At 38.3% G+C, this 144,179-nt stretch overlaps 1 protein-coding gene and 2 pseudogenes across 1 annotated transcript; all 3 read left to right on the top strand.

Annotated features, from left to right (window-relative positions):
- The first annotated feature begins 15,001 nt into the window (after positions 1–15,001).
- Positions 15,002–15,305, top strand: LOC109447762 (ATP synthase F(0) complex subunit g, mitochondrial pseudogene; annotated as a pseudogene).
- A 24,939-nt stretch (positions 15,306–40,244) lies between these two features.
- On the top strand, positions 40,245–110,496 carry WIF1 (Wnt inhibitory factor 1). Its single transcript, XM_019732411.3, has 10 exons — positions 40,245–40,647; positions 41,122–41,261; positions 80,528–80,636; positions 90,020–90,160; positions 92,114–92,209; positions 93,203–93,298; positions 96,876–96,971; positions 105,798–105,893; positions 106,414–106,509; positions 109,640–110,496. Exons 1-10 carry the CDS (start codon positions 40,500–40,502, stop codon positions 109,759–109,761), a joined length of 1,140 nt encoding a protein of 379 aa, XP_019587970.1. The 5' UTR covers positions 40,245–40,499; the 3' UTR covers positions 109,762–110,496.
- On the top strand, positions 91,088–91,792 carry LOC109447752 (Parkinson disease protein 7 homolog pseudogene; annotated as a pseudogene).
- Positions 110,497–144,179: the final 33,683 nt, after the last annotated feature.

The raw sequence follows: 144,179 nt of genomic DNA, 5'->3' as shown, positions 1-144,179 counted from the left end.
CCAAGAGGTAGGTTTTATTCGTCTTCATCTTTTACAGATGAAGAAACTGAGACTATAAAAGTTATGTACGTGATTCAAGTCACAAAAGAGTCAGATGGGAAACTGAAACCCATGACCTTGGAATCCAAATTCCACGTTCTTTCCACTATAGCATACCACCTCTTGAATACCTTTCTTAAATTATACAGTAAAATTTATAAAAATAAACTTAGTTCCCTCTTTTCTCACCCACCACAAAGAGGAATGGAGTGAGGAAAAAGACAAAAGCTTTTACAGTTACCCTACTTCTTAGTTTTGTTGGTATATGTAGAAACTGGAAAGAAAACTCAGAAATATAAAACTGATTATATCACTCAACTTTTTAGCAGATCAAAAAAGTAACACTGACGAAACACAATTTGCAAGGAGACCATTAGGAGATTTTTGGAATAAGTGAGAATGATGGAGAGAAATAGATTTGAGTTAGGAGATAACAAAAAAATAAATAACTAATGAAGTAACACAATATTATAATGATGTTATCACTTAACTTAAAGTGCCGTAAGGATGATTCACTAGTTTTGATCTGCAAGATTCCTGATGTTTATTATTTTTTTAATTGCTCAACTTTTATTCAACACTAACACCGCTTCTAAAGAAGAAGCCAGGATAAACAGTCTGAAAATACAACATAGAATTGAGAATTGTTGGACAAAATTCTTATCCTATGTTACTGTGAGAATCAGCCAAAAAGTTTCACAGCAAAAGCATCTGTTCCATTTTTCTGTATATAACTCAAACAGGTGAAAAATAGTCATCCAATTCAACTAAACAACATATGTATGGTTGATGATTATATTCTACTCCTGTTACTGAACTCAAGGGGTTCGTTTTGCCTGTATGCATCAAAGCCAACGGAGACACAAACAGGAGTTTGCAGCAAAGAAAGTAAAGATTTACTTAAGGAAATAGCGCCAAGTCTGGAGACATAGGTGAGCTAGCGCTCAAAGACTGGGCTCCCTGATGGCATGTAGGTTACAGATTATATAGGGCAAAAATCACAAGACATCATGGGTTAGGGTGCGGAGTCGCGTTGGAAGCTGATTGGTCTGAGGTGAGGTAAGGGTAATGAATCATTTCTTCAGATCTTGAGGACAGTTCTGAGGTCTTTCACAGAATCCCTCTGTCCAGTCTCATGGGAAAGTAGCCAGGGGGTCGTTTGACCTTAGGGCTCAGAAGCTGAAACATAACTTAGGTCAAATGTTATCTTTAGCCTCCCAGATGTCCGGACCTTGTGACCATTAGTCAGGTCCAGGCCACTGTCTTCTGCTGCCTCGGGGGTTGCTGATTATCCAGGGGAAAGGCTAGTTTTCTCAGGGGCAGTGGGAGAGAGAGAGAGAGAGAGAGAGGATTTCTAGAGCTAGGATTTAAAACTTAATTTAATCAAAGTTGTAAGGACCCTGTTTCACTCCAGCTATGCAAGAAGACAAATTAATATTATAAATTGTATACGTCACATTCATACATGATAGGCATACGGGGGTTGAGTTCAGTTCCTGTTCTGCAATTAATTAACTGTAGCAATATTTTACATTTTTGTATTGCCTCGTAGTCTACAAAACCTTTTCATTTTCTCATTTGATCTTTACACCAACCCTAACAGGCAAACATTATTATCCTAGGATGAGAAAAATAAAGCTCTAGGAGGTTCAGTCATTTGTCCTTTGTGAGAGCTAGTTAGGACCCTAAGTTTACTGTTCTTTCTAGCCCAAGATGATGCCTCAGTGAGTAGATTGTATTACACAGAATGAGTCATTTAACCTTTTTTCAGTTTCTTCTAAAATGAGGAAGTAAGAACACTTGCTCATGAAGATCTTTTACAAACCTAAAAGTTTCTGAAAGCCCTTTCTTATAGTATTTATTATTGTATTTATTACAGTTATTTACACACTTGCTTTGTTTATTTCTCCGTCTGTGCTCTATTTTCCTTGAGATAAGGGTCTGTGTCTTACTGAAATTTGCATCCCTCCCAGCTTCTAGCTTATTGTTGAATGTGTTGAGTGAATAGTAAAGTGATACCACATGTCACAAAACAACATTAGGAAGACTTTACGGTGACACACAAAGAAGGAATATGTTAGGGATAGGACTCCTGTAGGATTACCTAAAAATAGGAGAGAAATGCTGGTCTACACTGAAGTTCAAGGAACAAAGCTGCAAAGAGGCTCCTGGCCCGGGCTGTTCTAGAGATTTGGTTTCCTTAAGCAAAAAAAGGCATTTTAATACCAGTGTTTTCCTGTCCCACATCATATAAGCAGTGGTGTAAACAAAGAGATCAGAACCCCTCAGTTCATGATTACTCGTTCTTTTCAATGCAATCCTTTCTTTACATGTCCTTTTATTTGAAATAAGAGAACCTCATATGAAAAAGGCATAGAGGACCATCAGGTTTGTGTTTTATACTTTCAGACTTTGGTTTATGTATCCTTTGATGCTTCCTATCTGTTCTTCCCAGAAGCTTAAGCATAGACAGAAGGCATGGCGGGGGAGAGGGCCACTGTTAGTTTCTGTTGATGGGATAGAGAACTTCCTCTCCCATCACTCGTGATGGAGGATTTGCTCTTGACCTCTGTTGCTTGCCTCTCTCTAAGAACATTTTCTGCCCATCCACATAAGAGAAAAGTTTCTGAATGGTGGGTGTCCTTTCATCGTTCATTTGGCCCCTGAAGAACAGATCCATTTGTGCAGCAGTGCTTCTTGGGGTCCCTTCCCAGCTATAAGACCTGAAACTTCTCTCTAGACTAAGCTGGGACACTCAGGCTCACCTCATTGATTTCCATTTCCTTTGGGATCACTGTCCTTCATTGCCTGATGTCTACTGTCATGACACTGTTGTTTCAGTTTATTTTCAGTTGTTTCAGGGTAGAGGGTAAATCTAGTCCTTGTTATTCCATTTTGACAAGAGGCAGAAGTTCCAGTACAAGGGAGTTTAATATACTAAGCTGTCTACATCTTTACATGTTTGGAATTTTCCAAAATAAAAAGTGTGGTTTTTTTAAAAGGTAAATACCTGATGCCTGGTAGTACAGAAGGTTTTTGAAAGAAAACAGTGGTGTAGAATAGGAATTTTATGTGGTTGTATTAGCCATAAGATATAAAGATTTTCTCCTTTGTCCCTCCAATAATTCTTCAAAATCTACTAATAGGACTAATTAATTGTAACCAATTTTTTTTTGTTTTAAGATACACAAAGTTAGAGTAATATCACGAATATCCATGCTGATACTACCCACCCTCAAATGACCACCATTTTGTCATCTGAATTTGGCATTTATATAAAACATGTTTTGTTATTTTTAATTTTTATATATTACATATATTCATTCTTCTTACATTTTCATTCAACATTTTATTTGTGAGAGTCAGACATATGTAACTCTAGTTCAGTCATTTTCACTGTATCCAATCAATAAATGGCATGTTTACTTTTTAGCTGCTCATGTATATTTTGTCAAGTCTCTGATTAAGACTACCTGTGATGGACACTTGTCTTATTGGGGAGACCACTTCCTGGACGGTGTAGGTGCCTGGCTGCTGCGGTGGGCACCTGAAGCTGAAGCTGAATAGTGATGGGTGATGGTTGTCGACTGTGGTCTAATATATATGGTCACAGGTTGCAGAGTGCAGCGCAGGGGATGGGGTCAGTGGAACTGGCGGCTATGTGCAATGTCGGAGGGGTGGTAGATTGGGGGAGGGGGGCTGTCACTTTGTGAGGGGTGTAAATGTCCAACTATTACATTGTTTTGCACACCTGAAACTAATAACAAGAATAATAAAAAGACTACCTGGTTTGTTCGTTGGTTTGTTCATCTGTATTTATTGAGTGCTTACTGTGGGCCAAACATTGTTCTAGGTGATGGGGATACTATGATGAACAAAACAGACATCATAGACCTTACATTTGAGCTTAAGAAGATAGACATTAAACAAGTAGTGTAATATTCATATGTCAGTTAGTGATAGGAGCTAAGAAGAAAAACGAATCAAGGTAAATGGGATAGAGAGTAAAGGTGACAGGTAGATGATATTGTTTTATACGGATGGTTAGGAAGACCTTTCTGATCAAGTGACATTTGAGAAGGCATCTGAAGGAAGGGAGGAAGTAACCAGGTGGATATCTAAGGGAGAAGGGAATGGCAAGGGCAAAAACCAGGAGTGGGAATGTGCCAGGTGGGATCATGCTTGGGACAGAAGGGAGGGCAGTGTAGCTGGTGTCGGGAGCGGGGTTCGGGGTGTAAGCCAGGTGAGACGCGGTCTGAGCAGTGGCGGAGTGCAGGTCTTGGAGGACGTTGGATTTCACCAGCATGAGATGGGAAGCCACTGGAGGGTTTTCAGGAGCAGAGCAACGTGATCTAATTTGCTTTTAAGACCCGTTGTGTTGACAGTAGTCTTCAGGAGGGGAAGAGGGGAGAAATAGACAAGTAGGAGGCTATTGCAACAATCAGGTGAAAAAGATTATGGTTTGGAACAGAGTGGTAGTGGGAGGAAGTGAGAAGCACTTGGAATCAGAATATATTTTAAAGGTTGAGCTAAGCAGGATTTGCTTACAAATGGGATGTTGGATATGAGAAGAGGGAGTAAAAATGACTCCAAAGTTTTGGGGCCGGGTATCCAGAGGAAGGAGTTGCTGTTTACTGAGCTGTAGCAGCCTGGGGATACACTCAATTTTGGAAGGAGTCAAGAGATTCATTTGGATCTGTTATGTTTGGGACTTCCAAGTAAAGACTGGTAAGCAGATGTGTAAGTGAGTCTGGAGTTCAAAGGGGAAGCTCTGGGCTAAATTTCTAAGTGTCAGTATCAGCAGGAGATAGATAAAATTTAAAGCATGGAAATTAGCAGGCTAGAAAGGAGAAAAGACATGAGAAATGAGCCCTGAAGCACTCCAACATTCAGGGATAGAGAGACGATGACAAGGAACCTGCAAAGGCGACAGAAAACAAGCTGGCAGTGAGATTGAGGAAAACCCAGAGAGAGTGATGTCTTAGAGGCTGCTAAGCCAAATTTCTGAAGATTCCCCTCAATCATATACTCTCCCTATGGATAAGAACTCTTCGTATGAAGAAGACCTATAGCTGATTATTCCCCGAAAGTTAAGGAACTCAAATAGTCGTATATGCCTAAATTAAGAAATAATAAAAAAATTTTAAAAAAGTTGCATTACACTTGTGGGATTATGACTAATATAAATTAATTTTATCTTAATCGTCTTAAATGTTTAATCCTGTTTTCAATAAAAATGAGCTTCATAAAAAGAATTTGAATTAATATCCCAATCTGTCATTCTTTTCGATTGTGCATATCAGCTTAAGTTCTCTTCTTAGAATCTTAATATTTAATACTTTTGTGTAAAAGTCCATGGGGTGCATTTTTTTCTAATGGAAAGAAATAACTGATTGCTAATATCTGCATCTTTTAAGCCTCATATTAAAAAATGAACCATTTCTATTTAAGTGAAATGCATTATTGTCAGTCTTAAGTAGCCACAGGTTTGGGTGGAGGTCTGAGTTACAAAACTCATATTCAGTAAGTAGAAAATTTTTTCTAGTTTAGAGCAAGTGGTTCTTTAGTAACTTGAACTAAACCAGGCTGGTTTCTGTTTGGTGTTTTAGGACTTGTTTAAAAGGCTTTCGCACTTGCAGGCGTTGCATTTCTGCTCTTATTTGAAATGCAGTATGAGTATCTCAATCATTATAAAAGCCACCAGACATGTATCCTAATGAAGACAAATGTGCAAATAAGATTTGTGTTACTCTTGAGTGTGGGCCAGCATGACAGATTTTTAAAAATTCAAAAAGCTGAGAGTGATCTTAGAAAGTATGTAGGCAAATCCTATTGTTTTTTAGGTTAAGAAAATGAAGCCTGTCGGGTTATATGATCTGTCTCAACTAGTTATTGAGGAAATTGGGGTTAGAACCCAGGTGTCACACTGCCAGATCCGTTCTCTAACTATGGAGCTATATGTTAAAGGAAAAAAGTAGCAGGATTAGAGAAACTCATCTGATTGTAACACAATGTAGGGTCTCTGGCCATTTTTCTTGTTTTATATCAATGCTCCTTTGATTTAATGATTTAATGATTTTGCTGAACTTTAAAATAATCCCGTTAAATAGCAGATGTAAGTTATCATCATTCTCATTTTACACAGGTGATAAAATTGAGGCATAGAGTTTCGTTTTCTTCTCCAAGATCACAGAGCTAGTAAATGGGACAGGACCCAGGTCTTCTGAATCCTATTTAATGTGTCTTTCTACAATTAGTCATATAAGAGAAATATATAAATTATTTAACAAAATAATCTCAGCAGGAAAAAAAGCCCACTTTTGTGTTGCACACCAGTTGGGAGACAGGGGGGACAAGCTGATGATGGGAAATGGAATGCCTGAAAAAATAGTAACAACTAACAGCGTTGCCATAGTAACAAAACTGAGCAATTACAGGCATTGATGCAAATTTCTCTGAACAAAAAGAATCAAATTCTATGAAACAAGATAATTTTTGGTCAGTCCTTAGATAGTTTCAAAACACCAACTGCACAAGTGCAAAGATGAATAGATTTGAATTAACATCAGTTTCCGGGTGAAGACGTGGGAATTTTAGTTCACTGCAAACAGAATGTGATCCAATGTTATGATATGACTGCCCAAAAAAAGCTAATGCAATCCTGGGCTGCAGTGAATGAGGATGTACGGAGTAAACTTCACTGGTTATACAAAAGTTGGATCACATCTTGGTGCCACATTTTAAGACGGATGCAAAGAACTGAGCTTCATAGAGAAGGATGACCAGAATGGAAGTCTGGAAGCTATTTCCTCAGCGGAACTTTTGAAGAACTGGGGTATTACTTTGAAAACAAGGAGAATTAAAGGTTCTTTAAATGTATTCATTCACTCAACAAAAATTTATTGAGTATCCACTATATGTCACAGTAGTAGGGTTGGGGAACCGTGTGGAGAATTTTTGGTAGAGGAGTGACGGTATCTCACCTGTTTTCAAAGCATCATTCTGGGAGGTAAGTTGAGACTAGGGTGTGGCAAGGGAGGAAGCAAGGAGACAAATCAGGAGGTTAGTGCATTAATTTAGGCAAGAGCAGATATTATTTGGACCAGCATGTAGCAGTGGAGGAAAAACAAAGTGATTGGATTTTGGATATGTTTTTAATTTGGGATATGTTGCGTGTAAATGAAGAGAAGATTTAAAAAAAAAAAAATACATTAAACTTAATTTAAATTTCTGAGTCTTCAGAGGATAGCACCAGATCCCATGGATGGTGTCAGAAGGGGGAATGGGAGCAGAAGGAAAGAATTTGCCAGTTGGTAGAGTTTTCAATGGCAGAGAGGGGAAGTGGGTAAGGGGGTGGGAAAAACTGGAACATGCCTCTTTCTCTCCAGTGTCAGACCATTTTGACTCAGTGTCACAGAGGCAGAAAAAGTCCCTAACTTTCAAAAATATTATAGAATTTCAAAAAGTTCATGAAAAAAGCCATATAAATTGCAAACCACCAAACTGCTATTGTATTTTTTCCACAATAGTGTAAAAACAACACAATATTGAAAAAATATAAAAGGAGTATAAAGAAAGACTATGACCCACTGGCTTGAAGAGTCGCTTAGAATTACTGCTTTCAAGTAATTTACATGACCATCACCACCCTATAATCATTTTTTTTACTCTACGACTATGGAACATAATAGAAGAAACTAATAGGAAATGGAAAGCAAAGCTAAATATGGACAAATATTTCCACACTAAAATAGTCCGATGGGAGAGTAATTGAAATTGAACTCAGAGGACATAAAAATCGTATCTATGCCATTTGGGGAAGAACTGGAATGTGGGGTGAAAGTATGACTAACATAAAAGCAAAGAACTGTAGCTATTAAAAGTATCACAGCCATGGGCTGATTGTCGGACACCTATGAGTATTTTTAGTAATTGATAGAAATCATTTGGTTGTAATATAATCATGAGTTTATAATTCAATTAGTAATTATAAGTTAAGCCTCATCACTGTTGTTACACATTTGTATATAAACTGAATTATGTTGTTGATGTAAGAGATAGTTTGATTCTTTAATACATTTATTTATTGTCTTCTGTGTGCCAGGCAATGTGTCAGGGATACAATCCTGAATAAGACAAACACTGTCCCCTGTCTTCAAGTAATTTACAGTCTGGCTCAGTGGTTCTCAATGTTAATGCATTTGAAAACAACCTAAAGAATTTATTAGAAATGCAAATGGCCAGCTCCTTCCACTCTTACCCCTGAAAAAATGCTGATTAAATAGATCTCTAGTGAATCCCAGGAATCTATCTCCACTTTACACAAGTATCCCAAGGAGATCCTAATGCAGGTGGTCCACAGACACCAGTTAGAGAAATCACGGAACGTGACAGAGAGCCCCTGAGGAGAGACGACAGATTTCTATCAGCCTCTCAGGGGCAACAATGGTGACTAGATCAGGATGACTGCTTGCAAATAAGCAGGGATCCTTTGGTAAGAAATACTCATATTCGGTAGGAACTCTTGGATGATTCCTAGAAGAGGATAACTTCCAATTCCCAGGCTACACTTTTTCCCAGTGTCTGGCCTTGTGGGGACCATTTACCCATCAAGAGCCTGGGGGACCATCAGTCAATTTGCTAGGTCCTCCCAACCTCACCTCCTGCCTTGTTCTGCCACACCCGCTGCCTATGGAGGGATATACAATTAACCTGCCCTTATGTCTTCCTTAGCTAATTTGACCAAGGATGAATATATAACCCAAGGCCAGCCAATCTACAGGCTGGTCAGAGAGGAAATTTTTCTCTTTTGATAATCGGAACTAAGAGACATAGAGTTGTAGTCACTTGATTGTAGATTAAGCTAAAGGGTCATGAACAGTTACTATGAGATGGTTAAACAGGAACCAGCAAGAGTAGAGACCCGAATATACTATATGTAGAAAATAGCGGTGAAGACACAAGAGAGACACAAATATGAAGCAGAACACTTGGCCCCTGAGCAATCAAAAGAATAACCTCAGCCCTGACTTCCCATTTCCCAGCTCCATTCCCCTCTGACCCAGCTCTAATTCCTGTCCTTAGTGCCTTGAGCGTTCTTTCAATACAACTCTCATTTTTTGAGTCAACTAGAGTAGGTTCTGTCCATTGCAATCAAATTGTCCCTAAGGTAAGCAGAGACTAGATTCTTCGGGGAGGGGAGGGGGGAAGAAAACCTACCTACCAATTTATATATACTGTCTTGGTTAGATTTGAATTGCAAGCAACAGAAACAAACTCTAAGATAATTAAACTGTTGGAAGGCTACTGGGGGCACTTCGAAGTGAGATTACTGGACCAAGTTCTGAAATGAACAGTAACCAAGGTAACACAAGTTAATTTGGAAGCAGAAGGTATAGCCACTACCTCCTAACTGGAATGTGTAGCTGGCACACGACCTCTGGGTTGAATAAGCTCTAACCAGTCCAATTCATGCCACATTCTCTCAAGATTAAAAAAGTGGCCAAACCTAGGGCATGTACCTATGCCTGGTTTTATGAGGGCAAGGAAAGGAAGGAAACGCCCTTTGTTTCCAGAGTGGGAGGCAGGCACACAGTTCATCTCCTCTGAAAACCATACACCATGGAAAAGATGCAATTCCTAAAAGGAATTTGAGGCCTTTTGTGAGTGGGAATGGATACCAGAGATACTTTGAAATAGAAATAAGTAGCAAGAGACCATATGCTTACCCTCAGACAGAAAAAATTTACAGAGATGACTTGGTCTTCAGCATAAAAAATAATGTTCTGATGATTAGAGAAATGGAATAGCCAAGCTTGTGAAATAATGAACTTGTCACTCTAACTGTTTAAGCAAGAGTTAGATAAACATTAGTCAGTAACATTGACGGGATTTCTAAATTGGATGACAAATGGGTTCAACAACTTGTTCTTAATAGTACATGAAGACAACACATTTCGAGCCATATATCTATTTCACATCTTGGGTAATGAGTACCATATAACTATTAAATGCTTTATGAAGTAGCTTCGCCTTTTATGCATCTTGAAATTATTCTTTTAAGTTTTAAACTGCCCTGCTTATTTTCCTGTCCCTGCATCTCGAATTGTGATTGCTGAAGTAGCTTTGCCTTGAGCTAAAGGTGTAATCTTGCCCTGCACTTTGGGACCACATTTATTCCCAGGCTTAGGAAACAAGAAGAGGAGCCACATGAGCCCCTGGATGGAGGGTGACCAGCTCAACACACAGGCTGCATCACAGCACAGGCGTCCTGATGCTGCTATTCCAGTCCCCTGGTAACCAGGGTAGTGCATTGTTTTCTTGTAGTGAACACTTCATCTGGCACACCTGTCTCCCCATGGACTTAATTTCTTGTTGCCGAACTGCCTGTTAGTCTCTACTTCTGAAGATTACACCTTTGAATGTCTGACTGTATCAGGCAGCAGGGTTCAATGCTGGAGATACCACCTGAAGTCTTTTAAGCAGAAAGGGATTTAATATGGAGATTTAGATCATTACAAAAATCACTGGAAGTTTGGGTTATAACTTGAGGTCCAGGAATGACTCCCCAAACACCATGAAAAACTGACCTCCCAGGGAAGTTACCTCCTCTGCCATCAGAGGTCTGGAAGCTGATGTGACTGCCGCTGCAACTGCCTCTTGACAACAGGGAAACTGGAGACTGGACAAAGAAGACCTCAGAGTTCCACGATTGTGTGTCATCCATAAACAGCCAAAAGCAGCGGTAAGAAAGCCTCCACTTTAGCTCTGCCTTTTCAAATATGTGTAGGTGCATCTAATTGGAATTTAATCAAATATAGAGCTCTGCTGCAAGGAAGTCTGGGAAATTTATTATCTAGTTTCCCATCTATTTCAGTATAGAGAGCCACACTACAAGGAAGTGGCAATGAACGCCAAGTGCCATATCCAACACATCAGGTCTACGTGGCACTGGAAGTCCTAGCCAGTATATTACAGCATGAAAAAATAAGTGAAAGGCATACAGTCAGAAAGGAAGGAGTGAAACTATTCTTATTCATAGATGACATGATTTCATACAAGGAAAATTATCACAGACCGACAAACAAACAAACAGAAAATACTGGAAGAATTAAGTATGGGTATAGCAAGGTCCATGATACAAGGTCAACATAAAAAGGTTCAGCTGCATTTCTCCATATGAGCAATAAACAAGTGAAACCTAAAACTTTTAAAATACCATTTATAAGTAGCATTAGAAAACATGAAATACTCAGGGATGGATTTTATAAAACATGTGTAAGATCTGTACACTGAAAATTATAAAATATTACTGAATTGAAAGAAGACCTAACTAAATAGAGTTATATCATGTTCACAGATTGGAAGACGATATAAAAATGTACATCCTACTCCAACTGACCTTTAAATTCAATGACAGCTCAATCAAAATCTCAGCAGGTTTTAAAAAAAGACATTAATAATCTGATTTTAAAATTTATATGGAAAGGCAAAAAACCCAGTATAGTCAAACGAATGCTGAAAAAAACTCCACAAAGTTAGATATCTTACACTACCTGAACTTAAGACTCTTGGGTTCCCGGACACAATTCCAAGTGTGTGTGGCAGGGGTGGGGGTGGGGGCAGCATGGGAGGGGGAGGCCTCCCACACAACACCAAGCAATTCTCTGGCACCAGCAGGGTCTCTGAAAACTCTCCTCGATTCTGACATTATCTGCCTGTATAGACAGCAACAGATTCCACACCTAAAAGACTCAGTGACACAAGACTGACACGCTCCCACCCCCGTACTACTGACTAACTGGCTATAGATCAGAGGTTCTCCATGCGGTTTGATTCATTTTCTGGAGTGGTTCACAGAACTCAGAAAAACCTTTACTTCCTAGATCACTGGTGTATTATAAAAGGATAGAACTTGGGGGCAGCCAGATAGAAGGGATGCACTGGGCAAGGTACATGAGAAGGTGTGCAGAGCTTCTATGCCTTCTCCAGGCAGCCAACTCTCCCAGCACCTCCGGATGTTCAGCAACCTGGAAGGTCTCCAAATTCCATCCTTTGGGGCTTTTATGGAGGCTTTGTTGCACGGGCATGATTGATTAAATCATTGTTGATTGATTCAACCCCCAGGCCTTCTTCCCTTCAGGAGGGACTGAAAATTCCAACTGTCTAATCACATGCTTTGTTCCTCTGGTGACCAGCCCCCATCCTTAGGCCACCTAAGGGCATTCCAATGTCACATCATTAACATAGCAAAAGACACCTTTATCGTTCTCTACACTTAAGAAATTCCGAGGGTTTTAGGAGCTCTGTGCCAGAAATGGGGATGAAGACCAAATAATCTATTTCTTAATATGAATCGCAATATCACAAAGACATATTCTAAAATTACAATAATCAATACAGTGTGATATCAGTATAAGAATAAAGCTATAGATCAATGGAATAAAACAGTGGTTCCAGAAATACACCCACACATATATGCTCAATTGATTCTCCACAAAGGCGTCCAGGTAATTCAATGGGGGAAAAGGATAGCCTTTTTTAATAAATGATGACAGAACAACTAGATATCTGGGAGGAGGGGAGTATAAATTTCAATTCTTCCTCATACCATATACATAAATGAACTTGAATGGATTACAATTTACAAACATAAAACCTAAAATAAAATGCTTCTAGAAGAAAACAGAAAAATCTTCATGACTTTGACATATACAAAGATTTCTTAGGATACTGCATAGTTTTTTAAGATTCAAAGAGCTTTGGAGTCAGGCAGATTCTCTAGTTTTGCCACTGATGATATTCAAACTTATAGCCTACTAATTTTATTATTCTTAATCCAAGTTTCCTCTTCAGTAGAGCTTTCTGTAAAATTAAATGAAATATTATATACAAAGTATTTCCACTCTGTTTATTGCATAGAATACACCCACAAAGTGATAGCTATTAATATAAACAAAGGTAACTGTCACATTCATGACTTCTATAAGATTTGCATAGATTCTAGTCCGATTCTGCAATTTTCAAGCATCCCAGGTGAATAACAGCCAGGTAGCAAATTGAAGCTGAGGCTTGCATTTTAAACTGAAGTTCCTAAAATTCTGGTCATTTTTTTTTAAAAAAGTGATAAATTGAATGTCATTAAAACTAAAAACTTCTAATTTTTTTAAAATTTTAATTATTTTATATTAGCTTCAGTTTTACAAAACAGCATGATGATTATACATTTATACCCCTCACAGAGTGATAACTCCCTCTCCCAATCTGCTACCCCTCTGACATCATATATAGCTGTCACAATACCGTTGACTCTATTCCCTGTGCTGTACTCCACATCCTGTGACTATATATATATATAAAATATAATTATAGTTGACTTTCAATTTAATAAAATGAAAAGGTAAACCACAGACTGGGAGAAAATATTCACAATACATGTATCTGATAAAGAACTTGTATCTCCAATGGTCATAATTCAATAAGGCAAACAACACAAACAAAAAATGTACAAAGTGTTTAAACAGACACCTCTCAAAAGAAGATATACAAACGGCCAATAAACACACGACAGCATGCTCAACATCACAAGTTATTAGAGAAGTGCAAACTAAAACCCAGTGAACTACAACAACACACCTGCTAGCATGGCTACAATTCAAAAGGGTGAGCGTACCAAGTGTTGCCCAGGACGTGGAGCAGCCAGTACTTTCATACATTGCTGGTGGGAATGTAAAATGGTGCGCCCATCTTGTTTACAATTTGTCAGTTTCTTACAATACACACACCATGCATAAAACACAATATACACTTCCCATATATAAACAATAATATAAACAGCCATTTTAAAATAGAGGCGGAGCTGCCATGCGGAAGATCTGCCTTGCATGCCTCAAACCTTCGGATGCTAAAAAACAAGGAAAAATAACCTTTGGACTGGGCCTAAGCAACATTGTTTCCCAAAAAAACTGTTTGCAACCATAATAAGAAAGCAGTTATTATGACTACTGGACTGGAAATTAAGAACATTATTTAGAATTAATATTACTATGCTATGTTATCTGTCCCAATAGAAATGCATTCCGGGTACTGATGTAATTGTTCCCCTTCCCTTTCTCATTAAACACCCATTGCCTTTGTCTCCTAATTTGAACATTATCTGAGCTTCTGCCTGAATGAATGATTCCCAAATAGCTATTCCTATTGATCTCAAATAAATGCTTGTTTGCCTCTCACTTTGAAAGGCCGTTTTATTTTTAGGTTAACACATATAATTTAGCAATTCGACTTGGTATTTGCTCAGGGGAAATGAAACATATCCACACAAAGATTTGAATATGAATGTTAATAACTTTATTCTTAATGGACAAAAACTAGAAACAATCAATCAACAGGTGAATATATTTAAAAAATTTTGTGTGACTACTAAAAGTGAAACTGCATTGGAACTACTCAGTAATAATAAGGAATGAACTACTAATACATATCAATATGGAGACATTTCAAAACCGTTTTTTTTAGTTAAAAAGCTAGACATGAAAGAGTCCACAGTATACGCTTCCATTTATTTGACATTTTAAAACAGGAAAAATTAATCCACAGTGACAGACAGCAGAATGACGTTTGCCTTTGATGGGAGGTGGGGAGAGAATGACAGCAAAGAGACATGAGTGAACATTTGTCTTTACTTTGAATGGAATAGTAGTTACATGGGTACACTTTTGTCAAAACTCAACTAACAATACACTTAAAAAACGTGTATGTTATTATATGTAAATTATGTATATCAATAAAATTAAACTGTAAAAAGTCAAACTATATACTGTATGTACGTCTGATCATAAAACAAATCCCCAATTTATACCCCCCTGCAAGGAACATGTAATCATATCTTTTTTTTTCCTACACTGAAAACATTGGGGACTCGGCTGGCCATTCAAGGCCATGGACTTTCCAACCTAGAACCATGGCCTAACTTGTTCTTAAGCTCGTGGTGAAGGCCCCGACGCTGGTAAACACTGCTGCAACTTGAAGCCCGCATTGGCCACATTTTAGCACTATGCCAAGGTGAGCTGTTTCCTCCGATCCATGAGATCCCTACAGCTTTTCAGAGCTTGAAAAAAATAGTCAATAGTGCTCAAACTGGTAGCTTCAAACAGCTCATAGTTAAGGAAGCTCTGCTGAATGGTTTAGTGGCCACTGAGGTGTGGATGCGGTTTTATGTCAGCAAGATCACAAGCAAGTGTGACATCAATGGCTATAATATTTGAAGACCAATCTTTCGCATCTGTTTCTTTTTGGTTTATTATTTGCATGTTCTTGGACTATGTGTGATCAGACCACTATTTGAATAAAAGATGTCCAGAAAAAAAGAAAGAAAGGAAACAACACTGGAGATGATACATCTGAGACTGAGGTTAGTTAGTATGTCGCTAGGTAGACAGGGAGGTCCCTGGTGGAATAAACAAAAAGACAGCCATATCCTGAAACTCCGAGGCTCTGGAATGTCTCCTTCACTCCAGGACAAAGATATGAGAATATGCCTTCAGGTTAATAAATTATCTCAAATCCCTTTTGGCCAGACAAAGGAGCAGATCGGATAGATAGGAATGGGTTACTTCGGTAATCCCTTCAGGATGGGCAAACAGGACAAACCTGATAGATGAATTCCATTAGAAGGCGCCAGCTCCCTTCCCCAAGCAAGCAAGGGAAGGTATAAAAGTAAGAACTTTTGCCTCAGTCACTGGGCACCCCCATTCGGGACCCCTCCGTTCGGGAGCTCTGACCCTTTGCTTTCAATAAACTATCTTCCTTCGTAACTTTTTTGCTTCTCCCTGGTTCGTGTGTCCACTCTTCGCCTTCACGAGACACCATCTGGCCCACACCCAGAAACTGCCGACAGATCCAACATCATCTACATCAAATCCTTTAAAATTTTTCCATTTGCTATGCAAAAAGAGGTATCTAATTGACTTGAATTGACCAGAAATTAGTGACTGTTAGTGTCTTTGGTCTCTCTCTCTCTCTCTCTCTCTCTCTCTCTCTCTCTCTCTCTCTCTCTCTCTCTCTCCCCCTCCCACTCTCTCCTCCCCCCATCCACCCCCTCTCAATAGTATTACTGTCTCTCTCCTCTCTCTGAGTCAAAAACATAGGAACTATGTTGAATTTCTCCTAACCCTATCTGTCATAATCATTTGCAGGTCAATTGCTAAGTCCTTTGTAAGAGTTTTTGCATCAGCATCATTTCCTTTCTCACCATTACTTCTGCCACTTTAGTTCATTTGACCTTTTTATTTACTCTATTATAAGCAGACCAGCCAAGTTAAGCCCTTACCTCTAAGTTCGCCTTCCAATCCAACCTACTTTCTGTTCTGTAGTTAATTTTCTGAAGCATGTCTTCATAATCGTGCTCACAGGATCAAAAACAAACAACAAAAGCAAGTTTCAGCGGACTGCTTACTAAATAAAATCCCAACACCAGCATTCAAGATACTCTAGAATTAAGCTGCAGTCTGCATTCCCAGACTTACATTCCATTATTTTCTTACATCTACTCGGGCCGTATAGTGTAATGGTTGAAAACTATTATTATTATCTCTTATTAACAAAAGCAACATGGAGAGCCAAGTACTTCTAACATTTCTAAATAAGCTGTGTGCAAAGGGCAACCTCTGACACTTCATCAAATATTCAGAAAGCCCTCTAGTCATAAGCCACAGCTGTTTCTATGGTCTGGTTTTCTTGGAAAGCATATGTTTCCTTCAGGTCTACTACCATAAAAATGATGCTTGCCTTCTCTTGTGTTATTCAGAGACATATTTAGCTAATTCATTCTACAAACAAGGATTCATATAGAGAACATGGCCTTTTGAACCTGAACAAATCTGTATTTTAGATAGTCAAGTTACCTTAGTCATGTTTTCAGTATAATTTTTTTCTTTGTCTTAAATGATACAATCTTTATTAAAGTCAACAAATATTTATTGAGGACTAACTGTGAAATATACTGTACTAATGCCTATAGAAAACTAAAAGATGAATAGGGTAAAGCCCTTTAAACATCTTGCAATCTGGTAAAAGGTCAAGATAATAAATCCTGAAAATCTTTAACTTAAAGTAAAAATATTTTTAACACTCCTAGAGGCACATAAAATGCTATACAATGGCTGAAAGAAAGGACAAGTCATATCCGGTGTGTGAACCAAGGTTTTTTGACAAGGTCCTGGAAGGAGAGGTACTATTTTGACAGGCAGAGATAGTTCAAGAAGGCTTTCTAGGCAGAAGCAGTATTAAAGATTATTGATTGAAAAATCAACTAAAGTAGGTGGTTTGTCATCCAAAAGGATTTATTCAGGGGAAAAAGAAAAGGTTGCAACCCAGTGCGTGCAGACATGGCAAGCTATATGCACAGTCTGGCCTGTGTGCCAAGATGGAGGGGTATTTATAGAAGCGAAAAGGAAGAAAAGGAAAGGGGACTTTAGAACCATAGAGCTGTTATAAACATAGAGCTCTTCCTATAGGGTTCTCATGTGTAGAATTCTCATGATTATGCAGAATGTGAGAAATTCCATAATACGATCTTGCTCCTTCCATAGACCCTCCTGACTGACGATGTTTGCTGAAAGTTCCAGTTAGTCTGTAGCACTATAAAACCGAAGAGTTTAGAGAAATGTTTGGGGTTTTCAGGGAGCGGTTAACCAGTGTGCCAAGCTGACTGATGCATAGTGTCCTTAAAGGGGCAGTTAGACCGCTGTCAGTAGAAAGCCTGGAGTGGAGTGGCGGGCTGAGGGATTTAGACGTTTGTCCAAAGCAAAGAGCCTGTTAAATGGTATATAGCAAATGCGTGGTTGCCACAATGTTTGAGGAAGATTACCCTGTAAGGATAGCGGAAGAAGGAAGGAATCGGAAAACAAGGAGGAAAACTAGGAGGATAACTCAATACCAGGTGAAAAGTAATACATTGGGAGGAGGGAGTCATAAAGAGGAAGGTAAATAGAAGTGGCATTTCAAAAAGCTTTTACAGGGCTTAGAAATGTATATTAAAGGTAAAGGAGGGGAAGCTAAGATGAATATTGGCTGCGCAGATATATTACACAGGCACTGGGCTCGAAGGTTTTGTCGCAGCATCTGGGCAACGTTAGAGGAGCAGCAAAGAGGTCTCCAAAGTTTCCAGATTAGGGAATGGCGACAATGCCTGTAACATTAAGAGAAACTGGGAAATTAGGAGATAGTTTAACTTGGATGTGTTGAGCTTGATATTCTGGGGGAATACTTAGGTGGTGATGTGTCATAGAAATTGAAAATAAAACAAGGGAGCCCAGGAGCAGCGCCCAGGTAGGTGACAGGTTTGGAAATCAGCCAGATAGTAGTGATAGTGAGAGCTGAGGATAAGATCTCCAAAAGCTGTGGAGAGAGAAAGGCTCTGGGCTGAATGAGAATAATGGTGATAGCCCTCATCATCACTACGATCGCTACTAAATGACTAGCATCAGGCCAAACGCTTTCCATGTTTTAGCTCATTGAAGCATCACAATCAAGGAACCTGAAAAAGTGATCGTTATGACTAACCAATTATTAATACATGATGTGAAAAATTAAGTTTTAGAAGTAGAATCCCAGATGATTTCAAGATGTCAAGTAGCAAAGAAGGGGGTCATAGAAGGGATAAGGAAAGAGCACCAAAGTTCAATGTCATTTTTAGAGAATGCTGCTTCACTCCACCTGTTGATTATTAGTCAAGTAGAAGTTTAACGCGTATTAGAAAGTGTTGAAGGGGTATAGTGTGCCCTCAAGTTATTGGAAGGAGGAAAGAGAATGCGAAAAAACAACAAGTGCCTATGAAGGTATGTACAGTTATGAACCTTTACAATCTAACAATATAGCATCAAAATGTATTTTTAAACTGCTAGAAATAGACAGATACAGAGGGTATATCTGTATCCCAAAAAAGTATACACATTTTAATAAAGTAAAACTGTATTAAAATAATAACACTCAATATATACTGATAAAAAAAGATGAACACAAGTTTGACTTCTGCACTTACAAGAGGTGCTCAAAGTGGTTACCATCAGCGTCCAGACACTTGTGATTACGGAGAACTACTGCTTGAGCAACGTTGACCAAAGTGTCCACTTATATACATTTTTTTGGCACCCCCAGTACTTACAAATCCACAGTCATAGGGAAAGCTATTAATAAACTCTCTTATTTAAAAAAAAAAAAAAAAAAAGCTGGGCTGGAGGAAGTGGCTTATATGTATGGCAGCCTGAAACACTGAACTGGGCATACTTACCCATCCACCAGAGACACATCTGGATAGCCGAAGCCTCCTCACAATGGTCCTAATTCTGTAAAACAACCTCTGGAATAGTGGAGCCAACCAAACACTTTGCAGTGTTTTCTGTAAAGAGATGGCTTCAGTGAGGAAAAAAAGGACAACTGAACTATGCATGTTCATTTCTTACCCTAAACTCACAACGCAGAGAAGTTACTCTGTCTTCCTTGGGAAGTTTGAGGAGCTGTGCAAAGAAACAGGATGTTCAGGAAAAATCTTTCTCGTGAAAATCAGAGGAACGTAGAAGACGTATACCCCAAAGAACAACTAGATCGAAGGATGTGAAGATTTTGTAGGATACACACTGTCAGATTACTTTCCATCAGGATTTGACCAAATACTTTGTAATTCTACTATAGAGGTATGAGAGTAGCCAGTTTACACGACCTTTGATAGGTGTGCCAGCCACTGCATGTTGTTTGTGCAATTTCCCTTTCCTGATTTTTCTTGTAACAGATTATGATGTTGGGGTGGCAGTGTGCCGTGCTTATAAATTCTCAGCCTCCCTTGCAGTTAGGGATGGCTATGTTATACACTTCTTACCAATGAGATGAACACTATAAGTCGGCCAGTGATTCCTAGAAAGTTTTGTTTTCTTAATTTAAATGCCACCTTTTCTCTCTTTCCTTATTCCTGCCTGAAACACTGAAGTGACATCTGAAGTTGAAGCGTCCATCTTGTAACCAAAATGAGAGCCACATGCCAAGAATGATGAGACAGAAATATAAACATTCCCTGAAGACGTTACTGAGCAGCTACATCCGTCCTGCTGTGTCTTTTCTATTTATCAACACAAAGAAACGACACTTTTTCTATTTAAAGATTTCAGCTTTGAAATGTATGTCGTATATATCTGTATGGTTTATGTTTGCAAATTATTTTACTCTACTCGTTTATTTCAGATGTCTTTCTTTTAAATAACCCGATTTTATTTTCCATTCCAATCTGAGTCATTGACTTTTTACTAATAGAATTAAGTTCATTTACATTTGCAGTTGTAATTCTTGCATTTATGTATTTGGTTGCAAGATGTAGAAATTCATCTTCAGTTAGCAAAATGGAAATTCAATGGCTCCGGCAACCAGGAGGAAAGAGTGCAGCTAGAGACCCTCTGAGCCAGAGACTTGATACTCCCGAGATTCTCTTGCTCTGCCTCCCTTTGCTTCTGGCTACTTTTGTCCACACACACCACTCCACACATCTTCCCAGTTTTATCTTGAAAGTGAAAAAATGCTTTTGTTTATGTCCTTTTGAACAAAACCTGGAGAAGGAGTACAATGTTCATGGTTTGTGCCAGATATCTATGTGTCTATGTGCCAGACCAGTTTCCAGGGCTGGGTGGTGAGTGGGTGGGGGATGATAAGCTTCTGGGATTGACCCAATTTAAGCCAAACATCCACTTCTAGATAATCTAGACCAGGTAAGTAAGATCATGTCAAATGATGTCATCGCCTTTTGAAGTCTATGGTTAGAGGGGAAATGCGGATTTAGGCTGCTTTTCTAATGAAAATGCAGGGATACCGGGCAGAAAAAGAGGTAAATGACCTTTTTAATCATTACAGAAATAAAATGTCGTATTTTATACTTCCTGGGTTTTAATTCCTTTCCTCCTTTTAGATATGGACAATTAGTTTGCTCTTATTCTCTGCAATAATTAACAAGGAAAGTGTCTTGTTTTAATTAAACCATTTTTAGACTTAGCCATCTAATTATTAAAATTGAGAGCAACAGAAGAACTTTCCTCCCTTTTATGAAGAATGTGAAATCCTGGGCTTTGTTCGTTTGGTGAAGCTTCTCCTTTCTCTCCTCTCCTCTGTTTGTTTGTTGTTGTTTTTTTTCTTCATTTAGACTGTAGTCATAAACGGCATCATTGTCTTTGTGTTAAATAGTATAAATCATCTGTTTCAAGTATCTTTATTTCAAATTTATTCACTATATACATTCAATTTATTTCTATATATTTAACTTACTGATTGCTCCAATCCCTTCAACCACCACTTTTGTTTTCTTGAATTTAAATTTTGATTACTATGTTGGGGCTGTGAAGTAGAACTTTAGGACATTTGTTTGGGAGGACAGTCTAGTTTTGGAGTCCTTGGATACTGAAATGTCATTCCTACCTCATAATAGATGGCTTGGGTAACTCAGAATGGGTGGAATGCGAATGCCTTTAGTTACAAGTAATGAGCAAGAACAAGGTGCTTATATTTCAATCCTACTTTGCAGACAGACAGGCAGGATTATTTTATTTCTTAACGGTATCTGACTATATCTTTTATTTTACTCTATATTCATAGAAGACTTTCTTCACTTAATATTATATATTTTCCTGGCTAATTAGGAGAAAATTTGGAAGAGTTGTTTTTTGTTTGTTTTGTTTTTGTTTTTAATTGTCTTTTCACCATTTTAGGCAGAAGATGAGATTAGTTGTGTAATCCTGCAACTGGGTTTGGCAGCTTCAGAGTATGAGCAAAGACAATAGATGTTAGGGATTTCCTATGCTTCAAGTCTGGCGAACAGGCTATGGCACAAGTTCATATGCTGATGGGAGAGTCCAGTCTAGTGTTCAAACAAAAGCACTACGGACAAGCTGTTCATAGAGTCATACTGGGTAGGAAGGTAAGTGACGTTGCGGCAGGTAGATATTGTGAAAGAAAATGGAAAAGTAAAGAATTGAATTTGTTATTGGATAAACAGTTAAGATCAGTAGGAAGGAAAGAAAGGGATACTGTGATCAGAGACGGAAATGTCAGAATTGGAAATTTCATTACATCTTAGTTGCTTATATCCCTTAATTCAATGTTCTAGTTTTATCCTACATTCAGATTTCATTTGGATGCCACGATCTTTATCAGCTCAATGCCATTGGTCCATTATTGGGTTGTCTTTCTTTCTACTGTATACTTTTTTAAATGATTTTATTTCTGGCTCATACAAATGTTGCAGTTATTGTTGATTTTCCATAGGCTACATTCCTAAGCAGCCTTTCCAGCTTTCTTTATGGAAACCTACCTTAATTAAGAGTCAGGGATAAGATACCCCCTTTCCTCTCTAAGAATAATGCCACCTCTGTTTTAACCCCCAGCTCTGGTTTTTGAATTTTCATTCTCAATCAGCCCCCAAATTTTTGTAATTATGCATATGCAGGGAGAACAATGCATACGTCTGTTCTGAAGTGGGGAAGAGCTAGAAGGAAAGACTAATGTTAACTCCAACTTGGTAAACACATACTTGCTATGCATGCCACAGAGCATTCAGACTGATGAAAAAGCTCTTCATGATTCCTTGATTACATAATTGCGCTTTATAATTTATGTTCTACTACATACCCTGCAAAACATTTCATGGGCTGCTTAATTGTGGTTGTGACAAAGCCCAGACTCAAATTCTGGTGTTTAAATTCCAAGTTGCATTCTTTCTACTATTCCACATTGCATCTTTATTTGTATCTTGTGTGCGCTCCAAGACTATGACTTTCTTGAGGGCAGGCATTCAGTATATTTGTGGATTAAATTTGTCTGAATCCTTGTGTTTAAAAGGACTTGTACAGAAAGAGGTTGTGACATGAAGAATTAATTCCATTGTTAGAATATAATTCCTTTATATCTAAGCACATTTAATTAATTAAATATAATAACATTGAAATAACATTAATTAAATATATTTATATTTATATAATATTAAATGTGGTGGGACTACTAAAATCCACTGGAAATAAAGGAGGAAACATTTTAATTGGAATTATACCTCTGGTTCAAAACACTGAATCAGAAAAATACAAATATACTGGCAAGTCAAATCCTCCTCCAATAAACTGCATGTAGTCATAGTCACTTAAACTACTCTCTCTTTCCAGTTTTCACCTGAATTTGAACCTTGTGCCAAGCACATCCACACATAATTACAAACTTGGGAACATTCGCTAACTATGGGTTTTTTGTTTTTTTTAAATCTTATTCTAACTCGAACGTGCATTGTATCTAGGTTAGTCAATATAGGTATGCAGTTAGTCATTCATGACTTCATATTCCATTTTCCCCCTACTGTGGAACATGTACCTTGTTTCTAATGTTTTTTGCTATTGTAAATTATACTGCAAAGAATATTTGCACACCTAAGTCTGTGTCTGTATCTTTGGTCATTTCCCTGGGATAAATCCCTACATCAGCCAGGAGTTTAGCAGGAAACTGATTGCATAATCAAAGCCTTTAATTCGAGAGACTTGTCTGAGGGGACTGATTACAAGAGGTGTGGGTAGGGTTAAGGAAATCAATAAGGAATGATGAAGGACTCAGGGACTGGCAAACATGCCCTTATCACCCCTAGACCTGAAGGAGAAGGTGAGGTGGGGTGAGGGTACAGCGTAGCAGAGTACAGAGAAAGCCTCAGATGAACAATTAGGGCTGCCTCCCAGGGAACTGTGGCCTTACAGCTGTTCTTCTCAAAGGGCGGTCCTTCCACCAGCAGCATCCGCAACACCTGGGAACCTATTAGAAACACAAATTCTCAGGCCCTACCCCATCCTACTGAATCAGAAACAAAGCACCCCATCTGGGGCTTCCAATATGCTGAAAACCACTGGCTTCACAGAACAAAGCCACTCATAAAACCATGGAAGCAGGGAGGGAACAGGTGGCAGGAAGTAAATGTCCCCAAATGTCTCTTCTTCTGCTCTCCTCCTTTCAGTGCCTTCATTGGCTAAACCCAACTAGAAGCTAGAGAGCGAGGGAGCCCGGGGATCTAATCCACGGAGGACATAGTGTAGGACGGAGAGAGGTGCAGCATGATTTGGAGAGGCAAGAGGAGAAAAACCAGCTCAATCTCTAAACATAAAATCACTGCATCAAAAATATAAACAGTTTATACCTTTAATACATACTAGGAAGTTGTTTTTCATTTAAAAACTCATATATAAACACTTTTGCCACCAGTGGCTAAGGCTGCCAGTCTGGTGGAATTCCTGGTAACTTTGAATATGAGTTGTTTTTTTAAGTCTGTTCTGGTTTCGTAAATTAAAAATGGTATCTCAATCTTATCTGAATTTGCATTTCTTCATTTAAAATGAGATGATTTTCAGAAACATGCTTATCAGCATTTGCACTCTTCCTAGGTGTTATCTATTTTTCTCCTTTGCTTTTCCACTGGGATTTTTTTTCTAATTTGATAGAGCTCCTTTTAAACACTGAGATGATTCCTTCTCACTCTGCCATATTTGTCACAGACATTTTTCACAGTTTGTCATTCGTCTTTTATTTTGGATATATGGAAATTTTATATTGTCAAATTTATTAATATTATTCTTTGCGATGTTTTCTTTTACGTGGTTAGCCTTTTCCTGTTTAAAAGTTATTTCTTTGGACCATGATGATGATTCATAATGCTTCTGTATCAGTTTCCTATCTCTGCTGTAATAAATTGCCTCATAATTTGTGGCTTAAAACAACACAAATTTATTATCTTACAGATCTGGGATTCAGAAGTCTAAAATTGGTCTCACTGGATTAAATTCAAGGTGTAGGCAGGACCGTGTACCATCTGAGGCTCTAAAGGAGAACGTCTCCTTGCCTCTCCCACCTTCTGGAGGCTGCCTGCATTCCTTGGCCTGTGGTCCTTTCCTCTGCCTTAAAAGCTCATCACTGTAATTTCTGCCTCTGCTGTCATATCTCCTTCTCTAACTCTGAACTTCTTGCCTCCCCCTTTCACTTATAAGGACCCTCGTGGTCACATTGGGACCACATGGATAATCCAGGATAATCTTACCATGTCAAGATTCTTAATCACATCAGCAAAGTCTCTTTGGCCATATAAAGTCACGTATCCATGGGTTCTGGAGATCAGGACGTGGCCATCTCTGGGGCCATTATTCTGCCTACCACAGCTCTTACCACCCCATCCTAGCCTCCTGCCCAGCGTGGTCCAGTGTCTAGGCACACTGCTCTTACTCTCCTGTAAGAGATATTTTCCAGACACTCTCTCCAGTTGACATTACCTTTTGTTAAGGATAATTGTATCATCTCCTTTCTTTTTTAAATCAACAACAGACTATTAAACTATCGTGTTGACTATGATAATATTCTCTGTAGCCCAAAGAGCAATTTCTGTGACAAAATTCCTCATCTTCATAGCCTATTTTCCTTCAGACTTACTGAATCCCAGGAACTATTTTGAATGTCTACAGCTAATTTATTTGTGAAGCTAACTAACTGCCAACTTGTCACACTATCCCTTATACTTACGGTAACTTCCGTTGCTCCATCACACTCAAAGCATGAAACCTCAATTTTAGGAATCCATCATATTTGATATTCATGATTTAAGCAGTATATCCCTATTCATTGGAATGGACATTTACTTTTTCACTCGCCAACACTGCGCTTATTGTTGGGGGTATAAACAAAAATAGGATATCATCATTGCCCTTAAGGTCAAGGGGAAAACACAGTTCCAATCACCTTTGTCATATATTTTTTCAAATCAGAAGTTTATATGTTTGTCTTTTGTCAACATGTAAGCACAATGAGAACTTAGATTCTATGTGTTGTATTTGTATATGCATATTTATAGATGCACTATATATTCTGAAAAGAGAATGCGGACTGTATAGGGTCAAATCTTGCCTCTACCACTTATTTGCTCCATGATCTTATATGAGTAATTTAACTTCTGTTAGTCTTAGTTACATATTTGTAAAATGTGGGCGAGAGTACCCACTTCACCAGGACTTTGTAAGGATTAAATAAGATAACATACGTAAAGGACTTAGAATAGCCTGGCATATAGTCAATCCTCAAATGTGTGGGTGAAGTCAGAATGTAAAGTAGGGGTGCTTTCCTTATATTGCAGAGTGATTAATAGCACACACTCTGTAGCCAGGCTACTGGGTTTAAAATCCCATTTACTAGCTGTATGACCTTGACTATAAAGTGAGGATAATAATAATGATTATTATTATTAGGATCATCATAAAGATTATATGAGTTCTATACTCTAACACATGTGGAATGCTTGAAGAGTGCCTGTCACCAGGTAAATGCCATATAATTGTTGGCTATAATTACACATCTCCCTAAACTTACAGTTCCTCAAAACAGAGTATTATATTCACTAACACAGTTATATTAATTGTACTAACTAAATGTACAATTTCTTAACATAAGGTATTTCAGTTTCTATTACAGTGGGATATGATGAAGAGACCAGTGTCCTGGGTTGACCCACATCTATAAGCAAGGCTGAACAAGGCACTTCTGCGAGCTGGTATCTTCCTCTGTGAAACGGCAACACTATCCTCTGCTTAACCCAGGATACTTTTATCATCAACGCATTAAGAAATACAGGTATCACAGATGATCTAGGTTTCAATCCTGATTACTGGATATTTTACCTTGGATGAGCCACTTAACCTCTCTCTCTCTCTCTCTCTCTCTCTCTCTCTCTCTCTCTCTATATATATATATATATATATATATATATATATGAAAAATGATTTCTATGGCTTGCACCATATGAGTATTTAAAGTAGGTGCTTGAAATTCCAGCATTTCTGTCATTTCTTGATCTTTTTCTATTGACTTATTTGCCTTCTAATCTATTACCTTTTTTTCTGCTTCTTCATATGACTAGTCATTTTTTATGGGATGCTGGGCATTATGAATTTTATGTTTTAAATATCTGGATTAAAAATTGTTTTCTTTAGAGTGCTGAATCTTGCTTTTGAAGGGAGTGACTTACATATTAGCTTGATCCTTTTGAATCTTGTTTTTAAGCTTTGTTAGGGGTAGATCTAGGGTGTTCTTTACTCTAGAGCTAATGTCACCCTACCATTAAAAGGTTATTCTTCTGGGATCTCTACCAAGTGCCTTGGGTGTCCAACGAGGTCTCTTCACTTTGATTGGTTGAAACTCAAATGTCTCCTAGCTCTGTGTGAGCTCTGGGAATTTTTCAGCTTACAGCTTCCCAGTAATTCTTTAACCAGCCTTGTGAAGTTTCCCCCTATGAATTTTCAGCTTAGTATTGAGAAACAGGCTCAAGGGGACATCTATGAAGACTTATTGAGCTTTTGACAATCTTTTTTTACATAATCTCTCTTCTAAGTGCTTTGATCCACCAATTCCACGTGCCTCAGTCTCCCTGGTCTCTGTCTCCTCAGAGACTGCCTTGATCTACTTAGATTCCCTCTCCCCGATTCATAGTCAGGAAAGCATCTTCAGAAAAACAAAGCCAGAGTGATCATGGGGCTTACATAATTTGTTTCCGTTCTTTTAGGATTTACAAACTTACATTTCCTTTTCTCTAACATCTTAAAATAGATGCTTCTTACGTTTTGTCCAATTTCCTAGTAGTTCGCAGTGGGAGGACAAGTCCAGTACTGGTTACTCCATCAATGCTAGCAGAGGAAGTTTCAGTTTCAATAATTATCTACTCATGACCAATTTTATTTCACCTATACCTCCACCTCCACTCCCACCGCTCCTAGATCTGTCACAGAAACTACCAATTTTGAATTGATGGTGGACGGGATGATTGCAAACCCAATTATGAGTAACTAAAATAGAAGTACCACTTGAAGCTTGGTTGTGTGCCACAGATGATAGACTACAGTTTGGGTATCAGTATCTTCTTTATCTTGCCTTCAAATCTATGGTTCAGCTTACAGTCAATAAAAGTAGATTTTGTTTTTTTTATTTTTAAATCATTTGAATTCACTTGTGAAGCAACTTATCAAAGTGACATTTATTTGATTCTTCTTTTAGAAAGCCAGCATCTGGATTTGAATTACAGATTCTTAGCATAGATATCAATGAATGATTAAATGTTATATTCTTGCTACTTATTTAAGTAACTTAATTGGTTGAATAGCTGTTAGGCCAGAAAATTTAAAGTGCTAATAATTCATCATTTTGATACCTATTATCTGTATATTACCCAAATTAAGGCATTTATTAGTTAATGTTTCTCCCTTAACCATTTTAATTGCCTATAGTAAGTGAACTAAAAATTCTTACATGTCAAAATTTCCCAAAGTACATTCAGAAGGCTGCAGAATAAATACTGTAAATGGCAAAAAGCCCTTAACACCCTTGCCAAAACACTGACCTATTGTAAACACCTTATAAAAAACATCAGAGACATATTTTCTGTCAATAGAAGTGACATTACAGTACACTTTTCTTCTAGGAATGCGAATGGTGATGTTATTAAGAAAACAACTTTTTTTTTTTTGCTTTCTTAGTAGACTCAGGTGGTAGTATAATATGAATATTGGTATTTTATTTTATTTTACTTTAGAGGTGTAGTGCTGGCAACGAATGGAAAAACTTAAGAATTCACAGAATTCTTCCATTTTAGCACAAAACTATTAAGAAAGTATGGCATAGTAAAAAAATCAGTAGAAGTAAGTGGCTAGGTTTTAATCCTAACTGCCAATAACTTGCTGGCTTTGACTGAGATGTAGTTCATTTATTGTCATGAATTCTATAACAAGGAGTTTTTATCTCTACGTGTCTGACAGTATTCACAGGAGAATGATGAGAACGATGAGTCAGCAGAGATGCGAGTTATACTGTGGGGGCATGAATATCATCAGGTGTTTCTATGGCCTAGATCAGTGGTTCTCAACACTGAGACCCGACACTACCATGTTGGTTGTCTTATTTTTTGTGTTTTATTTATGTTTTTCCCCCTTGTTTTTAAACATTTTAAAATTTACATACAGTAAAATTTTCTCTCTTTTTGGTGTGCATGTCGACGAGGTTTGACAAATGCATGCAGTCATGTAATCACCACCACAATCAAGATTCAGAACAGCTAACACTGCCCCTCCCAAAATTTCCTCTTGCTACCCCTTTGTAATGAAACCTTCTCGGGAACCCCTGGCTTCTGGTAACCACTCATGTGTTCCCTGTTCTATAGTGATTTTCTCGAATGTCACATAAAGGAAACCACATAGTATATAGCCTTTAAAGACTGACCCAAAGCTGCCTTTTTTATAATAGATGTTCTGTTATTCCCCCTTTACTATCCTCAAATAGAACCCAGAGATAAAATTATCTACTCTAACACATATCATTTCAAAATAATAAGTATAATGCTCTAACATATATAAGGGAAGCAAAAAGTCAACTATAAAATAATATGTATTCAAAATGGAAATGGCTGAGCACAACTATTGTAGACCTACTAAAGTAATCAGATGCTTGCATCTACTTTAATGAAAAAGTTTGGTTTCAAGGAAAGTAAGAAGATCAGAAGCTATTAGGTATAAAAAGTACAGGGGAATGAAAAAAGCAGAGGTGTGATGTGATTTTTCCAAAATGTGAATAATTCTTGGTAAAGATCCAAACAAAACCAAGTACAATCTTACTTTTCACAGAATCTTACTATTCCCAGTAGTTGCACTTCTGGAAAAGTCAGTGTACATTAAAAACTGTATGTTTTTTGTGTATAAAATGGAGCTAGGTTTCTAGGTTCAGATAATTGTAAATGGGTTTTCATCTACATGAATCGCAAATGGGGTAATCAAAAGATGTGTAGACTGAGGGAGAATTTATCTATGGCCTTGTCTGTACCATTCCTGGCTTATACCCTGTAAGAGCACAAAGCACCCTTTAATTATTGTAACAACCAAAAGCATCCCCACAAATTTCTAAAATGCCTCCTAGTGGGTGGCCATTGAGATTCACTGGCTAAGATGAAGTAACTCAGGCCATCCAATACTCTCATTCATGATCAATGTTCACCAATCTTCTGATTAATAATTGAATTCTGCACATTCCTTCTTACTAGGAAAGGGATGCCTTTCTTATCATGCTGACTTTTGCATTCTAGCCTTCAGAAATATATTCCCCATAGTGGAGATTAATAAATGATAATTTTGGTTTATCCCAGTTGTTTGAGTTTGCTTAGCCTGCAATAGTCTCTGAGATCCAAATCAACTTGGAAATAACAAAATTGAGATTTGTCCGCATAAAATTAACTTCCTATTTTGTGTTAACTCTGCCAAGGTATCGCCCCCCTCAATAGGTTTTACCTTCACAACTAGCTGATCTCCCTTAAAACTTTGAATGTGTCTTTTAAAATTTACAAGTGCACCTTTTTTAAGGTTACGATGGGCACAAATGTTATTCAGTATTTTACCTAAATAAAGTCAGTCACATAATCTGACATGGTTTGATTTTGATTATTCTCATGAGTGGAAAGAAAATGTGTCATGTGGAGATGGTCCAGGGAATAATGCCTCAGGACACGAGTATTCTTAAGAACAAGTGCAAGATAGAAGGATTAGACTCTTATTGTGGTTATCAGTTATCAATAAGGCAACTTCCAACAATATATCTTATAAAATCCTTGATACAAGTTTTAAATTATATATTTATAATTTATATATATATAAAATATATATATATAGTTATATATATATTTTATATTTATAATTTATATTTTGTTGTTGTTGTTGTGTATGGGAAGAGTTTTTAGAGTCACAATGCTCTCTGAAATTGTAGTTGATACAGGTAAGGTAGCACAGAGGATGAAGCTAGACCTCGGCCCCATTGTCCATTGATGGTAAAGTTTGTATTGCAATATCCAAAGGGCAAAGCAAAATTTCCTCCTGGGACTAAGTTCTATGGCTCCATGTAAATTAGTGAGAAATGTCTAAGGCATTCAGCGCATTAGAACAGTTTGAGTTAAGAGTAAATTTTTGCAGACGGCCTGCGGTAACTTGGAAGAGGCTAAGTAACTTATATGAGGGAACCAACCACAGCCATTTGGATATCCAAATATTGCATTAAATCTTTCAATGTATATTTAACAGATACTCATAAAGTACCAACTGTATTTCAGGCACTTGAAAGCCAGAAGTATTCCTTAAACTGAATCTGAATTGAAGCAGTTAATCAAAGTGTCCTTAAATACATGTACTCAATTGATGGGGGGTGAGGAGGGAGCTATTTTGATTCCACAATCTGCATTCTTTCCATTAGTCTATGTTGCCTCTCAAGTGGCACTAAAAGCCTAAAGAGAAGGAGAAATTTTGTGGAGACGGTAAATATACTGTAAACAAGTTTCCAAACAGCAGGCAATTCCTTGGTATTCTTGCAAAAATGAGCGAGGTTCTTGTAAAACTTGATTTATCAAGCTTGTTGATAGCTAACCTTTAATAATGCTCTTGCAGACTCCAAAACAATCATCATTCATGGGGATACACGACATTTTGATTCAATCTCTTTGCTTGAAATAAAAAAACCAATAAATATTTTTTCAAACAAAGGGAAATAGCTTTATTATTTTTTTCTTATTACTATGTATTTATTTATAAAAGATTTAGATAATACAACCAGGTGATATAATGATGATAGTGAAAATCTGGAGTAACTTAACCATCTAAAGTTAATCACTGTTCACATATCCGACGTGACAATTAAGTTCGCGAACTTTGTTGCAATGATGTTGCTAAACTTTTTGGTATCAGAGGGATTAGTCATTATGAATACGTACCAACTGGACAAACAGTTGACCAAGTTTACTATTTGGAAGTGTTGAAAAGGCTGCATGAAAAAGTTAGACGAAAACGACCTGAACTTTTCGCCAGCAATTCATGGCTCTTGCGTCACGACAATGCACCAGCTCACACAGCACTGTCTGTGAGGGAGTTTTTAGCCAGTAAACAAATAACTGTATTGAAACACCTTCCCTACTCACTTGATCTGGCCCCCAATGACTTCTTTCTTTACCCGAAAATAAAGGAAATATGGAAAAGAAGAGATTTTGATGACATTCAGGACATCAAGGGTAATACGACGATAGCTCTAATGGCCATTCCAGAAAAAGAGTTCCAAAATTGCTTTGAAGGGTAGACTAGGTGCTGGCATCAGTGCATAGCCACCCAAAGGGAGTACTTTGGAGGTGACCATAGTGATATTCAGCAATGAGGTATGTAGCACTTTTTCTAGGCTGAGTTTGTGAACTTAACTGTCCGACCGCATAAGTAGTGTCCACATATACACCAAATATGTTAACATACATAGACGTATTTTAAACCACACTGTAATTATACTGTTGATTATACCACGCTCATCCATGCTGTTTTGTACCTCTTTTTTATTTAAAATAATGAGGACTTCTTTTCATGTTAACACATTCCATTAGACAGCATTTTAACCTGCAGCATGACATTCTATTTTACGCTTACCTGTTCAATTTGATGATCATTGTTTCTAATTCTCAATATTGTAAAGTTTGTCAAGAACACTCTTGTTCATATGTGTTTTATGCATATTTAACTATTTCATAAATTACCAAAAGTAAAAATTCTTGTTAAAAGTATGCCTCTCTAAAATGTTAATACATGATACTATATCACTTTCTAGAAAGATTGCGCCAGTTCCTACGCTCACCAACAGCAGATGCTAAGAATCATTTTCATCTTTGCCCTAATAAAACGTAAAAGAGAATATCTTATTGTTTTTCTTTGTATTTCTGTGATTACCAGTGAAGTTGGATCTCGTTTACAATGTTCACTGACCATAGTTTTTAATTTATTTGTATATGTATGTCAATTACCTGAAGTTTTATCCATGTTTCTATTCATAGAAAAGGAGATATTCATCTCCTTTTTAAAATTTTGCCAAGAATTGTCTTACATTAAGGATTTTAACCCAACACTTCCCCGTCAAGATATCATTTATCTTTTAATGTTGTTTCTTGTATCACTGAATGTATAGATGTAGATATAGTTATAGATATAATACATATATAGATATGTAGCCATATGTATTCAAAGGCTATATAAAGATATATATGTCTATATATATATGTCTATATATATATGTACACACACACTATATATGTGTGTATGTATATCTTTGGTACATACGTATTATGTATCTCATATGTATCATTGGTGTTTTTGCTTGGAAAGATTGCCAAACACCTCATTTGTTTTTCTAGAATGTCTACAAACCATCACATTTTCAGATTTTCTTTTACCAGGTGATATACAAACTAGATGTCTTCACCCCACCCCTCAGTCCTTTGCCATCCCTCAGCCTCACCAGACAGAGAAAGGCTCAGGGAAGGAAGGAGTGATGGTTACTTGTGGCGGTAGCAGTCCCATTCCTACTGACGCCCGAACAACCCCGCCAAAGGATGGGGAAGAATGATGTGCCTGCTCTTGCTTTAGGCAAAATGGCCTCTTCAATGCTATATGTCAAAATCTTCTTGCTGCTTTTTAAAGGCTTATTCTGAATTAAGTTCCTTCATATAGTATGTCTGTTCATGATGGAATCTGCCATTTCTTCAGGTGTCCTAGGATGTCTTGTCTGTGATAACTTTCTGGATGTAGGAATGGGAGAAGGACTAGAACGCAGATGAGCAAGTAAGTCAGAGAGAAGAATCGAGGAAGGTTCATAATACTCTGGAGACTTCAGAAATCAGTCATCACAGGAAGAAAACCCTCCCACTCTTGTGTCCTGAGGACAGCCTCAGATTTCCAGGTGAGTGAGCAGCTCCATACCCAGGTCTTAAGCCTTAGCTACTCAGATCACTGAGATGGGAACTCATAATACCAGCTACTGGTAGGGCTTTCACAGCTACAAAGTGCTTTCACATGAAGTATGTGGTTATTACTATTGGAAGGACACATTTGTATTCTGAGTTCCTTTTTCTTATGGATTTGTAGAATTTCTTTATATATTCTGAATAAGAGTCCGATACGCATATCCAAGTATCATCTCCCACTCTGTGGTTTGTCTTTTCACTCTCAATGCTATCTTTTAATAAAAGAAGTTCTTTATAAAATAATGTTGAATGTCAATTCTAATTGAAAAATAAAATAAATGTAAAAAAAGAATTTTAAAAATTTCTTCATTTTAATATAGTCCAATTTACCAATTTTTTTCTTTTATGGATAGCACTTTTTGTGTCCTAATAAAATATCAATTCTTTTCATTTCTTAAAAAATTTTAAACAAATTCAGTGTAATACAGCACACATACAATAAACTGTACATATTTAAAGTATATGATTTGTTCAACTTTTGGGAATGATGGTCCATGTACATTATCTTGATTGCAATGATAGTTTTGTGGTTGAATACATAAGTTAGAACATTAATTTTAATAGTTCAATAATATTTCACCCTATGAAGGTATTCTAATTTTTTTTCCATTCCTCTAATATTGGGCAATAAAATTGTTTTTGTTTTTTTCTGTTATAAAAAAATATAGCTGTTAAATGTCATAGGGATGCAACAGCATGGATGAACAGAAAATAATGGAAATGGCTTGTGGAAGGCAAGATATGCTAGGTTGCTTGGCAATGCCATCATGTGAGGAAAGTAGAGCAAGAGTCTTGCACGGGATGATGAGAAATGCTCAAGCTGTGCTGTGCTTCAGTAATGAGCTGTCTGTCATGTGTTGTGATGTACAGATAAAGCATGGACACAGCACAGCAAGAGGTGCTGGCTTAGGGTTGTGACAGCTGACTACTGCAGGAGAAACTGACTGAAGCAGAAAAGAAACGCCCTTTCTCTCTTTTTAAAAATGGTTTTTAGTTACAAAAATGTCTGCTCATTTTTTAAAAAAATTTTATAAAAGTTTATTTGAGCCAAACTGACAACATAAGCTAGGGAGCAAAAATTTCAAATGCTCCCTGTTTGCTCATATTTTTAAAAAATCAGGAAATATTTGTTCCAGGCCCTAGTTCCAGTCCCACTCCCCATAGATAATTCCTGGAACTATTTTGGTATGTAACCTTTCAGACATTTTCTATGCACAGTTTTATATGCATATAAAACACACACCCGTGCACACACACACACACACACACACACACAATTTGTTTTATAGAAACAGGACTACATTAAAAATAGTGCTTGGCGGGCCGGCCCGGTGGCTCATGCGGTTAGAGCTCCATGCTCCTAACTCCGAAGGCTGCTGGTTGGATTCCCACATGGGCCAGTGGGCTCTCAATCACAAGGTTGCCGGTTCAACTCCTTGAGTCCCTCAAGGGATGGTGGGCTGTGCCCCCTGCAACTAGCAAAGGCAACTGGACCTGGAGCTGAGCTGCGCCCTCCACAACTAAGACTGAAAGGACAACAACTTGACTTGGAAAAAAAGTCCTGGAAGTACACACTGTCCCCCAATAAAGTCCTGTTCCCCTTCCCCAATAAAATCTTAAAAAAAAAAAAAAAAAAAAGTGCTTGGCAACTTGCTCTTTTCACTATCTAGTGGCTCCCTTTCCATGCCAGTGTGCTGGGGCGGGGTGGGGGGTGGGGGGGTGGGGGTGGGGCTGCCCCCTCCTTCTCCAAACACAGTTCACGGTGCAGCTGATGTGCCCCTGCCTCAGTCCCAACAACTGAAGTCACCGAGACAGTTCTGACTGAGACCACGCGAGACAGAGTGGCAGCAGAAAGGATACCGACAAGATTCCCCTCTACAGCAGGTTTTGCCCTTGTTCCCACATCACTGCACTTCCATGATGAGGGTTAGCTTCCCCCCCCTCAGGCACCTTCCCCCTGTGTATTCCATTACCTCTCCTCTAGGTCACGATTAGCAAACTCAGAAGTCTATGAAAGTCCAGCAATTCAAGTAGATGAGTGAAGAATGCTGGGTAGAAGAGTATTGTAACTGAGAAGTCTAACACTGTTTGAATGGCAGTCCCAACTCTCACGGCGACTGACACACATCTCCTTGTAAGGAAGGAATATTGCCAGATCGCTAAATTTTCCTTGAAAAAGCCATGAGAATCCAGAAACGGCCTTGAGAACCTAGAAATTCAAAGTTTTATGAGAAATCTTCTGATTTTCAAATGTCAGCAGCTAAGTGTTTTTAAATGCATCTGCCTTTACCTTTTATTTTTAAAATAAACTTCATTTTGAGAATAGCTTTAGACTTACAGAAAAATGGAAACGATAGTATAGAGAGTTCCCATATAGCCTATACTCATTTACCTTATTGTTAACATTTTACATGAGTATATTTGTCACAATTACTGAACCAACATTAATACATTATTACTAATAGTTTATTTAGATTTCCTTAGTTTTTATCTGATGTCCTTGTCCCAGGATCCCATCCAGGATACCACATTACATTTAGTTGTCATGTGTCCTTAGGCTCCGCTTGGCTGTGACAGTTTCTCAGACTTCCCTTGTTTTTGGTGGCCTGACAGTTTTGAGGATTACTGGTCAGGTATTTTATAGAATGTCCCTCAGTTGGGTTTTTCTGATAGTTTTCTCATGATTAGACAGAGGTTATGGGTTTTCCGTAGAAGGATGCAGAGGCAAAGTGTCATTCTCATCACATCATGTCAAGGGTACATACTATCAATATAACTTATCACTCTTGACCTTGATCACTTAGATGAGGTCATGTCTGTCAAGTCTCTTCATTATAAAGTTACTCTTTTCTCCCCCTTTCCATACTGAATTCTATGAAAGGAAATCAGTATGCACAGCCCACTTAAGGAGTGGGGAGCTATGCTCCACCTCCTGGAGGACAGTGCCACTCCATAAATTATTTGGGATTCTTCTCAGCACAATCTTCCATAACCAGCTCCTACCTGCCTTTTTGGCTTCATCCAGCCACTTCCTCTCTCCCCCACTCCAGGTTTATCATACTGCAGTCTGTTCCTTGCAGATCCTGGATAGTACCACTATTTCTCTCGTCTCTGTTCTTGCCATTGCTACTCTTTGTGCATAAACATCCCTTGTCTTCCTCCCTTGGTCAATTGTCCTTTAAACTTGCATATTCAAGACTGCTCGAGTACCCTACACTTTAGGAAGTCTTCCCAGCACCAAGTCTGCATTAGAACTTTCCTCCAAGTCCCAAAATACCCCGAGTATGTCCCTATCATGGTATTCATTCCTCTCTGTTGTTCATTCTTAACACTCTTGCCTGTTAGACTGAGAATTCGAGAGCACGGGCTGTCTTTTTGCTTGCCTTTCTATCCCCTGTGCCTACCCAGTGCACACATCAGACACTTAGTCAATGTGTTTTGAATGAATGAATGAATGAATGAATGAACTAAGAAACTTTTAGAATTCCAGCTTTGAGATTTCCTCTTTGAATTTTCAGTCTTTCTGTCTTGTCAACAATCACCATAGTCTCTGCCTCACACTATGGTTACTTGGGGGTTTGTCTTACTCATTTTAAAAACTCCAATGCTCTTTAAGGGCTGGAATCATGTTTTGTTTTTTATGTAGTTTTGTGATTTTTTTTTCTACCTTTGTATTTCCTGTAATTTCTAGGACAGTACCTCACACAAAATAAGAGTTTAATAAATCTTTGCGGAATGAGTGAATGAGTTAATAAACAAATAAACAAACCTGCCTGCAAATGTAATTGATGAGAATAAGTTGTGCAAGAAAAAGAAGGATAATGAAATGGAAAATAAATGGTAGAATTTGCAAACTAAAAGAAGTTGACTTGTAATGCCTCCTAGCATATTATTTCCAATTTTTTCATGGGCAAATAAATATCATTACAGTTTTATTTGAGTAGAGAAATTTTAAAACACAATTGCATTCTAAATGAAAAAGCCACTGTCACTACGCCTTAAGAACAGAAAGGAGAGACAAGTCTGGTTTAGTTCTTAGATGGACCTTCCACCCAAAAGATACACCCTGTTACTCTTCAAAATATCTGACTGTTATATAACATAAAATATGTTCGTTCCTTCCATTTAAAAACCAAAAGAGTTCAAATCCAAGATATTTAAAATAGCATTTTAATCTATCTCTAATAAAATATATTTTTTCTAATTGCCCACTGTTGGGGAGAAGTGAACAGAGACCAACCATTCTGGAAGGAAAAATATTTCCTTGCTGTAGCAAGATATATTACTATTAATTATCAACATCAAATTCCACTGCTGCAGAAGAACCTCACTCAGAGGAAGTTGAATTCAGAGGAAATTTAGTCTCTTTTTCTCTACCAAAAAGTACATTTCATGAAGGATATTTTTCAATCACTAGTACTTGATTAGAAAAACCTGTAGAGGGCGTCCTTGCTCCAAGAGCCATAGGGGTTTGAGCAATACTAAGGAAAAATTTTTTTCAATTAAAACCACTTTCTGGAGTCAAAGAAAATGTCTATTGTGTTGTGAAATTATTATCTTTAACTGAGAGGCAATTAGCATTATAATGCTAAAGTGTTTTAAAGATTGCTTAGTGTATATGAATACATTATATAAATGAATATTCCCTGAAACAAAAACTAATGAAATCTTTGAAAAGAGGTCACTGTTTTTATTTTAAAGGAAGAACAGTTGTGAAGCTTTGGATGCGGACAGACTTAATTATGATTTACTTATCAGTATGAGGTATAGTGGCTGAGAGAATGGGTTTTGAAATCAGAGTGACTGGGATTTGAACCCTGACTCTGCCTCTTACCAGCTGGGTAAGCACAGTCAACTTACTGGACCTTTTTGAACCTTGTTTCCTCATCAGTAAAATGGAAATAATTATAGTACCTACTTGAAAGAGTTGTGAGGATTAAGTAAGCACTTCAAATTAAAGTACTTTTAAAATGAAGACACAGCAAGTTCAAATAGTCATGGATAGACATGTAATTCTCTTCAAAGATCAACAGTTGTACACCTAAAAATATTTCATAATTGGAACCTCACATTCTGTTCTTTGTAAATTCCCACGACCTAATATTTATTTAACTCAATGTAGGCACATGTTCAGCTTCTCTGTTGTTTCTGTTTGTTTTTCCCTCTTGAGGTGTCCACTACTCTACAAAGTACTGAGTGAAAAACACCATGCCCAGTCTGGGGACACTCAATCCTTGGGGCATTTGTCACAGCATCTGGGTGCTAAAAAAGAGAAGTAAACAACCCTTTTCTGAGTCTGAAATCTTTCTAAGTTTGAAAAAAACCTTTTGCTTCCGTTTTCTTTCCGCATCCAAGGAATTAGGTACGAGACAAGTTAAATGCATTTAGTATGTTTTTAAAACTTAATTTCTAAGGAAGATTAATACAATATTAATCCTTCGTGCTGGGGTCGGATGCGTGTGTTAGTCTGTAGCTCACTGCCAGCCAACTGCTCTTTCCACGGGCAAGGCCAGAGACTTGGTCTTGTCCTCAAGCGCCTGTGATTTCTGTACCAGTGCGTGCCTCCGAATTTCTTGAAACACCAGCAAATATATTCAGAACTTTTGGGACCTCTACCCCCACGGGTTCAGGTACGCCTGTCATCCAGAGCCCAGGGGACTTTTCCTGGTGCTGCTGGATTAGTGGTGAGAGGAGCCTCCCCAGCTGGTAAAGTACCCTTCGCAGTGTCTGACAAGTGTGGAATGAAAGCCCTGCGTCCGGAATCAAGCCGAGTGCCTGCAAACAGGGCACCTCTGGACGGTGGAGACTCGGGTTTTAAATGTATGGGAATGCGCATCATCTCAGCGTACCGCGGGTCAGATAGGGCAGGATTTGCAGAGAGTGGAAGGAGAGTAGCGGAAAGGGAGAAGTGGAAGAATGTACACTTTCATTTAGCAGCGCGATAGAAATGGGAATCGTCATCATCATCACAATCATCCCCGCTCAAAGCCCTGCGTTGTTAGTTCATCCCATTTCCCTTCCCCCATGCCTCGACTCGCTGCAGGCACAGGCTAGCATCGTGCCAGGGGTCCCTCTGAGTGTTCTTCCCCTCAATCGCCTCCACCACGCACCCCCTGTGCGCGCTCTCCCACTTTGCACACCGCGGCCTGAACTCAGCCTCGGAGAATCCCGCGCCGCCCCGCCCCCCGCGCCCCCGGCAGCGCCCCCCAGTGGCGGCCGGCTGGGTCTCTTTACTCCTCGCTCGCACCCCACTCGCGCCCGCCCTTCCCGCTCTTCCTCTCTCGCTGTATTTAACCCCCTGACTGTTGGCCTCGCCGCGCGCGTGCTGGCATTTGCTGCTTTGCCAGTCTAGCGTCTCTGCTGTCCCCTCTCCCTCTCGCACCCCTCCTCTTGCCCCGCGGGCGCCCGCTCTTTCCCTCCCTCCTCACTCGCACCCTATCGGGAGGCTACAAACCCAGAGCTCTACGCGGGAACAGCTCCGGCTGAGGGCAACTTAACGTCTGCGGGTTGGGTAGGGGAGGCAGAAGGAGTTTCAGCGGCGAGAGCCATCAGCAAGGAGGTCTGGAGTAGCATGGCCCAGAGAAGCGCCTTCCCTGCCGCCGCGCTCAGGTTCTGGAGCATCCTCCCGTGCCTACTAGTGCTGCGGGCGGAGGTCGGGCAGCCGCGGGAGGAAAGCCTGTACTTGTGGATCGATGCTCACCAGGCGAGAGTGCTCATAGGTAAGCAAGGCTCCAGTACCCAGGACCTTCCCCCGCTTGGGTCTCCAGTTCTTCCATTAAAGGAGATATGCATGCATTTAGTATGTTTTTAAAACTTAATTTCTAAGGAAGATTGTTCCCCCTTCTAATTAGCTGTTTTCCATCTGAAAGTATATAAATGTCTCTCTCAAGGAACCTAAGCTGATCTAGTGTTCTGATCCTGATGATGCTAGTTTCCATGGCCCTACGCTTTTAGGTGGGCTTTTAGGTGGACCCAACATTTGTCAGCACCAGTTAACTCCAGGTTCACTTCTTTTCCCTGAAAGCATGTGTCTGTTGGCATCATTCGTATCACAATCAGAAGAGAGTTCATTGGTACCAAGGCAGGTGCTTTGTGAGAAGAAATGACCCATACTAAATATTTGGTGTTCTTTTTGCATGAAGTTGCTGACGCCACCTACTTTGATAGTTTTGTTGGTTTCTTTTTAAACCCAGGATTTGAAGAAGATATCTTGATTGTTTCAGAGGGGAAAATGGCCCCTTTCACACATGATTTCAGAAAAGCTCAACAGAGAATGCCAGCTATTCCTGTCAATATCCATTCCATGAATTTTACCTGGCAAGCTGCAGGGCAGGTAAGTTCTTATAACCGGAAAGGGTGGAGAAAATTACCTTTTCCACTGCCTGATGCCAGTAGAAATATTGAATAGTGTGGCACATTTTTACAAGTTTTGAGAGTGATGAGAATCTGATCTCCAAAATAAAGAATTAACTTCCACTTATTTAAACATATCACATAAATTAAAGACTCCAAAAAGGAAAGGGTGAGCAATGTGCCTAAGCTCACTGTTTTGATCAGATTCATTGTCTTCAGGCAGCTGGAAATATAAAAACCTCAGATACCAACATCACTTCTTTCTGTGATCATTGCTATTAATATTTAACAAAAGATTTTAAAAACTCTTTTTCCATACCATATACTACTAACCACTTGTGACATTTATACTGTACAACCAATTTTAAAGTCTATAAGTATTTTTGACATTGTGCATTTGAAAAAAATTGGTATGAATTTCACAGATTCAAAAAGTGTCATATAAGAACATTTATAAAATATTGCAGGCTATTGATTTTTTTAAGCTACCATTTTAATAATTTTACATGGAAAAAGAAAACTGCAGTATATTTTTATAAAGAAGCATTTCTTTTATTTCCTAGCACACTAGCATCTGTGTTAACCTTTTGTACAGTTTTAGTATTACATAAATGACCTCTAATCAAATGACCTTTAATGACAAATGGTAAGTAATAAATTATTTTGCTCATTAGTTGGTAAAATGTGTCTACTATTAAAATCATTATAATTTTAATTAAAATCACATTTTCACGTCTTTTTTAATCTAAAATTACTTAAATGGATATTTTCATGAGGAATAGGATCCAGAAAAAACACTTTATAAAAAGTAACTATTTTGAATGGAGAAACCACTTTGGTTCCCTTTAGTTACCTGTTATAATATGGGCTTGATTATTTCAGCTGTATTTTTCCCCTCAGATCTGTTCTCTCATCTGTCTTTTCTAAAGTAGATCAAATCTAGACCCTTTGACACTTCCATTGTTACAAAATAAAAGACATCCTTTGGATCCATTGAAATTGATAACAAGAATGTCATCTATTCTAATACCCCCATTTTACAGATAAGTTCACTGAGGCTCTTACTGCTCTATAGGGAGATTATTCCTTTTTTCTTGACAATTCCCTCTTTATAGATACTTTATGGATGATTAATTTTGGAATATTGTGAAATTAGTAATAAATCAATGAATGGCCTTTTATTACCTCCTTTTCGTTTCACCTGAATCTGTTTACTTGTGTTTGACTACTGGCCGATGGGGTCAATATTAATTCTGTGTTTTTAAAAAGAACATTTTTTTTTTACCTATACTTTTATGGGTTCATAAGCTCCATTAGAAGGTAGCTTAACTTGCGCCTCTCCCTAGCTGAAAGGGGTTGGCAACTGTAGGAGAAGCAGAAAATGTCAATAGCTCTATTTATTAATTATCTATTTATTTTTCATGTGAGTGTGTCTTCTGAAGAATGGAATTTGAAGCAAAGGCTTAAACTTCATGTTATCTCTCCTTTATAGCATAGTGTGTGTTTGCAAATATTGGCATATTGTTGTGTACAAAATGGATTGCATATGAAACAATCTCAGGACTATTTCTTGTAGGGGATTAGAGAAGATGGTGGAACTGGCATGGAGATGAAGCTTTCAGCATCTTTTTTCTCTCCTGTTTGGGTGTTGATTATCCCATGTGGATTATCTCATTATGTCTGACAACGTTAACTCCTCAATTAAATTATCTCACTCTCTGTGCTCAGTCTGCTCTGGATAGGTTACCACAGGTAACTATGTGAAGTCCAGTGTCTGTTTTTCTTACAGGGGATGGTAGTGAGGGAGTAGGACCTTCATAGTGCCAAACAGCAAGATGTTTGAAAATATTACTTAAATTTAACTCATTTTACTCAATAAAGTTATGTGATTTTAGCACCATACTGTTTGAAATGCATGGAAATTTTGAAGGTGGGAAAAATAATGACTTCAGTACTAATTAAGTATTTTGAAAGGCATCTCTGGCTAAAGCCAAACCACAACAAAATATTGACCAGGAAAATGAAATGTCATTCCATGATCCAGTTATTTCTTTCCAATATCAAACATTTAGGCATTTTAACACAAGCAAAACACATAGCTGATTAATGAAAATTTAAACTTAATATTTAAATGTTTTGGCAACACATGGAGAAAATTAAAATAACTTTAGAATTGAATACCTTGTGGAGGCAGTAGATATTACCTACGTCCAATAAATTATAAGTCCAGGAACCCAAATTGTTCTTGGGGCCATTTAAAATGACTTCCATGTTCCACTCGAACAAATGAAAATAAAAATTATAGTGAGATTCATTTCTCCACATCAAATTGGTCAAATTTTTTAAAAGTGTTTTTAGTATGTGGAGAATTGTGCATATTCATATGTGGCTGATGCCTGTGTTAATCTTTATTTGTAGGGCAATTCGACTCTGATGGCAAAAGGCTTGATATAGATCCTTTGACTGGGAAATTTTACTTCTAGAGATTCATCCTAAGGAAATAATTATGGATGTGAATAAAAATTTAGGTGCAAGACTATTCCTCATTGTGCTATTTATAAAAGTAAAAAAGAAAAAAAATTGGGTAGAACCTAGAAGTCCAGTGATAATAGCAGGAGAATACAATGAAGCATTAATAAGAATATTCTTGACATCTACTCAGTGTCATGGAAAGATGCTCATGACAAATTAAGTCAATAGTCTATAACAGCATATTCTGTTTGATTCCATTATAGAATATGTAGGCAGACATAGGAAAAACCATTTGATAAACATCTGATCCTACAAGGTGTTAACATTAGTGACATCTGCATTATTACATTTTGGTTTTTCCACAATGAATGTGTATTAATTTACAATTTTAAAAACTATTTTACATTAAATGTGTCCAAACGGTTGTACTTTAGAGTTTAAAATTGTGTGATGTTCTGTATTATAGTTTACTTATATTTATTATCTAGCATCGTTTTTACATTAACACATCACTCAACAAAATGGTAAAACAAACGGTCTTCATGGCTGATCATAACTATGCAGCACAAAGAATTCACTAACGCTTATTGGATTGTCACCAGTATCTTTTGAGATCCCCAAAAATCTGCTTTGCAAGGCTTTCCTGCCTGAAATCAAATGATCTAACCTCTGCCTCTTCCTGAAATCCTCATTTTCCATGGAAAACTCTGTCTCCACTTTATCCCCCATTTAAAATACTAATTTTCTGACATGCCCCTTCTCAAGACTTTTAGATGAGAGAAAAATTTCTATTAACGAGGTTTAGGCTTAAAGGATTTGTAGTAATTATGGGAAAATACTTTTTGTTACTGTATATAACTTTTAATAGTTGACATTTTTCGACGATGCATTCCTTATTGTAATTTTTCCCTAAATTTGAGACATGTAGGGGCCATGAGCAACCATTTTAGTTTTCTAAACTACGCACTAATTAAACATTTTATTTGGAAAGTAACCCTTTGTAAACCTAATGGCTTTCAAATAAAATTTTAATGAGAAATTTTGTTAGGCAAATCTGAATTCTAATATTAGGACACCATGGCTGATTTCCATATGAAACAATTTGGTATAAAGCCAAAAATTTTAATTTATATAGCCCATACAATAAATATGTTTTTAATAAAACCTTATAAAATTTATAAAGATCATAGAGACTGGATCTTAATTACTATAATACATTCTATCACCTGAATTATGATACTAAGGTACTATGGCTCTAGAACCTAGTTAATAGGACATCGCTTTTGATGTTGGCTTTTTTTAGTAGTCATGATGGATTTATGTTGAGCCATCTATACTAGTTTTCCCACCTCCTTGTGACCAAATGCCTGGATTTCTGAGATGGTTGGCAAGGGTTGGGGTGAAATTGGTGTCTATGGAATAGAAATTCTCTGGGTAAAGATAACTGGTCAATATTAACTTCAAACCCACCACCTGGATTACTATGCAAGTTCTAACCGCCTGTACCAACAGGCCCAGATCTTAGAGTAAGCTTTTTATCATGTATATTGGTCACAATTCTTATAACCACTAGAAGGCAGTGATATAGCTTAATTTTTCTCAATTTCAAGATGCTTAAAAACAAAAATTAAAAGTGTTGCTGTGGATACAGGAAAGGAAGAGGAGAATTTGCTTGCTACCTTAGGGAGGTGGGTGGTCATGTGTGTATTTTAGAAGAATTGATTTTATTGGGTTAAACTGCAGAAATGTGCTCCTTTGTATTATGTATAACCATTAAAAATAGGAAATATTAGATATGCTGGAGATACAGTGTATCAAGTGAAATATTTTCCAACATGTAAGGTTAATTATGTGTTCATAATCCTTACTAGCTCTCTATCAATTAAAAAAAAAAGTCTTGAATTATTGAAAACTGTCCCAAATAATAACAATAATAATACAAAATCAAGCATAAGGAAAGCCTGAGAACTTTGCCTGGACATCGGTGTCTTTGTGAATGATTCCGGTCAGTAGTACCCAAATTCAGCTTAAAAATGAGGAAAATACCGTTGGCGGGGGTGGGTTGGGGTGGGGGTGGGAAGAAGTCAAAATCAGGCCACTTTCCTAACAACTAACTCACATTTTTGCTAACTTAAAAAAAAAAAGAATCGCTCTACTGACATGTTTCTGTAATATCAACTGGATAATCCAATTCTGTCACTAAAAGGCCCCTAAAGCCCCGGATAGCTTGTTTTTGCAGTGTAGTGTTTGATATGATGTAACACGGGTCCCATTAAACCAGCTGCAGTCTGCAGTCTCAAATTTCCCATTGGACTGGTTGAGTTAAGGAGACCTGTATTAAAATGCTTTTTCCCTTCCTTTCTCCCCGTGACAAAAATCAAAGAAAAACAGCAGTGAATTTTAATTCAAGTACCTCCTCTTTCTCTTCAAAGGAACTGCCAAATACCCTTAAACACCTCCTTCCAACTCTGAAGTTATGGTAACACATTATTTATTATTATTATTATTATTAATTATTTAAATCCCTTAATGTATACTGTCCACATTTTTTCCTAATGGCGTTATGATTGTTTTGGTTGTTACAATCCAAGTGGCTGCATACCTTCGCACTCCTGGGGTTTGCCGTCATACCTTTGCGGTAATTTTATGTCACCAAATGGGGGAAATGCCTTGTTTTTTGACCTCTGTTCCATGGTTTCAAAGTGGGAATGTGAATATGTTTACATACTGCGGGCACGATTCTTTAAAGAAGGTACTCATATCAAAAGCACAGCTTTAAACCTTTAATGTTTAGATTTTGTTATGCTGTGGTGTTTTGCATTGTGGTGTTGTGGATATGCCACTAGGGATCAAAGAGTAATTCTGCAGAGAGCCCATTTCATTTAGCAAAGCAGGCATGTGCCAGCCATCTGTTGTATCTGCTGATAGAAAACAGCAGTAAGTTTCTCAAACTTTTGCCAGAAAAAAAAAAAAAAGGCTTTATTGCTTAGAGGGGATGAGTTACAAGGTACCTTGTAAGCCACATCTGGTTCTATAGCGATTTACATGGCATAAATGTAAACTCCACTATGTCTTCCTTACACAGGGGTGTAAAGGCGTGTAAACAAACCTTTCACTGCTATCCTCTGTGTTTATTCCTGACTGTAAAATGCTTGCACAAATGAAAACCTTCTAAATTATTGTGGTGAAGTGGAAAGGTACGACAGTTAATAGAGCATTTTGTTTTGGATTAAATTCATTTAACGTAAATGACCATGCTGAATAGGATGGGTGCTATGAGGGAAAAACTCTGGGGGTTAAGAGTTTAGTGAAAATGTCCTTCATCCAGTAGCTGGAGCTCAGTGGGTGTAGGGAGGCACTGTCAGATCAGGCCTTCTTTTGCTGCAGTAATTTAACCAACTTGCCCCACTTGCCAATGTGGGGGTAACTTGGTTACATTCCCATGAACCCTTAGTGGATGGAGAGTTGTTCTCCCCTGCAGCATTTCTCTCTGCCTCACTCAGTCAGTCAACAAACACAGACACCGAGTTAGTCCCAGAGCATACAAAGAGGGATAAACATGGTCTCTGCCCTCAGGGAGCTCCTAGTCTGGCAAACAAATAGTCATCACACTTGTCCAAGTGAGGTTGGAAAGTATAGGATGGGCTGAGAGTACAAAGAAGGCTACTCTTTTCCCTGCCTGGAGGACGTAAGGAGGGAGCCAGCAGCTCTTCACTGAGCTCACTAAGCAGGTGTTGTCTGAGTTACTTCCTGAAGGATGTGTAAGAATTCATCAGACCAGCGAGGGAGAAAAATGCCTTCCAAGTGGAGAGCTAAGGATGTTCAAGTGCATGGAGGTCTTAAAGGGGAAGCGTGTTCTCCATGATCACGAGGGAGTTCATATCTCATCTGAGAGGTAATGGAAGTCCAGGGAAGGGCACATCAATGTCAAGTAATGGAGAAAATTCTAAGGGAGGAGAAGACGGAGGAAATAATTCAGGGTGGTTTCTCTCTTCTATGCTGCGAAGAGAACAGACTCAACATTTGCAAGTTTTTCCCTAAGGATGTATTAAGTCGGTCTTTGGTTTATGTTGGATGGACAGCAGCTTTTCCACAACCATAGTTAGCTTTTCTTTTTTACTAAACTTTTTGAAAGAGTTTGTGATGGTTAGGATCAGCTCCAGGTTAATCTTTTTAGGTGATTAGGACATGGGACTACAAAAATTGCTTTACTGAGTGCAGTGGGCATTAAAAAATCAATTTAATTTTCTAATGGAACCTAGAATTTTGAACTTAAATGAACCTTAACTAAGGAAAATAATATGTTAATTTGAAAAAGGATTGACTTAGCATCTATTCTCAAACTCCTCTATACTATGCTTTACAGAATCATGAGAAGTACACTAAAGGTATAGAAATTACACTTGGCTGGTGATCCTTTAGTTTAAATAATGAAAGGTTGAAATGCTGGAAATGGATTTATTTAAAATAAGCCTGCTTCTTCCAGTATTCTGTATTTTTTTTAAAAAACTTGTGAGTGAAAATGTGAAAGTCACAGGACAATTTCTGTTCTTTCCTGTTTTTCTCAGATAGACATATGGATGTCTATCCTTGTGAGCTATACATTTTATCTTCTTTTGTAATTTTATGGACAAATCTGATTAAAGACTCTTGGAAACTTTCAGGCATCTTTTGAAACACATTCACCTGCACAAAATATCACAGGGCAGCTGTCTGTTGTGGGCCTGGGACCAAGAGACAGACTTGGAAGTGAGTTGTTAGCTGGCAACATAGGAAAGGAGATGAACCCAGTCCTGGCTTAGCTGCTTTTGGTCAGAATTCAGATCAGTGCCCTGGGGGCAAAACATGATTAAGAACCAATTCTCTACCCTTGAGAAAATTAGAAGCTAACTGGAGAGGCAGATGTATATCAACAGATCTTCTTAATAAGTTCTGTTAAGTGGCAGTGCTGAGGCAGTCCCAGGCTGTAATGAGCACATAGAAGAGAAGTAACTCTGAGCTGAGTCTGACTTGAGTCAGCCAAGCAAAAACCTGGGAGAGGGGATGGTTTTTAGGGAATGGAAACAGCTTGAGGCAAGGCATAGAGCCCAGAAATACATTATTTGAGGAACTACTATTTGGTGTGGCTGGAGTGTATGAAGTAGAGAGTTAGGCAGGGGCTAGGTCCTAAGGGACTTTGCTCAGCGTTAAAGCATTTGGGACTTACTCTATAAGCAATACTGAGTCAACACATGGAAAAGTATAAAGCAGAGAACCATGGGGTCAGAGTTACATATTTTGATCATCCTGTCAGCAGGATGAAGGGTAGCTTTGAGGGGAGTTGACTGCAAAGAGAGAAATCAGGTATAACAAGATACAAGATCAGGGGTGAAGAGAAGGGAAAAATGGATTGGGGAAACATTTAGGAAACAACAATCCAAAAGTACTGGTGCTAGGGAGGAGTGCCTCCTTCCTTCCATTCTCTGCTTCTCTAACTTGGCAGCAGCTCTGGTAGGTTTTCTGTCACCCCACCCCCAAGCTCATCTTTCCTGCCTCAGGGCCTTTGCACATGAAGTTTCCTCCATCTAAATGCACTCCTGCCAGATTTCTGTGGCTTATTCCCTTGTTTTCCCCAAGTCTGATGAAATGTCACCTCCTCTAAGAGACTTTCCCTGACTTTCCTTTCTAAAACAACAACCCCCAATTACTCTGAGTCTCCTTCTCTGCTATTTTTTCATGGCACTTAGTATAATGATAATACTTGATTATATTTGATTTTATTTCTTTGACTCTCCTATTCAGTATAAGCTCATGAGAGCAAAGACTTGGTACTGTTAACCATATAACTCCAAGTCCTGGAATAGCTCCTGATACACAATGAGCAGTCAATAATTATTTGTTGAACAAATGACTACATGAGGTAGGTCCGGCTATTATTCCAATTTGATAGATAAACCAATTGAGACACAGAGGAGCAAAGGAAACACAGGTAGTAAGTGGCAGAGCTGGGATTTAAACCTAGGCAGTTGGGCTCCAGAGCCCTTGCTCTGATAAGGGCCAAATAGAGGTATGAACACACAGCGAGCTCTGGGAACATAGAGGGGGAAGCAGCTAATTTTGGCTGTGGAAGTAGGGGGAAGGCTTCACCAGAGAAGATATAACAATGGAACTATGACTAGATGTGCATGAAGCTGTTTAATCAAATCAGTTGGTGAGGGGTTGGGGGGGGTGGTGCGGTAAGGGACAGGAAGAAGGGCTGTCACAGGCAGAGGAAAAGAAGTTGTGAGAGTGCATTCTGGGAAAGGCTAATGGTGCCCGAGACTGGGGCTTGATGTGTGGAAGGAAGAATATTGAGGGCCAGGGCAGAGGAAGATGAGGCTGGACTTTGGGAATGGGCCAGGTGGAGAAACACTAGACTCCATGAAAGATCACTTAGTTCTTTTATCGCTAAGAAAAGCAGTTTGAATTACCTCTAAACTCCTTCCAAATTCTAAAATATTATGATTCTATCTTTTAAGTAAAACATCTTCAGTCATTTAACATTTATGGTAATAGCTTTATACAAACTGGAATATCTTCTCTATGTTTTTTTAAAATCAAGGCGGGAAGAGTCTTCCTCCAAAATAGTCTTATTTGTTGCCAAATTTACAAAGATTCATCTCAGAATACTGCTTTATTTCTCCTAAGTTAATAACAATAGTCAATACTTACATAATGCACTGGCACTCTTCTCAGCACTTTACAAATATTATCTCATCAGATCCTCACAACAACCCTGAGGGAAGCACTCTTGTTACCCCCGATTTATAGATCAGGAAACTAGGACATAAGCAAGTCAGATGAGTTGCCCAGAGCTCCACAGCTAAGAACACTTAGGTACATGTTTATTATATACTTCAGAGAACTTCCTTTGATAACTTTGGGAATATCTTCTCATTCCACAAAATAACAATTCAAAGAACATTTATCAATGCTTACTATGTCCTAGGTTCTAAGACTATAAATTTTACTTGATGTAACTGCCTTCTAAGAATTCACCAGCTGGTGGTGAAGATTGTGGCATCGGTAAGGCAATCATAATAATTATGATAAGTTCTCGGGGCCAGCATGTATAGTTGGACAGTGTTTTTCCTTGCATACGTGAACCTGACCAAAGCAGCAAGTCCAACTTGACCGAGCTGAAATGCAGCCCACACTTCATTTGTCAAGTCTTAGGGCCAGACACAGAGCTGCCTCTGCCCAGAGGGGACATTTCTACCTAATTTGCACAGAACTTTCATATGGGTTAGCTGAGGGCCCCACTGAATGCACTAAGAAAAGTTCTTTGGGAGCGTAAAGCCAGAGTATTTGGACATCTATCAGGTAAATTCACAATTACTTATATTCTGGAGAAGACATCGCAGAGAAGGTAACATCTAGACTGGGTCACAAAAGATGTTCAGTTAGGCCTAGAGTCGCCAAGGCAAGTGGGGGTGGGATGATGGGCATTCCAGGTACATTGAATGACGCGTAGGGAGGTACATAGGATTGAAAACTGTTGGTGTGTTTGGAAAATGACAATTAGTTCAGAGTGGTTAGGGTTTATGAAACAGACCTGAACAGATCTAAACAAGTGAGTTTGGGAAGATTATGATGACGTCCGTGTACGCCCTGGTTGACTTGCTGATAGAAAAATGGGAGCCATTGAAAGTGTAAAAGTAGATGATAACATTGTATCTGTGTGAAGGACAGTTTTGGTGGCAGGTAGAGGGTAGATGATGGGGTGCCTGGCTGAGGCCCAGGAGCCAATTAGGAAGCTAGTTAAGACACCACAAGAGGTGACAAGGGAGTGAACTAAGGCAGGCATTGGGAGCGAGAGGAAGGTATCTCTTGGTGTCATTGACACAGCTTACTGAATGTGTGTGTTATAGAAACGAGGGAAAAGAGGATGACTCTGAGAGGGTCAGGTAGATAGTCACAGCTTCACTGAGAAATTAATTACAGTAGCAAGAGCAAAACTGTTTGAGGTACAAAGATAGTGGGGTCCATTGGGAAGTTGCTGAACATGAATGTTCTGCTGGAGCATTCAAGTGACAAAGTCTGGTAGGTATGCATTTGAAACCCCGAGTCTAGAGCTAAGACATGAGGTGTAGAATAGAAACACTGATTTTGGAGACTTTGGATCCTACTTCTCTTCCTCTCTCTCCTCCTTCCTTCTTTTGACCTCACCTCAATACATAGCTATTGAGGGCCTACCCAATGCCAAAGCTTGTGCCGAATGCTGAAAAAACAAATGTGAATTGTATATGAAGCTTGCCCTCAAGGACATCACAGTCTAGGGTGGAAACAGATATGAACTAAAATAATAAATCAATATTAAACATGTTATCATTGTAATACGAACGGGGTGCTATGAAAGTACTGTGGAGGGAGCCTTCACTCTGTTGGGAGAGGAGCGAATTATCTGCAGAGTTCCTGGTGGTCTTCAGGGGCATAGCCTGAGGAATATACACCTAAGACAGGCACATTGGAAATAACCTCTGTCTAACTCCTTGGCTTTATGTACCTGAAATAGCTTGGCCTAATGTATTCTGCCTGCCACTTGCATTTTTTGGAAATGAATACAACAAATGGCACTGTACCACTAGGTGACAGAACCAGTCAGTTCTCTTAAATTAAACATCTAGAACTACGCTTGAGGAAACAGCCTGTGGGAGCTGAAGCTAGGCTTGTATAAACCTACATTGTATGGCTTCTTAGGATGCCTTGTTTCCAATGGATGCACCAGCGGGAGAACGCACGTTGTAAATCAAGTCCAAGGTAGCACCTCTCCTACTCAAGGCAATAACCCGAAGGATCCCCAATAGTAAAATTACTCGGTTATTTAGCTTTTGAGTACTTAGTGAGCTGATTTGATTCCTATTGTTTGTGAGTTCAGTCTATACTCATATTTCCATTTGGAACTTGTTTAGGATTTGAGATTGTATTTATATTTCTGTCACTTATAGCAGTAGCCAGCAGATGGCAATGTAAAAGTTACTTTTTTGTGGAATTTTCTACCTCAACATTTTTTAAGGCGATGGGCGTGCTAAGAGACCCATTTGTGGGGGTACTATAATTTTTATGCAACCTACTTCAATAGACCATTAATATATTCAGTAATTTAGAAAATAAACTTTCTCAGATTTAATGCCACTTGAAAGCATTAAAACTCATCCTAAATAACTAAAAATGTGAATGATTTCATTATCCACCAATCACCTGCTTTTTCCTATTAAACAGTTGTTCAATTTTGGGCAGGAGTCAAGCTTTGAGTTATCGCTCCATGTGCATCCAGTTTTTTCTTTGCCTTCTCTGGCTGTATCTTCAGATGTCACGGAATAGCAGAGTTTGAAGAGATCCCAGAGTTCATCCACCCCATCAAGCCTAACCTGTCTCTGAAGCATCAGTGAATTATGGTCTCTCAACCTCTAGTTGAGTATGCTCAATGTCAGTGAACTTATTAAGGCAGATTTTATTTAATAATTTTGTTTGTATTAATCATAGCAAGCTGTTCTTCATAAAGGGTCAAAACCTGCCCTCCCGGTGTAACTTGAATATCACAAGACTACTAGTCTCTGGACTCACACTTGGAGAGTCCTACCTTGCGTTATACCCTGAAGTTGGCTGACTTGTTCCCTCCATTGCTCACGTAGGGCTTCTTCTTCGTTTTCTTCTTCTTCTCTAGCAAAGACCAGCTATTTCTGTGAGTTCTTAGAAGGGCCCTCCTGGAGGGAGATGTCTTGACCTCTGCTGCTGCAGTGAGGCCCCGGTGAGAGGCTGCTTCTCAGGTTCAAGTGCAGCCTCTCCATGTTCCTTAAGCTATAAAGGCACAAGGGGCCAAGCTGGGTTGTGTTCTCCACAGGCCTTATGGCTTCAGTGCAGCTTGGCATTCTGTGCAGAAATGGGGAATCTATCCCCTTCCTCAGTTTGGCATTGAACTTTGCCCCTTGGTATCTAAAGCAGCCTGGCTTAAGATGCTGACACCAACTGAAGACGCCAACATTACGTTCCTGTAGCCCATGTCCCCATAGAAGTTAGGCCTGGTCCTTAGGGGCAAGCCTTAGCCTCTTTCAGTACAAATGTGCATCTCTACCTCCCGTTCTCTTACTCCTTAGGCAACTGAATAAACAAATTCTATTAGCAGGTACCCGGAATTCCATGCACACCAATGGGTGCCACAGACCAGCAAAGACACAGCTGAACCCCAAACCCCAAATGAGGCTCTGCTGGAATGCCTAGTCACATCTACAATTCCTGGCCTTGGTCCTCTCCCTGACGTCTGGATCCTGGGAGGATGTTTTAACCTTTCTGATTGGCAACCAGCCCACAGACATTTGAGGACAGCTCACATCCCTTTCACGTTATCTTTTCTCTATGCCACCATCTCCAGTTTCTTCAGCTACTTCACATAGCAGTTTTGCATTTCTGTAAGCTTGTCTCCTAAATACGTATCAAAAGTATAAAATTGTCAGAGATGAAATTTATTGGTCCTTTACTCTTTGTACTCTGATTAGAAAGGAGTTTATTGCTAAATTGGAGATTAACTTTCTGACTTTCAGAATTGTGAAATCAGTTTTTGGTCTATAAATCTTGAGTGGTAACGAAGGAGGAGGAGAAGATAAAAAGAAGGAAATGGCCAGCACTTACTAAGTGTAGTCTCCGTGCTAGTCATTGTGTTAATCACTTTTCATCATTATAGTTAAATTCTATGAGATAAGCACTAAGATTCCCATTTTACAAAAATGGCAACTGGGTCACAAAAGGTTAAGCGGCTTGTGTAAGGTCACACAACTAGTGGGTAGTGGAGCCAGGATTTAAACTCAGGTCGTCTGACTCCAGAATCCACGATGAAATTTCACCTTGAACTCTTTGAAATTAAGATTTTCCTGAAGCTGTATCTATATGAGACATTTTATTTCATGTATACTGTGTGCTATGGATTACGAGTTAGATAAGGACCCTGACCGATACAAGCGTATACTGTTGGAGGAGGTTAAAATAGCATGGCTTTAGTACATATTAGGCCACTCACTTGAAATTGTCATTTTCAGTAGGTCAAAATGGTTACATTTCATGTGATTTTACCTAATAATAAGAAAACTGACGTTTATTGGACATTTGCTGTGTGCCTGCAGCTCTTCTCAGTAATTTATATGGAAGATCTCATTTAACACTTGGACCAATTCTATGAGCTGAGGGCCCTATTTTTATCTCCATAAATATGTAAGAAGACTGACATGCAGAGAAATTAAATAAATTGCTGAAGATCACACCTTAGTCAACCTGTAGAGCTTGGGTTTGAATGCTGGTTGATATATATGCAGTTCAGAAGCCAGACAGAACTAATACAAATATCTACTTGACTCCAGAATGGCTGAATGTCTTTGGTCCTCAGTGTTTAATCATTAAATTCTCCTGATTTCTTGGCGATCTGCAGGCTTCAGTTTGGAGGGTTATCATTGCATGATTTTGTTGTCCAGGATTTGAGGAAATATTTACTCATAACTGAGGGAGAGTATAAATTGGTACAGCTCTCTTGAATTGAGGTAAGAGGTTGTCCTATAATTCTGCTAATAGCAGTGACACCTTTCTATATTGCACATAATAGTTTAAAACATGCTTTCGTTTGTGTTATATCATTAGGGTCATTCAGTGCTCCTACTAACTGTAAAAAAATCATGCATTAATGAAACTTAGATAACTAAATATGAGGAATAACTGTGATAATTTGCTGTGAGTGGCCTTTAGCCAAAAGTAAAATAATTCAAACCTGATCTTTAATAGCTGTGCATTTTTCTATAATGCACAAAAGATTTGTGTTTGTGATTTTATAGAAATGCTTTTGCCTTTCAATAAAAATAAATAAGGGCCCATTCAACAAATACTACTTAAATTACAAGGAAACTTTCAGTGGAAAATATAAATGGATTACCATTCTATTCCATGGCAAGCATAGAAATAATTACCCTTTGTATGTTTTCATACTTGGTATTTCAGATATGTTTTTTTGCCATCAATTCCTTGAGAAACTTTTCATACCCGAGACTCTTCTAGAATGGTATTTGCATAATTGTAGAAATCGTTCCCCCAATATAAAACACTTCAAATGAAGAGAAGTGATTGAATCTGCTCTTTTGAGTGGGACACGGGGACAGGACTGGGGTGAGACAAGTGAGGCCCTCAGGGTGACTATGTGAATTGAGGAGTGGGCGCCTCGGTAAATTTGCACTCTGGGTGCCTTGCTCACCTCTCTCTAGCCCAGGCCCTGAACTGAAGAACAATGTGTGTGATGGTTAATTTTATGCGTCAACCTGACTGGGCCCCAGGCTGCCCAGACGTTTGGTCAAACATTCTTCTGGATGTCTCTGTGAAAGTGTTTTGCATGAGATTAACATTTGAGTTCATAGACTGAGGGCATTTGGCCTTCCGCAGTGTGGGTGGGCCACATACAGTGAGGTGAAGGCCTGAATAGAACAAAAAGGCAGACCCTCCAGGAGTAAGAGTGAACTCCTGCGTGACTGCCTTCAAATGAAACACTGGCTCTTCTTGGGTCTTGAGCCTGCCTGGAAGTTACATCATTGGCTCTCCTTGTTCCCAGGCCTTTGGACTCTAATTGGAACTACACCACTGGCTCTCCTCAGTCTCAGCTTGTCGACTACAGATCCTGGGACTTGTCAGCCTCCATAATTACATGAATAAATTCTATCTATCTATCTATCTATCTATCTATCTATCTATCTATCTACCCATCTACCCACCCACCCACCCATCTACCCATCTATCCATCCATCTATCCTATTTAGTTCTTTTTCTCTGGAGAACTCTGACTACTATACCATGTTTTCTGTCTAACGGTGGAAGTGTTACTATCAAAGAGGCAAATGGCAACACAGGCCAAATCTTGATCAACTGAAACTCTTGGGGGCTTTGGTTTCTTCAGCTACTAAAAGGAAATAATTAATTTACTGTTTACAGCGGCAGCAAAATGCAGTTGCATAATGTGTACAAAGTACTTGACACATAGTAGACACTGAAAGAGTAGGGTCTTTTCTTCCCTTTGTATTAATGAGCTGTTAGTGCTAAATGGAAGCCATGAGGCCAAAGAAAGGGAGTCTGCCAGGCCCCAGGCTGGGGAGTACGCTGGCAGGGTGCCCAAATTCCACTATAAGTGATGGCGTCCCACTCTCTGAACTCAGTGTCACACTGAGCTGGCCTGAGGAGACCTGGCTTCTGGCCCGGCTCCCACACCATCTATTTGGGACCACAGACAAGTATTTCATTTTCTTTCTCATCGGTAAAATAAGGGGGTTCCTTTCAGCTCTAAAAGGTCTGTGATTTATTATTAGTCATTATCATTTCCGTGTTGTTCTTGGTGTTGTGTTTGAGTTCAAATCACAGAAAGAAAAATGGCATGGACAATGTGGTTAATAAAAAATAAAACAAACTTTGAGCAGAATTAACTTTTCACAATACTGTTTGCCTTAATAATACTGGTAACATCTATTTTCGGCACCTTTTATCTGGTTTTCCTATTTGCTTGTTTTTAGTCCATTCATTTTGACTAATAAACTGACTTTAGGAGTTACACTCTGAGACAGGCAGACAGGACAGCTACATTACTAATATTTACCCTTTAAGACTTTCTCCAAATAGTAGCTTCTTTCTAGATACTTACGATAGTTATTCCTGGCTTGGCTCTTTACAAAGAACTGAAGAATCAACTCTGAGATTTTGTCTCTGCTACAAATTGAGATTTTCATACTTTGAGCTGTCTTTGTAGTAATTATAACTTGTGAAACCCATTACTTACTCAGGAACATAAACTGGACTTCATTAGAGTTTGCAATACTTAATTTCCTAGGTATAGCTATTTCTTTTTATGAATCCTTGCAGAGTTTCATTTTAAGTTCATTACTTTTTCCCATCATAAACTAGTATACCCACTAAATTTTTAAAAATATTACAGACAAAGAGAAAGAAGAATGGGAGCAGGGAAGTCATGTATAGTTAGCTCATATAAGAAAGTTAATATTTTGGTGTGTTGCAATCTATTTTTTTTCCACTGAAGTAACAGTTTGTGTCCTTTTTTGTTTGCTGTTTGCTTAAGGAAACAGTGGGACAGTTTCCCATGTTATTACATATTCTATAAACATGCTTTTTAACGGCTACACAATATTCTATGGTTTATTTAAGCATTCTCCTATTTAGATTATGTCTTTAGATAATTTTCCACTGTTATAAATAACACTCTGAATAGCAACTTGATGCAGAAAACTTTTCCTATATTAGGGTTACTTCCTTAGGACGGAGTTCCAGAAGTGGAATTTCTGAGTTGAAGCATCTGGTCATCTCACAGGTTCTTGGCACATATGTTGTTTCAGAACAGCTTGCAACGGTTCCTCCATATTCCTAACGGAACTACAGTATGCAAGGATGTCCTTTTTAGTATGTTTTTACAGCTTATTTCTTTTCTTTTTAATTAAAATTTATTGCGGTGACAATGGTTAGTAAAATTACATAGGTTTTAAGTGTACAATTCTGAAATACATCATCTATATATCACACTGTGTGTTCACCACCCAGAGTCAGTTCTCCTTGAAATATGGCTTATTTCTAAACCTCCAAATGAAGCTTTCCAAATGGTAATAATGGTTGTTGATTTGTGCTTGCATTTTTGTTAAGTTCTGACACGTTTATCTCAGTGGGAATTTCATACTGTAGGGGGCAGTGGGGGATCAATAAGTGGCCCTTCTCCCTTTCCATACAGGGATGTTAAGGTTCATCAAGGTAAAAATGTCTGCATAAGGATGATTATTAATTGTGAATATGGGACTCTGCAGATAGATATGAATTATAAATTATGCTTCTGGTCTACGAATACAAAACTAGTGGATGATTTCTAAAGAATACAATAGGTAATTCTTTTTGATCATAGCAAGGAAACATTTTCAACTCATTTTAGGTGAATATGAATAAATATTTATATGAGTTTCTCTGCATGTTTCATATACATATGTAACTATATTTATCCAGAAATTGTTTGAAATAATAATGATCAGAACATTTATTTTTTGCACATATATTCATATATATGTATCTATATATATATGTGTGTATATCTGTATATATATATATATATATATATATAGTAACTTATTCTCCCAACTCTCAGTTGTGTAATTTCCTCAGTTTTCATAGGGACAAAGCAGACAGGGATTAGCAAATAGATGAACTTCAAAGCCAGAGAGATATTGTCATCAATGGCTGAAACATAGCACTTTCTATGAGGAAGAATGGTATATTTACTACATTTATGAAAATAAGGGAACTCTGAGCAAATAAATACATTCCTATGGGTGTTCGGTACAAGGGAAGAAAAATTAATTGGCTAACCAGAGCTTCTAGAGCTGTACATCCAAGTGGAAGAAGGGGAAAGAGTGATAGAGGGGAGTATTAAAGCGAAAGTATTCAGGCAGCCGAAGCGCTGGTTTCAGTGGAACAGCGGTCTCGATATCTGAGTAAATACTCTGCATTTTAGCCTTTGAAGTGTCTGTTAATTTCTGCTGAATTGGCTCTCTGCAGAATAAAATGTTTCAGGGGGTAAAAGAAAGCCTGGCAGGTAGACACAAATTACTGTTTATAAACTGCTGGCTTCTCTGCAGCCACCTCAAAGACAGGAGCCCTCTGTGCTTCTTTGAGCAAAATCTCCTGTGGTGAACACATGAGGCAAACAGAAGGGAAATGGGCAGGTCTGATGGAGGGAACTCATCCTCAACCATCCAGTTGGCTTGCTCTAAGTAACCTCATCAATTGGTTATCAAAATGTATCTCTGACTTTTAAAAATATCAGAAATTGATAATGGCAAAACAGTGCATCCAAAGATGTCTGGGTGGCGAATTTCCAGGTTTGCGTATGTTTCTGAGAAGATAGATTGCTCATAAGGTCTGAGATCACTAAGAGCCTAGAACTACCGTATTATCCCGAAAATAAGACCAGGTCTTATATTAATTTTTGCTCCAAAAGACACATTAGGGCTTATGTTCAGGGGATGTCATCCTGAAAAATCATGCTAGGGCTTATTTTCTGGTTAGGTCTTATTTTCGGGGAAACACTGTAATATGCTGAGACTTTAACATTGAAAAGTAACTCTTTACTGAGCCCACTACTCTACCTGGTTATCTATGCAGAATGAACTATGTTCTTCACAAATGTTCAGGACTCTGTTAAACCTTGGAAGAATTTGTTGAGGGCAGCCTCCATTTAGATCAAAAACTCTTAGAAGGGAACCTAACTGTCCAGATGAGAAAACTGAGGACCTGGGATGATGATCGAATTTCTGAGGCTCACAGAGAGTTAGCAACACAGCTGGAAAAGAACGCATATCTTCTGACAGCCAGAGCAGATCTTTCCACTTTGTTTCCATCTGAAGCTTTAGGCTGTGAGAAGGTACATCACCACATCACAATTCAATGGCCCCGTAAAATGTGGAAGGGAAGCATTCCCTATACTTTTTCTCCTGGAATGGGGTATGTGGAAGTTTGTTGATCTATTATTATGCTATCCAGTCTAATAATGTCTCTCTCTCTCTCTCTCTGTCTCATTTTCAATTTTGAGGCGATAGCTGGATGGGCTGGTTACAGGCACTGCTCGTTTCTGACTATGATACATTTCACCCAGCACAATGCCAAGACGAGGTAGATATTTAACAATGGTAGTTCCCCAATTCTCAGGCTAATATCAGTGCTGGGTTTCTTCTCTTTAGTTTCAACATTAGCATAATGGAAATGGCTGGTAGGGAGGCAGTGTGGTATCATGGAAAGCATGTTGAGCCAGTCCTGATGGACTGGCCTTAATATAACTTAACCATTCCACATGATTGCCTAGAATCTTTCCAGCTCTAAAGTGTCTTGTTCTGCCATTTTACCTTAAAGGGGCTTTGTGAAGACTGACCTGTTTACAAAGCTCTCTGAGATCCTTTAATGTGGAAATTCCAGCAGCATCAAAAGGAACTACAGATACAGATTTTTCAATGAGAGTTGGAAAGTGTTTAATAGTCAGATAATGTATTTGTGTTTAAAAACAACATTGTTTTTACGTGACTGAAAAATTGGCCTGACCCTGTGCTAACCTGTTTCTAAAAGCCTGGGTTTATAGATTGGCTTTTTCTTTTATCCACTGCCTATGAAGGAAGAAAGACATTGTGTTAGTACAATGTGTGCTGACCCTTACATCTGTTGCCCTTCTCTTAATTCATTTTAGAATGTTGGCTCTTTCTTGGAGAAGAGTTCTTTCCTCTAGAATCCATCAACCCTAGAATTACAACCCCTCTCCCTTTTCGTCCTTCTTCTATTTAATAAACATGATTTTCCCCCATGGTATGAGAACTTCTATTACTTTAATTTCCTCTAATAATTTCACCCAACAACCAAAGAACATCAAGGGAAAATACTAAGGACAGAAAAACATGAGCGATCATGCTAAGTTGATTCTAAAGAAGGCTGGTGGAAAGAGTTCTGTGGAAATACTTACTTTCTGGGAGGGAGATAATTTAGAAATAATTATTAAGGAAGGAATAGATTTTTTGGAACAAACAACGTGATTTTGGAGGGATCGGGAAGAGTAATACAGAGTATCAGGAACAAAAGATTGTTCGGGAGTGGAAAAAGTAGAAAGAGAAGTAGACAATGTACCAACCCAGAGCAGGAGGAGGGGAGAAAATGCTGACAGGCAGGGTACTTGTGAACACAAGTTGTGCTTTATTTTAATTAAAGTATAGCTGGCATACAACAGCATATTAGTTTTAGGTGTACAACACAGTGACTTGAGTCCTATATGCCTTATGAAGTGGTCTCCATGACAAGTCTAGTAAACCATCTGTCACTGTACAAAGTTATTACGATACTATTGACTATATTCCCTGTGCTGTACATTACATCCCCATAACATATTTATTTTATAACTAGAAGTTTGTATCTCTCAATCCCCCTCACTTTTTTTGCTCTTTTCCCCACTGCCCTCCCCTCTGGCAATCATCAGTTTGTTCAGAAACAAAAAGAATGAAAAGACGAAACAAAATAGAAACAGCAAGAATCTTTTAAGGTCAACTGTAGATTACTAGAGAAGGGATCTCTGCATCTAACAGGAAGCATACAGTGCAGATCTTTACTCTCTGTAAGAACTCAACCATCACTTTGGCTATACAGTGTTTCATCATTTTGATGGCTCACACTTTATCTCCATCCAGAACCTTCCTTGCTACAATGAAATTTTGTTTTTGTTGTTATACCTTTTAGGACTTTAGAACAACAGCCAAAAATTCACTTACATCAAAGTAGTACTGGTTTTCCATAATGATATGTAAAAAACAAACAAACAAACAAACAAGCAGAAAGCCATCAAGAACTATGGCAACAATGAACTTGGAAAAGTGATCAATCTGAATACTCAATTTTCAAAAACACTTCTTCATACCACTTTCTAATAAACTTTGATATGCTTTTGTGAATGCTTCTGATTCATTCATATTATTTAAAGTAGATACTATTATTTTATCTAATGCATGGCGTGAAGGGAGAACTTTATACACAAGTATCATAATCAAGTTGACTTTTTCCATATAGCATAAAATTACTAACTCAAAGTCAGCTTGTGGTAAACTGTGATTTTCCAGATCTGATTTGCCTAGTCTCAGTCGATCCATTATGCTTCCTATTATGCCACCTATTATGTGGTTCGCTTGTTGCCCCTGCAAATTTTATTCCAGTTTTAGTGTTTTCATATATTAATTGGTTAAGAACATTTGCATACTTCTGTTTTTCAGAGTATTAAAACCTATTTAATTTAAGAAAGTCTACCACTTTTGTGAGCACTTTCACATTTTGTTTATAAAAATTACTAATAAGAATATATAATAGATTGGTTTCCAAGACCAATCTGAATGGAACTACCCAGTATGTACACCAGGCTGATGTAGGTTTATGCTTTGGGTGTGGCTTTTAAATCGACTGTTTAGCCATGCCATAGAATGGTAAAGGCTGGACTTCCCCATTGTGGGAAGGAATCAATAGTGATTCTGAAATAGAGGTAGACGCTCTCTATTGCTTCCTGTCCTCTCTTTTAAGGAATTACATCAATTTAGTCAGGCAGTGTTTGCTTCTTGGGACTCTACATTGATATCTAGTTTATTCTTCTAGGTGTTAAAAGAACCATGAAAACAGATACTGATCATGATTGGTCTATAATTTCCTGAGCTATCTCCCCCGTTTTTTTTGTGTGTTTTTTTTTTTTTTGGCAAAAAAAAGGTGGGGGTGTAAATACAGGAGATCCATTTCTCAGTGCCTTTTAGTTTCCACACATTCACCCAAATCATGATTCAGAGCATATCAGCCCTGCTGATTTGCATGCATCCATTTTTCCCGGTGGTCTATTTCTTTTCCTCTTTGTGTAGCCTGTTATCCTCTTTCTTGACTGGGGTCTAAAACCAGTTCACTGGTATTTTCTCAAAGAACAGTCAAACCATAGGTGTTAGGAGCCTGATACTTCTCCCCTTTGGTGTTACTGGTCTTTTGATCACCCCTTCTTGTTTTTGTGTGCACGACATTTGAAATTACTTTTATAAAATAAAATTGAACAATTGAAAATAGACTGGTAAATTGTTATGGTCTCTGCTTTTAGGAATTATAATCAAATAGGAGCGATGTGGGGCTAAATATCACATTTTTGATGTAGATAGATACATTGAATGCATTGAGTCAGTAATTAAAATTTTAATTTGAAAGCTAGTAATGTATTTACACATGGAGAAGTTCTATATAGTGGCAATGGAGTCACAAAGATTACTTTAGCAGTGATTTTTAAACTAAGGAATCTAAAGGTATATAAATTCGCTGGAAATTAGCTTTGGCAACTTTCAAATATGTTCCAAAAAGCAAAAAAATTCATGATAACAGGTAACGAAACTGAATAAAGTGACACTGGAGTGGGGGTAGTAATAGTTATGAGAGAGGGGGCCGGGATGCAAAAATAACTCCTTTGATGTATCCCCTAACGTATTGCTTTTGGCTTTATCTACTCATCTCACTTTAAAGATCTGATATTTAGTCCAAACAGATGGGACTAATCTTTTTTGAATATCTTTTATTCTGTCATTAAGTATTACTTCAATTTAGACTTCTTTGTCCTCTTAGATACATGCGAAAACTCTGATTTTGTTGTTGTTTTTTTCACCTGCTGTGGGCCTGGGTTGGGTACTTTTCTTCCCAAATATTCTCTTGCATGTTTACTGCCCTTCCTCCCAAAGTGAAGTCAATTAAGCTACACTAAACACCCACATTTTAAATTTAGTAATAATACAATTTAGTTGAGAGAGAGAGAGAGAGAGAGAGAGAGAGAGAGAGAGAGAGAGAGAGAGAGGTAAATATAAGTTTTAGATAATGTAGATAATGACAGAATGGCTTCCTCACCAGGCCCCAGTCATTTGAGAACTTCACATGAGAACATCCGTTTGCTAAATGAATATATTTTCCACTTATGTTTTTAGCAATGACTTGTTGGAAAAGTCCTTCTTTTCACTGATTATATTTTTAAAGCATGCAAGCCATGCAATTAACTAAAAAGTTACTGGCTTTGATTGAATTGCTTTACACAAATGAGTGTCTATTGGATTCAGGGGGAATCGTTTATCCTTTTAAGCTTTCCCCAAATCCTGCCTATTAGTTACCCACACCCTTGCTTAGGGGCCTGAAGAGTTCAAGGCTGACAGTAGCTGTGAAAAGTTTCATAGCCTTTTAAGAAAGTTCAACGGCTATGTTTGGGGAAGAGATATATGTATTATGCAAGACTGCTAGCTAGCTAATACAGAGATTGTAACATATGGAATTCATAAAGGTCCAATTACAGGACCGTCACTGTTTGCCATGGTTTTAACTTATGTAAGTTATTGATTATACTTTCATGAGATCATAATCAAAAGGTTATTCTTTGGTAATGGTGTGTTAGAAGAGCTTTATCCTGAACTTCAAAGCTGTCCTCTGAGCCCCAAGAACAAAGGCTTAGAAGTTTGAACCAGGGGCAGAATCAGTCTGTATGAGTTAACGATGTTCCAGACCATCCAGGAGCTGAATCAACCATCCACGTGGGTGAACTTTCTCTCATCACATCAGATCAACAGTCATCACTAAAAGATGACAGTTGATTCCTCTTTAATGTGCCTTTTTTTTTTTTTAATGAATCAGCCCAACTAACTATGGTGTCTGCTCACATCTGCCCCATAACCATTTATTTTAACTATAAAGTACTGTCATTCACTGTGCTCTCGGAAGAGTGATTATCATTAACTAGGTTTGCATTTAGGAAGGGGAATTGCAAGTACTAAAGAATTTATAGAAACAATCCTTAGAAATGAGAAAACTTATATGTAGCATATAATTAAAAGGTACTGAAGGAAAGTTCAGATTTGTCCTAATATTCTGTCATGCATTAAATGGGCAAAATAGAGAGACTGAGGTTGGCTAACATTACAATGAAAAATATGCTGGCCCCTCTTTGGCATTTAAAGTCCCAATATAGGATCTATGGGTTTAAAACTATTGCACCAAATCAGCAAAATGCCACCATGTATAATCACTTAGTGCAATCTTCCCCCGCCCCAAGTCAAATTGTTGTCCTTTCAATCTTAGTTGTGGAGGGCGGCGCTCAGCTCCAGGTCCAGTTGCTAGTTGTAGGGGGCGCAGCCCACCATCCCTTGAGGGAGTCAAACCGACAACCCTGTGGTTGAGAGGACGCGCTCCAACCAGCTGAGCCATCCGGGAGCTCAGTGCAGCTCAGCTCAAGGTGCCGTGTTCAATCTTAGTTGCAGGGGCGCTGCCCACCATCCCTTGCAGGAGTCGATTCTCGAACTGGCAACCTTGTGGTTGAGAGCCCACTGGCCCATGTGGCAATTGAACCGGCAGCCTTCGGAGTTAGGAGCACGGAGCTCCAACCGCCTGAGCCATCGGGCCGGCCCCACATAGAGCTCTCTTTACTCTTTCTCACAACAGCCCCTGCAGACCTACTATGGATGCTACTTTCTCCCTGGGCCGTTGGATGAATCCTCAGGCAGATCCTGGAATTTCTCTAGTCAGCCGGAAATAATAAAATGTCCTCTGATTACTTTAGTGCTAAGATTGTTCTCATTTCAGTAATTGAAATATCCACTTCTGTGTAGTAGTTCAAATTCTGATCTTTATTCATAGTTAAAACTCCTCTCCTCCCTCGGCTGCGGCCTGGAAGGCACCATGGTTGCCTCTTATCACTAGACCACCTCCTGCTCCTCCAGGGCTAGAAGGCTGGTATGCAGGTAAGGGGCATGGAAAAGAGACGAGATAAGAGGTAGGGCGTTGATGTCACCTACAGTGTCTAACTCTGGCCCCAGAGGATGTTAAGAGCTGACTTGTTATTACGGGTGCTTTCCTGGGTTCCTCCACTGGGAGCATCTGCATTTCCTGTGGCGGGGCAGTGCGTCCCCTCTGGCTGGTGCCCAACACTGTGGTTCTGCCACACTGGTTTTGCTATTTCCTGATTGTTCTAGGTACCATCCTGCCTGAGGTGTTTGGCACTAATTATTCCTTCTGCTGGAGTGCTTTTGCCCCGACTATTTGTCCAATTATTTACAAGTTTTCTAACACTCATATTCACCTACTTATATTGATATAGAAACTTTTCTGACAAAGACAACAGTATGTTTAAAAAATAAGTACTGATTTCAGTCAGTAGGATTTGTTGCTTATATACAGTGTTTATATACAGTAGGATTTGTTGCTTATATACAGTGTTGCTTATGTACAGTGTCAGGCAAGGTGAGAGTTCCAGAAGTCTTAGTTCCTGTCTTTGAGAAACTCTGATGTATCTATAAAAGATAACTTAAAAACCCTCAACACTATTAAAAATTGTTCCCTAATATAATCAAATGTCCAGTTAGTGTTTGAATTTCCAACTGTCTCTCATAAATGTCATATGTTTTAAAAGGTCTGTTTATTGAATGAGAATCTAAATAGAGCCCACACATTGTGATGGGTTTGATGTCGTTTAGGTCTCTTTTAATCTCTAGGTTTCCCATCCATCTCTTATTTTTTTTATTCCTGGAAATTTTTATTAAAGAGACTGGGCTTTTGGCCTATAGAGTTTCTCACAGCCTGGATTTTGCTGATTACATCTTTGTGGGATACTTTTACTTGTTCTTTTTTTTTATTGTTAAATTTTACTTGTTCTTTTATTCTCTAAATTAAAAGTTCAATAAGACATTTCTAATTTGTTTTAAAGCTAGAGAAATAAAGTAATTGCAATTTTGCCTATATATGCTAAGTTCAACTGTAAACTCAAATCTGCAATAAGCAGAAAGGAAAAGATTTTTAAGATTATTTTACAGCCCCTTCTCTTCTTTCCAACTCTTCTCCCTGTACCTGTAGCACATGGCTCTCGTACAGGACTGTGAGAACCCCCTTGCTCACACTCCTCTAGCCCCAGACACCCAGAAAACCTCACTTCTCCTTTCTACCTGTGGGTTCTCCCACTGCATAGAAATTCTGCTGTCACCAATCGGGGTGCCACCAGTAAGTGTGGGTATTCACTTGCGTATTGATCCTGTCGATGACGACTACTATTTGTTGCATGCTTACTATGTGCCAACATTTGCTACCTGCTTTATACACATTATTTCAGTCCTTGCAACAATGCCATGCAGTCGGTGCTGACCGCCCTTCAGTTCCTCAAGCTTGCCAAAGTCCTGTCAGAGCGTATGCACCTGATCTCTCTTCTGGTGAAAATGTTGCCCTCTTTTACCTGTTTAACTTATGCTCATTAAGCAGACCTCAGTTCTGGCTTTCTTTCAGAGGCAAGCCTTTTTTTGACCCCCAAGCTAAGTCAAATTACCTATTCTCAAAGCACCACATACTTCTCTGAAGCACTTTGTCACAGTCTTAATTGTTCATACTTATTTGATTAATGAGCAACTCCCGTCCAGCCTACAAGCTCCACAAGGACAAATACTAGCTTTGTTCTTACTCATCCTTAGCCGTGTAGGCATATACCATGCCTAGTGCCTGGCACACTCAATACATACATGTTGAATGAAGAAGAGTCCAAGACTTTGCCCATAATTCACGAACCCATTAACTCCCATTTCCTGCGGACTTGTGATTGGGATTCCAATGCCTACCTCTCTCAATCAAGGCTTCATATGTATACCTGGGCTTCTGTTTCATTTAATGTCAGAAATTTCATGACTTGGAATGGACATAGTAAGATGTGATTTACTTTTTTTTTTTTTTGGCTATGACTAATTTGACTTAAAGCTTGTTTTCATTTTTTGTAAACCGCTTTTGAGCCACAAAGAATATGTTATTCACTGGAGATTCAAATAAGAATAAATAAAATCTCTTCCATAGAGGAGAACTTAATGGGGAAGACAAGTAAATAGATTGTTACCTTAAGTGCAATAGTACAGGTAAGGGAAAGTATAGGAAAGAAGCATCTGAAGTGGGAAAGTTTTACCAAAGAGGTTACATTTCATCTGAGCCTGGAGAGGAAAGCCAAAGTTTGCTTGGTGGAGAGAGTAGACATTCCAGGCATAGAGTGAGGAGCAGGGTTCATGAGAAAGCATGGCAGTTCAGTGGACTCAAAGCTTGCTATGGCTGGATCAAAGACTTGCGAAGGAAGACGAGAGAAGAGGCTGGTGGGCAGAGCAGATATAAAGCAGTAGCTAAATCCTTCTTTGTGATTAGAAACTATTAAGGGTTTTGAGCGGGAGCAGTAATATGGTCCTGGTGGGATTTAGGAAGAAAAATGGGATGGTGGTGTAGATTGATGGGGAGAAATCTCGAGGTCATGAGTAATAGGGAGATAGTTTAGGGGACAGTTACAAAAACATGGGTGAAAAAAGTCTGAATTTTGGTAGTAACAGTGGGAAGAAAAAGAAGAGAATAGATTTGAGAAACCAATGAAAGCTTGTGGATATGGTTGATGAAAGAAAAGTTAGTCTAGAAAGACTGCCAAGTTTATATCTTGGGCAATCAGGTATATGGTGCTTCCCATCTAAGGAAAGATGAGTAAACAGGTTCATTAGTAAGATGATGAGTTTGGTTCAAACATGTTAAATTCAAGGGGAGATGTCTGGTAGACAGCTGTCGATATGGATATAGAGCTCAGAAGAAGGGTGAAAGCGGGAGATAAAAACTGAGATCATTGAAATGTTGGTGTAAATTGTAGTCATGGAAACAGATAAGATACTCCAAGAACAGAACAGAAGCAAGAAGAACAGACCAGAAGTCATTTCCTGGAAACATCAACATTTAAGGCAGGGTTCTTAACTGTTTTTTGAGTCATGGACTCCTTTAAGAATATGATGAAAGCTAAGATCCGCTCTCCCCAGAAAAAATAGTCATATACATATGAATACAAAAGCTATGGATTCTCTAAGGGTACATGGTTCCACCTTCATAACTCTTTGTGAGGTGCAGTTATATAGAGAGAAACACGTGAAGGTCATTAAAGAAAGACTGATCAGAGAAGGAAAAGGAAAACTCAAAGAAACTGTTGCTATATATAGGTCAGAAGAAAAAAGAGAAGTTGATTGCAATAAAAAATTTCAGAGTGTACAGGAGAGACTAAGATGTAATCATGCTCAATGGATTTAACAACTTGGAGGTCATCAGTGACATTTTGTAAAAACATTTTAATAGTAATGGGGCTAAAGCCATACTGTAGTAAACTGATGGGCAAGAAAACTGAGTCCATGAGTATATACTCCTCTGGAAGCCTTGTAATGCCAAGAAGGAAGAAAGGTAGCCTGGTAGAGGCAGATTGGGTTCTTAACCTTTTTATGACTATATATAAGTATATGGGAAGTGACATTATTTATGGAGCCAATCTCAGAAGATATGAGAAGGAAGCAGGATTGAATGTGGATGTGGCCTATTTGTAGGTGGTTGGAGAAAATGTTGAGAGAATTCCCATCTAGAAAACTCTGTTTTCTCTGTGGATATGGTGTTGACATTGGTTGAGTGAAGACAGCAGAAATGGAGCAGAGGACTTTGGGGAATCTATGAAATTGTGTGCAGGAGAAGGGAGAGACCAGTGATGTGTAAAAGAATTGCTCAGGGATATTAGGGGGCAATTGAAGTTGGCCACATAGATTTAGCCAGTCCTCAGATTATGGATTTTCATAATCACTGTTCTCTAGGAAATTTCTCAGTTCTGCCTCAGTTTCTATTTTTCCTAAAGAGGATGAATGGTGCACGTATTAGTAACAATTTTAAAATAGCAAATATCTAGAGGAGCTCAGAAGATTAAAAAGGCTAATTGTGCTATATGTTATAGGCAATGGCTTTTTCTGAAGTATTAAAAAAATTATAGTTAGGAGACTCAAGATGGCGGAGTAGATAAACACTGCGCATGTTTCCTTCTGTGGATATATTAAAATTAGAACTAAATTACAGAGCAATCAACCTGGAGAACCATCTGAACTCTAGCCAAACAGCTCTCCTATAACTAAGGATATAAAGAAGCCGCATTGAGACTGGAGGGGCGGAGATGTGGAATGGGTTGGCCCCACACCTCTGTGTGAAGGATGAAAATTGGGAGGGATATCTCAGCTGCAGAGATTCCCTCAAGAGGAGCGAAGGACCCCAGCCCCACTCCAGGGTCCCCAGCCCAGATAACTGATGCTGGGAAGAGGAGTCCCCACAATATCTGGCTGTGAAAAATAGTGGGGATTCCAACAATCCAGGTGGGCTGGAAGTCTATGGGAAACCCAGCAGTCCTCTGAAACGGCCCGCGCACAGACTCACTCACTTGCGGGCACTCACCTTGGGCTCCAGCGGAGGGATGGTGATTCGAGGGGCGTCAGACACATAGAGAGGGCAGACTGAAGTGTGTGGCTTTGAGGTGAGGACTGGAGAACAGCCACCATTTTGTGGCGTCCTGCTCGGGTACAGCCAGCAGGCAGCTGCCATCTTTAATGTGTTGAGCCCTCCCCCTCTGCTTACGCCAAATCTGAATCTGATTGGCCTGGTGAGCTCTGGGGCTCCACCCTGCTGACTCACTGAGACTCTGCCCCCACCCAAGTCTCCCAAAGCTGGAGGCACTTTTCTCCTCAAGCAGCCAGCCCCACCCACATTGCATTCTTTCTTGGAAAACTATTGGAGTCTGAGGACCCCAGGCAGGGCAGCAACTGGCCTGGGTGTGCTCTGAGACTTTTGCTGAATAGCTCCAGGCTCAGCACTGGCACCAAACCAGGTTAATCTACATTAACCTGGTGAACACAACTCTTTCCACTCTAACGACTCCCTGAGATGCTGCCTCACCCAACTCGTTTACTGTATGAGGCTTTATCGGTGGCTGAACCTTAAAGGAGCCAGCATGTAACAGCAGGCCTTGAGGTGTCCTGGCTTTTTGCTGAACTATCCCAGACCTGATACTGGTGGCAGATGTCTTGGTTCACAGCATTACCTCTCCCACAAGCATCCAGATTTAGCATGGGAAGCAAAAAACCATGGATCACTTTGTAGTTCCTACCAGGTAGTCCCCAGCTGGTCACAGGCAGTTGGTGACCTGGGCCTGCACAGGAGCCCTTCCCAAGAGCCCCCAGAACCAACATACTTGGAGGTTGGCTTCAGACCACAGCGAGCACCACCCAATGAGCCCCACAAGTGGCACAGTCAAAGGGCAGGATCAACAGACACCAGAGCCTGCTGGGGCGAATCCCCCTCGGTGGGGTAAGCGCCCTACATAGCAGCCCATAAACTGTGGATGTGGCCAAACCCCACAGCTAATCAGCTTGAGGGACAATTCCACCCACTAACATGCTGATAGCAATCAAGTCTCAACTATAACAGGAGGGCACACACAACCCACACAAGGGACACTCCTGGAGCACCTGGAGCAGGTGACCAGGGAGATTGTGCCAGGCCCCACAGGGCACCTACTACATAAAGCCACCCAGCCAAGATTGGGAGACATAGCAGATCAAATTGTATGTTAGCTATATTTTTAATAAAAATCTTTAAAATATTATAGTGATGATTATTACTTGAATATTCTGCTGGTAAGACTTGTTCCCTAAATTTTGTATTTTAAAAATCTGTAACTATGAAGTTACAGACTTATTTTTTTTTTCCTTTTAGCTCTTATATATGAACAAACCATTGTTCACTGGATGATATCTTTTAACACAGTATTCTGATATATGAAATTGCAATTATATAAACAAAGAATCAAAGTAGTTTAATGCATTTTTCAAAACATAAAGTTAAGGGCAAAAGTCTGGGGTTTTTTCCTATTTGTTTTTTAATCAAAAAAGTAACTTAATACTGTCCATGTGGATTCAATTTTTAAAAAATTAAAGAATTTCAGTAAACTACCTAAAGCTAAAACTAAGAAAAATATGACTTAATGTTAACTATTTTGAAAGCCATCACTGAGAATATCTCCTGACATTTCTAAGTCAGTTAAACATTTTCCTCACTTTTTTTCAACAGAATGAAATATGTATATACCCCTAGAGATAACTATACATTATAAAGAACTCTGAAAGCAATGGGACATTAATTTTGCCTCTTTTGAGCTACATATATGTGCTACCCAAATTTATTTGTACATTTAATAAATGTCATTCTGTTTTTAAAAATATGATGTGCTGAAATACACCGCCATGTGACTTACATGAAGGAGAACAAGGAGATGAGGTACTAATGAAGAATAAATGTACATGAGATGTAAGAGTAATTGCTCAGTTTTTAAATTATTGTTAAAGAAATAGCTCTTAGCACATTCATTTTTACCCCCATATACATGGATACCCAATGACTGCTTGTGAAGCTTTAAGAAAATAAATATTCAAATATAAATCTTGAGATGAGAAGAAAAAATAGAAGAAGTATTCCTTTTCCTTTTTCAGAACTGAAATCTTCTATCTCCTCGAGAACACCTGCATTCATACCATTGCTTTATTGGCCCTCTCATATGCTCCAATACTTACTGTCTTTGTGTCCAGGAGAAACTTAGAGCTCTGCTCCCCACATCCTCCAGACTGTTTCTTTTTCCATACCTTCTGTTTGGATTGTCCCTGGTCTCTAAAGTGCCAGCTGTACCACCTGTAATGAAGTCTTCTTCCCTTGCTCTCCAACCTTACCCCACCCAGTATTGCCTAATACTGTCCTTCTCTGTGCCCCGTTTTGAGGTTGCCATTGACCCATAACTTTGTAAATGCTTGAATGAGGGCAAGCTTACTGTGAGGAGGAGGCACCCATCCCAGGAGGCTTTAGGAATAATGAGGAATGATGCTTTCAAAAGCCCCTCTGCTGCCCACATTGCCCTTCCCATGGAAAATTTTGGCAATCTGGTGAAAGCACTGTGCTGAACGGGACTGCATTTTGTTCACAGTCTACTTTGTCTTTATTTGGGTATCCCTTTTTTCAGTCTTTATAAGAACTTAGGGGAAAAAATACTTTTCTATTCCCCAATGCTTTGCCTTTCTATTTCCTTGTGACCCCTCCCTCAAAATATAAAAATTAAAAAAAACATAGCTTTGGATTTTATTTAATACAAAATAGCAAATATAGCACTTTATTGCATTGCTTTTATATCTTTAGGAATCTTAAAAGAGTGACTAGCCAGTGATTTGTCAGATATCCTGGTCTGTTTCTGGTTTGCATGAGCAATGGTGAGTCCAAAGTAAAGGAGGGAAAAAAATGGAAAATGTCTCAGATATTTCAGATTTATGTGAAGCCAAACTGTGTGATCTCCTGCCAGTTTTAGTTTACAAAACTCTTGCAGTCCTGGATGTGTTTACTTGGACTTTAAATTTTAATATTACCATTATATTCCAATAACTTCACTCCCTCAACCCAGCCCTCTGACTGTGGTCTAGTCTAGTATATATAAAAACGATTACTGGAACAGAAGAATGAGGTTGATTGAGATACTCTCTTTAAGCAATGCTCATTTAAGTGTCAATTTAAGCCAAGACCTGTGAAATAATTAAATTACTACTCTGCAAGAGAAGGTACTTTTCCTTTTTGTTTCTGAAACAAGTTCTTCTTAGAGCCAGTTTCAAAAGAACTCAGGAAAAAAGTCATTGTTCATATTTCAGTTTCCTAGTGACATTGTAATTACACATTGTAATTGCAGAAGGCAATTACAGAAAAACAGAAGGCAAAATTTATATGAATTTATGCAATTTTGCAAAACAGAAACTTTTAATTTTTAACTTTTTTTTTTAACTTTTATAATTACAATTATATGTAACTTATAGAAGGAGACTCAAGTGGGAAATATGAACCCGAAGAGCATTGGACAAAGTCATGTTTCACAAGGGGACCTTGTTTATACTATCTGCTTACATTCTTTCTGGGAGCTAAGGTTTTGTCTCAGAACAAACATAAAACAGTCACAAACTACACACAGATTGGCTGGATGTCAAATGTCAATGTTTATTTGATTGCTCTTTTTTTTTTTTTCTCAAAAATGTTCTCTATTCTCTATATATGCTGTGGTGACTGGCCACACAGCAAAGTAAAAGAAAATCTTTTGACCCATGAAAGTAATTTAGGAATTGCCAAAACAGAAAAGCTGCTGCCTGTCGGTGGAATCAGAGGCTTATGTCATTTCACCACAACAGTGTGTTCAGGAATGACCTGGCTTATGCTTCTAGATGCTTTTCAGTAGATCATTCATTCATCCAGCAAATATTTATGAAATACCTTGCTTGTGCACAATGCTAAGTGAATCTCCAATAGTGTGTTGGGGGGAGAAAAAAAAGGCAGTCCCGTCCTTAACCACAAAGAATTCAAATGTATATGAGGATACATGACCTACACATGTGAAAAGGTTACTAATAATATGTGGTGGCATATGTTTAAGGGCCAAGCTGATTTAAGTCCTATTACAGCTCAATATAGGTGAAAACGCTGGAATATAAGCACAACTATGGTATGTTCAGAGCAGGCTAGTTGAGTTTCCAGAGAGGATCCCTGTCAAAGTGTAGTAAGAAATAAAGGCAATTTGGAGCCAGATTGGAGAACACTTACAGGCTAAAGGCCTTATCCTGGATAAAGGGGAGTCAGGAAAGCATTGTGACATGGCAAAAGTGATGTTTTATTTAGACATTTTGGTTTATATTATGGCAGATATTTTAAAGAGGAAGGCAAGAAGGATATTTCAGAAAATGTTATAATAATGTCAACAGGGAAATAAAGGCTGGGTTAGGCTGGAAATAGTGGGAATGAAGGGAAGGGATAGAATCAAAAGATATTATAAAATGAGAAAGGATAAGATTTTGGTGTTGGGCTATCAAGAGATGAGGTAGAGGCAAGAAACAATAACAACTCTGAGGTTCAGTACCTTTGTTATGGGAAAAATGATAATACTGTTGACAGATATAGAGAAATCAGGTGGAGAAGCTGGTTTGGGATGATAATGAGTTAGGCTCCATGCACTCAAGTACGGCCATGAGGCTGTGTGAATGGTTTGAGTTGAGCTTCATTGACCGAAAGGAAATAGTTCCATCTGTGAGGGTGCATGAATTTTATGACAGAATATAAAGCGAGAAGAGCTGGGGCCTGTGTCTTAGTGATTTTCTATGATCATAAGCCGAGAGGAGGAGAGTGCGTGAGGAAATACAGGAAAATCAAGGCATGGGAGGAGAATAAGCACAGTGTCCCAGAATCCAAGGATAACGAGTTTTGAGTTTAAAGGATGAAATTTTGCAAAGAGGTGACAAGAAGAATGCCGAGGAAGAATGTGAGCTCTGGCAATTTTTGGTCTAGACATTCAGGCGTCAGATTATTTTAAGCACTGGGCATGCTTATTTAACATTGAACTATTTTCCTTTCTTGGTCATTTTAGTAGATTTCTTCTTGCCCTTCACATGCAGTGTAGGAGCTATTATACATCCCTTTAGTAATTCTCATACTTCGTGCCCTGCTAATCTGGACACACTTCTATGCTATAAAAATAGTAGGTTGTTGTGAGAATTATAACAACAACCTGGAGTATAATAAACACTCAACAAAAACTATTTGTAAATTTTCGCACCTTAAGGCATCTGTATGTTTTGTATTTCTAAGCCTCCTGAAATATTCTTTGGGACAAATATGATACCTTTATTGTTTTAGTGTCCCCTTATCCTGGAAATAAGGGGAGACAGGAAAGCATTTGGGTCAGCATCAGGATACATGAAGTTAAAAGAGGTTTGAGAGCCTCTGAGAGCCTTCATGGTTTTATGAAGAACCTTTGATTCTTAACTCAGAGGTTCCTGCAATTATTGTGCTTATTAGATTAAGTATACAGCATAAACCCAGAACTTCAAAGGTGGAAAAGAAATAGTGGATTTTTTCCATTCTTCTCAATGGTTAATGCAATTCTCTGCTTCTTTTCTCTATATCTACCCAAAAGGAGTGTCAGAGTAAAGCCCCTCTAACTTGTCCCAACTTTGCTGTTTAAATGATATCTTCATCACTTCTGGAAAGAACAAACCTAATATTCAGCCAAGTGTCTTAGAAGCAAATTAAATGGCCTCCAGCACTCCTCTCTTGATAATGTTTGTGTCGTTTATACTTCTCCATGAAAAGAAAATTTACTGCATGGCAAACCAGGCCAGCAAGATTTTTTAGCAATTTAATTTAGAAGTGAATTCTTCTCCTGAATAGACCCATTCTTTGTTTGAATACAAGGCAATCTTTCATGTGTTTCCCAAATAATCACCCTACTTGCCTTTATCTGATTTTCCATTAGTGTCCTTTAATGCAACAAAATGTACTTTTTCCTGACAGAGTTTTCGTGCTCTCCTACATGCCACTTCCCTATTACAGTTCATACTCTGAATTCCTTTTATCTAAGTGGTAAATCTACAATTTGTGAAACTTGTTCCCAAACTTTAAGACTAGCTCTCTGTTTTCTTTGGCATAGAAGTTAGGTTTTCTTTGCCCCAAAATAAGTTTTTCCAGTGGAGAGGTTTGGGACTAAACATATTTATTATATTATAAATAAAATAAAAACAGAAAGTCCTGTCTAGAAGTTAGAATGTGACATTACAAATCTATCGCTTATCTCATCAGCCATTTTCTATGACCTTGAAGGAAATATTTATGTTTTTAAGTTAAATAAGGAATATATTTTATCTCTACCTGCTGGTGATGATTATTTATAGAAATATTTATATGGTATTGGTGGTTTTGGTAGATCTCTTTATAATGACGAAGTGAAACTGAAAGAAGTCATTGTCAAGATCAGAGACAAAGGGTTGGTCAATTTCCAAGTGGTTTTCAAGTTGGAATTTTTAATAAGGCAATGAAAACAATACACGAACAAAACCATTTAAAAAATATACCAAGTATGAAGAAAATTGTATACTTCAGAGATTATAGAAACACTACCATCTTCAAGAAGAAAGACAAAGTTGACTCTGGCAACTGCCTTTGGCTGATAAGATCCAAGTAAGAAACTGTTTGACCCATTCTTGACCTATGATATAGTCTTAGAACTGCGGTAGAAAAACCATGATGTTTACTGATTCTCAAACAAATCAAAGGGACATCTTAAAACCTCCACAGTGTGAAATTTGTTGTTGATAAGATGAGAGTTTTGGCTGTCCAGAGAAGTCATTAAGCCTAGATGCATCACGTTGAGCAGTCACGTCAATGTTAATTATAAACTCTCTCATACTGACTATAATGCATTCCATGCTTCCCCGCCTACTTACTTTGGCCATACCCAGAAGTAATAACAGGAGACCCAAATGCTCTATGAAGTTGTATCTGAACTCTGAGTGAAATTCTTTCAGGTCTACATTCTTTGAACATCATCAAAAGTTTTGGGAGGAGACATTCAGAAGCTACTATAATGATGAGTGTGGTTTCCTTGAAGCACACGTTCAAGGAGACATGCAAGAGTTTTAAATGAAATTGCTCACGTGAGTGCAGCCACACTAAATGGAAGTCCAAGAAGAATATTACACCTATGATCAGAGAATTATACCAATAGCGCCAGTGGTTATCAGCGCCACTCAGAACAGAAAGCAGCGTACATGGTTAATGTTTGTCTTTAAATAAATGCTTTTATTTCATTTTGAAAGGTATGGAGCCACATGTAAAAAATTTGGAAAGGAGAGAAAAGGAAAAACTATAAGTTACCATCAATCCTATGCAATCGTTGTTTTAATCTTGGCGTCTAGTCTTTCATCCTTTCTCTTACTAACACAAAAAATAATTTTTAAAACTTAATGAAATTATATTAGCTTTTATAAATGTAATTTTAAATATACCACCAATATAAACATAGATTTAATTTATAATGTGATAAAGCTCAAAGATGTAATTATGGAGTACGAAATGATAACTTATTAGAGGGTATTGGAAGCACTATAGCCACTGAAATTTCTTTTTGCAAAGTGTTTTATTTTCAAAGTGTTTGCACTCTGTCCCCTCAGTTCTTTCCCATCGTTATATGTGCTGTTAATACATGTGTTTAGAATAAGTCTTGGCACATGGTATATATTACATGGGTATTTGTTGTGTCATTGTCGCTAGTTGCTATTACTGTACTTGGTAATATAAATAACCCAAAAGTTATTAATTATAAGCACATCCAGCACTCAGTCTTTTCATAATGCCACTAAAATATGTTTTGGAACAAAAAGTTAAATGATAAATAGTATCTACTAAAGTGTAGAGGGAAGTGCAGCTGGGAGAAGTCATTTAAAGCACCAGGAGTCCTGAAAAGCTATCTAAATAGTATTCCAGTTTTGATAGTTGTTGGTTTCCTTAAGGGACAGAAATAATGTTCTCTTTTTTGAAGGAATTCATTCCAAATTGAATTACCTTTCCTGACAATACTCCTTTCATGAGACTTTTGCAGTTTTCTGCTTCCCTTAGACAGGGTAGTAATTAACTGTCTTATGAGCCTTCCTAGTGAATAAATTTAATCATTCACAAAACTATGTTACCCTCCTAGAGAACCCTTCACAGTGGTCTTCTGGAACCACTGCCACAACTCAAAGAGGGGCTGCAGTGGGATTTTGGTCAAAGAAGGTGCTCCTTTTGGCCTAGTGAAACCATGAAGTGTTTTTCAATTCACTGCAAGTGTAGACAATGTCTCTATAGCAGCTGAGACCATGCCCTTTGTGTTATCAATCTCATATGAAGTCCTTAAAGCCTAATACATTTGATACTGTCATCTAAAGCAGAAAGTTGTGTGAATGTCTACTATGTACCTCTTAATATCTTCTATGTTGCAAAATAAATTTTATATTGCATATAAGAAAGGCCATATTCTTTTTGTAACCTCTTTCTAGCCCATGTTTATGTAATTAATTTCATTAATTAACTCATCCAAATTCTGGCTATCTCTACAGATAACTGCAGAACCAATGAACTTGTCTAACTCTCATTTTAACAACTGCATTGTTTATTGATTGCTCTCTATTCCCAAATAAAAACACATTTCCATTCCAAACTTTTTTTTATTGTTTTAAATACTTACATCTTTTTTATAATACATATATTTATTAAGAGTAATGGCTAATACCGTGTTTCCCTGAAAATAAGAACAAGACCTAGCTGGACAATCAGCTCTAATGTGTCTTTTGGAGCAAAACTTAATATAAGACCCGGTATTATATTATATTATATTATATTATATTATATTATATTATATTAATTATATTTATTAATTATATTATATATTATGTAAGACCCAGTCTTATAGTAAAATAAGACCCTATCTTATATTAATTTTTATTCCAAAAAATGCATTAGAGCTGATTGTCCAGCTAGGTCTATTTTTGGGGAAACACGGTATTCATTGTCGACATGGCTTCTTTTTTACATCTTTAGTTATAGGACTTCTGTTCAGCGAGTCTTCAGATGGTTCTCCAGGTTGCTTGTTGTATAATTTAGTTGTAATTTTAATGTGGTCACAGGAGGAGGCAAGCACAGCATTTGACTAGAACTCCCATTCCAAACACTTTAAATAACTTAGTTAAGAATAAGTTAAGAATTAGAACTAAAGCTCTAGAGTGAGATTATGCATCATTACTTTCAGCACGGAATGGGCATTTAAGTAGCAGGAACCATTTTCTCAAAGACTTAGTGGGAAAATGAAAACATTTACAATGTAGTGTTTTATGGCTGATTGTCGTGTTATGGTGGTGAATTTTGCATTTTTAGGCTTTTCATAATTAAATTAGATCTAAAATATAAACCTTTCAAAGGGAATGAGACTGAAAAATAAATGTTAACAGCTAGATCATTAAATTTTGGATTTTTATATCTTCTTTTGCCCATAGATTGCTGCTTTAATTAGTCCTTATTTTATTACAGCTTTCCAAATTGTGATCAAAAGACTCACTTCAGACTTGAAAAGAATTAAAGACTTACCCAAGAAGCTGACATGGATTGTCTAAGGGCTAGTTGATGATTGTTTTGACATCCCTTGTTTCCTTAAGAGCTTTTTTTCTCAATCCTTTTAAGAGACAGCAACTAACTAATGTCATTTAAGCTAAAACACTTCTTGTGGGCATTTTGGATAAATGTTTTTAAAGGATCACTTCCCACCAGAGAGTCTAATTCTAGAGCTCTAAAGCCCAGAACAGTGAGTTATGCCTACATAATACTTTAGACGTGTGCTCCAGAATTTCTGTAGTGAAAAATGTCATTCTTCCATCAAAAGGATGGTGAGTTTAGAAGTACCTTCTCACTCTCAGTGGTTTCCATGATACTGACTGTCAATGCCTTTCGTTGTAGGCAGAATACTTCTATGAATTCCTGTCCTTGCGCTCCCTGGATAAAGGCATCATGGCAGATCCAACCGTCAATGTCCCTCTGCTGGGAACAGTACCGCACAAGGCATCAGGTGGGTGGCCTTTGCCTCAGAGAAAGGTTTACACTTAACATGTAATGGTGATGGGAATAATATTTAAGATCCAGATGTCACCCAGTCGAGGGATTATGGAATATTTTTCTGAAGAGATTGCTTGATTTTAGGGCAGTTCAGTAGTTATATCCTTAATATCATTTGAGCAAAAAAATAGGATGGGAATGAAGAAATTGCAGTTTCCTAATTTCCTAAAACTCTAGGTAGCCCCAGTTCATATAATTCAATATTAAAAAAAGAAAGAAACTCACCAGGTGAGATATATCTGGCCAGTGAGTGTGGATTAATGTACCATGTTTCCCCCAAAATAAGACTGGGTCTTTTATTAACTTTTGCTCCAAAAGACACATTAGGACAAATGTTCAGGGGAAGTCATCCTGAAAAAAATCATGCTAGGGCTTATTTTCCGGTTAGGTCTTATTTTCAGGAAAACACGGTTGTGTACATACAAAAATGTGGCAAAGATGCAAAGTAAGTGATTGGGGGCAAATGGGATAAGTCAAGAAAAACGTCCCAAAAGTGAGCATTGTACAGTAGTCCCCCCTTATTGCTGCAGTTTCACTTTTTGCAGTTTCAGTCACCCTTGGACAATTATGATCTGAAAATATTAAATGGAAAATTCCAGAAATAAGCAATTCATAAGTTGTACATTGTGCACCATTCTGAGAAGCATGATGAAATTTTGCACTGTCCCCTCTGTCCAGTCTGCGATGAGACTCATCCCTTTGTCCAGTGTATCCACGCTGTATATGCCACCCGCCCATCTCGGTTATCAGATTGTCTATCTCAGTGCTTGTGTTCCAGTCACCCTTATTTTACTCAATAATGGCCCCAAAGTACAAGAGTAGTGATGCTGGTCACCTGGATACATCAGAGAAGCCATAAGTGCTTCCTTTAATTGAAAAGGTGAACACAGTACATTAAGATATTTTGAGAGAGAGACCACATTCGCATAACTTTTATTACAGTATATTATTATAATCGTTCTATTTTATTGTAGTTATTGTTAATCTCTTATTGTGTCTAATTTACAAATTAAACTATCATAGGAATGTATGTATAGGAAAAAACATAGTATGTACAGAGTTTGGTACAGGCATCCACTCAGGATGTTAGAAAATATCCCTCACAGATAAGCGGGGACTACTGCATTAAATAGGAATTTGCCACATAAAAAAAGTGGAAGAAAGGGGTTTAGTCTTTCAGACCTAATCATTCTTCTTTGCTAAGAAAATAATAGTATGTCATATTTAGTTAGAGCCTTTCAGTTTACAAAGCACCCATTCATGCATTATCTAATTTGAGTTCTGGGAAGGAATCAAGGCCAGAATTACAGCTCCATTTTACAAATTAGAAAATTAAGGCTTATGCTGTTTAACTGACTTTCTCCAAATCATATATTAGTAATAAGTGGTGGAGCTGAGACTAGAGCCCAGGTGTTATGACTTTTAGAAAAACAGAGGTCACTTATGTTAACATGTTCAAATATTTCCATCTATGAACATACATTTTTTTTCATGATTGTGGTAAAATTATATATTTGGTTTTGCATCATGACTTTTTTTGCTTTTAACATTTTAACATCAGCATAGTCCTGTGCCATAGATTTTTATAAAAGTTGTTTTTAATGCTCTTTCAATATTTTGTTTTATGAACATGCCATAATTTACTTGCCCATTCCTTTATTGTGCGTTACTTATCCTGTTTTTAGGGTTTGAATTTAGAAATCTCACAATACACGTCTTTTTAAGTAATAGATGATCACTGGGCAGGAATCCTGTTTGTCTTATTCACCACAACTGCCAACACAGGCTCAACGCAGAGCAGGATTTCAGAAAATACTGGTTGATTAGTACGTGTACAAGATCTTGCTGCTCATCTCATTATTTTGGTAAAACAGATTCTTAGAAGTAGAATTATTGTGTCAAAGGATATGAGCTATGAACTTTTAAAAAGGCTCTTAGAACAAATTGCCAAAATGTCGGTTACTTTCCACAAAGCTGGTGCCCATTTGTACCCTGGCTGGCAGCGTGGGAGAGTGCCTGGCTTACTGTAATCTCATCAGCAAGGGCTATTAATCACAGTAACTATTTTGCTGATTTAAAAAGTGAAAAGTGATTTCTCAGTGTTCCTTCAATTTGATTTTTAAAATTCCTGTCTTGTTTCTATGTAAAATATCTGTGTGCCATACTCATGTTTATCTTGAAATAATAGTATTCTTATTGATTTGCAAAACTCGCTATAAAGTATTTACCCTTTACTGCAATTCTTTTCCATTTATTATTTGTATATTTTTTGAGGGGGCGGAATTTGCAGGGACTTTAAAATTCTATGTGGTCAAACCTATATTTTTTTTCTGTGATTTTTTTCCCCTGTTATTTTTATGCTTGGAAATTAATTCCTATTCCAGAGAGTAGTTAAGTGATAACTTGTACATGCTTCTAGTGTTGTATAAAAATTTATTTTGGTATAGTATGAGGTAAGGGTCTAACCTAAATTATTTTTCTGAGTCATTAACTTTTCCAGTGTGAGAGGTTGAATTGATTCAAGAGAGCTTACTGTTTGTTCTAATACTGAAATTATTTGTAGTTTTATAATATTTTAAAATAATTGATAACATAACCTTGCCTCTTTTTAAAAAAATAATTTTATTCTTCTAGAGGGACATCAGAAGAATTTTGTCAGGTGTCAAATGAAAATCTTAATAGGAGCTAATTTAAATCTACGAAATAATCAGGAAATCAGGCACCCTTACAAAGTCCATTTTCAGTTTGCAGTTATCTACTACTTCCAATGGATTGCCACTTACCAGCACTATAAAAGTTGGGGACTAAATAAGCACAAAGTTTTTCTAACTTCCTGGCATAAGCGCCAGTGTGGATACAGACAGGAAGAGCGAATGTGCATTTCTCTTGGGTCATCCCAGGTATGACTAGTAGCCTTCTCATAGGGTCTGCTTCCAATCTTGATGAGTTCAAGGTTCTAGGAAGCTCATGTGAATGAATGAGGCCTGGGCTTTGCAGCCCCAAGGATATGGATACCCCAATTCCAGACACATGGACATCCAGTCCCACTCCGATGGCATTGCTGGGGCTGTACTACATGCTGCAGACAAGAAAGACATTCTGGTTGCCAAGTTCTTGGAATATGGTCATGTCACGTGTCTCATGCCATGTTCCTTTTTAGTCAATCTACTATAAAATTTTTCTTGATCAGATATTTTGTTTTTTAAAGAATCAGGAATAAAACAATATATATAGCATGTCTCTCAATTTCCATTTCATTTTTTTGAATTTTTTTGTCTTCCTGATTATTAAACAAATTTAAGCTCTTTGAAGCCAATTAAAATGCATAATTAAATTAATTGCACAGTTTCACCTGCTCAACTTCCAATAAGTCTTGACTTTTTGGATTTTTAATTTAATGCTTGTATCTTAAATCTTCCCAGCTTTTTTCACTTTTTGTGTCTAGTGAAAAAAAGAACTTACTGAAATTCTACTTCTTCGGATATTGAAACAATGAGATTTTGAACATATGATGTGAGAATATTTTAATAGGTCATGTTTAAATACAACATCATTTCCTAATAATTTAGAATCTTTATAAGTAATATAGTTTAGAGAAAAAAATGGGTGATAGTTTGAGCAAGGTAATGTGAAAAAGAATAAGCCCTCTGGGATCAGATGACTTGTGCACATGTGTGCACACACACAGTTGTACACACACAATTGTACATACTGCATGTACAACTCTACTCCCACAAACTCTACTCCATAGGTTTTTGGAGGCAGATGTAGGATTTGTTTGAAAAAAAAAACGCAGGTGCAAGAAGTTTATGGGAATTTTAGCCCATTGCAGGGCAGTTATTCATTAGCCTCATTAGTTCAGTCCCCACAGTAGGAGCAATGAGGGTACCTTGAATTATTAAAAAGTAACCGACTCAGTATGTCTTTGCTCCTAAGCATCCAGGTAGGGTTCATTATTCTACGGGTTGGGTCTACTTTATACCCCCAAGCTGCTAAGCTGTTCTTTTATCCCACAGATTCCTATATGCCTAAACATTGCATGAAAAAGAAAACTCTTGATCTTTAACAGTTATGAAGTGCCTGCCTTCTGGCATCCGAAGAGAACAAAAACAGGAAATACAAACTGCAGGGTAGTTCAGTAAAATCACTCAGTTGGATAACAAAAAACATAAAGTTTCCATAAAGCCAAAGCTTTGCCTCTTTGAACACTCTGTCTCTGTCATATAATGAAAACAACAGAGCAGTGGCGTTTCTCAACCAAGACTTTCAGGAATCCAATGTCTAGAAATTTTTAAATAGGTGCTAACGCTGGCAGGAGCTTCTTCTTGGTGACCCAGTCCTTAGCATCAAGAGCAGGCCAGAGTAGGTGCTCAGTATTTGCTGAGACATTGAATGGCTGTCGGCACAGCTTGGAGCATTGATGACTCTTTGTGTAGGATGATTTATAAGCAGGTAGCAGTTCAGAATCATGTAGTGTTGAGGATGAGTGCTCGCCTGCCTTTGTCACCTCTTCCCTTGTGAGGGCAGTGGCTGGCATGACCGGAGACTGAAACTGTATAAGCACCATGCCCATCTCATTGTTTTATCAACAAACGTATTCTGATTAATCTTCTACATAAGATAACGTTTCTATGCAATCAGTTGCCCATCAGTGTGTACTTGAAAGCCATGTGAGCTATGTTCAATCTGCTTTAGTTTTTCTGAGTTGTTTTAATTTACCTTGGTTTCAATTGTACAACCTGAGCGGCACTGGATTTTACAGCATCTGGCCTAATTTCATCTAGCTTTTGGTAAAAGTGGCGCTCTACTCAAATGCTTATTGTTGCAAAAGCTCAACTTAACTTCCATTCTCTATTACTCCTTGGAAGTGGAGAGTCTATGCTATTTCTGCCTTCAGTGTCTCTTATTCTTTGTGCATGTGTTTTTCTGAGTGCATACTGCTAATATTTTATTCTCTACATCTCCCACTGTCTATGGTGAATTTTTGTCTTCTGTGTATGTGCGTGAGTGTGCATGTGTATATGTGCAAGTGTGTGTCTGCATGTAGAAAGCTATATGTCTTCCATCAGGTATATCTTTGTGTCTGTGAGTGCCTCTTTGTGTCTGTGAGTGCCTCGTTCAGCACCTAGATAACATACTAGGTGCTGAAATTACAAAAACACATAAGATATGGTCCTTGCCTTTGAAAATCTCATCCTTAGCAAAGGATGCAGAATCATAATTAAATTATTATATCATAATGCAATCATATAGAGAGGTGTTTGTGAAATATGTAACTGAAATAGGCAGGGGACGTTAGGGAAGGCTACAGAGAGGAAGTGCCATTTAATTTTGGTCTTGAAAGAGGACACTGGACAGCAAAGAGGAGAAAGAACATTCCAAGCAGGGGATGGGCATGCAGAGTCAGGGCACAGTGGACATGGGCCACGTGTCCAGGGACTGAAAGGGACCTAGTCTGGGGAAAGCACAGGTTTCCCAAACGTCACTCACTGAAGATGAAACTAACATACACACCACTCACAAAAATTAACTCAAAATGGATTAAAGATTTAATGTACATCCTGAAATCGCGAAACTCCTAGAAGAAAACACAGGAATAAAGCTCCTTGACAAGGGTCTTAGTAATGATTATTTGGATTTGACACCTAAAACACTAGCAATAAAATAAAAAATAAACAAGTGGGACTACATCAAACCCAAAAGCTTTTGCAAAAGAAACCATCAACAAAATGAAAAGAAAACCTATAGAACTGCAAAAAATATTTGTAAACCGTATATCTGATTAGAGGTTAATACCCAAAGTATATAAAGAAATCATATAACTCAATAGCAAAAAGAAAATAATTTAAAAATGGGCAAAGGACCTCAGTAGACATTTCTCCAAAGAAGATGTATGAACGGCCAACAGGTACATGAAAAGATGCTCAACATCATTAGTCATTGGGTAAACTCTTGTTGGAATAGCTATCATCAAAAGTCAAGAGATAACAAAAGCTGGTGTGGATGTGGAGAAAAGGCAACCCATGTGCACTGTTGGTGGGAATGTAAATTCGTATAGCCACAATGGAAAACAGTATGGAGGTCCCTCAAAAAATTAAAAATAGAATTAACATAAGATCCAGCAATTTGATTTCCGGGAATATATCCAAAGGGAAACACTAACTCAAAAAGATATCTGCACCCATATGTTCACTGCAGCATTATTTACAATAGCCAAGCCATAGAAACAACCTAAGTGCCCATCAATGGATGAATGGATATTTTTCTAGATTTTTTAAATGATTAAAATATTTTACTATCGCAAAATGTCTTCAGAATAAATCACTGAAATATAAGCACCAAAAAGGGTGGGGTTTTTATCCCCAGTGTTTGGAAAAGTGACTAGCACACAGTAAACACTCAATAAATATTGAATGGATGAACTCTTTGTATTTTGACTCAAATTTGTATTTAAACATTTAAAGGGAAAAATTCATCTTGAAAGCCCTGCAGAAAGTTACTTAGGGTATGTTTTTCTCATTGAACTTCATTGGATTTGGCATCCTTGTTTTTCTTCCCTGGGATCGTTCAGAGCCATGTTTTTTAGAGCCACCGGCTAGGGAACTCTGTGCATCTCTTCACTTTCACTGACTTAGAGACCATGTGAACAAATCACAGATTTGCATGTGAGCACGCCAAATCCTCTAGAAGCGCCCCTAATGACTGGATATGTGAACGTGTATTTATACTTTAATCATATTTGTAAATGATTTGCTTTTTAAAAGTTTATTGGGGTGATATTGGTTATATAGATTTCAAGTGTACATTTATATAAAACATCATCTATATACGGCATTGTGTGTTTACCACCCAGAGTCAGTTCTCCTTCCATCACCATATATTTGATCCCCTTTTCCCTCTTCTACCACCCCCTCCCCCTTACCCTCTGGTAACCACTAAACTATTGTCTATGTCTATCAGTTTTCTTTGTTTGTCTTGTTCCTTTGTTGCTTTCAGTTTTATATCCCACATATAAGTGAAGTTGTATGGTTCTTGACTTTTTCTGCTTTTACCACATCTGAAAATATGAAGGAACTAATAATTGTTCTTAACTGAATTTCCCATACATGTAATAAGACATTTTTTTATATTTAACATTCAAGATATGTTTTAAAATTTGACAATGCTGATAAGTTTACTTGAAGAGTTTACATACAAACATCTTCTTTCATACCAAGATCCTGAAAGCTAAAATAAAACCAAAGTGCCATTTTAAAAAGAATTAGGTAGGTTGACCATGTAAGGATTCAATGAACAATCTCTGACCTGGAAGAGGGTCCTCACCCACCCGTGCTGGCACCTGGATCTCAGACTTCCACCCCCAGTCTGTGAGAAGTAAATAAAATAAAAAAAAGAGAATTAAGTAGGCTGCAAAGTGGAGGCTGGATAAGGCCAACGAAAAAGATACACCTGGAAAATAATAGTTTGGATGATGACATGTAGTGAGTAAGATTCTAAAAGTTCTATCTTTAAGTATCTTTTCAGTTACTTCTAGCTTTTCTATTATTGGCCTACACATCCATGCAAAAGATTCATGAGAAGGATAAGTAAAATTTTATAATTGAATAAAATGAAAATGAATTGCAAGAGTTAGCAAGTAAAAGAAATTGTTTGTTAGTTCCTTTGCTTCCTTCTGAAATGGAAATCCCTACGATGGACTTCTATGTTTTGTAAATTGTCATTTTCATATGTAAGATTTCATTAAACCGAGGCTTTTAATGGGGACAATTTTACTATTGAACTTCAGATGCAATTTTGGTTTTCTCTTTATTTCAGTTAAAATATATGTATACTTTCATCATTTAATTATTTGCAACGTACACATCTTAAGATTCAGGAGAGCTGGAAATTCATGTTATTTTGAGACTGGCACAGTAATGAACACTGACAATGCCAAAACCTCAAGAGGGGTTTTGTGGTTGCCAGAGCACGTTAAGAAGGAAGGTTGTATGACTTGTGTGCAATGCCTTATGGAAAAGAGCAGACCAATTTCCAGCTCATTTTTTTTCTTATAAACCCAGGGGAAAGGTTTATGAAAACTCCAACAGGAAAGGATTTTTCTTGGCTTAGTATGATTTTTCCAAATTTGGCAGTATCCATAACTTGCCATACAGAAACAAAATAAAACAAAATTTCATGTTTACCTATTAGCGATTTTCTTTCTATTTGTAAGGAAGAAACTAAAGTCTAGTGAATCAGCTAGGTCAGTCTTCCCAGTGGATATGTTATGATAATACAGTGGATTTTAAAAATTTACATAATCAGTCTCTCAGCCAATGACTTGAGCCAATTTCTACCCAATGACTTGTGGGTATTCCGCAATTGGTGGCCTCGCCCTCCTTGTAGAGCAACATCCTTGTTCCCACTCTTTGTTCAGTCAACACCTGCCCACCCCAAGTGATCATTAGATGCACAAAAAAGAAGTGTTTCCTCTTTAGGAACTTAAACCATTGGATATAAGCCTATCATGAGATTATTTCATCACATCAAACTCTCTTCTAGATCCCCAAGATATGGACACTTCTTAATATTAACAAATAGCCTGGGAGAATATTAATTTCACTAACTCACTCCAATGACTGGAGTCTAGTCTGAGTTACAGAATATTTCCAAAGAAGGTATTTTGTTATTTAAAAGCAAACAGAGTAAAAATAAACCAGTGGGGTATTACTTATAGGGCTTTATTTAATGGATTCTGAAATGTTGATTTTTAGCTGTTTTTTGGAGGCTGGTGAAGGTGCCCACAGTTTCTTCCCCTAATTAATCAATCTGTGCTGCTGCCTATTTGCACCTTTAATTTTCAGAGAAAATCTTTCCAAGATAGTACAAGCCCAGACTACAAACAAAATATCCCCGACTCTATGTCAATAGGATACAGATCCATGAGGGTCACTCATTCTTTCTCCACCCGCATGATGTACAAGTTCTGTGGAGAACACCTAGATGATCAAATGCACTGCCTACTCCAATTGCAGATACAAGAATGTCAGATAATGAAAAGTGAACATTGTTGCTTTGTTCTCTAGCTCTCTTACCAAGATTTCTGTAAAACTGGAATCAACTAGATAAACTGTTTCTTCATATTTTCTTTTCTTTTTTTCAGATTTATATTTTTTCTTTCTTTTTTTTTAATTAAAGTTTATTGGGGTGACATGTTAATAAAGTTACATAGGTTTCAAGTGTACAATTCTGTTATATTTTCTTTTCTTTTCTTTTTTTTTTTTTTTTTTGGTTGTTCAAGTTGGTTTCCCATGTCTTGGAAAATATAAAAATTCTGTTATATTTTCTTTTTTTCAGTTGTTCAAGTTGGTTTCCCATGTCTTGGAAAACAAGATGGAGTGGCAGCATTTGAAGTGAATGTGATTGTAATGAATTCTGAAGGCAACACCATCCTACAGACACCTCAAAATGCTATTTTCTTTAAAACATGTCAACAAGGTAATCAGTGATGGTGATTCAAGAGAAATTTCTTAAGGCTTCCAGGTGTGATTTGGGCCAAAATTTATAGATAGATGGGTAGGTAGGTAGCTAGGTAGGTAAGTGTTTGTATAATTATAATTACACCAATGGGAGAAGAGGATGATAAACACAGGGTCCAGTAATAGTACTAAGACAGACTTTCTCTGCTTTGACCCCACTCACAATTTTAGGAACTCTAATATCCCCTTCAAAATGCCCTCTCTTCTCCCTCTGTTCTTCCCCTCCTCCAACACAATCTTTGGGAGTCCCCAGGAGTATTTCACTTTTGGTTATGAATTTCCCCCCTTTTCTTACTCTGAGCCCTCATAGCAAGGTTGGCAGCCATTACTAACAACTGCCACCTGTCAAGGTAACACTCCCCATGCCCCCTGCCCAAAGCTTGTGCTGATGATCTCCACAGACAGGGTGCCACCATCATGCCAGCGATCTCTGCCAGGCAAAGGCACCTCACTATCACACCCTGGGTGCCCATGTAGACATGAAGGCCTGGCTCTTTTCCCATTGGGATACAGGACTTTTCCAGCACAGAATTTAAACTCTGGAAGCTTTCAGTGCTCTAAAGATGTGCCTACAGGTCATCCCACCCTGTGAAAGTGAATACTGAGGGCACTATCATATAGTCTATGTCAGCATGAATTTAAGGACATACAGTAGATTGATAAGTGGGGATGAAGGCAGAATAAAGCTTGCTTTGCCTTCTTCCATGAGCCCCTACTGTTGGAAATAAGATTGAAAGATGTAAAATCTTCCCTTAGAAGACTTAATGAAGTACAAGTGGTATAGAAAGTGGTAAAAATATCTGTATCCAATATATTATGATCAGAGATGACAAGCCCAGCGGAGTATATCTGTGCAGTGCGTAGTCTTTAAAAACTACAACGTAAAAATGATTCAAAAAGAGCTCTGGTCAACCTGGCTAAAGGAGCAGAGGAAATGGAGACCATCATCCCTGTAGATGTCATGAGACGAGCTGGCATTAAGGTCACCATCACGGGTTTGGCTGGAAAAGACCCTGTACAATGTAGCCAAGATGTTGTCATTTGTCCTGATGCCAGTCTCGAAGATGCAAAAAAAGAGGGACCTTATGACATGGTGGTTCTGCCAGGAGGTAATTTGGGTGCACAGAATTTATCTGAGTCTGCTGCTCTGAAAGATACCGAAGGAACAAGGAAGAGGAAGGGTCTCATAGCCACCATCTGTGCAGGTCCTACTGCTCTGTTGGCTCATGAAATAGGTTTTGGAAGCAAAGTTACAACACACCCACTTGCGAAAGACAAAATGATGAATGGAAGTCATTATAGCTACTCAGTGAATCGCGTAGAGCAGGATGGTCTAATCCTCACGAGCCGGGGGCCGGGGACAAACTTTGAGTTTGCTCTTGCCATTGTCATGGTGCTGAGTGGCAAGAAGCTGGCCAAGCAGGTGAAGGCCCCGCTGGTCCTTAGCGACTAGAGCAGAAGTACCTGCTATTGGGTCACAAATAGGCCGCTTGTCACCGCTTTCACTGAGTTCCCTTTAAACAGAAGGGAGTGGTTATTCTGCGGAGTCCTCGTCGTGAAGTGACACCTACAGATTCCTTGCCCTACAGTGGTGTCCCCACATTTCTGAACCTTGATTGCAGAATAAATGACACTTAGCCAAAAAAAAACAACATACATATATCTCTCTATATATATCTATATATATATATGTGTGTGTGTGTGTGTGTATATATATATATATATATATATATATATATATATATATATATATGTGTGTGTGTGTACACACACACACACACACATATATGTATGTATATATAATGGTCATTGCTGCACTGGAGGAAAAATGATCACTAACTTCTTCATGCTTGCTGTAACTCCCAAAACATGATTTGAAAGTGTCCATATAAATTGTTTCTCTTTGGTGAAGCTGAATGCCCAGGAGGCTGCCGAAATGGAGGCTTTTGTAATGAAAGACGTGTCTGCGAGTGTCCTGATGGATTCTACGGACCTCACTGTGAGAAAGGTAAAGAACAGAGTGCCAGTTTCCCTTGTTTGCTTCCTAATGAAATGGATGTCACATAGGAGCCCACATGTATTTTTAATACATCCCGTGAAATTACTTTTTCATTATTAGGATTGGTTAAACCTTTTAAAGCACAGAAGAGCTATTGGGAAGTATTTCTTCTAAGAGTGATTTTCTGTTAAATCCAATATGTGGTGATGGGCAGAGAACTTTGGCACAATGTCTACATTCTTTGTGGCCACTCCCCTCAACCCCCAAAATATTTGCTATTATATACACCATACTTTGGCATATTCTTATAAAAGTTTTGAGGCTTTTTACTCTATTTAAATTGCATTTCAAAAGCTAGTATTATGATTGACTTGAAAGTATCTACTCCAATCAAAAGTAGCTTGATTCACAATTAAGCCTACACCTGAGTTATGAAGTTGCTATAAGCCAAAAAGAAGGATGAATATCATTTTTGCAGTGAGTACATCTATTTAAATGAAATTACTATTAAGAAAGTTACATAAAAAAGAGATAAACAATAAAATGTGCATTAACCACAGATGCTTAAGTACTAAAAGTTTATTGACCAGAATAATATTTTTCATCTTCAAGAAATAAGAATTTTTCTTACTTGCATTTATTTTGAAATTAGAAGATCAAGGAAATAGGGCAGGAAAAAATATTTATAATCTTAGGAAGACCATATTTTAGTTGAAATAATGATGTTGGGCCAAGTTCAATCAGCCATTCCAATGGAACAACTCCAAAATTTTCTTACGTGAAATTGGTTAAAAAAACAGTCTGATATGAAAAAAAAAATTGATTTACAGCACAAAAATCATTTCTTGTATCTCTAAAGAAAGAACTTGTATTTCTAAAGAGTGGCCATTTTTGAGTCAACCACAAAGCTTGAAAATGCAAACTGATGGTATTATTGTCATTTCTAAAATGTTCCTGCTCCAAAACCCTACTTGGCCTTAATCAGAGTTCTCTCCCTACTAGCCCTTTGCACACCACGATGTATGAATGGCGGGCTTTGTGTTACTCCTGGTTTCTGCATCTGCCCACCGGGATTCTATGGAGTCAATTGTGATAAAGGTAATCGTTTCTTTTTAAGAACAAGGTTTTTTGTTTTTTGTTTTTGTTTTGTTGTTGTTGTTTTTTACCTTTTAAATGTTTGATTAAAATAAATATATTTAACATATCACTCTTTACAACAGTGCTGTAAATAGGGTTTATCACTTAGCTAGTTTCTATAATTACTGTAACCCCAACTTTTAGTGTAGCTTACTTAACATAGTAGAAGCTTATTTTCACTCACAGAATGCTCCAGTGAAGGAATACCTGGTCAGTGGGCAGGACAGCTTTTTTTCCATACAGTGACTCAGGGACCCAGGCACCTTCCATCTGTGGTCTAGTCTAGAGCTTTGGAGCTCTCTGGATCTAGCCAACAAGCAGAGAAAAAGAGATTGGAATAGGCACTGCTAGAAAACAAAACAAAATAAAACCTGGCTCAGAAGTGACCTACAAAACTTCCACACCTATTCCATAGGTAGGAATTAACCCCATGGTTCTACCTGGATGCAGGCAGGAGAAATGCCAATCCTGGCTGAAAAGCTGTCTTCCACCAACAGACAACTTTATGGGAGGAGAGCATGGATTTTTGTAAACAACTAGCTGTCCCTGCCACATGGGACTAAACCCTCTTTCTTGGTGTCAGCTTCTGGAAATTGACTGCTCACTGGCACCTAAAATAGAAGGAATACAGAAATGGGGAGGAGGGAGAGTAAAATACCTAAAAATAGACAAGTTGGCTCATTCTATAAAGGAGATTAAAGTAAGAGCTTGGATTCTGAGCAATTCCAGTTATATGGCCTATTTGTTCTTGTCCTATACAAAACAGGCCAAAGTTGGCTATGGATGAACCAAAGCTGAAGGAAGCTTCCAGTAGGAAAATCAGAAAGGAAATCCAAAGTTATAAGTATATGCTTTCTCTGTGGAAAAGAAGTCCAACTAGAATGTTCTATGAACATCATGCTTCTTAAATGATAAAGCTTTTTGTTTCAAATCCTAGGTATCTTCTAGCTTAAGACAACGCTGTACTCGCTTTCATACAATTATCTGATTTTATTCTCAATAGCCTTTTGAGATATGTGAAGTTTTATCCATCACATTCCCAGATAAATGAGGTTTATAGAGCTTGAGTAGCTTGACACAAATTCAAACCTTTTACTCTACCACATTGATACTCAAGCTGCCTGCTTCCGGTCCCATTTCCTCCACAAGTGACTGGATCTGCACAGATATCTCGATCTCGCTGTGGATCATGCTTTTCCCATCTCTAAACGAAATTAAGCCATTGACCCCTGGTTCCCTAAGCTAATTGAGATCATATGTGAGCGCATCTCCACCTTTGATTTTAAAGTAATCTTTTAAAACTGGAGCATTGGACTAAAAACAATTTTTAAAAATTTGTATTCATAAGGATTAAGCACTAATGACACTAATAATAATTAACAACCAGTGAGAAAGATTCCTTGTTGTGAATCTTCTTTTTACTTGTCTAAATTTAGCACTCAGCATGTCTGCTGTTTCAAAATTGGGCATTTCTTGAAGCAGAATTCAACTCATATTATCTCGAAACTATTAGGAAATAAAGCAAATTCTTGAGCTTTGTGAGACCTCCTTACGTAGATATGGCTGCTATTGGTGTTGTTTGCATAGTGGAATGTCAGTTGCATTGCTTTTGTAGTGGCATGGTGTCACAAACACTGCCTGGTCTCTGTTGAAGGAAAGTATCTATCTGGATTCCAATGTATTTTACATTTGGTAATATTTTAACTTTCAGATGAAAAATTTTCCTCCTTGTTAGATTGCAATAATTTTTTAAAAATTATTATTCTTTAGAAAGTCTGTTGAAATTCCACTTTGTCTCACTGGAGATCTGGGAACATTAAAAAACAATTTTTTTACTACCTCAACAAAAAATGCTTTATTATCCAGGAGGGAGTATAGAACTTCTAAAAAATGTTTTAATTAGTGGCAAAGAGCTAGACGTTAGCACTATATTTTTAGAAACATTACAGATTAATTTTCATCGGTTCTTGGGACATCAGTCTCAAACTTCGGGAATTGAGTAGTTAAGCATTGGCCCACCATACCCTCAGTTCCTGTGAAAGTTACTTAGCATCTCTGGCTCATTTTCCTGTTCAAGAATCATTGCACAACAGAAATGTAAAAAGTCTTGGTCAGGGCGGTAAAATACTATGCAAATACTAAGAGTGTGGCCATATTCTATAACCAGCTTTGTCATATTCTATAACATTCAAATAAGCTCCCAGATTCTTCTCATTTGACTTGTTAGTAAGAGGTAGTGCCCAGAGGGCTCTGGCCAAGCTGGCACTGCCAGGAGAAACAGGGACAAGTACGGATACAGGACACAAACACAACTGGCCAGCCCTACCAATTCTAGCACCAAGTAGCAAAGAGGAAGCTCAAAGAGCTGGTTCTCCTAAATCCAAATCTTAAATCCTATACTCAGATGCTGCCGCTCCCCTCTACATCAGGAGGTTTGATTTTGTCAAAGCGAGTACAGCGTTGTCTTAAGCTAGAAGATACCTAGGATTTGAAACAAAAAGCTTTATCATTTAAGAAGCATGACATTCATAGAACATTCTAGTTGAACTTCTTTTCCACAGAGAAAGCATATACTTATAACTTTTGGATTTCCTTTCTGATTTTCCTACTGGAAGCTTCCTTCAGCTTTGGTTCATCCATAGCCAACTTTGGCCTGTTTTGTATAGGACAAGAACAAATAGGCCATATAACTGGAATTGCTCAGAATCCAAGCTCTTACTTTAATCTCCTTTATAGAATGAGCCAATTTGTCTATTTTTAGATATTTTACTCTCCCTCCTCCCCATTTCTGTATTCTTTCTATTTTAGGTGCCAGTGAGCAGTCAATTTCCAGAAGCTGACACCAAGAAAGAGGGCTTAGGATGAATCACTCACAGTCCAATTATTACCTGGATAATCCAGTTAATTGAACTCCCAGGACAATATATCCCAGTTCTTCATTCCTCGGGCTCATGCTGCCACCACTTCCCTGTCTATGGGATCTCACGAGGGTCGGCAGTCAGTCCTTTCCTAACTACTACCACTCCTTCCTCCAAACATCAAAAAAGTCTGTTTTTTAAAAAATTCCTATTACATAAGAGGAATCTCTTATTCTGAAAAAAAGTTGCTTTTTTGTCAGATCCTAATACGTATTTATGACTTCTCTTCCTTTTATCTATTTCAACTTTGAAAGTGTTCTCCATTTTCCTCTTCCTTTATCTTAAAACAATTTGGGGGGATGGGGTTTATAGTGTTCTCCTTGTAAGGGCATAGACAGTTACAAGAAAAAAAATAATTTTTCCCTAAGATGTAAACCCCTCTGGGTGGGTGCTATATGAAGCGTGTATGGCATCCTATTACATTGTTGGAGTCCGTAAGTGGTCAAGCAATTGATTACAATTCTTGTATTTGTAAAGTGGCTTCCTTTACTACATAAGTAAATGGACAAGTAGCAGATGCCTCAGAAGTGTCACCTAACTGTAAGTGAAGATTTTTGTTTCTTTGTTTTATTAGATTTAGCCTACTGTCTAATGCGATACCCTGTTATTCATTCTAACAGCAAACTGTTCAACTACCTGCCTGAATGGAGGGACCTGTTTCTACCCTGGAAAGTGTATTTGTCCTCCAGGACTAGAGGGAGAACAGTGTGAAATAAGTGAGTACTGACCTTCTGCATTCTTCTTTGATTTGGGGGGACCTTAGAAACTCCACTAACCCCTGCATTTTATCAATGAGGAATCTGAAGCCCAAAGACAATGAATAGGCTTGTCTAAGGTCTCAGGCCAGTGGTTTCTTTTCACTAGATTCAGCCCCCAATCATTTTGGCTAAAGGTGAGGCACAAGGTGACATAGCTCAACTCAGACGACTCAGAGCAAAGTCTCTCTGACTCAGTTATGTCTGGGTTTGGGTTATTCAGCATGTTGCATTGTTCTCGGTGATTTCATCCCCTTCTCATTGTGCAGAGCCCATAGTTTCAGCCTAGAAATGTAGGCCAGAGCTTTGGGACAGCTGAGATTTGCTCACCTACCTGCATGCATAGAGAGTTTTTTCTCTGCCACTCACTGACATATTTCCTATAGACTCAAGTAAAACAAGAAAGAAGGATGCACAGCAATAAGAAAGAATGAACTAGTAGTACATACAATAACATGAATGAATTACACAGATGTTAAGTAAAAGGAGCTAGACACAAAAAAAGTGCATATTGTATTATTCCAGTTTTATGAAGTTCAAGAACAGGCAAAACTAATAGATGATGGGAGAAACCAGAACAGTGGTTGGGGGCATAAAGGAACTTTATGGACTGCCAAAAATGTTTTATACTTGGATTGATGAAGTGTTACATGAATGTTTATTTGTGTAAAAAAATATTAGTTGAGTTCTAAATTTAAGATTGGGGCATGTTATGCCTTCACTATATGTTTGTCATGCTCCAATACAAAAATAAATAAATAAATAAATAAATAAATAAATAAATAAATAAATAAATAAATATAAAAATTTAAGGGTAGACTATGGTAGATAATCATTGTTTTGGGAATGAGGAATCAAACTGCTTCTTCTGGCTCTGCCCCCTACTACACGTGTCACCCTCAGCAAGTCACTGAAGCTCTCTATTAAACTCAGAAATAAGCCAACCCCATCCTGGATTGGTTCATGATCCGAAAGACAGATAACATCAAAGCTCCACTCAGGAAGGTGCAAAGGCAACATGAGCACGTCTGCTGAGGGTGCCATGTCCCTGCCTTTCTGGAAGTTCTGGAATATGGCATTTTCATTTCCAGCTGTATTAAATCTGCAAAACACCACTGTGTTTAGTACAGCCATAGTTTCTGAAGTTGTAGTGGGTTCAAAATTAAATAATACTGACTTCCTATTTTAACTTTCAACCTCTAATTTATTTGTGGATTTTCGTACTTTAATGAGTAGTAGATGAAGTAATCACTTTTTATAGAGTTCAAATGAAATACCTCTGAAGTTTCCATGGAATACGTAATTAATTGTCAGGATGTGGTTTCTGTTCTTATTAGTTACCCTGCCCTGATAAAGAATTCTGTGAACTTACTTCCCTTGGTTTTCTCCCTGTACTTACTCTAAGACTTCATGTAGTTTGTTGGTTCATGTTTATGAATCTTTGTTCCTGGGCTCATTTCATGTAAGTATGCCCTTAGCTTTATGACATTTTCATTGGCAGAGACAATGTTTTGTATTTCTGTTTTGTTTTTTCATAACTGTGCCAAAAATATGGACCTTTGGAAGCTCCTGTTTATCCCTATCAGAAGTTATACTCAAATCCTTTTAGGAAATTTTCTGTTTCTATTACCATGTTACAAGAAATATACAGAAATGAATCTTGAGTAGAAAAGTGCCTCTGGTGTAATAGAGACAAAAATTTAATTATGTACTCTTATTTTAAAATTGAGATATAATTCGCATACCATAAAATTTACCATGTAAAAGCATACAGTTCAGTATATTTACAAAATCATGTAGTATCACTTTTATCTAATTCCAGAACATGTCATCACCCCCAAAAGAAACCCTGTACCCATTTCTCATTCCTCCCTACCCAAGACCCTGGAAACCACTAATCTGCTTTCTGTCTCTTTAGATTTTCCTATTTTGTCTGGACATTTCATATTTATTTATATAAATAGTCATATAACATATGATACACATAGACTGAAAATTAAGGAATGGAAAAAGATATTTCACACAAATGGAAACAAGAAAATAACTGGGATGGTAATACTTACATCAGACAAAATAGACTTTAAAATGAAGACTACAATAAGAGACAAAGGACATTACATAATAATACAAGGATCAATCCAACAAGAGAGCATCACCCTAGTAAACATTTATGCACCAACATAGAAGCACCTACATATATAAAACAAATATTGACTGACATAAAGGCAGAGATCAACAGTAACACAATCATAGTAGTGGACTTTAACTCCCTGTGGACACCAATGAACAGATCTTCCAGACAAAAAATCAACATGGAAACAGTGATCTTAAATGACATACTAGACAAGATGGATTTAATTGATATTTTTAGAACATTTCACCTCAAAGAAGTAGAATATACATTCTTTTCAAGTGTACATGGAACACTTTTCAAGATAGATCACATGTTAGGCCACAAAATGAATCTTAATACATTTAAGAAGATTGAAATCACATCAAGCATCTTGTCTGACAATAATGGTATGAAACTAGAAATCAATTACAAGAAAAAACCTGAAAAACACACAAACATGTGGAGGCTAAATAACATGATACTAAATTATTAATAGATCAACAATGAGATCAAGGAACAAATCAAAAGATACCTTCAGACAAATGAAAATGAAAATACAATGACCCAAAATCTATGGGACACATTGAAAGCAGTCCTAATAGGGAAATTCATAGCAATACAGGCCTATCTAAAGAATCAAGAAAAATATAAAATAAAAAGTCTAATTTTACACCTAAGTGATCTGGAAAAAGAATAGCAAACAAAGCTCAAAGTGATTATAAGGAGAGAAATAATAAAGATCAGAGCAGAAATAAATGAAATAGAGACTTAAAAAACAAAAAAGATCAATGAAACCAAGAGCTGTTTTTTTCTGAAAGGATAAACAAAATCAACAAAACTTTAACCAGACTCATCAAGAGAAAAGTAAAAGGACCCAAATAAATAAAATCAGAAATGAAAGAGAAGTGACAACTGACACCACAGAAATACAAAAAAAATTAAGAAAATACTACCAGCAACTATACAACAACAAATTGGACAATCTAGAAGAAATGGATAAATTCTTAGAAGCATATAATATTCCAAGGCTGAATCAAGAAGAAAGAGAAAATGTGAACAGACTGATTACTATCAACAAAATTGAATCAGTAACGAACAAGTTCCCAACAAACAAAAGTCCTGGACTGGATGGCTTCACAGGCGAATTTTATCAAACATTGAAAAAAGAATTAACACCTATTACCTCAAACTATTCCAAAAAATCCGAGAGAAAAGAAGGCTTCCAAGCTCATTTTATGAGGCCACAATTACCCTGATTCCAAAACCAGACAAAGACACTACAAAAAAAAGAAAACTATAGGCTGATATCCCTAATGAACATAGGTGCAAAATCCTCAATAAAATATTAGCAAATCAAATTCAGCAATATGTTAAAAGATCATACACAACGATCAAGTAGGATTCATTCCTGGTATGCAAGGTTGGTTCAATACCCTCAAATCAATTAACGTGATACACCACCACAACAAAATGAAAGATAAAAATCATATGGTCATATCAATAGATGCAGAAAAAGCAATTGACAAAATCCAGCATCCATTTATGATAAAAGCTCTCAGCAAAGTGGGAATAGAGGTAACATAGCTCAACATTATAAAGGCTGTATATGACAAACCCATAGCTGATATCATATTCAATGGGGAACAGCTAAAAGCATTCTTTTTTAAGATCAAGAACAAGACAAGGATGCCCACTTTCACCACTTTTATTCAACATAGTACTGGAAGTCCCAACTACAGCAATCAGACAAGAAAAAGAAATAAAAGGCATCCAAATGGGAAAGAAAGAAGTAAAACTGTCAATATTTGCAAATGACATGATAGGGGGGATAGAGAGAACCCCAAAGATTCCACCAAAAAACTATTAAAACTGATGAATTTAGTAAAGTAGCAGGATACAAATATAATATTCAGAAATCGGTTGCCTTTTTATACACCAATAACAAACTATTAGAAAGAGAAATTAAGAAAATAATTTTATTTATAATTGCATCAAAAAAAGTACTGAGGAATAAATTTAACCAAGGAAGTAAAAAAACCTGTACTCAGAAAATTATGACATTGAAGAGAGAAGTTAAAGAAGATACAAATAAATGGAAACATATACCATGCTCATGGATAGGAAGAATTAATATAGTTAAAAGGTCCATAATACCCAAAGCAATCTATAGAGTCAATGCAACCCCTCCCAAAACACCAATGGCATATTTCACAGAACGTAATACATGTTTGGTACAACAGCATGGTATTGGTGTACAGACAGACACATAAATCAATGGAACAGAATAGAGAGCACAGAAATAAATCCATGCCTATGTGGTCATTTACTCTGTGACAAAGGAAGCAAGAATTTATATTGGGATAAAGACAGTCTATTCAATAAGCGTTGCTGGGGAAACTGGACAGATACATGCAAAAAAAATAAAATAAAATTGGACCACCTTCTTATGCCACATACAAGCATAAACTCAAAATGGATTAAAGACTTAAATGTAAGACCTGAAACCATAAAATTCCTAGAAGAAAATATAGGAAGTAAACTCTCAGACATTACCCTTAGTAATATTTTCACTGATATATCTTCTTGGGCAAGGGAAACAAAAGAAAAAAATAAACAAATGGGACTACATCAAACTAAAACGTTTTTTCACAGCAAAGGAAATCATCAACAAAACAAAAAGACATTCTACTGACTAGGAGAAGATATTTACCAATGACATATCTGATAAGGGATTAATATCCAAAATTTATTTAAAAACTCATATAACTTGACACCAAAGAATAAACAATCCAATAAAAAAAAATGGGCAAAGGACCTGAATAGACATTTCTCCAAAGAGGACACACAGATGGCAAATAGACATGAAAAGATGCTCAGCATCACCAATCGTTAGAGAAATGCAAATAAAAACCATAATGAGATACCACCTCTCTCCTGTCAGAATGGCTGTCATCAATAAATCAACAAACAACAAGTGCTGGCGAGGATGTGGAGAAAAGGGAACCCTTATACACTGCTGGTGAGATTGTAAACTGGTGCAACCACTATGGAAAACAGTGTACAGTTTCCTCAAAAAATTAAAAATGGAACTACCTTATGATCAAGCAATTCCACTCCCGGGTATTTATCCAAAGAAATCCAAAACAGTAATTCAAAAATATATATGCACCCCTATGTTTACTGCAGCAGTATTTACAATAGCCAAGATATGGAAACAACCAAAATGCCTATCAATAGATGGCTAGATAAAGAAATTCTGGTATATTTATACAATGAAGTATTACTCTGCCATAAAAAAGAATGAAATCTTACCATTTGCAACAACATGGATGTATCTAGAGGATATTATGCTAAGTGAAATAAGTCAGACTGAGAAAGACAAATACCACATTATTTCACTTATATGTGGAATCTAAAGAACAGAATAAATGAGTCAACAAAACAGAAATGGACTCATAGATACAGAGGACAAACCGATTGTTACTAGATGGGAGGGGAGATGGGGGATGGGTGAGGAAGGTGAAGGGATTAGAAAGTACAAATTGGTAGTCACAGAATAGACACAGGGATATGAAATACAGTATGGGGAATATAGTCGATAATGTAAAAACTATGTATGACGGGTACTAGGCTTATTGGGGGATCACTTCATAAATTATATAAATGTATTGAATGTCAACTATCATTTTAAAAAAGTATATATATATATATATATATATATATATATATATATATATATATATATAAGTAGTCATGGAATGTAAACATGGAATATAGTCAATGGTATTATAATACCTATGTACGGTGTCAGATGGGTAGTAGACGGGTAATAGACTTGTTGAGGTTATCACTTTGTGGGTTGTGTAAATGTCTAATCATTATATTGTTTTGTACACCTGAAACTAAAAATAAAAAAAATGACTTAATAGGTTTTTATTATTATAAACCTTCTCTGTAAAAAATTTAGAATATTGGATAAAATAATTAAAAGTCAACCATAATCCTAAAACCCAGAGATGATGGTTGCCGGTACTTATTGTAAACCTTTTTTACCTTTTTTTCTGTATGAAGTAGAGTAGAAATTTAAGTTATTCCCCAATCCAATGGATGGAGGAAACTTAATGTCCTTATTTGTCAATATCTTATCTCATTGTTCTCACTGGACTCATCCACGTTATAGTAAAAATGCTAACTGTTTAAACTTAGTCAAATCTGTTTGTCTTTTAGTAATCCTTAGTCTCTTTAGGTACTCAGTAGTTGTCTCAGTTTTCCACTGTCCAATGGATAGAATTTGGTTGCGAAATATTTTCAGAAAAAGTAACTCAATATTAAAGACACAGGATTCTGAATTTTAAAACAATCAGATCTTCAGGAGGTTTTGGCTTCATGAACTTTGATCAAGGAATGGCATTCTAACAGTTGCCTGCAGTCCTATTCTGTTGTGATAACCAGGAGAGAACGTCCTCCTTCCTGGCTGCAGTGAACCTAAGGGTCCTCACTACCCTCTTGCCAAGAAAATAAAAAGACCCATGGAGTCAATGAAAAGACTCTCTCCACCAATCATTCTCTGCATTATCCTTGGTTACCAAGTTCACCTCTCATAGAACATGGGGAAATTTGGGCTCACCAAGTATTTCACAATAAGTACTCTATCTTTCCTGCCATATAATTATTGTCCCACATCTTGCTTACTTGAAAAACCTCAATGCATTGCAGAATACTATGATATGATCCAATTTTGTGCATGTGATGGGGTCAGATGTTTCTTGACACAAACAGAATTTCAGAGTTAGGTACTCCTTTTCTTTAGGTAAGAGTTGGGATCTTGACCAAATAGTAAATGCTATTCTTTGTATCCAAACCTAACAAAAATGACCCTTCTAGATTTTTAATGGTCAGTGAAAAGATAGTATTCCATTATTAAGGTTGTTTTAATACCTGTTTCTGGAACATTCTTGCATCAGAAAAACCCTAAGGATCTAATGGCATTCCAGGTTTTAAAGAGACTAACATCTCAATATTATGTCTCTATTGTCTCCACTACGACTAAAGTCTCCTTTATGCAATTTATATACGAGGGAAGTCCTTTTGGATAAGTGAAAAGAAAAGTGTGTTTTTACCAAAATGATTTTCATATGGAATTCACTTCATGTCTATTAAGCATAGTGCTTGTTCGTAAAATATATAGTTCACTTCTTTCAAAGCTTTGTTTGACCATAAAAAGTAGAGCTTAGAACATGAAAGGTGAGTTGTTTCAGGATAAAGATTTCATTTCTTCTCTTTATGTATTGAGGCCTTTGTAATGAGTATTCTTCTATAGTGAAAGAAAAAGAACAACAACAAATATACCCAAAATCTTCCACTACCCAAAATCTAATGGCTGTTTGCTCTGCAACATCATCGTGCTGGTCACGGGATGTGGTTTCAGCCCTGGGTGAACAACCTTCCGTCTTTTACTTCTTCAAAAAATTCAGCCTTAGGATGGCAAATTCTAGATTGCAGAGGGAGTAGAAGTAGCTTCTGGACTAAGAAGAAAATTATTATATAATTTTTACATCTAAGGCCCTATTCCAGCTCTAACATCCTGCTATTCAAAGATCTGTGAAAACATTAGCAATACTCATTTGACACATAAATAAAAGAAAGAATGATGTAGTATTAGGATCTGAGACATTCCAGAAAAATGTGTAGGTGTGGTATCAGGCACCTTTTGTGACCCACCTCACATCCTCCTCAGCCAGATTTTTACTCCCACCACTGACTGCTGTGACAATCTGTTTTTGCACAGGTATAACCTGCTTGCACCGCATCTTAGCTGTTCCACACTTCTCTTGCTTTCCACCCAGAGACTCTTCTGAGTCCTTTAAAAAACAAAAACAAAAACAAAAACACAGCCTGTACTCACATAGTTGCAGAATGGAAGTACAAGGAAGTTATCACATGGTGGGGTGGGGGTGGGGTGGGGGAGACAGCTGCTGATGAATAAATGCTCCCCTCTCCCTTTTTTCAGATACTTGTAGGTGCCACCTAATGGCTCTTCAGAAGGACCCAGCAGGATAGAGCCCGGTTGCCATAGCAATGACCCACCCACAAACATACTTTTGTGTTGGCTTTCTGTCCTTTCCCGTTTTACTCTTCCAGTCTCCCCATTCCTCTTGCCTAGGCTCACTTCCCCATTAAACTATCTGCATGCCAGCCCTGCTTTCTGGAGACTCCTAGGCAAAGACAGATGTCATCAGGTACAGGTGTAGGCCTGCTTTCAGAAAAAGTGGCATTCAAAAATTAGAACTCACAGAAAATATCATTCCTATATTTGGGTCATTCCTATATTAAGGGGCATTCCTATATTAAATATTAGTATATCTTAAATTACAAGTGTTTATGAGTCAGTTAAAATATTACTCTATTTATAAAAAAGTAATGTACATACAGCTTTTGAGCAACACATTTATTGTAGAAGATATATCCCCAAATCGTAAGTAAAAATACTAGCCTGTTTGTTCCAAAAATGAAATTCCAGCAATTTCAAAGCCAGATTAAATCTGAAATAAGTGGAAATAACTACCATTTAAAAGGATTTATCCTCTCAAATCCTTGTAATTTCTTTGAAAAATGTAATTACCTCTGAACAAAGCCCTGAGTTCCTTGCTTATTTGCCTTCTTCTCTGTTTCAGGCAAATGCCCACAACCCTGTCGAAATGGAGGCAAATGCATTGGTAAAAGCAAATGTAAATGCTCCAAAGGTTACCAAGGAGACCTCTGTTCAAAGGGTAAGTACCGCGTACAAATCACCAATCTGGGTTATGGGGTGATAAAAGTAGCAATAGTCTCATACTGTATCCCTTCTGTGACTACTGCATGTTGCCTCAGCACCACAATTAACCTTTCTTCACTGACATGCATGTTGCTTGTATGTAGAGGAAAGATGTTTGAAATCAACAGATAAAAAAAAACCCAACTTACACATATTCACATATGCAACTCAAATTTTTCACCATTAGTAGTTTTCTTGAGGAAAATAAATTTCCATTGCCCAGCAGTTTCAAAGTCCCGCTGAGTGTCTTATGTGAATGAGAAGCCTCAAGCTTAGTTTAAGATCCCTCTCAGGACTTTTTCAGTAAGTCCCAACTGGACTTGTAGCTGAAGATTGACTTAGAGGAAAAAAAAAAAAGAAAATAGGGGATGAAGCCAAAACTAACACATTCTAAAGAACTGCAGGAAAAACAGCTGTGTATTTCTGTTGAAAAATGAAAGCTCAGGAAACAGTCTTTTTATCTCCTTTGATTCTAGCTGTCTGCGAGCCTGGCTGCGGTACGCACGGAACCTGCCACGAACCCAACAAATGCCGATGTCAAGACGGCTGGCATGGAAGACACTGCAATAAAAGTGAGTGGGAGCCGTTGGGAGCCGGCCTCCTTCACGTCTGTTTCTTGGCTCCAAAGACTCAGAGACAACTCATAACTCAGCCCTGTTTTCTGTTTCATTCAAAGCAACTTCTTCTCCTTCCTCTTCTCCCCCATGCTTCCTCCTGCTGCCCACGACTCTCTAAACTTTAGAGTCTGAGCTTTAGAGCGGAGAGCATGTATCATTGTAAAATATCACCACATCTGTCAAATATCACCACAAATATTTTCTAGGTTAAATTAGTAAAACAGGTTGATTTGTTAATACAGTGTGTGAACTATGAAAGAAATGACAAGTAAAAAGTAAGAATTTAAGTCAAATGTGGAATTAGTATCTACTTGGCTCTCATTTTATCATTGAAGATTTATCCACTAGCATATAAAACATGAAGAGTTTTGCTTTTTAAAATCTTTAAATTGTATTGGTTATGGTATGTTTTAAATGAGTTTTCTTGAGGGAAAGAAAAGGTCTATGAAGTATGGGATAGGTGTTATAATGGAGTTGCCTTTTTTTCCAAATGTATTGACTATCAAAAATGAACTAGCTATTTAAATAATAAACCACTGGCCTGTTTTATACACAAAATGAAACCTGCTAAATGCAACCATTTTGATTGTAGTCTTCTCTGTGTTAAGTATGAATCCGGACACTGGGGACACATTAGTGAACAGATAGAAAAGGCTCTGCCTTGTGGAGCCCAGATTCTAGTGGGAGAGACAGTCAATTAGCAAGTGAACCAATGGAACAATGAAGTTTCCATACATCTGGCAGCTAGAACTCAGCTTCCTTAAGCATAGGCCCACTGTCCACTTTCCTTTGAGGAAAGGGAGATATCAATCTTACAACACCCTTCAATAACAGAAGTCCAGATTATGTCTATCACATTGTGTCTCCAAAATAATGGACACAAATGGAAAAAAATCATTCACACATCAAATGTTTTTCTAGATCAATGGTCTCCCAAGGGTGGTGCCTCTAGCCCAGTGAATGTGACAATGATCAGCTGGGATGCTGAGAAAAAAACACTAGTTTTAAATTATATTTCATGTTATTTTATTTCTCTTTGTATAAATACAGATGTAATATATAAATATTTGTAGTTATACATCTCAATCTCAAATTTCTTATTTTTGTGCCTATTTTATAATGTTCACTATATATTATTCATATATATATAAAATACATTTGTATGTAGATATGCACATGTTTACTTACTTGTTGATTTTTAGGTAGTTGGTGTCTGGTCTAGGCTACACTAAACTATTGATTTCTTTTTCACCTACTGAATTGATTGGATGGTAGATTGAGTTGGCTCCATGTGGGCACCGCTTAGCAAGAAGTGCGGCTCCTCTGGAAAACAGCTCCTTTACCCAGGTGGTTATGGTTGAACAGTATCCCAGTTTGGACATACTTACCAGGAAACCTCCTTTGGACTAAAACACCTATAGAAAACTAACCATTTTTAGAGTTATTTTGGAAAAGAGTAAACCAGACTCTATTCTACCCTCAACTAGATACAAACCCTGAATTTTGCCCCCAAATCAGAGTAACTTTCTAGAAGTCCTCAGTCCTGGGATGAGGTCAGACTGTACATCCCAGGACTCAATTACAAACATCTTCTGGGACTCACATCTGGAGCCTGGTGACCACCAGGAGTGACAGAAGGAGAGCCTGAGGGACACTGCTCCTGCTGACACATGCAAAAGGAGAGCCAGTGAGAGGCTGTCATGGAGTAGAGATGAACGATTCTGACAAGTCTGCCAGCCCCCAGAGAGCACCCTCACTTGTAGATGTGCTGCTGAAAGCTTCTGTCACCAGTGCACCTCCTTCAGATCAAGGCATTACATGTCAAGAAGATGCCCTGGTGCCTGATTAAAATGCAAATGTGTTTTCTTGTAGAGGCCACCCAGCCATTTTGTACATTAGCTAAGAGAATCAGGCTGAAAGAATGAGGCTTATTTTGATTGGAGGGAGGTGACGAGGAAGTTCTAAGGCACAGAGTTCTTCTAAGAACAGATTCCCAGTGGGGTGACATGTTGGGAGGTCCCAGGCACCCAGACATCTTGGTGGGGAGGAGGATACTGGAGACAGACTTCTCTGCTTAGGCTCACCCTCACCAGCAGGGAGGTTTGGGCTTCATGGGTGGCAGGGAAAGCAGCAGGGTAGGGATTTACTCCAAGCACATTGTTGGCTCATGTTTTGGCGGTTCCATGAGCTACTAGCCTACATACTAACAATTCAAAGAAACACATTCGGGAACAAAGTGTTCTGCTCTCAGTAGTTATTTAACGGCATGCTTGCATTTAAAAACCACAAGGAACAAATGAAATGCCAAATTTGATTCTAATGCACAGGAAGATGGAGGCAGATTTTTCCAATGTGATTGCTGTCTTGGATCAGTTTTAGGAAACGGGTAGAAATGAATCAGTGCTCCGAGCACCTCCAAAAATTCACAAGTAGGAGAAAGGAAGGTCTCGAGTTGTGACTCAGTGTTACATTCTACTTAACAACTGAGCTGGAAATGGGTAGACTCCCACCTTGACCAAAACTCACAAATCCCCATTGATAAGGAGTCAGTTCAAATCATACCCTTTCTCAAATATGTATAATTGACGTCCTTAGTTCTTACAAAATTTATATTTTGTGTCAGTGCAATAGCCACACCCGATCGTGTGAGCTATGTGAAGAGTGGAAGTTGTTGTATCGGACTGGATCAATATAACTGAGGATGGTCTTGCAATGCAGCGAAAAGGATCAATGATCAAATCCGTTGCAGAAGTATCCCTACATTTCAGACCTCCGTGCTAGATCCTTACCAGCCCTTGGGTGGAGAATGTCCTTCCATTTAATCACATTCATCCAAACTTCACATCATGAGTTTCTGTATGGTCAGACATTCCATGGAAGCCAGATTTGATGGAGTTCGTGGAATAGGTTTCTTTTAACAGGCATCTTGAACTTGTAACATCTCTTCAGGTAGCTTTTTGTGGTTGCTGTGGTCTTTCACTCTGGGTTGAAAAGAGAAAATAGATTTTATTTGAATGGTTAATAATGAATCAGAAGAGCCTGTTTTTGTAGTTTCTTTTCTTTTAAGCTGTGAATAATTTTGCAGGGTATGGAGCCAGCCTCATGCATGCCCTGAGGCCAGCAGGCGCCCGGCTCAGGCAGCACACGCCTTCACCTAAAAAGGCGGAGGAGCGACGGGATCCACCTGAATCCAATTACATCTGGTGAACTCCGACATCTGAAAGGTTTTAAGTTACACCAAGTTCATAGCCTTTGTTAACCTTTCATGTGTTGAATGTTCAAATAATGTTCATTACAGTTAAGAATACTGGCCTGAATTTTATTAGCTTCATTATAAATCACTGAGCTGATATTTACTCTTCCTTTTAAGTTTTCTAAGTACGTCTGTAGCATGATGGTATAGATTTTCTTGTTTCAATGCTTTGGGACAGATTTTATATTATGGCAGTTGGTCAGGTTAAAATTTTGTCTTTTCAGTGTGTAGTTGGCAGATAAGTCCTAAAATCACAATGCATTCATGGTGTCAAGGGGTTGGGGGTATATTAGAGAAGGAAAATGGAACAAATATGCATAAATCACAAGGGTTTGGATGAAGCAGTTGACAGTGCTGAAGTTATAGCATTTCAAATTTTATTGTCCTGTATTTAGACATTTGTCACATATTTTTTAATTGCCCTTATTTTTTAACTCTCAGTACAATATATTTTGACTTTACCATGATTCCAGAGAATTCACTATTAAAAAAAAGAAGAAATAACACTGTGGTAGTGGCATTTAAACAATATAATATATTGTAAACACAATAAAATAGGGAATATAATGTATGAATTTTTGGCATTGGCTTGAAGCAATATAATATATTGTAAACAAAACACAGCTCTTACGTAATAAACATTTTATACTGTTTGTATGTATAAAATAAAGGTGCTGCTTTAGTTTTCAGAGTGTTGTGTGGAGTGGTCTTTGCATACTATCTTCTGGAAATAAAGTTGGTTGCACCTGAGTGGTGGTTAAAAAAAGAAGCACCATTGAGAAGCTGTTCCATTCTGACCCTGGCCCCGCTCCCCAGCCGCATCTCTCCCTCCCAGCTCTGTCTCCGTTGTGCAGCCACGCCACACAACCCTCTGTGGTCACTGCCTGCAATGCTCCTATTTATGTCAGCTCTCCGCTTAGTTGTCATTTCTTTGAAGAGTTCTTCTCTAACTAAAATGTGTCAAACATCCCAGTAGTGGAAGGCTTTCTAAAGGTGTCAGAATGTCTCAAATGAAAAGTGCTACCATTTATTAAAAATCTGTTGGTTCCCAAGAACATTATGTGTTATCTTACAATCCTATGAGGCGGGTATCATAATGCCTTTTTACAGAAAAGAAAACTGAGTCACGGAAATATGAAGCAACTCACCCAGACCACACATGATAGGGTATGGTTTCAAATGATTGGGACAGGTTTCAATCCATGTCATCAGACTCTGAAATGTTAATGCTCTGCTATTCTTTCTCTTTCTTTTTCATTTTCTTTTCTTTTCTTTCTTTCTTTTTTTTTTAGCAAATACAGTAGAAGGCAAAACTCCACAAATCCTAGGTAGCAAATTTTCCAACACATTTTATTCTCGTCATTCTCTCAAGAGAATGTGGGCTTTATTTTATAGATATTCTAAGGTCTACACGTTTTCTTATGCTAGGGAGTGGCAATGATCAATTGTATGATTTAGGGAAGTGATGTCTGTTACAGGAAGTGCTCAAGGGAGAGGCTGGAAGCAGAGTGAACACATCTGGTTGTGGTGCTAGATCTCAGCCAGAGCCCAGAGTGTCAGCCTGTGGTCACACAGACTCGGCAAGGCAGGTCAGGAGCTCGGGAGCTAACCCTGGGATCCTAATATGAGAACCGATTTATTTAAGACTTTTAAGTAGAGATCTAATTGCATGATAATGAGGATAAGGAGGCTGAAAGTTAGGTTTGGGGATAGGATAATAATAATAATAGCTAACACTTACATAGTGCTTAGTTTATTCTAAGTGCCTTACTTGTATTAACTCATAGATGAATAATAGAATAGTAGGAAGTTAGACTGAAGGCAGGGTAACAAACTGCAATCATCTAGGTTAGTCATCTCCAAACCATTCTGATTGCACACTCCGTTAGAAATAGTTCAGCACATAGTCCTATATATATACGTATATAACTATTACTTATTCACATGCATAACTACCAATACATGCATTATAAAAGTCAGAAATGTTAAAAGGAAGAGATAAAATATAAATAGAAGCTCTGCTATTTTCTTCACTTACTCCAAAGATAGTTTTGTGTACACCCCGGAGTACACACATCCCCCACAGGAGACCTCAGGTAAAGGGGCGAGATACCAGGATCTGAAATGACTTTAGTGTCAGAGAAGAGAATTTGGATTCCAGAGAGAGATCAAGGTTAAGCAGGGGACTAGATGGCAGATTGAATGTCGGGGTTAAGAAGAGAGAGGAGTCTGGACACCAAGGGTCTGACTAAGGAGGAACTAGTGTAGGCGGGGGGAGGGTTTCCAGAGATGTTGAATTCGTTTTGAAGACGTTGAGTTTAAAGTGCCTTTGGGACATCTTGGTGGAAAATGCTTGGTAGGCACTTGGGAATACAGTTAGGAGATTAGGCTAATAATTTATTAAGTACTGGTTATATTATAAATGAATAATACTAATTCTATGCTGAATTACTTTTAATGAATTAAATATAATAGCTTTGGTGAGGTACAGTAGAATTCGCTTGGGGTTTGTTGTGTTTTCAGATTCCACATACAGTTAACATCCGTTGCTGCTTATCCATGTATATGTTTATTTGTGTAATAGTACAGCCTTTACTATTTGTCAAATTGATTGAGCACTTCCTCCCTTCCTTTCCCCCCATAACCATATGTATTGTGAGTTTTTAGCTAAAGTGTTCCTTTGGTTACTTTGTCAATTTATGTAGAATCACAAAAATGGAGGCCAGCTCTTGAAATAAAGGCCTCTAATATGGGATATGAAGTAATTGTTATTACTCATAGGAAGTTACCACAGAAGAGGAAGAGGAAGAGGAAAAAGAGGAGGAGACTATTCATATAAAATACCTCTAAACAATAATTTAAAAGTTAAAGTAGTAAGGAGTTAAGCCAATCTGAAAAGATGAATACCATTTGGCAAGATAAAATAAGGAGGAAAAACAAATCAAAAGGCAATAAAGGTTAGACCATAAAATGGGTCCAGGAGGGGACTCCTTCACACTTGAGAGAGGCAGACCATACATTAAACTCTAAGCTCTGCTCCAGCCACCTCAAACAGGAAGCCATGACTTGTTAGGAGTCCCAAAGACCATAAACACCACAAAAAATGAACTAGTTGCTCAGGAGAAGTTAAACTATACAAGAACTTACATTTGGGCTGGATCAAGACATGTATGTCTATGGGAAAGCTACTTTTTGGCATCCCTTCAAGTCTTTAAAATATCTCTTCTACATTTATTTATAGAGGAACTGCATGAATTCGAGGTTTTCAGAAAAAAGGGTGGCTGACAGAGTTCAGCTTCTCATCCAATATCTCGGGCAATTTGTCTCTGACCCCAAAATCCTAGGCCCTGCCCAGCAAACAAAATCCTTCAGTCAAATCCAGCCACTCTACTCAGAGGGAAGTTTACTGAGCATGTGGTTACTTGAGCACGCTCCTTGAAATTCTTAACGCCTCTCCGAGTGGCCTTTCAGAGTATTCCCTTCAATTATATGCAGTACTCCTTCTGAAAAAAGGTTTTGATAACTAAATTTCGTGTCCAGTAAGCCTTATGACACAATGTTAGCTTGGTAGGCTAAGACATAGCCCCAGATGAGCTAGCCTTTGCTCTGCTCTAATTCAGAGCATAGAGTAATGTCTCCTGTGGTAAGAGTGCCATGCAATAATATACAATGATCTCAGTAACACAGAGTAATAACAGATCCGACTGTTTCTATTCAAGAAGGCACAAATCATGACAATAAAGTGTAGTTTAATAAAAGCATTTCTACCAAAGTAAGGGATTCGGGGAAGGGGATATTGTGAGGTGAGCAATTTTCAAATTGGGTAAATAAGCAACATGGCCATTTAAGAAGAATTTCCTGAGGCAATAAAAAGGAAAGAAGGAAAAGGAAGGAAATCAAATGACTATCCAAAGACAGGAGTGTCATCGCTATAGTTTTTAGATGGTTTATGCAAGTGGTTTCAAATATAAAAATGTAATAAGCATATTGAATAAATGTCCTCCATATGGCTCAATATAAAAAATAGAAACTGTATTCAGGAAACTGACATCATAAAACAAAGTGTTCAGGTGTTCAATAAGATTTTTTAAAATTCTAATGTGAGCTCCAAATATAAATTGATTTTGCATCTGTCTACTGGTTTATTATCAATAAGAGTATAAAATTACAAATGAAAAATAATTTTTAGTAGCATTGGCATTGCAGGGTTTTTCCTTGGTAACCCATTTCCCTTCCTAATCATGTTCAGTTTGCACAACTGTTGAAATTATCTGGCATTTCTCAAAAGTCCAAACCAAGAAACAGATACTCTGATTTGACCAACAAGCCGTAAAATTCACAGGAGTGTCACTGAAAGGTGCCTCAGCACAGAGGGGGTCCCCGGCTTCCCACTCCAATGGACATGACACGGGACAGTCCCTCCTGGAGAACAGTCCTGAGGCTGGATCGGGAGGCATGGCTGGGGCAGAAAAGCAAATGGCGAGCAGGGAGCCTTGGTCAGCTATAACCCAAGAGAAGGACCAGAGATGTCATTTGAGGGGCCCAGAGCCAAGTGAAAATATGGGGGTCCCTTGTTCAACAAGTATTAAGGATTTCAAGGTGGTGACAGCAGAGCATTAAACCAAGCATGGAGTTCTTCTTAGTGCGAGGCCCTGGGCAGCTGTGTAGTTCTCCATCCGTGAAGTTGGCCTCGTCCAGGAGCATGTTCTTAGGTCCATGTACAAGTACAAGGAAGTGTAGGTAAAAACTTCCGCCTCTCCTTGGCACTGGCCAAATGAGCCCTTCCTTGCCTTTGCCCCCCTCAACTCCAGTCTCATGGCTGACCCTAAGAACACCCCCCTTGAGAATGGAAGAATCATTAGCCATCACACCAGCTAAGTCAGGGACTATTTACTGAATTTCTCCTGTATTAATATTGCAAATACAGAAATAGGATCGAAAGTAGAGAGTAAATTAAGGGGATAAAATTTATTGCTTTATGCTTCAATCCAGTCAGGTTCTTTGAACCTCAGTTCCTGCTTAAGAAAGAAAGAATTTGTAGCTTTAAGTTTATAGCTCACGAGGGAAAGATATTTTGCAGAATTCTGTGAACAATTCATTTTAACCAAAAAGATAATGTTGAGTTATTCCAACTTATAACTGCTGTTTTTTATTAGAAGACAGAAAGACAGAAACCTGGCTGGAGTCGGGATCTTAAACCTTGTGACAGAAATTAAATTCATCTCCACCCATGGAAGCTTGATTTAATGAACAGCTTATGACACTCTCCAGAAACCCCAAAGACAAATGTCCCCAAAGCCCAAATTAGTCTTGCTTCGCTTCAAGGAAACACCCAAAACTAAAAAGCAAATCTGTGAGTTTTTTTCTACTTTGTAAAGATGGATAAATATTTGCTCAGAGTTTGCATTTGAGTCTACAACACAACCCACTTTAGAGAGGGAGCAAATGCTGTCTCTGCAGAAGCCAGCCAGCCAAGGGCACCTCGTCCATTGGGCACCTTGTTGAATAATGAATCCTTGGCTTGTGTCACGAGAGCTAAACTCCAAGTACCCTACTGGAGTTTTAAAGCTGCTTTGCTTTTCAAGTCATTTGGATAGTCTGCCCTGGCTTGTTTATTTGGATTACGTACTACCTTGCTTCTAAACCAAAACCAGACTGAGAAGGCAGCTTCAGAGTAATGAGCCAAGGTGAGCCTTAAGGCTGCAGCCATCCTGGCTCCACATTTAAGCCACCCTTGAAATGATGATGTGAATACAGGTTATTCCATGACAACTTGTCTCGATCTAAATGGGTAAAAATGTACTCAAGGAAATGACTACAGCGGTTGCGCCTTTAGAAGGAAAATAATGACCTTTGAAACAGACCATCAGGTTGAAATTGAAGCAAGTTGTAGCTTCCCTAGCTTTGCCAAGTGTCCATGCTTTTACATGCGTGCCAACCCGAAATCAGCATCTATGGAAGTACGTTACTGGGAGTCCTAGCAGAACGGAGTAATAGGAGAACCAATAAGGTGGCTTTCTGGGAATGAACATTAGCCCAACACAGAAGTAGCATTCCAGAGTTTTTAGAGAACTTTCCTGTGGAAATTTTGATTCACAGCATCTCTGTGAGGGGGTTAGTAATTCAAAGGAGAAACTGGGGCTAGGGTTTGCTAAAGATCACAAAACAATTTAGAAGCAATAATAACCCTGGTGTGGAGATTCCAAAATCATGTTCTGGAGAACACTAGTTGCTCGAGACATTAATAGGCTTTATACGAAAACAGGATTCTGAGGTCAGATAAGTCTAAGAGATGGAGAGCTGCACTACATTAGGGAGATGTCTTTACAGTAGCATCGTTCAGAGCCTTTCCTATGCTCCTGTGTGTCATATAGCTCAAAGAGGGCACTAACATGCAGCATTCCCCAAATTTACTTGATCAAAGAGATCTTTTGCCCCCTCAAGCATTTCCCAGGAACAAAACTCCACACAGCACACTTTGGGGTGCACAGCCCTAGAATAGACTGAAGTTTCTGAAGGTGGGTCTTTCCTACATCCTTTTGTTCTTCAGAATTTTTAATGTTATCCTAGCTGCTTGAAGCTATTCAAGGAAAACTGAAACTTGTATCTTGTAACACAAAGAATTTCCAGTTTAAATTGCAAACCGGTTGGTTGTAGGTAATTTGCCTATTTTCTGCTATGTATTAATATTGTTGAAAACATTTCTTAAAATGATGATTTTCCATGTATTTAGAGATCAGCTACGCACTCTAACCTAACCTTAGATTAACTGCTATACACCAGGGTACATATGAATTAAGAAAATTTACTTGTAATAAGCAAAAAGGACAAATCCCTATCTTCAAAAGTTTGAAACCTTTCAACTTAACAGGAAACAGAGTGGAGATGGACTTGATATCCTCTTGTTCTCTCATAAATCTGTGTCTTACGGTCTTGTATAAAGCAGACTCAAAATAAATGCTTATTGGATTGGTTCATTCAAAAAACTAACAACTACATTCCGTTTTTCTAAAATTCCAGACTCATATATAATGACCAGCCAACTCCTCTTGGATTCTGAAACCCAACAGAAAAACAAATCACTGAACAAATGCTATTGGGTTCTTTTAGGAGATAACCCTCTGAGCGAAGGCAGGTACCTCTCTCCAGCTGGTACTTTCACATGTGAATGTTTTGTCCACAAGCGAAAATGCCACTGGCCTTGGCCTTTCTGCTAAGGTAAAAAGGAAATGGCCTTGGAGATCAACTCTAAAAATTTTTCATTCGTACAACTATTAGTGATTTTGTTCCCCCTGAAAGACCCTGGGACAGACTTCAGAAATTAGATACCTACTGTCAAATTGCAGTCTGTCAGGATTACAAGTTAGTCTTTGGTCTCAACTCATATATTATAAAGATGTGAAAGCCATCATTTGGAGAAAAACAGTTTGTAACATATACTCTAACGACCTCTTTGGTGCCCCAAAATATGATGGCAACTACTTCCTAAGGTTGATGAGGGGATAAGGTGTAATGTGTAGGGAGTGGCACACACAAAGTAGTACCCAATAAATGACTGTGGTAATGCGCTTTATCACTCTTTAAATATAAAGAAAAAGAGGGAAGATAAATTGCCAACAATCGTTTGAAAGGGCATTCACTCATTAGTTAACAATCAGGTAAATGTAAATTTAAACTAAAATGGGATGCCATTTTTCAGTCATGCCAGCATAGTACCAAGAATTAGAAAAAAAGGTGAAGCAACAGGAACGTCCAGCACTGCAAGTGGGGATATAAACTGATACAACCAAGTTGGACAGGAGTTTCACATTATTTTGAAAAGCTGAGCGAAAAAAAAAAAAAAAGAAAAGCTGAGCGTACACATCCTCGATGACCCAGCAATTCCACCCTAGGTATATACTCTAGAAAGATTTGCATGTAATGCCTCAGGAATCATGAGCAAGAATGTTTGTGGCTGCATCGTTTAGGAGTTAGAAACAACACAACTGCCCATCAACGGGACACTGGATAAATGGTGGTACACACACACACACACACACACACACACACACACACACACGAGAATACTACACCGCAGTACAAACTAATGAACCACAGCTATAGAAATCAAACATTGGTGAATTTTAGAAAATATAGTGTTGAAGTACAGAAGGCTACACACAGTCTGACTCCATTTTCAAAAGAGACAAAACTAAATAATACGCTATTTGTGGACCCCAAAACATCAATGGTTTCTTTGTGAAGATGCTGAGGCATGAGATTGGGAGGCACCTATTGCAGTTTCTAAAGAATCGGTGATGCCCTGTTTCTGAAGCTGGGTGGTGGGTTCAAGAGTGTTTATTTTATTTCTCTAAATATTCTCTTGTATGCACAAATTATTTCTAATAAAAATTAAAATATATTCTAATATATTCTAATATACGGAATGTGATCAGGTGATCCCCCCAAAAGGAGATGTCAGTAACTAATAAACTGATTTTTAAATCTCCAAATTTAATAGTAATCAAATAGTTGTAAAATGTTTTATTGTAAATTTTTTAAATGACTAGCATTTTTCATCAATCAAATTGGCAATGATATTTTTTAAATAATACTTAATGCATGTGTTAGTCCAATGAGATGGACATAGTTATACTCCAGCTGAAAGTGTAAATCAGAACAACTGTCTAAAAAGCTATTTAACGATACATATCAGGAAGCCTTAACATTTGTTCCATTGACTCGTCATCAAAATATTGAAAGATTTAGATTCAATAGAGCATTGTTCACAACAGCTAAAAATGCAAAACATTTATCCATTCATTGGCAAATATTTGTTGAGCACCTACTATGTGCCATGTAGTGTCTTGGGTACCTGCCATAATACATTAGTGAAAAAAAATTAACAAAAATCTCTACCCTCATAGAATTTACATTATAGAGGGAACAATAGATAATAAACAGTAAACTTAGTAAATAACTAAAGTAAAATAATACATGAGAAAATAACAAGTGCTGTGAGGAAAAACATAAAGAAAAAGCAGAGCAACATCAGGAGTGGCTGAAGGCAAGATGGGAAGGAGTAGTTTGCTTCATTAAGAAAAAACACTTGAGCAAAGATTTGAAGGAAGTGAGATAGCTGGGTAGTGAGTTCGGGGGCATTCCAGGCAGAGGAAACAGCTGAGGCAAAGGCCCGGAGGAACAAGCTGTCTGGCAACACACAAATAGTCGGGAGTCTAATGTGTATGAAGAGGCCTGAGCAGGGAAAGGAGTAGGAGATGAAGCCACAGACCAGAAAGGTAAGGGTTGGGGCAGTTGTGAAAGGCCTCCAGGGATATAAGCTTTTAGTCTCAGCAAAACGAACAGCCCTTGATGTGAGAGCCATGATGTGACGATTTTTAAAAGATCCAAATATTCAAACAATAGGGAAATAACTAAATAAATTACAGTAAATCCTGTGCTTGCTCATACTAGAAGCTCAGAAAATATTTAGAGAACAAATGAGTATAATGGACTATTATACAACTTTTAAAACATAACTTCAAAGAATATTCAGTGACAAGAAAAATGCTTATCACACACAGTAAATGAAAAAATCTGATTTAAAAATTACATGAAAGTTATGGTTCCAATTTTGGCTCGATAGATAAATAGATAATAGATAGATAAAAACTATAATGAAACACTATCAAATATGAAACAGTTTTAAGTATGTGGTGAAATTATAGATGTTTTAGTAGTATGTGTTATACTTTTGAATTTTCTATAATAACATATTACTTTTATAATCAGAACAATAAATGCGATTTTTTAAAAAACCTATCATAACCATATGGTATTACTCTTTATATGGTGAATGTCAGAAAATAGGTCCATCGATCAAACTTATTAGATATTGTCTGGGTTCCTGGGAAAATAGAAGGTATTTGATATTCATTGGCTGAATTTAGCAGCAGGCAGCCTGCCGTTCGTCAGTGTGGCTGTCACCAGTAGTTCAATAAATCCACTGGAATCACTACAGAAGAATTTCTAATGGGATCATGGAAACAATTTGGCTGGTAGAAAACAAATGATTAAAAAGTCATTACATTATCTACACAGGCAGGAGAAGAATTGCCTCATTTAACCACGAAAATCACTACAAAAGACCAAAATAATTACAGTGGAAATGGATACCCAAAATAAGGGAATCATTTGATTTTAATGATACCTTGAGAGAAAATTATGGGTGCAGGGTGAGTTTGCCAGAACCGTGTAAAACAGCTCATTAGCACCCTCATGGACTCAATTGACTGCTCATTTGGATCTGAGGGGTTCCGTGCCCCTCCTGGAGCTCCTTCTGGTTAATTTCATTTTCATGTCTGAGTCTGATGTCTTCAAATGCCTGAGTCTCACTTAAGGCAGGCTGAGGAGAGGTTTCCTGTGAGACACACCTCCTTTTACATCCCTGTGAGGCTCGACTTCTAGCAGGACTGCAGCCTTCTGTAGCCAAGAACATGTTGAACCACCAGGAAAAAAAAAAAAAAATGTGGTAATTTGGTCCAAGAGGCATATGGAATGGTGAACAAAAAAAGAGCCCTAAAAGAGAACCAAAAGTGGGATTCCCACGAAACATTTGGAAAACTCCCAGAAACTTGCTTTCCCTCCCTAAAAGGAAGGTTCCATGTCCACTATTTCCTGAGGAGCTGGAGGGTGCCCATGTATGTACAACTGAATTTGCACATCCAAAGCATCTTACCTGGCAAGGGTGGCTGCAGAATTAAATTGCTGCCCGTTTATTTAATCAAGTAACATATTCACTGAGTTTCTACCATGGGCCAAGTTTAAAGATGAATGAGTCCCTGTATTAAGAAGTGAATTGTTTAGGAGGGAAAGCAGATAATTTGTTAGCCTTCTGTGGGGCAGAGGCTGCTGTGGGAACACAACAAAGAGGTGTGAGCTAGGGTGGGGAGAGGTGGGTAAGTTTCCTTCTACAGGAAATGCCTCAAGTTAATTCCTAAATAAGGTAGACAGGTGGGTAAAGGAGCAATGGGATGGTTTTTATAGTGTCTGATATGAAACAGTCCACAAATATGCCTGACACTGCTGGCTTGGATTGTGACTGTTATTGTTTTATTTTTATGAAAACAGCTTTTCCCTGTAGTTATAACTATAATGCACACTAAGTACGAAGTTCTTGTATTTCACTAGTTTGAGACAATAAATCTTACACTCCAAAGGTCTTCATCTGGGTTTTTAGCCCGCAAGTACTATCATATCACAATTTTTTTCAAACAGGCAGGATTCTTATAGGCGAGGTTAATTGAAACAGAAAGCAAAAAGCTTTTATATTAAATTTCCTCTTTTGAATAAAAAGGCAATAAATTCTCTTCCTGCAGAGATTAGAGGGAGCTTTTGGAGCTACTATGGTCATATTACTAGAAGAGATCCAGGAATTTCAAAACCTTCCCTGACCATCACCTTTCTCGTCACAGAATTTACATACTCATAGGAAATAACAGACAAACTGGAACAAAATCCTACGTTATTAACATCTATGCAAGTCCCAGTACCCTAATATAGGGCTTGTTTGGATGTGGAAGGTTAAATAGGGCTTCTTGTTTTCTTTTTCCATTTCCTCCAAAATTTAAATAATGCTCAAGTGTGATTTCCAGAAGAAAGAAGTCAAGACAAAGATAGAGAAGGAGAGAAACAGATAGAAATTGTAAATTCTGCAAAGCAACTGTCATCTGGTTTACCCACCCAGCTTTTTGTTAAAAAAAAAAAAAAAAAAAAAAAAAAAAAAAAGTATTAGTTAGGATGTCACAAACTCACAAATTTAGAGACTTATCCAATATAAGTTAATTTCCATCTGGTGGACAAACAGCTTTCTTCCACCCAGTGACTCGGGTTCCTTCCATCTTCTAGCTCTGCCCTTAGACTTTGATTTTTTTTTTTTTCTATCATAGTCCACAGCGGTATATTAATTTATATTTTGATTACTCTTTTAGATAATGAGGGGAACAGGTTTAGCTAATGAGAGAGTCTGTCCATCAGGGAGAGGAGGCAACATGATGGAGCAGAAAAGACACAGGTGGAGAGGCATAAAGGCTATTAACCCCTAATATTGCCAAGTGCGGATTTTGTGCCAAGCTCTATTCTAAGTGCTTTGCCTTCATTAACTCATTCAGTCCTCGTGACAGGCTACAAAACTCCTGAACACAGGCAGTTGGCTTCAGAGCCTATGCTCTTAATCCCTACAGGTTATTCTTTCTCTAAACCGGTTTGAATTCTACCCGGTATGTCTATGCATACTTGGACAAGTTCCTTAATTTCTCAGAGCCTGTCTCCCAATCTATAAAATTGGTTGTTGTTAGGATTAAATAATGTGAGGTCAATAACATCATAACAGGTGCTCAGGAAATATTCACTCATTCATTCATTCATTCACTCAACAAATATTTTTTTAAGCTCGGTGTGCAGAGCACTGTGCTAAGCACTGGGTCAATTGGTGAATAATCTGATAAAATTCATGTCCTCAAGGAGCTTAAAGTCTAGAAAATACAGTCATTAAAAAAGCAATTGTATGACTAATTCACTATACCTGGAAAAGCTCTATATTACATGTCCAGGGTGACGGGCTCAACCTTGTTCAGAGGTGGGTTGATGCATAACAATGCTTACGTGAAGTCCAGAAAAATGGTCAGGAATCCCATTTTTATGTATGTCTAGGCTTAAAGGAATAGAAACTCATAAGCACTAATGAGGTCACTACTGTTAATTTATTATTCTACCTGTGTTTTTCATGACTGTTATTATGCATTACCAGATATCTTATTATCACATTTCTGAATCTTTTTAAAAACAGGATTTATATTACCAATTATTTTAAATGTAGGGAAAATTACAGAAAATAGTGGAATCCTCTGACCTGCATAAGCTTCCAGAACTTTGGGCTTGAAAGTCCTCTGGAAGAAATGTTGATCGTGGCATTGCAACTGATGTTTTGTCTTAGGACCATGGATGAAGCGTCTCAAAGAGGAAAAGAGGCCCCACAGCTGGACTCAGACTCCTGGGAGTGCCTTCGGGCGGGTAGGGTCTTCCTGAGGTGGGAAAAGATCAAGGACCCTGGGAAACGCAGGGGTGATAATGTGGGTATGATGGAAAGGCTGTGCTACTGGAATGCCCTCCTGGCCAACCCCTCTGGGGTTAATGAAAATAGATCTCACCCTCTTCCTCACCCCACCTCTACAGCAACGGCACAGACAGGCTCTTGGGTGTGACCGGGATCCCTTTGGTAGAAGGAAGGTTAACAACCTGGGTTCTAGTGATTCTCCTGATGGGGAGCTACAAATTAAAGGCGGTCTCCTTCTGCTCTCCCTGAAATTGTTACCCACATCTGCATTATTAAGGATTAGCCCAGGGTTACTTGAAATTGTAATAAGACTTACATGGTCAACGCTTTTCGGAAAACTATGATATAATACCAAAAAATTGGTAATATTTCTCCTTTCCCATCTGAAGGATATCTCTTTCTCAGTTGTAAGTCAAAAGGTATGGGTGAACCATCTAGAGTATCATAAACCCTTAAAACAATTATGCTGAACAAATTTTGGAGGACCAGAATTTAAGAGAAAGCTTTCCTTCCCTTTACTCCCCTTCCCCTTCCTTCCTGTCCCGAAGAGTTCAGTCCTAACGCCATTAGGTGGGGCCGACCAAGATGGGCTTCCACAGTGGAGGTAGGAGAGGGAAGGGTGCTGCAGGCTCCAGAGTCCAGGTGAGATGAGAAGGGGTTCACCTATAGCGGCAGCTACACTGGGGTGTCAGAGCCCAGATGGGGTGAAGAGGGATCCACATGTGGGTACAGGCCAGCACAGCGTAAGAGCCCTGTGGAGGGTGGGCAGCATAGGTGGCCAGAGACAGAGCAGATGGGGAGTGTACCCAACGGGAGGTGGTTCAGTGTAGATGTCAGAGCCCAACCAGGGTGGGGAAAGGCCACACAATGGGGTGTGAGGGTGCGGAGGGTGACCATACAGAGGAGAGGGAAGCAGTGGAGAAGGGAGCTCAGTTATGTTCAAGGAGGTAGATCAAACAAGCAGATACGTTAGGGATCATGGAAACCACGTCTCTCATGATCAGAAAAGGAAGCTATAAATGTGAATCCTGTGATGTTGGTATTGGACTAGAATCAGAGGTGTGATGAGAACTCATAGTTTTCCATATACAAAGCCAGTTATAGAAATAAAGTGTGTGTGTGTGTGTGTGTGTGTGTGTGTGTGTGTGTGTGTTGCTCCTTGGAGAAATGGTTCATTCTCTTGCTGGAGTAGGGAAAGTACAAGATGAGCCTGGAGTACGTTATGCCGGGACACAGAAATACTCAACGAATGATGACGTTGTGTCAAAATGACACAGAAGCCAACTTGAAGGGGTCCACTGACCAAACTGAGGGACAATTAATTTGGAGCATCCAAAGAAATAATGACAGTAACGCACCATAGCCCACTAAATAAGTAGAAAGGAACCCATGGGTCCATACAGACTAAATACATGAATAAATCAAAAGTTTCATTCATGATGAATGGAATATTTACAGTTTCATATTACCTTCCCCCCAAATACCTATAATTAAAATAATATTACAGTGGAGAAATCAGGCATACACCACCTTAATCTAGTAATCAAAGTGAACATTACCAGTCATGGGATAAATCCAAATCCTGTGTATCTGCTGGGATGCAATGAGAGCCTTGCTTTTGTAGTTTCACTACCAAAAATGAATTACCACAATCTAATGATGAGAAAACAGCAGAGAAATCCAAATTCGGGGATAGTCTACTAAAAAACTGGCCTATAATCTCTTAAAGTGTGTAGGTCATGAAAGTCAAGGAAAGACTGAAGAACTGCTGCTGCTTGAAGGAAACCAGTGAGACATGATAACTACATGCAATGCATGATGGTGAACTGGATCTTTTCACAATAAGGAGCATTATTGAGACAGTTGGTGAATCTACAATGGAGACTGAAGTTTAGATGGTAGTGATGCCTCTCGGTTAATTTCCTGAATCTGATGGTTGTACTGTGGCTATGTAGGAAAAGTCCTATTGTGTGCAATACTCACCAAAATATTCAGGGATGAGGAGCATTAGGTGGGCAACTTACTCTTAAATACTGCAGAAGAAATGTTTTTATACCACAGTTGCCACCTTTATGAAAGTTTGTGATTGTTTAAAAGTAATTTTAAGTATTTTTTAATAATATGTCCTATGGTGACAATGGAATACCTGACAGTCGGCTCTCCTGGAAATGTCAAGGTATCTGGCTGATCTGTCCACTATGGTTAAGACAGGACCTGTGGGGCAGGCAGTTGGATCTTTTGGCTGTTCCAGGAGCCTTCACACCTGTTTGTTTTTCTCTCCACCATGGAGGTCTTATCCCAGAGATTCCCATTTGTTATTAGCATAGTTGCCCAGGCTTGAAAATCCATCCTATCCTTCAGAGAACTTAAAACACAAAAGGCCAGGCCCCTGTCCATTGAGTTTTCTTGCCCGAGTAGCACTGAGATGTTGCCACCAGCAGACCTCTGTAAACTGTGTGGTGTAGTGCCTCACCTCTGAAGGACAACAAATGATTGGTGCCAGGAATCTTAGGAAAGCTGCTTCCTTTTTGCATTGAACAATTATTTATTAAGTACTTATTATGAGCCAGACATTGTGCTCAAAGCAGGTAATAGAGCTGTGAATAAAAACACAATCCCTCTCCTCAAGGAAACAACCTAGGGCTCTTTTTAAAGACACCACTTTTCAATTGAACTATAACATATACACGTATGTCACATGCCCTTAGCATATAAAAACTAGAGACACATATTGTTATTGCAAGGAAAGAAAATTTCTCGTCTACGCCTTAGAGTCTCCAGTTGGGTCTAAGAATTAAACTGACACAAGATAGATGAACAGGGAGAAATCATACAAGTTTTTATTGTTATTAATATGATTGTATGTTGGAACCCTTGCAAGAAAAATGAAGACCCAAAGAAGCAGCTAGAGGTGAACTCATATATTAAGTTGAACAAGGAATAGTAAATTGTGAAAATGTGACAAGGCAAAGAGGCTTGCGCTGGGGTAGTTTGTCAGGGAGAAGTGACTAGGAAAACAAGAATTAGTTTAACAAGTTTTCACAAATTTCTCTCGGCCTCAACTCCTCATCCTTGGTGATAAGAATGTTTCTTTCCTCCTGATACGTGGAGGACATCTTCTACAGGGGCTTTCACCTCCTGCATTCAGAAAGAAAAAGGAAGGTCAGTGGACCTTTCTTGCATCTGCTGTTTTTCAAATGCTTTTAACTCAAAATAATTAATGTTCCAGAGCAGCATATTTTGGGGTGGTGTATTCTGAAATCTTTCACTAGATAGGAAATTTTTTATATTAATTTTTCCTTTTAAAGAGAAATTTGAGGAACTTTGAGGAACAAAAGGGGTGACTAACAGTTATGGTGATGGGGAGGAATAAGATCAATTTAAAGCTATAGAATTTGAATTGGAGGGTATTTCCAGAATTTAGAGGGGTCTGATAGGTCATGCAACCCAACCTTCGTTTTACAGATTAGAAAGCAGATCCAGAGATGCTATCCGGTTTGCCGAAGGTAGTAGTCAGCGGCAGGGACCCACAGCTGCTGTCTCCCCGTATAGCGTGCTTTCCCTCGTGATTGTTCTTGTAAATTGGAAAAGCACACAAACCAACTTCTTCCTAGGTGCCCTGCTTAAGTGGCAAGCTCCAGCAAGTCGAGAAATTAAGAATTACAGTATTATTTGCAAAATCATCCATCAGAACTTATTCCAGCCGTCAGAAGCACAATACAAAGGAAGCCTCTCCCTCACTACCTAAATTATGGGCAGCACATTTAGTGAGGCTTCCCTAACTTGTTGTGGAAGTGTTGAAACTGTTTCTGAGGAGTCCAATCTTTTTGTCTTCCTGTGGTTTGTTTGAAATTCATTACCCTCTTTCATCCCCTGTGATCTCTTTCTCTCTCTCTCCCCCTTCTCCACCCTTCCACCCCACCCAAGTCCCATGTCAAATCTGAAGGATCTTGAAGGGAAATATCACAGTCACTAAGGGCTTATCATCGCCAAGATTGATCCCATATGGTGTCAGATGAAGAGTGAGGCTGCAGCTTTTGTGTTCTCCACGGGGACAATGTGGGAACACAACTCCTTTTGCTCTTCGTTCCCCATCCCTGAGATGAGCTCAGCCCGCGAGAACCAAGAATTTCGACTCCCCTGGCTTCAACAGAATTTCCAGCCATGCTTTTTCCATTTCTTCAACTCCATTTCAACAGCAACAGAATTCAGAGATTTGAAAGGCTTACAAAAAAATGTTTCATCTGATCCCGTGCCTACAGAATCCATGCTCCAATCTACCTTTGAGGTCTTGCCTATTCTTACTAATTCAGTTGTTCCTTTTCTGTCTATAAATTATATTTGGATTTTTTTTTCTTTTTTCTGTCCTCTAGTTTGTTTAGTTTCCAGGATGGAAGAAATCTCATCTAGGGCTCTAAACAGAGCTCTAGCACTAATCTGTCATTTGTTTCCAAGATATATGGAGTCGTCTCACTGAGTTTTTCTCCTCAAACTGGTTTCTCAGAATGTCAGTGGAGGTTTCAAGAAGCTCCTCCCATGAGCTATGCATTGATTTGGAATATGAATGTTTTCCCCAAGGCGATGCGCTACGATGGAGGCAGGGCGGCACAAAAGAGTAAGCACAGGAAATTCTGGGCTAGGGTGGCCGACAGTCATCCCCTGTGACACTATCCCTATGGCATTGGTTCCTAAAGCCTCTTATCCTCAACTACAAAGTGGCAACTATTAATAATGTTATGAGTTTGCTTCTTTTAAAGAAAGAAGTGACTTACTGTTTGGTTTCTTCCCATGATCTGTGTTTGGAGAAGCCAGGAAAGCCTAGCTGAAGAAGGAAGATTTGTCTAGCTCTCCTAATTGCTTGCCCAGTTACCCTAGCATCACAGCTCAGGCCAACGGTGACATTATTGAAGAGACAGCCAGGAATGGACATGAAAGGGAATGGACACATAAAAGCGACTCTGCTCTAGTAAACGGCTTCATGGCATTCAAGGGAGGGGAAAGACAAACAACTCAAAATACAACCTTAAAATGCGCTCAGCAAGAAACAAACTGCCCACTGGGGGCCTTTGTAACTTTGTTCTGATGCAAAGTTCAATTTTACAGGAAGTCCTGAGTTATGGGAGGCCCGGTAGTGGTGGAGGAGGATAGGCATTTTCACCCTAGAGAGTGCAGCTCTGACATAGATTTATCATGCAAATGATGGGCTTGCCACATGTTGAGGACTTTCTTTCATTGAGAGTTCTTTCCTTTTCCCACCCCCCCCACAAAAAAATTTGTAATTGTGGTGATGGGAAAATGTCTGTAACAATGTTAACATGTGTGAGATTACCCAAGAGGTGTATCATATTTAGGTGGTTTCAGAATTTCATTAATCCACCTTCTAGGAATGTGATATTTTACAGATTGTACTTGTGTACATCACAAAGACAGACGGCTAATTCTTAGCAGACACTGAGGAGTAAGCCCTCGTTCTGCAGCTTGCTACTCACATTTCTCTAGTTGCTCAAACACAGAAAAGGAACTGATTAGATGCTTAGCTCCGGGCTTCCTATCCAGGTCCCCATCAGGACACAAGTAGTTTCTGCTTGAATGAAGTTCACATAAGATTCAGGGCCAGACATTATATTAAGTGATGAGATGGGAATGGCACCTGTTAATTTCTTTTTGTTAGATTTGCTATGCAAACTTTAATTTCAAAGATATAAAATATATATCACTGAGTTGAAGTGTCTCTGCGCAGCAGACCAGGTAAATTTCTGCAATGAATTTCCAGGGATGACCATTTACAGCTGTCTTTTATATAAATATTAAATAAAAATGCCACTCTTAAAAGAAAAAAAAAATGCCACTCTTTTTTTTAGGCAAAACAACTGTTACCCATGAGTCCCCTTGTTTTTGAGCTAAATGCCATTGTTAACCTGTGAACTTTTTCTTGCCTGGAATGTGATCTCTGAGTGTCTTATCGAATCAAGGCACAACGTCAAATGCATATCTTCTTGCTCCAGTTTGACTCATTGAGGCTCCGTCAACAAAACAAGCAGAGATCTGAATGTAAACTGGAAATGTTTTACCATAACTCAGGACAAAGTGCCATATTACTTGAAATTTAGAGATGTGGAGAACTGCAAACAGGAACTGAGCTTGTCACTAGATAGAACAATACTCAAATAATCCCCCAAAAGTTTTTAAATTTAAAAAGAAAAAGAATCAGTAATTATTGAGTACTTCTGGTGCCAGCAAAAAGGAAGTATTAAATACACCTTGGCTAAAAGAGCTAAAAATTTGACAGTAAAATGAGCTATATAAAAATGATTACAGATGATGACATGATCCTGCTCCATTTTCCTAAGTCCCCTTACTGCAATCACTGTTCCTTTTCGCTGTCTCAGTCGGCTGTAGACATGCTCGTCTCCTTGCTGTGTGCCAGTCACACTCCCTCCTTAGGGCAATAGCTATTCCTTCTGCCCGACACGCTCATTCCCAGATGTCTGAATGGCCAGCTCAGGCACCTGCTTTAATCCTTTGCTCAATCTCACCTTCTGAATGGGACCTACCTCAACCACTCCATTTAAAATTGCAAGGTGCCCTCTAGCCCCACACTCCTCATCTCATCTCTACTTCCTGTCTTTTTCTTTTTCAGTAAGATTTATGATCTTCTAATAGACTATATAATTTACTTAGTTTCTATGTCTACTGGTTCTCTCCCCATCCCCACCCCTCCTACTAGAATGTAAACTTCACAAAGACAGGAGTCTTTGTTTTCATCATTTGTATATCCAGAGTGCATACGAGGTCTGACAATTAAGTTCACACACTTGTTGCAATGATGTTGCTAACCTTTTTGGATATCAGAGGGATTATTCATTATGAATTTGTACCAACTGGACAAACAGTTAACCAAGTTGACTATTTGGAAGTGCTGAAAAGGCTGCGTGAAAAAGTTAGACGAAACGACCTAAACTTTTTATCAACAATTCATGGTTCTTGCATCACAACAATGCACCAGCTCAAAGGGCACTGTCTGTGAGGGAGTTTTTAGCAACTAAACAAATAACTGTATTGGAACACCCTCCCTACTTACCTGATCTGGCCCCCAATGACTTCTTTCCTTACCTGAAGATAAAGGAAATATTGAAAGGAAGACATTTTGATGACATTCAGGACATCAAGGTTAACAGAACAACAGCTCTGATGGCCATTCCAGAAAAAGAGCTCCAAAACTGCTTTGAAGGGTAGACTAGGCACTGGCATCAGTGCATAGCTTCCCAAGGGGAGTACTTCAAAGGTGACCGTAGTGATATTCAGCAATGAGGTGTGTAGCACTTTTCCTAGGATGAGTTTGTGAACTTAACTGTAGAATAGTCCCCAGTACATTGTAAGTGTCCCTTAAATTTTTGTTGAATGTATAAGCAAATGGCCCAAGGAAGCAGAAGGTCATATCAGAGATGATCATAGAGGAGGGAAGAATATTTCTGTCATCCAACAAGAAGTATGAGCTCCTCCCTTGCTGGGGAAAGCTTTTGATTGAAAGAAAGGGAGTGAGTCCAAGAGGTCAAACTGGAGGGCACTGGCTCTCCCTCAGGGATGAACTCCCCCTGGGAGAAAAAGACTGGGGTTGGGGAGGGCTGGGCTATAGGCTTTTAACAGTCTTTTTGAAGATTTTGAACCATGCATCTCTACGTTAGATGGAATACGATAACTCTGATTCTGCAGGAGGATTTACCAGGAGGAAAGAGCTTGCTTTTAGTTGGCTTCCCCACTGTGTGCTTAGCCCCCAACTTGGTTTGCAGGACAATAGCAACCAGGCTTAAACCTTTAAAGAGCATACTGGAGGAAAATCTGGGATGTCCACGGAAAAGAATTTACGCATATCGAGCAGGTGCTACCCAATGACCCTTCGATAAAATCTACCAGTCTGCAAGCTCTGTCTCCACACACAGAGGGCTTCTAATCAGCGTTTAAATGTGAACTTTCAGTCAAGGACCATCAGTTATGTGAGGAAAGTCTTTTCTGTGAAAGCCAGAATCTAAAACAAATAAACGGAGAACAAGACAAACAAATGAGAAACAAAAACTCATAGACACAGACAATAGTTTAGTGGTTACCAGAGGGTAAGGGGGCTGGGGGGTGGGAGATGAGGGTAAAGGGGATCAAATATATGGTGATGAAAGGAGAACTGACTCTGGGTGGTGAACACACAACAGGATTTATAGATGATGTAATACAGAATTGGACATCTGAAATCTATGTAATTTTACTAACAATTGTCACCCCAATAAATTTAAAAAAAAATAAAAAAATAAAACAAATAAATGGGGGGGGGATGTGGGAAGAAACAGAAAAAATAGAGACAATGAAGGGAGCAAAATAAAAAACCTAAAAACTAAAATTAATATCTAAGAGAGATGAAAAGATATTGTTCCCTTGAAACAAGGAAGGGAGTGAGGGAGGAAGGGAGGTTAGGAAGGAAGAAAGGACAGAAAGGAAGGAAGGAACAAACGAATGAATGGAAATTTTTATCTAAGTTACTGAGACTAAGTTAGAGAACAAAATGTCATCACCTGTAAACAACAAAAACCACATCTCACATGGTTGATTTGATATATATATACCAACTAGAATATTACTCAGCGACAAATAAGAATGAAATCTTACCATTTGCAACCTAGAGGATATTATGCTAAGTGAAATAAGTCAGACAAAGACAAATACCATATGATGTCACTTATATGTGCACTTACATGTGTTAATTTAAAGAAACAAAACAAAACAGAAGTAGACTCATAGATACAAAGAACAAACTGATAGTTGCCAGAGCGGAGGGTGGATTGAGAGTTACAAACTTCTAGTTATAACATAAATAAGTCACAAGGATGTAAAGAACAGCATAGGGAATTTTGTCAGTAATATCGTAATAACTTTGTATGGTGACAAATGGTTACTAGGCTTATTGTGGTGATCACATCATAAGGTATATAAATGTCAAATCACTAGGTCATACCCCTGAAACTAATATAATATTGCATGTCAACTAATAAGAATAAATAAATAAATTTTTTTAATTTAAAAAGACCCATGAGTATGCACAATTAACCTATACTGGTTTTAAAGAGCTGCAAGATTAAAGTAAAATTAATGAAAAGTAGCCTGTTCATTCCACAATAAGTTGAAAAAGAAATAAGTAGCATTTGGCAACATGGAAATTGGTGATGATGCTGATGGGAGCAGTTTTGGCAGAATGGTGGAAAGAGGAGGACTGAGGTCAACTGAAAAGAGAATGTCAAGGGGGAACAGCAGGCCTAAAAGTACAAAATCTCAAATTAGTGGTACGTTCAGGAGCCAAGGAGAATAGTTTGATGGGATGTTGTATTGATGAGGTTCTTTGTTTATATTTGGGGGTGTGTGTGTGTGTGTGTTGTTGTTGTTTTTTGTGGCGAGGAGGGTGGAATGTCTTAAAGTCACCATCTGGTCTAATAGTAATAGGAAGTTATATTTAAGTTTGTCCACTGACCAACTGAGTATATAGCCGCTTATGTAACCTGTGTCCTATCACTCTTTCATGGAAAATTTCCTGGAAAAATCCAGCATCATGAAATCTGTTTTGGAGCCCAAACATGGGAACCAATTTGGAATTTGTATAGCAAGTTTCTCTGTATTTGTAAACCACTGACAAAAGTCACTTTATGTTGGGATGGCACGGGCTTTGACTTTCTTACCTGAACAAGGCCATCAATATTGGCCTTTTCAGTTATTTTATTAAATTTACTGGGTTAGAAGTTTTTGGTTGGTGGATGTCACAGAGAGCCACCAGTTGGTAAGCTGCATTTTTCACGTCTAATTTTTTTTTTTTTTTTTTTTTTGCCCCAAAGACAGAATGAAACTAAATACCTGGAAATGCAGTGAGGTTCTTTCTCTTTGCTTAGTCATCTTTTTCTTTTGCCTGACCTGGGCTTCTTTTTCCTAAACTAGGCTGGTCAGAGCTCAATCACTTTATGTGAACTATGGTATTTGTGGCATGAACACGATAAGAAAAGAAGTCCAAAATATGTTTTTCCAGAGAACTATAAAAATAAACAAACACTGAATCAGCAATGATAAAATTCAGCAAACTAAATATCACAGAGCTTTTTTCTAAACAATACTGGATTCCTCTAAACTCTCATTCAGGGTTTTTGATCTATAGAACAAAGCAGAATGTACCGAGACAATTCAGGATTTTATACAATGATAATTTGTTTAATCCTGTTGGGAAATAAAAGTAAATCGCAACTGCCAGTTTCCATACCTATTGTTGACACAATGGAAACCCATCACCAGATAGACTGAGACAAGAATGATTGAATTTAAGAAAAAGTCACGAACAATTGTTCTCAAATCCTGGCATTATAAATTGAAAAAATCTTTCTGGTTGGCAAAACATATGAAAAGCCTTTAACATGTTTATATATTTTAATCGAGTAATTCCATCCTGCAATTTTATCCCAAGGAAATAATCTTTGCTCCGCTCAAAATTTACCTTCAAAGATGTTCGAAGCAAGAACTACCTATAATTGCAAAAATCAGCAACAGTTTTAATATTAAGTCATAAAAATGCTGATTAAATAAATTTTGATGCTATGGAATGTCATTTTAAGCCTCCATGATTTCTCTTAAATACCATTTTTTTTTCTCATTACCTCATTTATTTGTCTTCTTGTTCTGCTTTTGGGAAGATTTCCTCAATCTCATCTTCCAACTCTCCTGTTAAATTTTTCATTTCTACTGTCAGGTATTTCATTTCCAAAACTGGTTCTTATTCTCTGATTACTATTTTATTTTCTTTCTTGTATTAGGTTGGTGCAAAAGTAATTGTGGTGTTTGCAATTATTTTTAACATTTTACACGGCAATTACTTTTGCACCAGCCTAATACTCTATAGCGTCCTTGTCTTGTTTCAAGGATACGATATCTTCTCATCTCTCCTGCATATTCATTTTAGGGTTTATTTTGTTTATTCGTTTTGTTTTTTTAGTCTTTTTTCTGCTCCCCTTCCTTATATATATTTTGTCTGTTCATTTATTCTCTTTATTTGTTTTGGACTCTGGCTTTTACACAAAAGACTTTCCTCACATAACTGATGATCCTTGACGGAAAGTTTATGTTTAAACACTGGTTAGAAGTCTTCTGTGTGTGGAGACAGAGCTTGCCAACTTGTAGATTTTGTCGGGTCATTGGGTGGTACCTGCTTATGTGTAAATTCTTTTCCATGGACAGCACAGATTTCCCTTCAGCTTGCTATTCAGAAGTTTAAGCCTGGATGCTATTGTCCTGGGAATAAAGCTGAGAGCTCAGAATTTTACCATTAACCTGGATGACTTAATGTTACCTATTTTTAGTGTGATTCTTCCCCACTCCTGGTCCTCAGTGTACCTGCTGTGCCTGAGTCTAAAGACTCAGTAAATGTCCCATCTTATGCCAAGGTAAGAGAGCAATAGTTGTTTGGATGCTTGGGTGGGGAAGCAGATCCAGGGTCCTAAACACTCTATTTCAAGACTTTGAACCAGGTGCCTGTACCTTAAATGGAACACAGTGGCTCTGATTCCACAGGGGAATTTGGCAGGAGGAATCAGCTTGCTTTCAGTCGGCTTCCCCACTGTGGGCTTAGTTTTCAGCCTCGTCTGGTTTGCTAAGTGTATTATTGTATCAGCTAGCTATTCTGATGTAACAAACGATCCCCAAAATTCAGTGGGTTAACGCAGTGATTAGTTATGATTATTCATGAGTCTATGAAATAGCTACATGATTCTTTTGCTTTCAACTGGGTTTCCTTAGGCATCTGCACTTGGTGCAAGCCGGGAGGGCAGTTTTGCCAATCTTGGCTGAGTTCACTCACATACTTGCCGTCTTAACTGGGACAACTGTGTTGTCTCAGTTCCGGCGCACATATTCTCTCATCTTTCATCAAATTAACTTAGAATTGTTCTTGGCAGAGTCAAGGGTCAGACCAGAAACACACAGGCCTTGCGAGGTCTAGGCTGGAACTGGTAAAATTTTTCTCTGTCCCTTTCTATTGGTCAAAGTCAATGATAGAGTGGGTTCAAATTCAAGAAACAGGGAAATACACTATAGCTCTTTTTTTTTTTTTTTTTAGACTGCAGCTTTTGACAGCAAGATCGGTGAAGTCACGTTGCAATGGGCATAAATAAAGGCAATAAAGAACTAGTTTAGGGAGCCGGTCCCATGGCTCTCTCCTAATGCCAAAGGCTGCCAGTTCGATTCCCACATGGGCCAGTGGGCTCTCAACCACAGGTTGCCTGTTCACCTCTTGGACTCCCGCAAGGGATGGTGGGCTGTGCCCCCTGCAACTAACAATGGCAATGGGACCTGGAGCTGAGCTGTGCCCTCTACAACTAAGACCGAAAGGACAACAACTTGACTTGGAAAAAAGACCTGGAAGTACACACTGTTCCCCAATAAAGTCCTGTTCCCCTTCCCCAATAAAATCTTTAAAAAAACAACAAAAGAACTAGTTTATTTTTGCAATCCATCTGTCACGGTTACCTCTGAGTGATCAGACTTTCAGCACCCAAAATGTTGACTTCTCTTGCCAGTAGTTGTTTCTGTTCTCATTTTTCATTGTTGTGGCTTGTTTCTCGTTATTTCTTTATTCATTAATCCATTTATACAACAAACATTTACAGACCTACTAGCATAGTGGGCACTATCCTACAAACTGAGAATACAGACACGAATAAGATAGTCAAAATGTCTGCCCTTTCCTATTGTAGAGTTTATATTGTAGTGGAAGAAGGTAGACAACAAACAAAATACATAAATACATTTTATGGTTTTCGCAAAGGTTACAAATCCTATGGAGAAAAATAAAGAAGAGAAGTGGAATAGGGAGAGCTGGGCATATGCATTCTTAAATTGGATCATAATTGTCATTTTGTGAAACTTGAGGAAATAAAAGTAAATGTATGTTCAGTCTGTAAAGTTTACTCTATAATTGCCCCAGTGAAATATCATGCATCCATTAAAAATTAAGTTATTTGATTTCCAGTCAAGATATATTAGAAATCTATGCTTTATGGCACCCTCTCTACTCTAATAACACAGCAATGATCAATAAAATACAAAAGAAGGATACAGAGACAGCCTAGCTACATTCAAATAGAATATAATCATTTTGTGAACCACAGGCAGAACAGAAACACAAACCAGAAAGTAGGGTGAAGTTATAGATAGTCTGGGACCTGAGCCAGGTTCACTGCTCAAATCCAGGGACTGAAGTATGGTTTCCTGCCTTTATAAAAGATTGAAAATGCTTTAATTAACTACTACCTGAGGCTATACCATACTTATGCCCACTTATCCATGATGGTAGGAGGATACAAATATATATAGTCCCAGATCCAGGACTGAGTTGCCCATGTGCTTGTTGATAGGATTTCCTCTCTCTTTAGTATCACTACAGGGCTAGAGCCCAAATCCCCAGCGTAAAATATGGTTCTGTAATAAGAATCCTGAGAGAACTGGGTGCAGGCAACCACGACATGACTACCGAAGGTGAAGTAAGCCCAGAGACAGAAAGCAAAACCAAAGACAAAAAAGAAAAACTCCAATTCAAGATGAGACCCCAACATTTTAAAACATATGAGTAAAACTAAGAAAATAATCAATAAAATTTATAATTAAGAGATAAAATCTATCCAAGCAAAATAAAATTGAACTATATTAAAACAACTTTAATATAAATAGTATGTGCATGGTCCTCAAAGAGATAAAAGTCATAATAACTACAAAAAGAACAAAGAATTATGTACCAAGAACAGCCAGAAATGAAATCAGAACAGATGGATAAGAAAAAGAACAATTAGAAATAAAATGAAATATATAGTCATTGAAATAAGACATCCAATAGATGACATAAATTCTGGCCTGGACAGAGATGAAGAGAGAAATATAAATTGGGAGATAGTACTGAGAAATTAAGATATGTGGATGACACCATCTTACTGGCAGAAAGTAGCAATGATTTGAATCGACTTCTGATGAAAGTTAAAGAAGAAAGTGCCAAAGCAGGATTGCATGTAAACATCAAGAAGATAAAAATCATGACTACAGAAGAAATACACAATTTTAACACAGTGAAGATATTGAAATTGTGAAAGATTTTGCTTACCTTGGCTCAGTCATCAATTCAAATGGAGATTTCAGCCAAGAAATCAAAAGAAGGTAGAAACTCAGAAGGGCAGCAATGGAAGACTTAAGAAAACTCAAAAGCAAAGATGTGTCATTAGACACCAAGGCTAAGATCATCCACACCCTCGTATTCCCGATGACTATGGATGGATGTGAAAGATGGACAGGGAAGAAGGCTGATAGAAAATAAATGGATTCATTTGAAATACGGTGTTGGAGGGGAAACCTACAGATATCCTGGACCGCCAGAAAGACGAGCACCTTGGTCCTAGAGCAAATTAAGCCTGAAACATCACTGGAGGCAAAAATGACAAAACCAAAGCTGTCCTACTTTGGGCACATCATGAGAAGGCAGGGTTCTTTGGAAAAGACAATAATGTTAAGAAAAATAGGAGGCAGCAGGAAAAGAGGAAGACCAAATATGAGATGGGTTGACTCCAGGAAGGAAGCCACAGGCCTGATCTACAGGAGCTGAGCAGGGCTATTGACTAGAGGGCATTGTGGATGTCATTCGTTCATGGGGTCTCCAGGAGTCAGCTGACTCAGTGGCATATAGTACATGCACTGAGAAATTTATACACAGAACAGCAAAAAGAGAAGTAAATATTAAAAGTGATTGAAAGAGATATATCTAGAAAGAATTCTAGTATCAGTCTATGAAACAAACGACAAATATTTATTGAGCACCTATTATATTCCAGACAGTTTTCCAGGCACTAGGATACATTAGTGAACAAAACAGGGAGAAAAAAAATCTCTGCCCTCATGGAGCTCACATTCAAGCCAGGGGAGAAACACAAATAGTGTATCATGATTCCTCCAGGAAACAGGTAGCACACTTGAAAGGGGTGAGTTCCGTGACTCTTTCTTGGGTGTGATAAAGAATTCCAAAGTGCAACATGAGGAAGCCATTACCAGAGGCTTGAAAACATCAAAGCACAGCATAGCAGAGAGGTGAGAATTCAAAAGTTCCCACAATCTTAGAAAAAGACTGATGGTTACAGCCATGGAAATAAGTAGCTTTCAGAACCAGTTTTAAACCAGTTTAAATGATCAAGAAAAACTCACTTTAGTGAACATGGTTTTACAAGCGAAATACTGTCCAGCCCTCATTCTGAAAGTTAGCCAAACCCAGACAGATACACTCCAGTAAACATGCCTCTGAGAGGCAACCAATCAATAAACAGTCTTGCCAAGTAACATTACGCTACAGATGAAGCTGCCCACTGGAGCGTCTGAAAGCCCGCCAACCGCTCAGTTCCTTGTTGCTCCAAAACCCTGTGTGAGAGCAGCAGTTTGCTCTGTTTGGGGACACTGTGATGACCAGTCTAGCCTCCTCTGACAGGCATTTGGGGAAATACATACCCCTATCTCTCTCTTCCCCACATTCAGTCTTTTGACAATGCCTCCTTGGCTGAACTCAGCTAGAAGCCAGAGAGCGAAGGAGATGTGTTGATACCACCCACAGATGTCAGCTTCCCAGGGCACAGAGCAAGGTGGATAAGGGGGAAGAGTGGGTCTGAAGGAGCAAAGAAAATGACTAGCGCAATAACAGACATAACAGATAAGTAAAGTATATAATAATTAATAGAACAGAGAAAGTGGAATTGTATTAGGGAAGGCAGAGGGAAAAGACGGAAGTTTTAAGTAGGGTTTTCAGGGTAGGTTTCCTTAAGAACGTCACATTTGAGCAAAGACTTGAGAGAGGAGAGCAACTTAGCTATCTCTATTTGGGAGAAGAGGAATCCAGGCAGCAGGAATAACTTGAGCAAAGGCCCTAAAGCAAGACTATGCCTGGCATGCTCAAAAATGGAACTGTAACAGCTGTATACAATGTCAGAGGGGTAGTAGATTGGGGGAGAGGGGTTATCACTTCGTGAGGGGTGTCTATGTCTAACTGTCACATTGTTTTGTGCACCTGAAAAGAATAGATAAATAAATAAGCAAACAAAAACCAAAACAAAAACAAAAACAGTGTGGCTGGAGTAGCACAAGAGAGGGGGAATCATGTAGGGCCTCACAGGCCATTGATAGGATTTGGGCTTTCTATTAGTTTGCGAGGGCTGCTGTAACAAAGTACCACACACCAGTTGACTTAAACAACATAAATTAATTTTTTCACAGTTCTGGAGGCTGGAAGTCCACGATCAAGGTGTCAGCAGGGTTTTTTCCTTCTGACACCTCTCTCCCTAACTTGCAGATGGCTGCCTTCTCACTGTGTGTTCACATGGTCATCCGTCAGTGGGTGTGTTAACTGAGTTCCTTTAAGGATACCAGTCATATGGATTAGGGCCTCTCCATGTGATCCATTTTCTTCAGTGATCTCTTTAAAGGCCCTACGGTATCTCCAAATACAGACATCCTCCACGGTACTGGGGGTTAGGACTTCTACATATAAATTTGGGCGAGACATAATTCAGCCTATTATAGGCTTTTGCTCTGAATATGGGGAGCCACTGGATGGTTTTGAAGAGGTGAGCGGCAAAATTTGATTTATGTTTTAAATGTCCCATCTGGCTGCTGTTTGGAGCTTAAGCTGAAGTAGAATGAGGGTAAGACTGGAAGTAAAGACACTGATGAGGATGATATTTCAATAATTCGGGTGGAAAGTGATGGCGTGTAGGCCCAGAGTGGTAACAGTAGAGGTGATGAGAAGAGTCAGATGCACGATAGATGTCGAAGGTAGTCAGTGGGATTTCCTGCTGATTAGGATGTGGAATGTAAGAGAAAGGGTGGCATCAAGGACAATGCCACGGCTTTTGGCCTGAGCAATTTGAAGAACAGAACTGCTGCAAGTGACATTGGGAAAACTACAAGAGGAATAACTTTGTGACGGAAGAGATAAGCATTTAAGTTGAGGCATATAAAGTTTGAGATGCCTACTAGACATCTAGAGGATATGCCAATAAACTCTTGAATTATATAGGCCTGGAGATCAGGAAGGAGGTCTGGATTGGAGATACAACCGCGAGAATCATCAGAACATAGGTAGTACCGTGTTTCCCTGAAAATAAGTCCTAGCCGGACCATCAGCTCTAATGCGTCTTTTGGAGCAAAAATTGATGTAAGACCTGGTCTTATTTTACTATAATATAAAACCCAGTCTTATACAAGATTGAATCTTATATTAATTTTTGCTCCAAAAGACACATTAGAGCTAATGGTCCGGCTAGGTCTTATTTTTGGGGAAACACAGTATTTAAAGCCATGAGACTAGACGAGATCAGTAATGGGGTGACTGTAGAAGGGAAAAGAGACCAAAGGTTGAGGCCTGGATCACTCCAACATTAGGGTTAGAAGAAAAGAGAAACCTGCAAAGGAAACTGAGAAGCAGCAGCCAGTGAAATATTAGGTTAGTGCAAAAGTAATTGCGGTTTAAAAGATTAAAAATAATTGCAAAAAAACTGCAATTACTTTTGCACCAACCTAACACAAAGGAGCTGAAGAGAGTGTTGGGTCCTGAAACCAAGTTTGTCAAAGAAAATAAAAAACCACTGTGTCAAATGCTACTGAAAGTCAATGTTCAGATCATTGTTAATTGAAGCAAGACCTTTTGCTAGTGTCCCATAGCTCTTAAATGTTCTGTTCTATTTTTTCACTTTTTTCACTTTGTATTTCAGTTTGAGTAATTTCTATTGGCCTATCTTCAAGTTCACTAATTTTTCCTCAGCTGTTTTGAGTTTAGGGATGAGCCCATCGAAGGAATTCTTCACCTCTGTTACTGTTTTCCATTTATGTATTTCCACTGATTCTTTTTCTATTGTTTCCATCTATGCTGAATTTAGTCATCTTTTCATGCATGTTGGCCACTTTTTTTTCATTAGAGCTCCTAGTATATTAGTCATAGCTATTTTAAATTCCCTGTCTGATAGTCTCAACATCTGTGTCATATATAAGTCTGGTTCTGTTAAATGCTTTTCCTCCTGACTGTGTGTGTGTGTGTGTGTGTGTGTGTGTGTGTGTGTGTGTGTTCTTGCTTCTTTGTCTGCCTTGTAATTTTTTGTTGAAAGCCAGACATTTTGTGTAGGTCAGTAGACACTAAGGCTACTAATTATTATGCCTGCATATGGGTGTGAATTTCTTTCTGCAAGATCTTTGGTGTGGAGAAGCAAAATCAATCTATTCAGGATTTGAGATGAGTTTGTAATTTGTTGTTGCTACAGTTATCTTTGGTGCACTGTGAGCTTTAAAGTCCTCTAGTATTACATGGTGTTTAGGGTGGGTGCTGGATTGTGCGGCTTTTTCCTGAATGTCTGTTTCACGCAGCTTTAGGTCTTCCCTTTTCACCACATCTCATTGCTGTTACTTGTTAATTGACAGTTTTACTTCATTGCACAACTGGTTTTCTCACCCTGGTTTTGGGAGCAGGGGCAGACTATCTCAGTTGTTCTGCTTAGTCCTCAGTCACAGGCAGGCTCTGTGTCTTCTGGATCTCCAGGGCAGGGCCATCTCAGTGATCCTACCCCACCCTCAGTTCTGGGTCTGACATCAGCTCATATTCCTGCCCTTCCCCCAGGAGTAGAGGTGCTTTGCAGTCCCCTTCCCACAGTGACCCTAGATTTCTCCAGTGCCCTAAAAACAACAGTGTAGTAGTTTAAGGTTTTGTTCCACATGAGAGAGGGGAGAAGGATCTGTGCCTTTCCTACAGTGGCTGCTGTTCCTTTCCCCCAGGTCGGCACCACGATGGAGGCTTTCTCAGGATTCTCATCCTGTAAGGGTGACAGTGTACTTTACATGATTTAAAAATTTAGCTTATTTCTCCTTTTATTTTATTTTATTTTTCCTTTCCCTCCTACCTGATTCAATAACGGTGTTTTCCTGAGGCTCCATGCATATCTTGTTAATCTGATTAATGGCCAGAATGCTGACTTGAAAGAAACTGAGTCAGCCCTCAGCCATCTGGACACTGGAAACCAGGCTGCAATTCTGGATTGTGATTTTCTGTCAAATGACATATGAATCACCCCTAAGACCGGGTTCAAGATAGCCATTACAGAATAAACTGGACCCCAGGAGACGTTTTCCCGGATGAATCATGTGACTAGTTCCTTTGTTCTGCTTCTTCTTGTGTAGCTATAAAACTCTATGACCATTCTAGGAATGGGGAAGGTGGTCTTTGAGACAATAGTCCACCATCTTCCCAGAATGCCAGTATTCTGCATACATCTACTTTTCTTTCCACAACCTTTGTCTCTCAATCTTTTGGCTCACAAGTGGCAAGCAGCTGAACTTGAGTTTGGTAACAATCCTGCCCCCAATCCTTTGTGTGTGTGTGTGTGTGTGTGTGTGTGTGTGTGTGTGTGTGTGTGTGAGAGAGAGAGAGAGAGAGAGAGAGAGAGAGAGAGAGAGAGAGAGAGAGCACTTAGTGATGTCCATGGAAAAGAGCCCCAAAGTGGCTGTGAATTCCCTTTCTGTCTGTGACCCCTGGGATTATATGTTCTTTAACTACCCTACATTCAGCTTTTAGCAATTTGTTAAAAATCTTTGTCAAATTCTACTGTAAACAAATGTTTGAGTCTCATTGTTCCCTGGAGATACCTGTCTTTCTTTAGATTTCAGGTTAATTGATTGCCCTGCGACCTTAGTGCTTTGATGGGTTCAAGAAAGTTTTGAGTTTGCATACTGGAAATTTTTGTGGTTATTAGAGTGAAAATGATACTCTTTCCAGCTTCCTACAACCTACACAGCATCCAGAAGTTCTGTTTCATTCATCGTTACCTGTGTGACTTCAGGCAAGTCATTTATTCTCTCTGGACCTCACTCATAGGAACAATACGTTAGAAAATCTCGAATGTCCCTTCCAGCACACACGTTCCATGGCTTCAATAAACAAAACAACTTCTAGAGAAGCCACAGTTTTATACTTACCTCATTGGTCCCTATCACATCTGCATCAGCTAACTATATAGCAAGTCGGAGGATATAAGAGAATTTAAGCTCAAATTCCATACAATAATTTCCATCAGCAGTAGATCTAAAATCATAATATGGACTGACTTCATAGATCACCTTCAACTCATTAACTCCAAGACAGCCAACCAGTTTCTATTCAATGAGTAGCACGGGGATTCTGGAACTCATTTCCCCCTTAGTTAATTGTCATCTCTAATATTTATTTTCTTTCATGCCGAACTTTGTGGCTCCTTTAACACATTCTTGGATGGTTCTACCGCTATGTTGCCTTCTTCCCATGATCTTTGGCAACTTTGAAAAAACCTGAAAGTTGTTCCTGCCAGGAAGTTTTTGTGTCCCCCAGGTTCTGTTGCTCAGATTGCAGAGTGCTTTATCTTGAGAGGAGCTGTTGGAAAGGCACGTAGGGCAAAATCCACCAAATCCACCAACTTCACAGGCTCTCTGAGTCCATCATCACAAGGGGAAATCTAAAAGGTGGTCTTTTCCTCCTTGGATATGCCAATGAATAAAAAGAGTTTTTAAATCTACAAACCAATTCAGCTAGAAAACAGCCTCACACAGTCCCCAAACCATTGACTGTTGCGTGTCAATATACACATGGCATTTATGAATCCTTGGCCTGTCATTTCCTCCAAGTCTCATACAATTGATTACTGGATTTTACAGCCCAGATTTGGCCAATACATAGAAGCCAGCATCCTGGACTCTGGAGAGCTTTGCCTCATGCCTGTCCAGCTGCAAATTTTCTATTTATTTTTATGTCTTACTCAAGCCCCTTCTCTTTTGTAATTGATGACTTTCCAGGCTTAATGTTTAGCCAGGGGAATTAAAAGATAACCCAAGGCAATGATTTCATTGCTATGGACTCAAACACTGCCATTACACTAGAGAATACAGAATTTTATGGTTTCTCCTTTCTAGATTCCATTGCCAACACAGTGTAAAATCCAATGGTTGTTAGATGTCAGGAGGCTGAACTGGGATCTGGGCTTTGGACAGAGTGACTGCTTGTTGGCAGAACTTTGCTACCTGGAGAATGAGAGAGACATACAATTTCCCTTTAGAGAGGCCTCAGTGAAGACAAGTTTTATAAAATGCCTTGACATTCAGTTGGTTTGGCTTTTCCTCTCAATAAACCCATTATGTACTAAAACAATGTTTCCTTTCTTTTGATTTCCATAA

This window comes from Rhinolophus sinicus, chromosome 1, assembly GCF_057876585.1.
Source record: "Rhinolophus sinicus isolate RSI-liver-muscle chromosome 1, RSI-T2T, whole genome shotgun sequence".
NCBI classification, from domain to species: domain Eukaryota; kingdom Metazoa; phylum Chordata; class Mammalia; order Chiroptera; family Rhinolophidae; genus Rhinolophus; species Rhinolophus sinicus.
Note: the sequence above shows the minus strand (reverse complement) of the source record. Positions and strands in the feature narration are given on the sequence as shown.

Excerpts from the sequence above, each read along its gene's own strand:
- WIF1 (XM_019732411.3), top strand. The coding sequence starts at position 40,500 with ATGGCCCAGAGAAGCGCCTTCCCTGCCGCCGCGCTCAGGTTCTGGAGC. Across the intron at positions 96,972-105,797 it reads GGGAGAACAGTGTGAAATAA|GCAAATGCCCACAACCCTGT; the intron begins GTGAGTACTGAC and ends TCTCTGTTTCAG. Across the intron at positions 106,510-109,639 it reads TGGAAGACACTGCAATAAAA|GGTATGGAGCCAGCCTCATG; the intron begins GTGAGTGGGAGC and ends ATAATTTTGCAG.